The following is a 144,179-nucleotide window of genomic DNA, read 5'->3' as shown; positions in this document are numbered from 1 at the left end:
GCGGAGGCTCGGTAGTTGTGGTGCACAGGCTTCGTTGCTCTGCGGCATGTGGGATCTTCCTGGACCAGGGCTTTAACCTGCATCCCCTGCATTGGCAGGTGGATTCTTAACCACTGTGCCACCAGGGAAGCCCGGGAATTTCTTTCTAAACATAACACCAAGACTAAATCCATAAAATAAAAATACTGGCAGATTTGACTACATAAAAATGTTAAACTTGTGTCCATATAAAAAATAAAGCTATTAATATTAAAAGTAAAGAGACAAATGAGGAAAAAATGTTTGTGTAATTTATGACAAAAGGACAGTGTGCTTAATAAATAAAGAGCCCTAACAAATCAATAAGATAATTACCCACTCATCCCCTTTTTATTTATTTATTTATTTTTGGCTGCATTGGGTCTTCATTGTTGCGCACAGGCTTTCTCTAGTTGCGACACGTGGGATCTACACTTCGTTGCGGTGCGCGGGCTTCTCATTGCGGTGGCTTCTCTTGTCACAGAGCACGGGCTCTAGGCGCACAGGCTTCAGTAGTTGTGGAGCACAGGCTTCAGTAGTTGTGACTCGTGGGCTCTAGAGCACAGGCTCAGTAGTTGTGGCGCACGGGCTTAGTTGTTCCGCGGCACGTGGGATCTTCCCGGACCGGGGATTGAACCCATGTCCCCTGCATTGACAGGCAGATTCTTAACCACTGTGCCACCAGGGAAGTCCCTCATCCCCTTTTTTAAATGGAAAAAGGACATGAACAGGGAATGCACAGAAGTATAACCTTTCTGAACAGCGACTCAGAAATGTGTGTTCCAGTTTAAAATCTATGCATCTTTCGTCCCAGCAATTCTACCTATGGTAATTTATCCTGAGGAAATAAGAGCAGAATATAGAACTAAAAACAACAGCAACAACAAGGATATCAAAACATTATAATAAATTTTTAAAATGGAAACACCCAAGACAGATGATTGGTTAGGCAAATTGTGGTACAATCATATGACAGAATAATAAATATCTATTAAGGAATGTTTATTGGTATGAGAACGTCTTCTCAACCCATAACGCTGAGTGAAAGAGCAGGCTACAGAACAAGATGTAGAGCATACCATTTTGTCCTATGGGCTCAGAGTATACCATTTTGTTTTAAATATCTGTATTACATGTATAACAAAGACAAAATTTATAACCACTGTTGTTAATCTGATATATTGCAGGGTGATGGGACTGTGAGTGGTTCCACACACTTTATATTACTTTTCTTATTGGAGATTAGGAAAGAGGTAAAAATATTGTGAGGTTTGACTGCATACAATTATTGAGTTGGTTAACTGGTAAGTTATAGCAAGGACACCAGCATGTCTATGTCATAAGATGCAGTTTATTTCTTTGTCTTCCTCTGAAATGCTGTTAGGTATCACCTCTCATTTGATTAAATGCAATTGAATTCAGTTCAACACTCATTGCATACTCCTAGTGAAAGTCACTGGAGATGACATTACAAAGATGACTAGAACATATTACTTTCCTCAAAGAAGCTAATAATTTATTAGGAGGGGGAAACCCACTGGGACCTGCTTCAGCTAGAAATAAAATTTCTTTTTGGATTAAAAAAAAAAAAGCAACAGTAAGGGCAATTTGCCATCCCGTAGACTAAATTCAGCTTATTTATGTAGTTCTTCTTTCTTTGCTTGTCATCGCTTTCTGGAGTTCAGCCTAGGAAAGTAACATATGTCACCATGTGTACTAGTTTATAATTAGAACAAATGAGAGGATTTATAAGAAAAAGAACTATTGGCTAAATAACATTTAGTAAAACTCTAGAAGAGGCAGTCAGGAGAAAGAAGAAGGAAGAGTTCTATTTTGGAAATTAATTTAATGCTAAAGAAAGAGAAGACTTTTAAAAAATATAAAAGGCAATTATTATGTCCTTAGGATTTTTATGTTTCAGGAGTGTGTGAAAAAGTAGCTGCTATTGGATTACCCTGTATTTGAAAGGATGAGTATTGTGCGTATAAATAGAAGCTAAGGTCAAGAAACTAAAGGCAGAAAAAGACTCACGTGTTCAGCAGAGACTGATAAGCATGTGAAATAAAATCTTTTACTCGTAAGGCTGCAATTATGCCTGTGACCAGAGTTTGAGCTCCAGGGAAGAGGGGAGGGGTAAAAGTCAGAAGGGTCCAAGATCGCCCTTCTTATAAACCTTAAACCAGTCCAAGACTTCACCAGACTTCACTATGATAACATTAACAGCAGAGACTTATTTCTAAGACCTCTGAGCCCATAGGGTAATTTTCTCCCCACACTTCACCTGTTTCCAACTCAGCATTAACACTTTTCAGAAAGATGTGGTTGACCTAAGCCCTAAAAACCACCATCTCCTCCCCATTTAGGGTCAAGAGTTTCTGAGAAGGCTTTCCCAGAGGCATGGCCCCAGGAATTAAAAAGCAGACAGGGGCTTCCCTGATGGCTCAGTGGTTAAGAATCTGCCTGCCAGTGCAGGGGACACAGGTTTGAGCCCTGGTCAGGAAAGATCCCACATGCCGCGGAGCAACTAAGCCCGTGCACCACAACTACTGAGCCTGAGCTCTAGAGCCCGGGAGCCACAGCTACTGAGCCCGTGTGCCACAACTACTGAAGCTGGCAAGCCTAGAGCCCATGCTCTGCAACAAGAGAAGCCACCGCAATAAGAAGCCTGCGCACCGCACCGCAACGAAGAGTAGCCCCCGCTCACCACAACTAGAGAAAGCCCGCGTGCAATAACAAAGACCCAATGCAGCCAAAAATAAATAAATAAATAAATAAATTTTAAAAATAAAAATAATTTTTTAAAAAAAGCAAACAGGTAGAGGGTCACCTCTAGTCTGAAGTAGCTTGATTTCCCACCATCTTTCCATCCCCCTACTGACCTCCTCTAGCCTAGAATTCCCATGTTCTGCTTTCCTGCTCAGGACAGGGCAATTCAGCTTTCATCCTTCTCCACTGTCCTGTCGGCTTTCATGTCCCCTCAGGCTTTAGCAGGGCATGTTTCCCTGAGCACTTCCCCACCCTCCCCGCCTTGACTGTCCCCTCTGTCTTTTCTTGGGCTCCTGTCCCAGCTTCCCCAGGCCAGACTCATTCACCACGGGCTCCACCACTACGCCCCACTGTGCATGGTTGCCAGGGTCTCCACTGAGTGGTGGTGGGTTACCTGGATGCTTAGTGGGTCTGTTGCCTCTTCTTTGTCCTTCTCTGAGGGACTCTGCACTTGACTCTCATCACTAGACGCTCTTCAAGGACAGGGGAGAGGACTGCCTTTTAGTTTACCAAGTCAACTCAATGTGACATAGAGAGGAGTGTAGGGAAACTAGGTTTGTCAATCAAGTAGAAGTCAGGGAACTCTGAGGAGAGTTTCTTTAGATGCCACAACAATACCAATAAGCATATACACAGAAGTACTGAGGTTATTGTTTTTGGTAATCACTTTTCTCCTCCCCCCCTTCCCCTTCCTTGTTCTGGCACTACCTCACCACTTATTTTTAACAACTTTCTTGTTCAAATTTTCCATTTTTAATTCACGCTGGTTGCACAGCCACTATGGAGAGTAGCATAGAGGTTCCTTAAAAAATGAAAAATAGAACTACCATGTGACCCAGCAATCCCACTATTGGGCATATACCCTGAGAAAACCATAATTCAGAAAGACACATGCACCCCAATGTTCATTGCAGCACTATTTACAATAGCCAGGTCACGGAAACAACCTAAATGTCCACAGACAAAGGAACGGCTAAAGAAGATGTGGTACATATATTCAATGGAATATTACTCAGCCATAAAAAGGAATGAAATTGGGTCATTTGCAGAGACGTGGATGGACCTAGAGACTGTCATACAGAGTGAAGCAAGTCAGAAAGAGAAAAACAAATATCGTATATTAACGCATATGTGCGGAATCTGAAAAAAATGGTATAGACCATCTTATTTACAAAGCAGCAGCAGCACAGCACAGGGAGGTCGGCTCAGTGCTTTGTGATAACCTAGAGGGGTGGGATAGGGAGGATGGGAGGGAGGCTCAAGACGGAGGGGATATGGGGACATGTGTACGCATATGGCTGATTTGCTTTGTTGTGCAACAGAAACTAACACAGTATTGTGAAGCAATTATACTCCAATAAAGATCTATTAAAAAAAAATTGGCACACAGACACAAAAGAAAAGAAATAGAGACACAGGCGTAGAGAACAAATGTATGGATACCAACCTGGAAGGAGGGGTGGGATGAATTGGGAGATTGGGATTGATTTATATACATTATTGATTATTGATATTATTTACATACACTATTGATATTATCAGATAACTAATGAGGACCTGCTGTATAGCACAGGGAACTCTACTCAGTGCTCTGTGGTGACCTAAATGGGAAGGAAATCCAAAAAGGAGGGGATACATGTAAACATAGAGCTGATTCACTTTGCTGTACAGCAGAAAGTAACACAACGTTGTAAAGCAGCTATACTCCAATAAAGTTAAAAAAACAAAAAGGAAGCAGCCAACAGTTTGAAGTGGGATAGCACGAAGTGTAGAGCACACACTCTGGAGCCACACGGCCTGGGTTTGAACTCCGGCTCTGCCCCTTACTGATTGTGCGACCTTGGGCAAGTTGCTTAACCTCTGTATGCCTCAGTCTCCTTACCTATAAAATGGGGATTATTACATCTACTTTACAGAGTTGCTACGAAGCTAATGTAATAAAGCACTTAAAATACTGCCTGACACATGGTGAGAGCTCTCTTTAAGTGTTTTCAAACAAATATATGTCTTTGAGCAAATTAGGGAGAATAAGCATTTGATTAGTAAGTTTTCTGACACTTTGCAGACCTGAGAATGTCTTGGTGTTGCCTTGTTCTATGAATGACAGCCTTGCTGAGAAAACAATCCTTTGGAATCAACCTCACCCTTGCCCCCTTCCCTACCACCAAGCCCTGTAGATGCGGTTCCATTGCATCTGGGCTTGACCAGGTCCTCAGAAGAAGTAAAGGCAATCTGACTTGAATTCAAGAAAGCCATCCCTGCTGGGAAAACCTGCAAACTATTGGCAGTTGAAACAACCATGTCGCAGTCTCTGACTTAAATAAATTTTTGTTTTTACTTTTTATTGTGGAAGATTTCAAATCTACATAAAAATGAGAGGATTCCTGGCAATTTTAATAAGGACTCTCTTTATGTATAAACTCATCTTTTCCCTCTCAAATTACCTTTATATCTTTAGTTATTGACTGTTGAGGGTTGGAAAATCTTCCTGGAGTTTCCTGAGGTCTGGAGTTCAGATGCTATTTTCTGTTGTCTAGGAGTTCTGTGATAAATGCTGTGGAAAGCCTGGATCTAAATTCTGGCTAGATCAGTTACTAATTATGGCTTTATTTATTTATTATTATTATTTTTTCTTTGCGGTATGCGGGCCTCTCACTGTTGTGGCCTCTCCCGTTGCGGAGCACAGGCTCCGGACGCGCAGGCTTAGCGGCCATGGCTCACAGGCCCAGCCGCTCTGCGGCATGTGGGACCTTCCCGGACCGGGGCACGAACCCATGTCCCCAGCATCGGCAGGCAGACTCTCAACCACTGCGCCACCAGGGAAGCCCAATTATGGCTTTATTAATTTTCTCTACACGTCTTTAGATTATTGTATGGGATAAATTAGTTAATACTGTATCTCTGCAAATCCAGGACACCAGTGACTATAAGAACATATTTTATATACTACTAAGAAACAAACAAGGCTTCCAATTAAACTAATACACAATGAATTTTTTTATCACCTAAGATTCTTGTTTTATACTTATTGAAAGAATTCTTTCAGACTTATTTAGAAATATATATTTATCATTTACCACTTTGATAGGATTTCATTAGTATTTTCTATTTGACTAAACCTATAGTTTTATTTTTTTCTCAGTTGAATGACACATATCAGTTATAAGATGCATTCTGATTTTAGAGCTGTTAAAATGGGAAGAAAATATACATTTAGAATTGATTAAATACAGCATATGTAAACCTTTCTGCTTACAATAGGAGTTCAGTGATTTTCTCCAGTTTTGTTTTGTTTTGTTTTACTGTACATTTTTCTTTTGGAGTTCTTTTACGTTCTGACTGATTTTCTACTGTGTCAATTTTTACTTCCACTGCTTCTAATAGTGACTTTAAGTAGTCTGGTATTAATTTTTATAATAATTTTAAAACTTGTCTGTTGTTCTTGGATATATGTCCTCTTTTAATGCTTTCACAGCTCATGAACAGCTCATGATATGAAAAAAAATCCATTCCAGATCTAAATGTAAAAGGACCAAAAAAGAAATTCTTATAGCAGAAAACAAAGGAGAAGATATTGGAGCAGGCAAAAATTTTTTAAAAAGGAAATATAAAGCACTTTACTCATCAAATAAAGTTAATGAATTGGCCTATATTAAAATTAAGAACTTCTGTTTATCAAAAGATACAAATTAAGAGAATGAAAAATCAAGCTATAGATTTGGAAAAGATATTTGCCATACATATATCTGACAAAGGACTGTCATCCAAAATGTGTAAATTGATAAGAGAAAGGAAGCCAACTGAATAAAAAATGGGCAAGAGGGCTTCCGTGGTGGCGCAGTGGTTAAGAATCTGCCTGCCAGTTCAGGGGACACAGGTTCGAGCCCTGGTCCAGGAAGATCCCACATGCTGCAAAGCAACTAAGCCCGTGTGCCACAGCTACTGACCCTGCGCTCTAGAGCCTGCGAGCTACAACTACTGAAGCCCGCGTGCCTAGAGCCCGTGCTCCGCAACAAGAGAAGCCACCGCAATGAGAAGCCCGCACACCACAACAAAGAGTAGCCTCCGCTCGCCACAACTAGAGAAAGCTCGCATGCAGCAACAAAGACCCAACGCAGCCAAAAATAAATAAATAAATAAAATGTTTTAAAAAGGGGCAAGAGACTTGAATAGGCACTTCATTAATGAGGTTACGCCAGGAAGCACACAAAAAGTTGTTCAACATCATCATCATCAAGGAAATGCAAACTAACACCATAATGAGATACAGCTATACCAGGACCTCAACGGCTAAAAATTAAATGGCTGACAATAACAAGTGCTGATAAGGATGCAGAACAATCAGAATGTTCATAGTCTCCTGATGGGAGCGTAACTTGATACAACCATTTTGAAACATTATTTGGCATTATCTCCTAAAGATGAATATACACATAACCTATGACCCAGATATTCCACTCTTAGGGATATTCCCAACAGAAATATGTACGTATGTTCACCAAAAGACATGCCCAAGAATGTTCATAGGAGTACAATTTGTAATAAATGAAAACTAGAGAGCACCCAAGTGTTCATCTTCAATGGACAGAAATGTAAATTGTGACATATTATCACAATGGAAATCTACACAGAATGAACTGATATAAGAGCATAGATGAATCCTGCAAACATAATATTGAATAAAAGGAGCCAAACCCCAAAGAGTACATACTATGTAATCCTGCATATGTAAAGTTCAAAAACAAGAAACTAATCTGTGGTGTTATAAGTCAAGGTATGAAAATGATGTGAGGCAGTCTTCTGGGTGCTGTTGATGTTTTATTTCCAGATCTGGGTATTGCAGAAGTGTAGACCCACTTTTGAAAATTCACTGAACTATACTCTTAGGATTTGTGCACCTTTTGGTGTGTGTGTTAGACTTTGAGTTGCCAGAGAAATGTTGAAGGTTTGTTCTCCAAATTGTTACATTTCTTCTGGATGATTTAGTCAAGAAGTTTTCCTTAGGCTCTTACTGCTTTTTACTGTCATCATCCTTAGATTAGTTTTTGCTTGTTTACGTATTGGTGACGATATTTTTGCACACAATAAATGGATGTATTTTATTTCCCTCTTAAATAATGTTCCCATGCAGCCTTCCCTAAGACAGGAGGCTTATCTTCCCGGAGCAGGAAAGAGTGACTATTTGGCCTCCTTATCAAAGTGATTGGTCTAAAATTAGGGTGGCCAGAGAAAAGATGCAGTGTTCATTCCTGAGCCTCTTTTAGCCCCCTCGGAATGTAGAATTGAGAGCCAGCAGCCCTGCCATGGATCTGCTGCGGGGTGGTGGTGGTGGTGAGGTGACCCCACTGCCTGGACCTCCTGGTCAGGGGCCAGATGGACAATGTGGTAGCGATTCAGTGGAGCCCATGGCTCAGTGAAAGCTACGGTGGGGTCAAGCCAGCTGGAGAGCAGCCCTCAGGCTCTGAGCAAGATAAATAAAACTAGGTTACAGGTTAGAGCAACTGCAGGGGTCAGCTGTGGACACCAGAAGCCAGGGCCAAGGCCAGCTGCGCCTCAGTGGTCACCAGCCCCCACAGAGCAAAGGGCCAGCATGAGGCCACGATATCTTGAGGTCACCAGGGCCCCTTCCCTGTACCCAAGTGCTACCTTAGAGATAAGCTGGAGGAGAAGGGTGGAATCTGACAGATTGAGTTGTTTTGACTCTGAAGCAGCCTTACTAAAAGGGATTGGTCCCATTTCTGACTGGGACTAATTGTACTAGAACGGACTAAAATACATGTTTCCGTGTCACCTAATCAGTGGGACCCAGTAAGGTCGGATTGCTTAAAGATAAATAAAAGAGCTACATTTCTTTGGCACTTCTGAGTATAGTGCAACGAAATTTGCAGCCCTCTTTCTCTCTTTTATTTTTTCTTGATTTTACCAACTTGTAAACTTTTGTTGCTGGAAATAGTTCATTTTAGGAATTTTTCTAGCTACTTGAATAGAATTTGAAGAGAAAGCTCCTGGCTTTGCTACTCTCCACAATCATCCCTTTATTTATTAGTAAAACAATTTTATAGTTTCTCTTACCTTTCCATTCTATTCATCATGCAACCATCTATCTACCCACCCAAACAGTAACCATTTTTTGGAGCCATGTTCCAGGTATTGAGCTAGAAGATGAATGACAGTCCTTTGCTATCAGGTTTTGAATACAGAGGGTAAGCAGATAGCCAACACTGTTCCAGTTTCACCTTTCCACACATCCACACAGGCTTGTTTTCACTTTTGGTGTCTAGGCATATTAATTGCCAGGAATTGTTGAAAGTACTGGGTTTCTGAGTCTTATGACCCGTTGGCAATCATCTTTAAGAGCTTCCTTGCTTTGTAGTATGTCAAGATGTACATCTGCTGCCCTAGACCTGGAATCAGCCGTTTCTCTAAGGAGCCTCGGTTCCCTTTAATAGGAAATATATTTAGAAACCAGAATCTGGCCTCTAAGGCAGCTCATTTCTTCAGGATTGGTCATTATTTCTAGTTCTTTTCAGTGGACAGAGATGAGATGAAGAATATTAGGGGAGGAACAGATTTTAGAGGATAAAGGAAAACTAATTTTTCTCAGTCATTTTTCTATTATCAATCATAGATTATTATTTTTGACTATAAATACATACATCTGTTCTAAGTACCTTTATTTATAGTTTTTAATTCCCCTTTGAATTCATTCACTTAGGATAATTTACTATTGTAGGTTTATTAGGACCGAGGGCAGGAACACTCAAGTGTCTTAATTATTTCCTGAGTCTATATACAGGACCAGCTATGTAATTTGCCATCCCACATAAAACGAAAATGGGGGCCCTGGTTCAAACAGCAGTAAATAAGTTCCACAAAGGTACTAAAATAAAAAGCTTTTCTCTTTTTTTCACTGTCTCTCCCTCCCCGATCCTCCCTCCACCTGTCCTGGTGTTTCTAATTTGCTATTTAATGTCAGGTTCCCCTGGGCCCAGGGCTACTGGCAGGCTGAGTGCAGACCTCACAGGCTCCCTAGGGGGCAGTCCCCTTGGCAGCAGGCATGCACGGGGCACTGCAGCTGCCAGGTTCCCTTCCCTGGCGAGACCAGCAATGTCCCCTTCCCATAGGCCAGTTGCCCTCACCCACAGGAATGGGAGAACCTCAAAGGTATTGCAATCTTCGTGCCGGGACGTGGTAGGTATCTAGATTTGGGGAGGGGTGAGAGGTTTGCCCCGAGGCCAGGGTGTTTCTACTCTGGGGTGAGGTCAGCTGCCTGAGCCACCACCGAGTGCACTGTGCCCAACTCTGATCCTTCCCATGCCCTGGCCAAGGCTCCCACCAGGAACGAGGGTGCCAGTGGTTGCTGGGCAGGAAGGCAGGCCAGGTAAGGCCCAACGCACCAAGGTGGGGGGAGTGGGTGGCTCAAGCTGGTCCCTGAGAGGCAGGGAGTCATCAGAAGTGGGGGACAGTGCATGAGCCAAGGCTCGAAGCCTCTGGTGCATGCCCCATTGTCCCACTGGATGTCACTTATGAAACACAAATTCAAAGATTAAATTCTTAAGAACTTCATGATGGCGACTACAGAGCATTAAACCCCAAATGTGGGGCTCTTCAGAGCACAGGGCTCTGTGTGCCTCCACTGGTCCTGTGCCCATGAAGTGGTCCCTCCCTGTTTCAGCAGCAATTTTATAAATATGCCTGGGGCCCCTGGGGTTCTTGGAGATCCTTTCGGGGGATCTGTGAGGTCAAAACTATTTTCATAATAACAGGAGGACAATACTTGCCTTTTTCACTCTCATTCTCTCAGGAGTGTACAGTGAGGTTTTCCAAAGGCTGCCTGACAGTGTGATCCTGTAACAGATTGAATTCAGAAGCAGAGAATTCAGCTGTCTTTTATTAAGCCAGACATTAAAGAGATTTTCAAAAATGTAAAACAATACTATTCTTCTCACTAATTTCTATTGTAGAAAATATAGTTATTTTAAATAAAAATATGTTACCTGTCATTTTAACTTTTTAATATTTATTTCTATATAGTCCTTTTTGTTGTTATTTTTAAGTGAATGAAGACATTTAAAATTTTCCAGTTTAAATTTCCAACACAACAAATATCGATAGCTAGACCCACATAAACAAAAGCTGTTGGGGTCCTCAATACTTTCTTTAATGAATAAATTTTAAAAATTGAAGTAAAATTCATGACACAAAATTAACCATTTTAAAGTGCATAATTTGGTGGCATTTAGTCCACTGTGTTGTGCGACCATGACCTCTCTTTAGTTCTAAGACATTTTCTTTCATCACCCCAAATGGAAACTCTGTACTCATTAAACAGTCACTCCCCATTCTCCCCTCCCCTCAGGCCCTGGTAACTGCTAGTCTGCTTTCTTTCTCTATGGATTTGCCTATTTTGGACGTTTCATATAAACGGAAGTATCCAATCTGTGACCTTCCTTTCACTTATCATAATGTTTTTGAGGTTCACCCACCCGATAGCATGTATCAGCACTTCATTCCTTTTTATGACTGAATAATGTTCCATTGTACGATATGACATATTTTGTTTATTCATTCATCATTTGATGGATATTTGGGTTGTTTCCACCTTTTAGCTACTGTGAACATTCATGTACAAGTATTTCTTGGAATACATGTTTTTAATTTCTTGGGGTATGATACCTAAGAGTAGAATTTCTGGGTCAAATGATCATTTTATGTTTACTGTTTTGAGGAAGTGACAAAGTGGTGACTTTTTGGTTTGTTTTTTTGACAAAGTGTTTTTTACAGCAGCTGCATCATTTTATATTCCCATTGGCAATGTACGAGGGTTCCAATTTCTCCACATCCTCAACACTTGTTATTTTCCTTTTTTTTTTTAAATCGTAGTTATCCTAGTGGGTGTGAAGTGGTATCTCATTTGTAGTATTGATTTGCGTTTCCATAATGATTAATGATGAGCATCTTTTCATATATTTACTGGCCATTTGTATATCTTCTTTGGAGAAATGTCTATTCAAACCCTTTGCTCGTTTTTAAATTGGGTTGTCTTTTTGTTGTAGGGTTCTAAGAGTTCTTTATATATTCTGGATACTAGACCTTTATCAGATATATGTTTTATAAATATTTTCTCCCATTTTGTAAGTTGTCTTCTTACTTTCTTGTTAGTGCATTGTTTTAAATGAATTTTTATTGGAATATAGTTGATTTCTTAGTAGTATCTTTTGATGTACAAAAGTTTAAAATTTTGTTTACCTATTTATTTATTATTGAAGTATAGTTGATTTACAATATTATGTTAGTTTCAGGTATACAGCATAGTGATTCAGTATTTTTACAGATTATACTTCATTAAATGTTATTACAAGATAATAGCTATAATTCCCTGTACTATACAATATATGTTTTTTGCTTATCTACTTTATACACAGTAGTTTGTATCTTTTAGTCCCCTACCCCTAACTTGCCCTTCCCCTTTCCCTCTCTCTTCTGGTAACCACTAGTTTGTTTTTTATATCTGTGCGAAAAGCTTTTCATTTTGATTAAATCAATTTGCCTAGTTTTTTTGTTGTTGTTGTTTATGTTTTTGGTGTCATTTCTAAGAATCTCTTGCTAAATCCAAAGCATGAAGATTTACCCCTATGTTTTTTTATAAGAGTTTTATAATTTTATGTATCATTGTAAATCAAATATTCTTCAATTAAAAAAAGTTTTATAATTTTAGCTCTTACATTTAGGTCTATGATCCATTTTGCTTAATTATTATATATGGTATGAGGTAGAGTACTAACTTCATTCTTTTGCATGTGGATATCCAGTTGTCCCAGCACCATTTGTTGAAATGACTATTCTTTCCACCATTGAATGGTCTTGGCACTTTTGTTGAAAATCAATTAATCATAAATTTTTTTGACTTATTTCTGGACTCTCTATTCTATTCTAATTATTTATATATCTATCCCTATGCCAGTACCACACTGTCTTGATTCCTGTAGCTTTATAGTAAGTTTTGAAATTGGGAAATGTGAGTCCTCCAACTTTGTTTTTCTTTTTCAAGGTTGTTTTGGCTATTCAGAGCCCCTTGCAATTCCTTATCAATTTTATAATCAGTGTGTCAATTTCTGCAAAAACAAAAAAAAAAGTCATTTGAATCTTTGTAGGGATTACATTGACTGTGTAGATTGTAATGGGTAGTATTGCCATGTTAAAGGTATTAAGTCTTTTAATCCATGATCCCAGAACGTCTTTCCATTTATTTAGATCTTTATTTTTTTTCAGCAATGTTTTGTAGTTTTCAGTGCACAAGTCTTGCACCAACTTGGCTAAATTTATTCCTAACTGTTTTTATTATTTTTGATGCTATTACAAATGGAATTGTTTAAAAAAATTTTATTTTCAGATTGCTTGTTCCTAATATATAGAAATATAGCTGGTTTCTGAGTGTTGATCTTAGATCCTCCAACTTTGCTGAATTCATTAACTCAGTTTTTTTGTGTGTGTATTTTTTGAGATATTCTATATACAGGATCATATTATCTGTTAATTTTACTTCTTCCTTTCCAATTTGGACTCCTTTATTTCTTTTTCTTGACTAATGGCTCTGGCTAGGACTTCCTGTATAGTGTTGTTGACCAGCAGTGGTGAAAGTAGACATCCTTGTCTTGTTCCTGATATTAGGGGAAAGTCTTTAGTCTTTTATTATTGAGTATGTTAGCTGTGGGTTTGTTGAGTGTTCTTATCATGAAGGGCCCAATAATTTTTAAGAATGTTGGGAATTCCTTGGCGGTCCAGTGGCTAGGACTCTGCCTTTCACTGCCGAGGGCCCAGGTTCAATCCCTGGTCAGGGAACTAGGATCTCGCAAGCCACGGGGCACGGCAAAAAAAAAAAAAAAGTATTGTAAAGGAGTCCTGCTGGTATAGAATATTAGTTAAGAGCAAGAGCTTTGTAATCAGTCTAGGTCATTTGAATCACAGCTTGGCCGCTTACTTGCTTCATGACCTGCTTGGACAATTTATTTAATGGTGCGCTCCAGTTTCCTTATCTGGAAAATGGAGATTTATTTATAACAGTGACATGATCTACCTCAGAGTGGTAAGTGAGGATTACATGACTACTCACTAAAACAGTGCCTGAGGTGGAGTAAATGATCAATACATATTGGCAATTATTCAAAGAACTGAACCAATTTAAATGTTCCCTGGCAATTTCCATTCTGCTAACGTCTACACCACATAGCTTTAATAATTTGACTTTGCTTTTGATTATTTAATAGACGGTGCTTCATTTTTCAAATTTACATTTCTGTAACTACTGTAGAGGCTGAAGAGTTTTCAAATTTTTATTACAGTTGTGATTTTCCCCTTTTTAATCTATTTTAAATCTCCAGTTGTACTTTATTATTGGCTGTTTCACATATTAGTTCGATGCAGTCAAGTATAAGATAAATAACTAAAATCAGTCCAGTTTACACCACATTATCAAGGCTGTTGTCGTGTTCATAAAAATAATATTAGGGCTCCAAGGACACTGAAGAGCTGGAATTATCTGGCCCACATATTTTGAATCTTTGAAATAAGCCATGGAGACTGAGCACAGTTGCTGTGATTCTGTTGCAGCGATATAAATATGACCTTCCATGAAAAAGCATGGCATGGCCAGAAGTGAAATTCAAAGCAGCAGGCTGGTTTTCAGAGTCCACATCATTAGAATAGGCTGCCTCTCTGGTTACAGCAAAGTAAATATAGACCAGGCTTATTATATGAACACATTTCATTTAACTTTGCCCACCTCTATTGATTTCCCAATCAGTTTCAACAGAAACTGGATCAACCCAGTTATAAGTAGGTCTGCTTATTCTTTACCCATCCGCCTCGGACATTTCCGTTCTTCCCAAGGTTTTCCACCTTTGCTCTTCAGTTCATTCCCTTACTATCCTGCTGTTCTGTCTCTTGCTTTTCTTTCTGGTGGCTTCAAACTCTCCTCTTCCACCAGCACCTTTTCCCGGTACCCACAAATATGTAAATATTTCCCCTAACAGGAAAGAGGTCCTCAACCCCGCGTCAGCCTCAAAGTGTCCCCCTTTCTTCTTCCTTCCTATCACAGTATTCACTCTGCTTTCTTATTTCCGGCCACTCCTCAAGCAACAATAGGATGGCTTTGGCCACCACTCCTCTGAGCACCTCTAAGGCTGCTGGAGATCTCCTAACTGCTAAATCTTTGTCATTTCATTTTTTTTTAAGATTTTTTTTGACATGGACCATTTTTTAAAGTCTTTATTGAATTTGTTACAATATTGCTTCTGTTTTATGTTTTGGTTTTTTGGCCACGAGGCATGTGGGATCTTATCTCCCCGGCCAGGGATCGAACCCACACCCTCTGCATTGGAAGGTGAAGTCCTAACCACTGGACCATTTTCACTGGGTGTGATGGTTGACTCCTAACTCTTTGACACTCTCCTTGCCTGGGTCTGTGATATATTTTTATAATTTTTCACCTCTCTAACTTTTCCTTTTCATTTTCCTGCATGATGAGCTCCTCTTCTGTCTCCACCCTTAACCATTGGTTTACTCAGGATGCCATGCTTGGCGCCCTTTTTTTCCCTCCACCCACATTTTCTGCATGATCTCTTCTGCTCCCATGATTTCAGCTAATTCCGGTGATTCTCAAATCTATATTTTCATCTCTGATCATTCTTATAAGCATAATACTTGTTTTAGATATCCAAACGTCTACTAGAAATCTCCTCCTGGAGTCCCACAAATGCATCAAACTGAGCTGACATCTCCTTTGCCGGAAGCTCCTTCAGATCCTTATGAAGTAAATTGCTGCTAACTTAAAAAATCCAGCTGAAATCCTGGCACTCAAGTGGAAAGAATGTCTGGCTGTCTGATTTTAGCCTCTTGTTTCAACAGATCACAACATACAGAATGCAACACAGTTGTGTTCTTTCTTTCTCAGTTTATAAAATTTGATTTTATTTGGGCAGCAACAAGCACAAGGAAGGAGGACCCTGTCTCCAGGCCTCTGAGAAAAACCATGATAGGTTTCCATATATCTCAGTGTACCTTCCCCCCCTGAGTTCCCCTGTCCCTTTCCTTCTCCCCAGCTAGCTGCCACTCCTAAATTCTTCTCTGCTTCGTGCCTCTCACATCCTGTTAATCAACAAGCTCTTTAGATTCTATTCCTAGTCTCTCCTTTCTACTCTCCCTGTAGCTGCCCTGGTTCAAGACACCTTTGTTTTCTTATTTGTTTGTTTGTTTTTGTTTTGGGCTGTGTTGGTTCTTCGTTGCTGCACGCAGGCTTTCTCTAGCTGCGACAAGAGGGGGCTACTCTTTGTTGTGGTGCACAGGCTTCTCATTGCGGTGGCTTCTCTTGCTGGGGAGCACAGGCTCCAGGTGCGCGGGCTTCAGTAGTTGTGGCACACGGGCTCAGTAGTTGTGGCTCGCGGGCTCTAGAGCACAGGCTCAGTAGTTGTGGTGTACAGGCTTTGTTGCTCCGCGGCATGTGGGATCTTCTCGGACCAGGGCTCGAACCCATGTCCCCTGCATTGGCAGGCGGATTTTCAACCACTGCGCCACCAGGGAAGCCCGACGCCTTCGTTTTTCTTGCTTGGATTACTGCTCCTCTTATCCCTTTGCCTCCTGTTTCGTTCCCCTTTACCTCAAACCCTGCACACCTACTAGAATAATCTTCTAAAATGGCCAAACTGAACATGTCCCTCTCCATCTTAAAAATTTCACTCGTCTACCCCGGGGGTACCCCAAGGAGGCTGGCGCCTCCTAGATCGTGCTATGGTATTTTAGCCTCCGTTCCATTCCATATGTGGTAGATAACTTCCTTCTGAAATGCCCTCTCTGCCTTGGTCCTCCAGGGATTACTTCCTCTGAGACGCCTTGGTTGAATTAATGATTCCTTCCCTGGGGCAACTTTCATCTTTATTATTATTGTCCTTCTCAAATACAGCTGTGACTGTGATCATTTTTTTATAGGTCTGAGTCCTCTGTAGACTGTGAATGGGTTGGTCACTTATTTACACTTTCCTTTTTTATAACCACAGTGCCTAGTAGAATATGTGGTACATCATCTTTATTCAATAAATAAATGTGTATTGAATGAATGTTTTAAATGTGATTGTTTGGATAGGGAATTCAGTGAGCTCTCCAGTACTTGGAGGCTGATTATAAAATATACAGCTTCTCTTTTCTTTGCGGTACGCGGGCCTCTCACTGTTGTGGCCTCTCCCGTTGCGGAGCACAGGCTCTGGACGCGCAGGCTCAGTGGCCATGGCTCACGGGCCCAGCCGCTCCGCGGCATGTGGGATCTTCCCGGACCGGGGCACGAACCCGTGTCCCCCGCATCGGCAGGCGGACCCTCAACCACTGCGCCACCAGGGAAGCCCAATATACAGCTTCTTTAGTCCTCATTCTGTAACTCCTTCCCACTTCTCCTTTCTGCTTCCTGCCTATATGTCATTTCCTTTCTACACTAGACATCAAGCAGGTGGTGAACCAATGAGTGAGGAGTGAATATGACAGTTGGGACAGTCAGTTTTACCGTAAACAGAATTCTTATTGTCTGAGTATAAATTAGTCAAGACGCCACCGTTTGAGTTTATGTAGGGTAGCAGAAGTCAACAGCCTTCCAACATATTCACTAACAAACCAGACAATAATGAAATCAGTCCCCACTGGACTAGCCAGAGTTTACCTCTGCCATTGAGTCAATGGCTTTTTTTAATAGTCAGTCATCCTTTCCAGAATTGTGGGGTTGCAGAATTTCATGAAGTTGATTAAAGGGATGTTGGAGAATGGCTTATTCACAAATGAAAATTTGATTATAAAACCAGTTAACAAATGAAGCAAATAAGAGACAAGGATAAAAATGTGTTAAGTTCTTCAAAGAAGGTGATTTGAATATCAAAGGACTAAGAACTGCCTTTGGAGGAATTCCCTGGCAGTCCGGTCGTTAGGACTCCACGCTTTCACTGCAGGGGGCAAGGGTTCAATCCCTGATCGGGGAACTAAGATCCCACATGCTTCGCAGTGCGGCCTTAAAAAAAAGAACTGCCTTTGGAAAACTGACTAATCTCTTGAATACTTATGCAAAGACACCTGTTTTGGATCTTGATGCAAAGCTCAAAAATGATATTAATGTTGTGCATTATGCCATCATACTTATTTTATTTACTGATTTATTTTTATCAAAGTTATACATCTGTTTAATAAAAATAGATGTATGTGGCTTGAAATGAAAACCAGAATCCCTTTCCCTTCTTTTCCCCATCCGTGAATTCTGCCCCTGACGGCAACATCTTCTAATGCCTGCTTTTGCCCCATATTTCTAAATAACATGTTTACACTGGAATTTCTTGATTTTTTTCAGGTTTGGATGTTATCTATTGACTTTCTACTATAGGAGATGAGGCCGTTTGCTTAGTTTTCTATTTCCTCTCACTACTTCAAAGTCTCTGGAGTTTTTCATATCTTAATACCTTCAAACATACTAGGTAACCTAATAGTTACATCTTTTTCTAGAGACAGTTCTCCTGGAGTTGCCTCCCTTCTGCCCTAAACTGGACTGCTTGTTCTCCAGGCCTGCTCCTGCACAGTTGTCACCCCATCTTCCTGGGGGATCCCTCAGCCCCGTTCATGGGCTGGAGCTCCTGTTTCCTGCATCCCACATCTTCTTCTACATTGTATACTCCCTTGTATCAGTGGAACACATTCTCCAGTACCTTTCTGAGAAAAGGCTCAAGGGAGGTAGATTTTTTGAGACCTTGCATTTCTGAAAATGCCTTTTTATTTTCACCTCTTGCTTGAGAGTTTAATTTTTTTGAGTTAAAGTCCTGAGCTAGCTGGACTAGATAATCTGAAAACTTTCCCGCTTAAAAACACCTAAATGGGAGGACTTCCCTGGTGGTCCAGCAGTTAAGACTACGCTCCCAATGCAGGGGGCCAGAGTTCGATCCCTGGTCAAGGAACTAGATCCCACATGCCACAACTGAAGATCCCTCATGTGGCAGTGAAGATCCTGCATAACACAACTAAAGACCCAGCACAGCCAAATAAATAAATAAAAATAAAATAAAAACACCTAAATGCTGGATACAATATAACAGGAGCACTTAAACATGTAGCCTAGACTGCAAGAAAGTAAGTGAAATTCCCAGAGGCTAAAACTAAAGTCTGGGACCTGGAGTCAGTGAGAAATGCAGTGCCTACAGCTCCAGGGAGGTTGTCATTTCAATAACCTGGAAACCTGGTTTTATGTCTACACTAGTCTAGGCGACCTGGCTTTGAGTTCACTGGATGCAGAACATTGAAGCTGACATCCTGCAGAGAGCTGGGACGTTTAAAGGAGACATAACCTGTGATGAAAGTGTGAACTAGCAAAAAATGTCCCACCACAAAAGGGTCTAAAGACAAAGATCATAGGTCATGTCCTGAGCTCAGAGTAGTGGCGGAAGCTCTCCCTTGTAAAACTGTAGCCATTCTATACCATTGTTTGAGATCTGAATTTCTTCTACCAGAATATTCTGGGGGAAATTATTGACCTTTCCCATCTGATTCTTCTTATGATCAATTGCATCTTTTCCTGACATCTGATTTGGATTTGAAGATACTATCTGTCTCCAGCCATGGATTAGGGCAGTGTTTCTCAGAGGGTAGACTGGAGACAACTTTGAGAACTTCTGGATTAGAGCCAAGCTCACCGACTCTTGGGAAGGACCTTTGCTTTCAAAGCTCATCAGGTCAATGAAGAAACTGGCAGGAAACTGACCCTGGACTGAACAAGTGTAAAGAAGCTCCAAACAACATGCACACCTTGACCTGGCTGTTTTGTGTTTAAGTATTGCCACCTGGAGAAACTCTTGATGTGTGCACAGGAGAGAATCACAGGATGTTCATTACAGCATTGTTTATAGAAGTGAAAAATGAAAAACAATTCTGAGATCTATTAGTGGAGGAATGAAAAATAAATCGTGGTATGGTCATACAGTAGAATGCTCTAGCAGTGAAAATGAATGAACAAGTGTATAGAAATCAGTGGATTTCAAAAACTCAACGTTAAGTGAAAAAAATATGTAAGAATATTATCATTTATGTAAATTTTATAAAATAACTATATATTGTTTACATGTATAGAGACATATATAAATAAAGACTGGATATGCCCCAGTTACAGGGTAGTGATTACTTCTAGAGATGGAGGGAGAGGAATGGGACTGGGAAGGGGATTTCAATTTCAATTTTATTTAAAAAAAAAAAAAGGCTTTGAAACACCTTCTTCTCTGGCAGCCCCTCTCAATTTTCGTAGCTGTGATTCTTACAGGGTAAAGGTTTACAATATTTACATTTTGTTTTCTAACTGTTTTCCAGTTATTTCAAAAATAGAAAACTTTTTTTTTTGGCTGCACCACGGATCTCAGTTCCCCGACCAAGGATCGAACCCATGCTCTCTGTAGTGGAAGCGTGGAGTCTCAACTACTGCCCCACCAGGGAAGTCCCTAGAAAACTTTTAAATAGCATAGTTTTGTGACATGTAAATATTAGTCACTAAAGAAACAATTCGTGTGATTGGAGCCAGAGAATATTAATAAATGTAAATCCTCATGTCATTTAAACATTGTTGGTCCAGGGAGAGCCATTCAATCATCCCAACGGGATCAATTCTTTTGATTTCTTGCTGGCTTTTTTCACGTCCTTGGGGTTTCAGTTTCTTGTATTCCATGCTGTCTTTTCTTGAACTTTTAAAAAAATTTTGCTGGAAAATATACTGGCATAATCTGTCATCTAGGATGCATGGATAGTAAATGTTCTTGCATATCTGAAAATGCCTTATTACTGCCTTCACAAATTACTGGCAGTGTGGCAGGGTTTAGAATTCTAGGTCCGAGACTGGTTTCCTTGCTAACTGTGAAGATACTACTCTGTTTTCCAGGATTCAATGTTGTTAATGTTAGATGACAGTTCTGTGTCTTGTTCTTTAGTAGGAAATCCCAAAGATTTAGGATTTCCTGTTTACATGTACAATTATAAAATTTTACCAGGACGTGTCTATCTAGATTTTAATTCAATTCAACAAATATTTACTGATGCCCGCTAAAGGCCAGGCACTGTTCAAGATGCTAGGTTCACTGGACAATGAACAAATCAGGCAAAGATTCCCGTCCTCCTGGAGCTGACAATTTAGCAAGGGAGACAGGCTGAAAATAACATGCATATTTCTTATGCATGGATAAGAAAATTACATAGTATGCTAGAAGGTGAAATATGCTATGGGAAAAAGGAATGAGTAGATCAGTGTAAAGGGTTCTGGGAATGCTGGTGGGGAGAGCTTAGTCTTTTTTCTTTAATTTTGTTCAGTGGGCTTTTTCAGTCTTGAAGACTTGTGTATTTCTTGAGCTTAAGAAGATATTGTTCTGTTACTTCTTTGCTATTTTCTCTCCTCTATTTTCTCCATTCTTTGCTAATAAGACAGGTGCAGGACCTCTTGGGTCCCTGCTCCACGCTCTTATATTTTCTGCCTCTTTATTTTTCTTGCTCTATATTATGTGAGATTCCTTGATTGTAGATTAACTGCTTGGTCTTTAGCTGTGTCCAAATTATTATTTCAGCCCATGAATTGAATTTTCCCTACTGCAATCCCATTTTTAATTTCCTAGAACTTTTTCTTGTTCTTTGTTCCTTTCTGTTAGCCACTTCTGACCATTTCTCAACTGCAATGCCTCTGAGGATGTTAATTGCAATTTTTATAAAGTTCTCTCTTCTTTCTTAAATTGTCTCTGTTTCCGCCAAGGTCAGTTTTTCTATTGGTTCAACCTGGGCCTTCTCTTTCATGCTGCTGATTTTCCTAATATATTTAGCAACCTTGGTTTTCTGCTTATAGTTATGAATAAAGGTCTATGTTAAGCAGTGTGGGTAGCTTTCCTGAACATCTTGGCAGATTTGTTGGTCCCTGTCAGGCCTCTGCCCTGGCTGACAGAATTGTCTGAGAGTTCTATGCATGTGGGGTTTCAGAAGATAGACACCTTTTTAGGGTACCAGGATAAGAGGGAAGTAGTCAAGTTAGAGACCCTCACAGTTGTCCAAGTGGGTTTTATTCTGGGGGCAGAGCCCTTTAGAATTTCTAACTGGGTTCTGCTTAATTCTCAGGCCCTCCTACAGGCCCCCTCAGACATCTTCTAAACAGATTTTCCTCTTTCTTTAGAGAGCAGGTTTTTTGATTAATGATGAGAATGCCATTGCTTTCATCTATTACATTTTCATGCCAGGAGAGAAGGAAGGGCTGACTATCTGAGCTGTCCACAATACTGTTCCTCAATGCTCGTCCAAACCCCCCCCTACTCTGCATTTATTGACTCTGAACTTGGACCTGCTCCTTATCTCCCTTGGGAAGAATTTTGGTGTCTCAGGTTTAAATTGCCTCTGTTCTTTCTCCACTACTGCTTCCTATTTTTCCGTTATCCATGACTGCATGACAAACCACCTCAAACTTTAATGGCTTAAAGCATCAAAAATGTCTCATTGGGGCTTCCCTGGTGGCGCAGTGGTTGAGAGTCCGCCTGACGATGCAGGGGACACGGGTTCGTGCCCCGGTCCGGGAAGATCCCACATGCCGCGGTGCAGCTGGGCCCGTGAGCCATGGCCACTGAGGCTGCGCGTCCGGAGCCTGTGCTCCGCAATGGGAGAGGCCACAACAGTGAGAGGCCCGCATACCGAAAAAAAAAAAAAAGTCTCCTTTTTCATGCTTCTGTGGGTTGACCATGCAGCTCTTTTGCTTTATGTGGTGTTGATGTTGGGATGGCTGGGAGGTCAAAACTAACCTTCTTCCATGCTTGGTGCTGGCTGCTGGCTGGGACCTCAGCTTGGGCTGTCAGCCAGGGGCCTTGGTTGTTCTCCGTGTTGTCCTTTCCACATGGCTGCTTGGGCCTCCTTACAGCATGGTGGCTGGTTCCAAGAAAGAGCACCATAAGAGGACAGACTCTAATGGTCAAGCTCTTATAAGCTTTTGTTTAAATTATACTTCCTAATGTCCCATTGGCCAGAGCAAGCTAGCCACCTGCCAAGTCCAGAGTCAGTGTGGTAGGGAACTACGAAGGGCACAAATACTGAGAAGTGTGGTTCAGGACACCAGCAAAGTAACAGCTACCACAGTCTTCTATGTATCCTTCAGATTTCAGGTCTACTAGGAGTACTCTTTCCTATTTCAAGCACTGTGTTGCTTAGTCTTTTTAAAAAATGTATTTATTGGCCAGTTAATTATGTTAACTATTCTTATGTTAACTCTTGAATCAGAGGTTGAAAAGGTATCTAGAGGGGAAAAGTAAATGTCAAGGAAGTCCCTCAACCTCCCCTCCAATGGGTTCTGTCTAACCCAAACCCTGACATGTGAAGTCTTTTTTTGTTATATCTCAGGAGGGTCTGAACAATGCAGCAACCTCGGGTTTGTTTGTCCCGTGCTCATCCTTTTCGTGCAAGAATGTCAAATTACCCTCCATTTGTTTGCCTGTCAAACCATAATGCTCTGTCCTTACTTATCCACTCAGAATGTTTCTTCTCTCTTGCCAGCCACTGAAATTTCAAACTCTCTGTCGCTTCATTTGTATTAAGATGTTACTATATGAAATAATATTCACAGAACATCGCCTGAAGGATATTCGTGAATACCCTTTGATCAGAGCTGGCAGATTGATTTAAGTTGGCAAGTGAGAAGAAGCCTATTGGTGATGTCCAATCTCCATGGGAGAAGGTTTCATTGATCATTGGTGAATGATCAATGAAACCTATTGATGCTCTGGGCTTGGACTGGAAGTGGTGGTGTGCTTGCCGGGAAGGTATTTCCGCCTCTGCCCCCAGATATCATAAAATCTATCATCGAACCAAACCAAACCTTCTGAGAGCTGCTTATCTGTGAGGAATTATTTTGGCTCCTTTGCACTGAGTGACTCTTGGCAATATGCCAGCCACCTGCACTGAAGACATACTGAGAGACAACTGTTCAGAATTAGCTTTCTATATTTATTGTAGGAATGTTGCTGAGGACATACTATATGACATGGTGTTCCCTTTAAGAGGAGCCATGAGAGAGATCTTCTGAGCCTATGATCTGTTTTTATCTTACGGACACTGTGACTGTTATAACATTATGTTTCCCTCTTTGCTTTGATTGCTAGGAAACCCAAGGCAATGGTGCAAATCTCATCTAGCAACTGCACAAGACTTTTTGACAAACATTTTACATACTAACTTTACCTCTCCCTTCAGTTAGCATTTATTGAGCACCTGCTCTATGCCTGGCACTACCCAAAAATATCCATGTTAATCATTGTAGCATATTAAGACAGTCAGGGCACTTGTGGCCAAAGACAAACCCAGTGTTTAATGTGACTTAGCGTTTAGGATAACTTAATGTTTCTTTGAGTGGACTGGTCACTCCCTGGTCCCTTCTCGGGACAAGACCCTAGTAATGTACCCACTAAGATACACTACCCTTGCCCTGGTCACTCTCAGGTCATTTTTTTTCTGTCTCCATACACCCCACAGAGCAATCTGTTTGTCCCATTTACGTTTGTCTAGAGTGTTCAGCCTTTCCAAAGAACACGATCACAACTTTTATCAGAAGGATAAAAAATGGGAATAAAAGGGGAGAGGGAAGAGGGGAGGGGACAAATTAGAGGTATGGCATTAACAGATACAAACTACTATATATAAAATAGATAAGCAACAAGCACTTACTGAATAGCACAGGGAACTGTACCCGGTATCTTGTAATAACCTGTAATGGAAAAGAATCTGCAAAAATTACTGAATCACTATGCTGTACACCTGAAAGTAACACAATGTTGTAAATCAACTATACTTCAATAAGGAAAAAAAAGAAAGAAAAAAGGAAGGAAGAAAAATAGTGGAAAACTGAAGCATGTGAAAGGGGAAGACGCCACTGGGGCTGGGTACTAACGAGTGAACACAGGGCTGACTTCTACACTCTTCCAGAACAGCCTCACTGTGCTCCCTCAGTTCCTGCCCAGCAGTATTCTTCCTTAGTTCCTACTTCCTATGTGACCAGGTTCTCTGATGTTTTGCTTTCACTTCCCCTCCATGGCAGAAGCAGACACGGTCAGGGGCCCTTCCGTGTAATTCCAGATTTGTCAATTCTTTTGAACCAATACATCCAAAACTGTCTTTCTCATCAGGGAATGGGCAGAGTACAGACCTCTGTGTGTCTATTTTTGCTTCCAGGAAGCTTGGAGTCAAATTTCACAGCTATAATATTAGCCTTCACGGCTTGCAAGATGGATGGTCCTAAAAAAACAAAAACCGAAAATCAAAAAACAAATTTATTGTCTGAATGCCTTTTATTCTAAGTCATACCCAACCCTTTTTCAAGAGAAGGGGCAACTTAATAATTACTGATTTGCATAGAGCAGAACTCCAGAACTCAGCCTCCTAAAGCAATGAGTCAACTGGCCAAATTTGTAGGGTGTCCACCCACCATTTCTAAGGTGCCCGATGTGGTGCTTTGCTGCTGGTCAGCTGTGGCATCATGGGTATAGTGACTTAAAGTCAGCAAATCTGAATTTAAGTGCACCCTCTCTTAGCCCTTTGACGTTGGGCAAGTTGCCTCACCTCTTTGAGCCCCAGTGTCTTCATCCATAAATGGCTCCATACTCTTCAGAGAACTGCTGTGAAGATTATAGGATAATGTTGATGGAATTCCTTTATAATTTACAGAGTACTGCAGTGCTGGAGAATGAGATTATATTCACTGGGTTTGTGCCCTCCCCAGAAACCTGCGGAGGGTTTCTTCACCACTACAAGCATTCTGACCACTCATATTTTCAGCATTAAGACAAATTGTTGTCAACAAAATAATATAATCTCCAACATGCATACCAAAGTACCCCAAAGCTTTGCCATGGCCCTTGGGTCCCTGGCAGACTCCTAGGGAGCAGCTCACAGGTGTGGGATGTTGGATGCTTCTGCCATTGAGTTCAGATGCCCTTGGGCTGCTCTGCTGATGGAAATGCTCACCAGCCCCTCTCAGGTGGCCTCTGTTACCATTCTCTTTGACTCGACCCTCTTCCTGGACATTGAATCCATTTCCTCGATTTTTAAGCCACACCTCTAGGCTGGTGACCCTCAAATCTGTATCTGCAGCCTGCGCTTCTCTGGGTGCCAAAGACCAGTATCCCCAACTGCCTATGGGACGGCTTCTCCTGGGAGCCCCATGGGTACTGGAAACCCAACGTATCCAAAACCAAACTCATCCTTAAGCCCCCTTCTCCAGGCTCTCTCCTCTTACAAGTCCTATCCAGATCTTTCACATCTGCCCCCTCCTCTTCCCTCTCATTGCCATCACTTTGGTTCAGGTCCTCAGCATCTCTTGCTAGGATAAGCCTCCCACCTGGACTTCCTGCCTCCTACCTCTCCTCTTTCTAAACCATGGTCCGCAACAGCTGCCAGGCAGATCTTTGAAGATGCTACTCTGGGAAATTCCCCTGCAGGCCAGTGGTTCGGACTCCGTGCTTTCACTGCCGCAGCCCAGGGTTCAATCCCTGGTCAGAGAACAAAGATCCCACAAGCCTCGTGGCAGGCCCCCCCGCTCCAAAAAAGTGACTCTGATTAAGTCAGCCTCTCCTCCTACTCATAAATCTTAAATGCTCCCTGCCCTTGAGGTTTTCTGAGACTGAATCCCTGATCACCTCTCCACTGCCACTTCCCGCCAGCCCCCCTCATGCACTAGTGTTTCCAACCAGAGCAAACAGCTTGAAGTTCATTGACTGACATGCTCTCTCTTACATTTCTGGCTTTCACATGTGTTATTTCCATTTTCTGGAAAATCCCACTAGTCCTTGCCTGCTTATCCAGCTTCTACTTGTTCTGCAAGGCTGGTCTAAAGCCTCAACTCCTCTCTGAAGCTTTTCTTGACTCCTTCAGACAAGATTGGTGATTCCTACAGCAATTTGTACATAAATCTTTTATCACCTTGCATGCTAATTGTTTACATGTGTTTTTCCCACACTAGACTGTGGTCTTTTGGGGCGAAATGTGTTTGTGATTCATCTTTGTGTGACCACTTCTTAGAACAATGCTGGAAACATGGTAGACTCTCTGAGGATGTTTGAGTCCTCTTCTTGGTGATTTAATTGTCACATCCATTCCTAAAGTAGCAGAGAGCATAACCGAAGCCAGCTTGATGAGATAGGAGGAATACATATAGAACTGTGAAGTCCAATACAGACGCCACTGGCCACAGGTAGCTATTAAGCACTTGAAATGTGACTAGCCTGAAATGAGTTATACTGTAAAATACACACAAAATTGCAAAGCCTTAGTATTAAAAAAAAAAAAAGAATGTAAAGTTTTCCATTAACACCTTTGACATTGATGACCATTGAAATGATCATCTTTTGGACATATCGTGTTAAATAAAATATATTATTAAAATTAATTTCACCTCTGTCTTTTTACTTTTCTAATGTGGTTACTAGAAAATTTAAAACTACACATGCGGTTCACATTTGTGGCTTGCATTATATTTCTGTCAGACAATGATGATCTAGAGCGTTCATTCTGTGAACAAATGTTTCTCGAGTACCTGCTCCATACAGGTGTTAGTCTAGGTGATGGAAATAGAATGGTAAACAAGATAGATAAGGTTCCTGACCTCAGGGAGCTTATATCATAATGGAGAGAGGGACACAGAACAGGAAGCAGATGTGTAAACAAGATGATTTTGGACAGTATAAGTAAAGTACTGTGAAGAAAGCAAAGCAGGGTACTTGATAGAGAGGGTGGAGGAGGCAAAGGAGGGCGGCCAGGTAAGGTCTTCTAGAGCAGGTGAGGTCAGAGGCAGGGAGACAGGGGAGGAGGCTGGCACATGGAAGATAGTAGAGACCTGAACTGAGACAGCAATGGTACAGATAGGGAGACAGACTTGAGAGATATTTGGGAAGTAACAGGAGGACTGTGGTAATCATAGGAGTTCGGGATTGGCCAGAACCGATGCGGACTGCCAGTTTTCTGGATCACCAGGTGAATGGTGGTGCCACCGGATGAGATAAAGCTGGAGTGGTCTTGCGGCAGACGAGGAATTCCATTTTGGCCATGTTGAGGGTGAGGTGTCCGTGGAATGCCAGGGAGCAGCGCTGAGGGGAGACATCAGTGCTAGGAATGATAAAATGGGATCTATTAGCACAGACACGGTCATTAAAACCCAGCATGGATGGGACGAAGTGAGAGAGTGGCATGGACATATATACACTACCAAATGTAAAATGGATAGCTGGTGGGAAGCAGCCGCATAGCACAGGGAGATCAGCTCGGTGCTTTGTGACCACCTAGAGGGGTGGGATACGGAGGGAGAGAGGGAGACGCAAGAGGGAGGGAGATGTGGGGATGTATGTATATGTATAGCTGATTCACTTTGTTATAAAGCAGAAACTAACACACCATTGTAAAGCAATTATACTCCAACAAAGATGTTAAAAAAAAGTTTTAAAAGGGATAAAAACAACAATAACAAAAACAACCCAGCATGGATGGGAAAGGAAAGAGAGAAGATGGCAAATGGAGAGGACACACAGGTCCAGGGAGCAGTTTTCTAAACTGGATCATACACGAGCATGTGTCTAGGTTGAGGGGAAGGACCCAGGGTGGCTAGAGGGGTTCACGGTATAAGAGAGAAGGCAAGATTGATTCGGCAAGGTTTGGCTGGTGATGGAGGGGTTGGGCTGGCCTGGGAGACTGGCTGGGAGGAGAGAAGGGGTCTCCGACGAGGTATTTGTCCTCGGGGAGGAGGAAAGAGTTTAAGGAGCTGGTAAAGGTTAGGAGTAGCTGTGGAAGAGGATGATGTCCAGGTCACAGGTAAGGACATCACTTGGGGAAGCTTTGGATGTGTCACAGTTTGGGCCAAGGCTTTATCATTATGTCCTCAGAGTTTGAGAAGCCTCCAAGAAGCGCTGGGATAGGGGATTGGGAAAGCTGGCTTTTGAAAAGTTGAGTGGCCCTGGGGCAGCTCAGAGCCTCTTTGCCACTCTTTTCTCTCACCTCTAAAACGAGCTGCTGGTGTCTTCAGCTTGTTAGCAGGTGTAAGTCACTTAGTACATGTGCTTTCCTTGGTTGCTTGAGCTGTCCTCTGAAACTCACTTCCCTTCCCTTTCCCAGCCAGTAGAAGACTCCAGGCTCTGTCCCAGGGGCTGTCTGAGGCCGCCCCGCAGCAAGGTCAAGCAGCCAGGACAGACTTGGCCCGCATTATTCTCTGTAACGAGGGGGCGTCTGTCTGTCTGACAGCAGTGTGAGGGCAGAGTCCTTGGCTTCCTTGTACTCTGTATGGCCTAGGGCAGGCTGGCTGGTGGTAGGCTGGCTGGTGGTAAGCTGTCTTCCAGTAACGCTACCTGTAAGAGAAATGGATAGCGTTCTAGTCTCTTAAATCATCGTATTCCTCGGAGTGTCAGCTCCAAGTAAAAATGGGAATTGCAGGTGATAGCAGTGTACTGATTAGTACTGGGCAGGCACTTCATGCCTATTAACTCAGCGAATCCCACAATCACACTGACGTGGGTTATTCCCATTTGGTAGAGAAGGGAAAAGACACAGAGAGGTTAAGTACTTAACCAAGGTCGACATCTGGTGAGTGAGCAGACGGGGTTTAAACCGGAATTCGGACTCGGCGTAGGAGCACTGCTCGCTGCCGGTTGTTGGTTGCTCCGGTGGAGAGGTTCCAAGGTTTCGGGATCATTTATCCCTTCCTATCCCCGGCCCGAGGGTTCCCCACGTGGATGATCTCGCGGCCTCTTCCCGCTCTGACACCCCGGGTCTGGCTCCACCCTCTGCCTGCCCGCAGTTCGGCCCAGACACTCTTCAGAGCCTCTCTCGTCGATGACAAGCTCCCGGCTGCGCCCAGGGCCGGGGCCCCGCGCCCACCTCCCGGTCCGCCGCCTTCCCGCAGAGCGCGCGCCTCCGGGGACACCTGTCCGCGGTCAGGGGTCTGTCGCCGCTCCTCGGCGCCGCTCGGCGCTCGCGGTGGAGCCCCAGCAGCCCTGGGCGGGAGGACGGCAGGGGGCCTCCCGGGCCTGTGCACCTGCCCTGCTTACCAGGAGGCTGCGGGCGGGCAAGCCGTGGGGGCGCTGCTGAGGGCGCAGCGCGGGGGGCGCGCTGGGCGGGGCGCCTTGAAGGGCGCGGCCGAGGGGCGCGGGCGCAGCCGGAAGCTGGGGCGGGGCGCCCGCGCGGGATGCGGTGAAGGGCAAGCGGCGCGGCGGCGGCGGCGATGAGTGCCTCGGCGGCCACAGGGGTCTTCGTGCTGTCCCTCTCGGCCATCCCGGTCACCTACGTCTTCAACCACCTGGCGGCCCAGCACGAGTGAGTGGGTGCGCGCGGCGGGGGTCGGCGCGTCAGGAGCCCCAGCAACTTTTCAGAGGGGGCCGAGCCGCAAACTGCAGGGCAGCGGTTCGCCGGCCTCCAGGGCTCCCGGCGGGCGGCCGGAGGAGGGGAGGCGCCCGGAGTCGTGCGGGCCGGGGTCCTCGCTTAGGCTGGCATCCCTGACATTCGGCGCAATTCTGGGGGCAAGTGCTGGGCGTCCGTTCTGTGCCCGCCCCGTGCCAGGTATCCGGGGTTACAGAGGTCAATAAGGCAATGCCCCTAACCTTCAAGTGCCCAGGGGCAGGGGTGGGGCGGTACACACACCGACAACTTGGGAGCTTGGTCTTATCTCAGGCTGTGCCTTGTTCGTTTCGCATTTCTCAGGAACGTTTCCATGTATGCACACACGCATACTTGTCATTTCGTATTAATTTTAGAAACTGTTGTGAATGACTAGCAGAAATAGCCCAGAACGAACAGACAAAGACCTGGGTTCTAGGCCTGGCTTTGGCACTAACCGTGGGGCCCGGCCTCAGTTCTCCTGTCTGTCAAATGGCGTATATTTGCATCCTATTGTCGGGATCCAAAAAGCCGTGAGGGCGCAGTGTTGTGTAGGATGGGCAGCGAGGCAGAGAGGCAGGGCAGTTCCATGCTAAGGAAATGGGTGGGGCTGAAGGAGGCCGCATATGGATTTGGTTCAAAGCCCTGCCTCTCCTCTGTGAGGGATCCCTGGTCAAGCAATGGGCACCAGTCAGCAGCCAGCCTGCTCCAGCAGTGGGAAAGGTGCCAGACAGACCCCCGGGCCTGCTGATGTTTCTTGCTCTCTGCGGGGAAGAGGAAGTAAACCTGTTATGTGTCCCACAGCAGTTGGTGCTAAGGAGATTGCATCAGTCTGTATGCTGCAGACCCCCTCCAGACCTGCAGGCTGTAGAGAAGTGTCTGCCCACAGGGCGGTGACTTGCTCCTCTCTCGTTCCTGGGGCCACCACTTGCTGACAGCCTTATCCAGATGGCAGCCATCCATACTGAGTGCTCCCTAGGCATGGGCGGTGACAGCCCTCGGTCTGACCCAGTCTTGGGGCACAACTCCTGGAAGAAGCATCTCTGGGCAGTGAATGTCACATGTCTGTGAATATAGTGCATGGAGGACCCTGCCCTCCTAAAATAGCATTATGGGCAGTTCAGCAAATATTTATTGAGTACATATTCTATGCTTGGCGCTGGGGAAATAGCTATGAACAGACCGCAAGAGATTGGGGAGGCATGTGTTGAGATAGACATCAGCACAGAAAGTGGGGCGACATGAGAGTGATGGGGGGGACTGGTGGTCAGGGAAGGCTTCTTGGAGGAGGTGACTTGAGCTGCAGCAGGTGGCCACAGGAAGATCTGGGGACAGAGCTTTCCAGGTAGGGGAACAGGGAGCAGTGCAGGGAGAGGGATGTGGCTGGGTGCTGGGATATTTGGGAGGGGGGGCAGTGCAGCTTGTTGAAGGATCACATGACATGGAGAGGATCTGAGGATGACTGAGATTTTGGCTTCAGCCACTGGGAGGATGGTGATGGCATTTACTGAACACATGGTGAATTATGTATTGCTGTGTATTGTTGAGCACATTGCTAAGCCCTGCAGAGTTTGGAATAATTGGTTCCAACCATTCTTCCTGTCCTCCTGCAGGTTAAAATCCCAGTAGCTTTTGATTCCTCCCTCTTCTTTCTCCACTCCTTCCCTCCAGCCCTCCCATTGTCTCCTTCTCCCTAATTCCCCGGGCTGGGCTAGCATGTTTCCTCCTTCCTGTTCCCCTGGCACTGGCCCTCTCTGGCCCAGCCCATGGCAAAGCCTCCCACGGGAGGTCCCCTTCCTGCCCCAGTGCCCTGTGCATTTCTGCCTCAGCCCACCAGCGCAGCCCACTGTGCTGGTGCTTCAGCCACACGGGACTGTTCTGTGCCCCTAGGACACTCCTTAACTTTCCCACCTCCTCGCCATTGCTCACACTGCTCCCTCTGACGGGGATGCCTTCCTCCCTGTAGCTGACTGTTGAAGCCACACCTGGGCTTTATGGCCCAGAGGAAAATGCCACCTCTTCCTCTTCCAGGTCCCTCTAAGCAGATGTGATCTCTCCCTCCTCTGAGCCCGGCTGGGTTGTGCTCTTCCCACAAGAGTTACTTTCCTGTGGTCAGAACTTACCTTCTCAGGCCATAGCTCCCCTTAGTATTGTCCTGCCCAGCACGGGGCCTCGTGCCTAGTGGGCTATCCCGTTAAGTTTGCATTAGTTGACTTAGTTGAAGCTTCCTTCCCACCAGACCTTTTACAAAAGCCTGAAAAACAGAAAAATCAGATTAAGTCGAGGAGTCAGAAAAGGGTGGGATCTCTCTCTCTGTCACACACAAATACACACACACACACACAAACACACACGCACACACAAACACTCTGCTCATACTCACCCATACATGACCGCGCTCAGTAGCTGTCTGTTCATGGAAGGGCATCAGTAACTCCCCGCCCCCCATCCCAAAACACACACACATTCCAAGACTAACAACATTTCCACCCTTGGGTTAGTGGCAGCCCTTACCCCTCCCCCCACACCCCGAGTCCCTGCTGGATCCATTTCTCCCTGTTCTGAGCAGGCCCTGCACTTGGCTGTCACTGGGAGACACAGGTGATCTGTTGCCCCAGTTTCTCTTCATTTTTTGCTCCTCCCCCAGAGGTGGAGAGCGTGAGAGGACACCGTGAACCAGTTCACACTGCTCTCTCATAGTCCAGAAGAGCACCAGCTATGTGACGGTGCTGGCTGCGAGCCTAGGTCCTTGGTAGGAGCAGGGATGGGAGTTGTCTCCTGGCCACTACCTGTCTCAGGCTGTGATTAAAATGTCTGTCAGCTTACATCACACACTATCCTCTTCCCTCTTCACCGGATGCTTCAGCCCAGCATCATGTTCCTGACCCACATTAGCTTCCTCTTCCATCCTCTCCTCCTTTGTCTCATCCCTACAGGAGGAGCCTGGAGCATCCACTGATGTGTACCGCTAGAAACCTCCTATTTCAGTCTCTTACCTGGTCACTGACATGGTCATCCTCATTCTTGTCATAGAACTATGTCATCCATTCACCATCCGTCCATCCACCCATCCATCCACTGTCCATCGTCCATCCGTCCATCCATCCATTCATCCATTGACCATCCATCATCCATCCCTCCACCCACCACCCATCGTCTGTCATCCATCCAGCTATCCATCCATCTACCATCCATCTGTCCATCCATCTACCATCCATCTGTCCATCCATCTACCATCCATCCACCCATCCATCCATCCCATTTCTCCTTCCTTTCTTCCTCTTCCTTTCCTTCCCTCCCTCATTCATCCATCAATTCCTGAACACCTTAAAAGAGGTCCCGAGGCAGACTTTCTGTGCATACTCATCCCGGTTTCTTGGAAAAGGTTGCACGTTCCCATACCCCACCCCTGAAGTATTCTGATTCTGTAGGTCTAGGGTGGCATTTGGAAATCTGGGCGCTGCTGATGCCCAGAGCCCACTCCTTTACTCTTTAAGTGGGTCCTGGGGCCAGGTGCTGGGGACACAGCTTTCCTGGACCTGGGGCCAGTCTCCTTGGGGTCCATCTACCTGCAAGGAGCTGGATCACTTCCTGACTGACCTCTCTGACATTAGGGGCAGATTTCTGACTGGTGCCTAGCACCCATTCCAGCTGTAGGTGTGTGGAGTGAACTTCAGCATAAGTTCGTCCCTCAGATATTAGTAGGTATTGATGGGCTGTGAAGGATACTTTCCAGGAGTCCCAGGGCATGTGGCAAACGTTATCCAGAAATCCTCTGTGATGGTGTGGAGGGCTCTGGCTAAGGAGTGGTGCTTGCAGCCTCTCTCAAGGGCTACTGAGGAGTGTAGCAGGCCATGGGAGTGGGCCAGGTGGTGCTTTGTCTAGAACTGGATGCCTTGTTGGTGTGGAGGAGTGAGAGAGAGAACATCTCTTAGGACTGGAGGTAGCCTTCTGGGTGAGAAAGCTCAGAGCCTATTGAGATAGGTTCCCCCCATGTAGACAGGGATCTCTTTTTCATCCACAGTGCCTGGCACATAGGGGTGTGCAAGGCATTTTCCCTCAATATATTTTTTAATGAATTAAAAACCAGATGATGAAATGACATGATGTTCCTAAGGTCACACAGGGAGTGGCAGAGTAGGTACTGGACTCCAGGTCCCTTGACTGCTGACTCCACCAAGCCTCGTGCCCTAGTGCTGTCCTGCTGAGGAGGGCCTTTGGTCCCCAGTCTCCTTGGTGCCATGCCCTTTCCCAGGAGAAAGACCAGGGGCTGTGCCCAACCTAGCCTCACCCTGGCTTCCTGGGCATGGGGTTGCATGCTGGCTTGGCTTCCTGGGTGTTGGGGCGCTGGCATCATTCTGGACTTAGGCGCGGCCTAGGCTCTTCCCTCCTTGGATTGGCCTCGTCCTCTGGCCCCTTTGATGATACACACAGCCTGTGGCTTGTCCACCGAGAAGGTGTATGTAGTTGTGACTCCTGTGTGTTCCCTGGAGCTCGGTCTGAGGATTTCCAGCTGGCCCTGAGAGAGGAGGCAGATTCAGTGGTTAGACCTGTCAGACACTGGGAACAGGGCTTGGAGGAGCAGGTGGACAGAGGCAGCGGGACAGCAGCAGAGGGCGCTCGGACACATGGTTCACCCAGGTGGGCCGGATGACAGGAGAGTGAGGACCTAGTATCTCTGGTCCCTGAAAGTCACAGGGGCAGCCCAGAGGGGCCCAAGTGCTGCGGATAAACTTCATGAACTCCACAGTGCTTGAGGGATAGGCAGAGGCAGAGCTGCGAGAGAATGCATTCAATAGCCAGGGAATTCCATACACCAGTGTGTTTATTTTGATAAGTGACCACCTCCCTGTTCTGGTCGTTGCAGTTCCTGGACAATTGTAGGGGTGGCTGCCCTCATCCTGTTCCTGGTAGCCCTGTTGGCTCGTGTCCTGGTCAAAAGGAAACCACCCCGGGACCCACTGTTCTATGGTACGTCTCCATGGGAGGGAAACACTTTGTGTCCACTTAAGAGCACAACACTGGGGTCTGAGGTCTCTTTCCCTCTGTGGTTGTGAATACTCTGAGCTCCCTGGTAAAGCGGCGGGAAGGGTGGGAGTATTTTTGTTCTCCTGTAAGCTAAAGTCTCTCCCAGGCTGCAGACCCCACCCTGTCGCAGCTGGGAGCCTGGTGGAGGGAAGGTCGCTGCCAGGGCCAGGCAGGACACCCCTCCGTTCCTCTCCCCTGTGCCCAGCCATGCTCTGACCTCTGGCCTCGGCTCTTTTACCAGCTCCTTCCTGGCTTCCTGCCTTCAGCCTGCTGTTTGCAGCGCCCTCCACCTGGCAGATGTGGCCCTGGCAGCCACGTGTAGGAATGTAGCCGTATGGAGCCTCAGTTTGCACATTTGTGTAATGAGGAAAATAATAGTATCAATACTTACCACGGAGGGTTGGTACCAACATTAGATACTAGTTGTAAAGTACTTAGACCACTGCCTGGCAAGTACGCTTGTATGTTAAAGGAATAAAAACACCACTGGTTGAGCACCTGTGGTGTGCCTCGTGTGACTCTGACCGCATTAGCAGTATCATTTTATTTAATCCTCACAACAAATGTCCTCCCTGCACAGATGAAGAATCTGGCTCAGAGGGTGCTAAGAAACGTGGTCAAGGTCACAGTTAGTGAGACAGCACTGACCCGCACAATTTCTCCCAACTTGCATGTAAAAAATGCTGAAGCTTAGAGAAATGATGTAACTTACCTAAGACCTGACAGCCGGTCAGGAGATGAGCTGGGCCTGTCTGAGTTCAAGGCCCCACTCCACCTGCCTTTGATCTGGCCTCTGCCCCCCTCTGCAGGCTGGTCTCCTGCTGCCGTCTTCCCCCGACTCCCTCCACACTCCGTGGAGCCCACGCTTAGCTGCGCTCATGTCTCTCGCAACTCCTCAGGGTGGAGGACCCTTGCTCCTACCCCCTCAGCCCTCTGTCCTCATGTCTGTCACTGCAGCCACAGGGCCAGACTGGAGGGCAGAGAATGTCCTTGCCATCTCTGACCCAGCGTCTGACACTCCTGTTGGCATCGGTGATTGTTGGTAGAATAGCCGAATGAGCATGTGCTGAAGGCTTCCTCTCCTGGGAGACACGCAGTGGCTGATCACCTGATGGCTCATCGCTGTCAGCGGGATCTGGACCAGAGGCCTGCACAGAGGCCCGGGGAGGCAGGGTCTACAGGGCCGGGCACGCGTGGGCCTTCTGCTCCTTCTGGGGAAGAGGTAAACGCAGACTCAGGGCAAGGGCAGCTTCCCTTCTCTGTGAGTTAACCTTCCCCTCTCTCCTCTCCATTTCTTTTTTCACAGCTGTTTTGATATTCATCATCAGATTTTTCTACCGTCCATGCCCATCACATAGTTTGACACCGATTTGTTACAACTTGAACGTGCAGCTTTATTGACAAACTGCCACACGCTAAATTTGATCACTCACTGTTTAAAAAGTGTTATTCCTAAGGTGTTTGTTGCTGGTAGTTTTCAGCCCGTTGAGGAGATTCTCACAACCTTAGTGAGATTCTCTAAGATGCTACGGCTTTCCTTCTTTAACATTCATCGGTTCCATCTCGTATCCATTTTTTAAAAAAATCGCTGGCCTTTCTTCTTAAAGCCACTGTCACTTGCACATCAGCCACTGTCTGTCTTTCGGATCTCCAGTGTGGGATGAAGCAAGTGCGTTGGACACACCGTGAGGCAGACTGCTTGGTAACCATTGAGATGAATGATCTCTTTTGAGTCCATGTTTTAAACCTGGGGGTCACCTCTGTGCTTCCTTGGCCACTGGTTAATGGTTTTGTTCCCGCTACCCAGGTGGGATGCAGATGTGGCCCTGGCAGCCACGTGTAGGAAGTGGAGGATGGGTGGGGCAGGCTGGTAGAATCCTCTGGGACAGTCAGTGGGTGACTTTGTCACTCGCTACTCCCTGGGTCGGGGGGTGTCCTCTCCCAGCTCCACGACACGGGCAGAGATCCAGCTGCGTGCACAGGAGGTACGTTCTTCTAGTCCGTATTGACAACGTCCACAGTATCTTCTGGAAAACAGGAAAAGAAATCATTACTGGCGAACGCCAGGCTCTTAGGCAACGTCCCCTGAGCTACGGCTTTTTGAACTGCTGCTTTCTTTGCTCTAGTGTATGCAGTTTTTGGATTTACCAGCGTGGTGAACCTCATCATAGGACTGGAACAGGACGGGATCATTGACGGCTTCATGACATACTACTTGAGAGAGGTACGGGGTCGGTAGCGAGTACGAGCCTTGAACTAAAGGGTCTGCGACCCCAACAGCATTGCTCGAGATGGAAATCCTTTCGTTTAGTGTAAGCAGGGATGACACACGGTATTTCATTTGCTGCCATAGACACAGGACACTTAGTCACGTGGAAGGTGAAGCGGAAAGTTAGGATTGGATCGTGGGAGGCAGTTCTCCTTGGCGTTTGGTCTTACAGCTCCTTCCTCACACCCAACCCACCACCTTTCCCCTTTACTTGTATTTAATATAAATGAGGTTACTTTAAGTGAATCCAGTATCTGTGTATCTACTGTTATTAATACACTCTTCTCTAAGAAAGCCCAGGTCAGTCTTAAATGTATAAAGCCCCAAACACTGAGGCAGTTAAGAAAGCCATTTGATTGTGAGGATGAACATGCACTCCTTCCCCCATCACAGCATGATAGACCTACCTGGCACCTGACAGAGCTAGTCCTTTTTCCTTATTTTATGGTGTGATGAATCCAGCCCCAGAGAGGTTAAGTAACGTACTTAAGGTCACACAGGAAATAAGGAGCAGAGCTGGAAGTGTAGTCTTCATCTGTGTTTCAAACAATGGGGAGCTTTGTGTGCAAGCTAAGGGAGTTTGGATTTTGTCCCGCATGTGAGGGAAGATGTTAAGTCAGCGAACAGTGCAGTCAGCTCTGAGAAGGATGGGCTTGACGGGAAGGGTCGATGTCATAAGCTGGGACACCAGTCAGGAGGCTTTTGCAGGGCCAGCGAGGGCATGAAGATGGCCCAGACGGAGGCCAAGCATGGACAGTAGAGAAGGACGGACGGACTTCAGAGAACTTGGGTGGCTGGAATGAGTAGGTCTCGGGGATGAGTTGGGGGCAATGGGGAGAGTAAGGGCTGAGGTGCCGTCCTGATTCCTGCTTTTGGAAGAACGCTGGTGTTATTCAACCGGAGAGGGACAAAAGGGGAAATGCAGTTCCACAGATGTTCGGTGAGCAGACTGGGGGGGGTCACAAGACCTGCTTTCTCCCTCCAGGAGCTCATGTGGCAGTGAGATGGCATGGTCCTAGGTGCAGAGACGGAGGCTCACGCCAGGCGCAGCGCGCACTGAGGAAGAACTGACTCTGGGAGCACTCGGGGGAGCCTCAGCGAGTTGGTGACGCTGCCCTCGGCTTTTTTAAAAATGGCAGTGGCCGTGGATGATAAACGTTTTCCAGATAGACTAGGGGGTGGAGGGCATGCCAAGGAGAAGAGACAGTGTGGGCAAAGGCTTAGAGAGAAGGGACTTCCCTGGCGGTCCAGTGGTTAGGACCGCGCTTCCACTGCAGGGGGAGTGGGTTCCAGCCCTGGTCGGGGAGCTAAGATCCCACAAGCTGCACGGCACAGCCAAAAACGAAAAAAAAAAAGGAGGCTTAGAGAGGAGAAACAGCATATGTCTCCCCACTGCCAGCCTGGGGCACACGTGTGCAGGGATGATGCCGAGTTCATCTGGGGACGTGTGGAGTTTGAGGTGGGTAAGGAACATCCTGGCAGGTGTCCCAGCTGGCAGGGCTTTGCAGCTGTTGAGCTCGGGGAGGAGAACAAGGACCATCAGAGTACAGTTGGTACCTGAAGGTCTGAGAGGAAAGGAGAGGGGAGAGAGGAGAGGGCCGAGGGTGGAACTTTGGAGACCGTGGCCAGAAGATCAGGAGCCTCTGAAGTGGACTGTGAGGGGACAGGCGAAGAGGCAGAAGGAAAGCCTGGAGAGTGCAGGGCCACTGAGTCCAGAGCGGGGAGGTTTCAGGAAGGAGGCAGCCGCCTAGAGGGCCTGGAGGTTGAGCTGGTGAGGGTGGTGAGACAGGGTATGAGATGGGGGGCTGGGGTGTAACTGTGGGAGGGTCTGCAGGGCCAGGCTCAGGGACCCGGCTGCCAGATAAGAGGAGGTGGGTCTTGGTCTTGCAGCCACCAGCAGCTTTGGCAGGTTTTTGAGCAGAAGAGTGACATGTCAAGAGCCAGGGCAGCGGTGAGGTGAATCGGAAGGAGAGGAGAGAGGTAGGAAGACCATGTGGGAAAGGTCCAGTGAGGGGCACTGAGGGCTTGAACTAGGCCATGACGAGAGGGAGGGTTGCCTGGGGTGACATTATAGAGGTAAAATTGATAGGACTTGCCAACAGACTGCATAAGAGAACAAGGAATGAACAACGACCCTGTGGTTTTGACCTGGGTAAGTTGAATGGTGTCGCCATGAAAACAGAGAGGCCAGGTGGGGCTTGGTTGAAGGGGGAAGCCAATGAGTTAAAGGAGGTAAGGTGAGTTTGAAGGGCCCACGGACCAGACAGTTGAAGATACCCATCAAGCCACCAGGAGAGGTCAGCACTGGCCGTGAGAGCCAGGTGTGTACGCATCAATGATTAAAACCATGAACTTGGATAGTATTATCCAATCAAATCATGTCAGAGAGAAAAGATGTGGGCCAGGCATGGGTACTGAAGTATGACTCACGTTGTTTCCTCCACCTCTGTGATTTTCACTTGATGTGATTTTTGAGGCAAGATGACAGAGAGCAGTCTTTGCCCCAGGGGAGTGCAGAGCTTCAGAGAATCCCCTGCTTGGTTGGTTGACTGATGGGCTGGTTGATCTGCTCTGTTCCTTGTTGTAGAAAGGATTTAAGGCATCTTAGGAAAACATCTGAAACAAGGCAGGAGATCACAAATGTGGGAGAAAGAAGAAAGGAAAGTGAGTTGGAGCCAGAATGACACTAAAAACCTAGGCAAGTTTGACAGTGATTGTACAGTAGCCACCTGGAAACATAAGCACCTGGGAAAGGGAAATGTCGTTCATCATATAATCTGTGTTTATAAAATTAAAAATTTCTCGGAAGTATAGCTCTTCTTGGTAGTATAGTTTCTGCTAGGAATTAGCTCTGTGACCTTAGGCAGGTCAGGTAACCTCTTCCAACCTCTGTTTGCTCATCTGTAAAATGGAGTCAATCGTGTCTATCCCATAGTGTTGTTGGGAAGGCTGAACGAGGGGTTGGGTGTGAAGCTCTGAGTATAGTGCCTGCCGGTCTGTGCCTGCACTGGGGACAGAGGCGGGGGAAAGGCGTGCCTTCCTCACACTCATCCCAGCAAGCCTCTGGGTCAGTATGAATTTTGAAGGTCAGCCAGTGGCTCTGGTCAGCAGGATCTTCCCTGGCCACCCCATCTGCCCAGAGCCAAACACCTTTAGTCACAGATTAGACTTGGCCTCAGTGAGTTCATCATGCGGCCAGGACTGCCTGTAACGCCATCAGTTTTGCATCACTGTGCACACCTGTGTTGACCTAGCATAGGCCAGGCATTCTCTTAATTCCACTCCGTGTGGCAGACCCTAGTTCTGGCGGCTCCAGGGTAAATGTATATTTTCATGTTTCTACCAATTATGTCATTGTATGGGATTAAGAATAGTTTCATTTTAGCAGACGAAGATGTCCTGCTGCTTTATTTTACTTTCAATACAGGTCTGGTGTTCTGTGTTGAAGTGTCTGAGTCATATTTAAAGTGGACTTCTGTTTAATGCTTTCCTTAGGGTGAACCGTATCTGAACACGGCCTATGGGCACATGATCTGCTACTGGGATGGCTCTGCTCATTATCTGATGTATCTGGTGATGGTGGCAGCCATAGCCTGGGAGTAAGTCAGTTCGCCTGGTGGGTGTGCCTTTGTTACCTTAGCAATCGGTAGGCGGGTAGGTAAGGAAAATGGATGTAGAGAGGCACAGACACAGGCAGGTACACACGGACATGAATCTAGGGTCTGTGGAGACAAGTTAGACATGGCTTTATTTTTCCTTGTGTCACTGCCTTTCGAACATATGCCTCTGGATTTCTCCTCTGCCATGATGGACAGCTCGGGCAGACCCCCTAACTTTCTGATTATGTTCTCTTATAAGAGCAGTCTCATTTTCAGAAATTAAAGCCCAGCACATAGTAATTCAAAACTTCAAACTCCTATCAGTTCAGAGCTCTCTCTCCCTCCAGTTCAGGCTTACCCCTGAAGCTTAGCGGCCTAGCGGCCTGCTTTGAGGCTGGGGTGCGTGGTCTGTCCCTTGATTCCTTCTCAGCTTGCTCTGCGGCTGGCTCCTCTGGGAGCATGTGTGTATGTACATGGGGTTAAAGGAAGCGGGGCAGAGTCTAACACGACAATTGCTGTTTTCTGGGAATTGGTAGCCTCCGTTAGGACATGCTGGCTCTGTCTTGTGGGGCACATGTGTGGGTTCTTGGAGACCCCTACCACAGGAAGGAACCTCTGCATTACACTGATCCCTGAAATGAGCAATGCTCTCTCAGACTGAATTTGTGTGACTCTCCTGCCCATGGTGGTACACCCACAGCTTCTTTCTGCTGGGGCCTCTGCAACCCAGGAGGCACGCCCTTTGGGGTGGGGATCCTTAAAAGATGGCTCAAGCCCAGCTACCTTCCCAGGCCTCCCCTTGGCTCCAGGTTAGAGAAAGCCGTGCATTTTGCCCCACACCAGGTTGAAACTCAGCTTGACCAGCTGTCCTGTGCCCCTCCCATGCCCTCAGTCATCCACTCAAGGACAGTTCCAACTAATTTCTGGACTTTTCTAGGCCCCCCCCGCCCATCTCTTCATGAATGTTCCCAAGCTCCAGGGAACACATCAGGTATTTCTGAGAATGCTCAGGCTCTGCTTGCTGCCAGGAGTGGGCCAGTGTTTCTGTGGTTCGGTTAGCATCCAGTTGGGGAGGAAGATTCTGGTCTGTCCCCCTGCTGACAATCCCAGTCACTGTGAACGGGCCTCTTGGGATCTGATGCATGTGGCCTGGGGGGTAGGGCAGGGCAGGAAGCACACAGTATTCTCCACTTCTCTTTCCCGTCAGAGAATCTCTTTTTGAATTTCTCATGGCCCCTTATGGAGGTGACTGTCAGTTATCAGTTGCAAACACTTTTTGTCAACATCGCCTATTAAGATTAGGGGTATGTGTCTAGCAGCTCCTTCAGAACATGGGGTAGGTATCACTTATTATACTTATCTCTGGGGCTTTAGCTAAAATCCTGTGACACCAGGGAAAGTCCACTTAACATCCTACTAATAATGGTTTAAAATATGGATCCAATTTTCTGTGAACCTTCTTTTTACTTTCATGCTGTGAGTTTCATAAGTAATAGTGAAAGGCAGGACTCCTTTGATAGTGATGACCATGGTATGGTTTAATAGATCAGTGTAGCAAGCATAATTTCCTATTCAAAAGGACACAAAGAGGTTCTATAGCATATCACATATGGAAATGCAGTTTGATCACCAGGGTTCCTTGTATTTGATTTATTACTCTTGATTCAGTACATTTTGGCTCATGTACTTTACTAGTTAGAACAAAGATAATATTGTGGAGCATCTTATACTAATAGTATTCTAAGACAAATGTGTTAAGTCAGGATTTTTTTCATTACAGGGAAAGTTATAGAACCATTGGCCTATATTGGGTCGGATCTATTATTATGAGCATTGTTGTTTTTGTGCCAGGAAACATTGTAGGTAAGAAACTTTATCTTAAAGTTCACTTTCCTTTTCTGAAACAATAGGAATTGTTTTTAAATAGGGAAGCTATTTTGGTTGTAATAGAACCAAGAAATTCCAAGTATACCAAAAAAGCTGTTTTGCAGAATTACTCCTTTTCCCTTCCATCTCACCTTCTAAGAAATGCTTTTGAGCAGTTTTCAGAAGTATACACTGAACAATTAGACTATCTAATATCAGTGTTTCCTGACTTTTAGAAGGATCTAGTGGGGTAAGTATTGTGTTTGTGGCTACATTCAGTGTGAAAATATTTCCTACAACTCTTTGTATTATATATAACTCTTGACACACCATGGGAACTTGATAAATGTACTTGAAAATTAAGATTCTTGAAAGCTAATGTAGAAGAGTTATTTATGCATGCAAGAAATCAGGATATTATATTGTCTATTTTTAAAGTACTGTAGATAGGGCATGCCTGTTAATAAACACCTAATAATTTTAAATTGACCTGTTTTTGGTCTCATTAAAAATACTGTCTGGCCTATATCAAAATTTTAGATGACTTGAGACGGGGAGATGTTCTACATGTTGTGTTTGGATATACTTTTGACTTTCTCTTTTTTTCTCTTTTTTAAATAGGGAAGTATGGAACACGCATTTGCCCTGCTTTTTTCTTAAGCATACCATATACTTGTCTTCCTGTCTGGGCTGGTTTCAGAATCTATAATCAGCCCTCAGAAAATTATAATTATCCCTCAAAGGTGATTTTATTAAGTTAAATGTAACCTGTTCTCAGACTCGCAGGGCTCACTCATATCCACTGGATACTGGACTGAACCATGCCTCCAGGGATGGAGCCTTTGGAGCATTCAATCAGTGTGATGGTGCTGATTCTGCAGCATTGGTTCACACCTTAGTTATGGTGGCCAGAACGGTCTGTTTCTGCGTGAATAGATCTGCTTTGATTGGCCAGGCCATGCTTTTTGGAACTTCCTGTGCCAGAGGTTGCACTGGCTCTTCCCATCAGATTCCGCATTAGTGTGTGGAGCGTGAGGTTTGTCTGGGGCTGTTAACAGCCTGGAGTCTGAGCACCTGGTCACCTCTTTCAGAGATATCTATGCACTACTGCCCCAAAGGGAGGCTGGAGATATACTGCTGTTCCAGGTAGCACACACAGACATAGGGTCTGATTACCAAGAGATCCAGGCACATGGAGACTGGCTACAGGACGTCTTCTGAGACACCTCCCTTCCATTCACAGCCAAGGTGGTCAAGGTGAAACAATACTGGCCGGGCAGGTACTCTGTTAAGGTCTTCATTTCTAAGCTAGTGACATTTTTCTAAGTTTCTCTTCCTTTCATAGGTATTAGATCCTTAAGCAAGATCCTTTAAGCAAAATTGATATATGAAAATATGAGTTACTAGAGATAATCAGAACACGATTCTTCATTTTACAAAAAGACTTACAATAGAATTCATTAAAATACATTTTAATTTACAGACACTTCATTTGTAAACATTTAGACACATGCTATGTAAACTCAGCTTGGCACATTGACAACTGGTACTCCCTTACACCCTCTTGAGGAATGAGGTGGTTGTTAAAAAGTAAGCGAACAGTAACCATAGCCTTGGTCCTCACTCGGCTCCATGTCAGTGTATCAACACCGTTCCGTTCATGTTGTAAGACACATAGACTGTTCATTTAAAAAAACTGTTAAAACACAGTGATGGCCGGGGAGAAATAGGCATTGTCATACAGTGCTGGGAGGAACATAAATTCAGAATCGCTCTGCAAAGCCACCTGGCAGTGTTATCAACCTTAACAAATCTAACTTTTTAATCTAGTAATTCTACTTCTAGGGCACTATCCTAAGAAAATCATCAGAGATGCTGTCAAAGATTTATGTACAAAGTTGCTCATCATCACATTAAGTGTAACAGTGAAAATGCCTAAATGTCCAATAATCAGAGATATGGCACTTCCATGTGATGTTGTTTCAGAAGAATTTTTAATAATGTGGTAAAGTACTGATAGGTAGACAGTGAGAGGCAAGAGAACAAATGCAAAATTGTTTATACATTAAGTCCTAATTTTGTGAAAAAATAAATGTAGATTATATATCATACATACATATGTAGTACAGTGTGTGTGTGTATATATATATATAACTATATATGTGACTGGAAAATATAACAACTGTTAATAGAAGTATGATGGGTTAATGGTTTATTTTTAAAAAATGAGTATATTTTACATTTATAATCATAAAAATGCTTTTTCAAAAGAAATATGGCCTCATAGAGCCAGAAGGGCCCTTTGAGATCACCTGGCCCAGTCTCATTTCACAGATGAGGAACTGAGACTTGAGGGGAGAAATTATTTTCCTGTTGCATGGCTAGTGGTTTTGAATCCTCAACGTTCTCTTATCACCCATCATCATTGTATCTGTGTTTCAGTAGATCTCAGATTATTCTTTGGCACCTTGGGCCTGCTCATTAGTTACCAACTCTACTTTAGGTCATTCAAGAAATCCAAGCGAAAGATCTGCTGAGAAGACCATGTGATTTAATGTTGGTTGTGTGTCTCCTTCTGGCAACTGGATTTTGCCTGTTTAGAGGCTTGGTAAGCATAAGAGATCATAATAACATAAAGTATATTTTTAATCAGATTTCCTAGTGCACTAACAAAACATACCTCCCATTAGAGCCTGGAGGCCTGGACCTGCTTCCTGACTCTCCTACCCTCACCCCAGACCTCTCCTCCCAGAGGGGTAGGTCCCTTCTGGGCTGCTCCATACCACCTCCTTCAGGTCCTTGGAACAAGCTCTGTACCTGAAAAATTAGCCATGAGTCTCATTCTCTTGGTTCCTTTGATGTTTCTGATTTGAGTATCTTTGGTAAGGGTGGTAACTTAAGACTAGTCAGACTGTGGCACAGAGCATCCATGTGTTCTCAGGAGTAGGGAGATGGGATTGAGGAAGGGGTATCAGAGTACAGTGTTAGACTCCTGGCCATTTACTAGCTGTGTGGCCTTGGAAAAACCACTTAACCTCTTTGATCCTCAGTTTCTTCCTCTGTAAAATAACAGTACCTACCTTACAGTACTGTTTGAAGATTAAATGAGAGGGCCTTATACCTAATAAGCGCTCAGTAAGTGATTGCTCTTACTATTTTTATTGATCGAGGATCCTTCACAATATCCCAGTTGCATGGTTTATTCTCAGTAGCAATAAATTTGAGCAGCCAGAATTATACGGGTAATTATATTCAGCTTTAATGACAATTACTGTTCTAAGGCTGCTGGCATTGCACAGCAGTTGGGGGGCAGAGTGGCAAGTGTAAACTGATGCAGCTGATTCATTGTTTTGGGGCGGCTAGCTGGGTCAGGGTGAGTAGCCTTAAGAGCTGTCTCCCTCTTTGGATCATCAGAAACTTCCTGGAGCAGAGTTGGCTAATAGGAGTGGCATGGGGAAGGGAAGTAAAGGAGAAAGCAGGGCCATCGGCTGTGCTCGGACCACAGAGCACTGAAACCATTCTTTGTTTAGTTTGCTGTAATTCCTAACGTCAAAAGAACAAAAACAGCAACAATAAAAATGAGCCCCAACTGTTTTCTTGCATAGCCATCTCCACTACCCTGTGCACATGAGAAAAACGTGTGCATGGGCGAGTGTGTACCCTTTGGTAGGTGGGGCTTTTAGGTTGGGGCCCATTTTTACCAACTCTGCCACTGACGTGTTCATGTTATTTAGGCGGGACAACATTTATGGCTAAGGACACAAGGAATGGTACCTGAGGGAGGTGACTCAGAGGGGACCCAGTAATGTGCCAGAGAGACACTTTGTCTGTTCTGTGGCCTAAAGTCTACTCTGCCGTGACTAAATCTGCTCTGCCCTCTTTCAAAGTGGATATAGGAGGTGGCTTCAGAGAGGACCTCACTTTCAAATCATTATCCTTTACTGCCCCCAAAGGCCATTTACTCTGTGAGGCACTGGAGATAGGAGGATGCTATTTCTGAATCTTGCAAAGCACAGTTAAGATGAATTTGGTATAGAAATGTACTTTTCTTCCTGCCGGGAATAGTTGGTGAGTTATTCCCAGGAAAAGTGAAACTGATGATCTAAAGCAAGCTGTGCTTTGGTTAGCCAAACCTAGACATTTAAACTGAATACTCGGAAGATCCCAAGAACAGGGCATTAGTTTCCAGTTCCTTCTCCACTATTAACCTCTACTTAATCTCTTCAGAGTAAATCTGTAGAATATTTATTTTCTTTCCTTTTTTACTGATGAGCTTCTAAAATAGCTTTTGTTAAACAGAAAGCAGCTTGTGACTAAACCTGGCACGTTTAGCCTTATCAGCAAACATAAGAACCAGATGTGACTGTATCTTTATAATGCATTCATTTTTGTTCGTAGATTGCTTTGGATTGCCCAGCTGAGCTCTGCCGATTATATACGCAATTTCAAGAGCCCTACCTAAAGGATCCTGCTGCTTATGCTAAAATCCAGGTCAAGTAGTTATGAAGCCTAAAATTTTTCTAAAATTAATTTTCTTTTTTTTTTTTAAGAATGGGAAAATGTGATACCATGTAGGAAATAGGAGTTAACGTTTTCTAAGGCGAAAATGTTAATTGATGAAAATGTTGTGCTTTTCGTAAGGCCAGATTAACTATTAGTTTACTGATGACGTTATTTCCCTGTTCAATGTAGATGCTGGCGTATCTGTTCTATTCCGTCCCTTACTTTGTGATGGCGCTCTATGGCTTGGTGGTTCCTGGATGCTCCTGGATGCCTGACATAACACTGATACATGCTGGAGGTCTAGCTCAGGTACTAAGAATATGATGTTAAGAAAGTTTATTGGGGATGTGGCTGTCATTGTTGAGTGTCTAAAAAATATCTCTGCTCTGTGTTTTAGGGTTGGGAACAGTTATTAGATATGTTGTGCCCTTTGCTTTACAGTTCTTTGGAAGACATTTCTGCATTATTTAAATCTCATAATCTGGTAGGTGCGCCATTCAGTTATACAGATGAGGAAACTGAGGCCCAGCAAGGTTAAATGATTTGTTCAAGGTCACATACCCAGCAAGCGGCACTGCTGTTTCCCAGTCTCTGAACACCACAGCTACTGAAAGAGAATTGAGAGCTGTTATCATTAAGATGTCTATCTGAATTTAAGATTTCAGAAGTTCACTATATTATGCTACACAGGACCAGGGAAACCGGTTTTAAAAAAGTTCTGCTCCTGGGAAGCTGGGCCTGTCATCCCATTCCTCCCCTCTGCTACTTAGCCAAGCCTCTGGCCTACAGTAGATGTTCAGTGAATGCTTACTTCATTGAACTGGGAATGAAATTATCTATGGAATTATCATTCAAAGCACATTTTTATAAGATAACAACCTATCAAAACAAATTGATCTTATGAACAAGGAAGAAAATTATTTTGTTCTTTTCTTACTGTAAATTAGAAAACCCAAGTGAACTCATCTTTTAAAATCATTATCTTTGTCCCGCTCTTTTTAAGCAGGCATAAAAATGAGGTTCATCCAGGAACTCTAGGCATATACAGTTAATTATACTTACGGTATAATTATGATGGCAAAAAGACACACTAGAATTTACAGGGTTTAAAACCAGTAACAGCATTTATGGGTTAATACACGGGGCTCAATCTTTGCAGTCTGAGGTACTTCTTCTTAACTATAGAATTAGAATATAAATATCAAAAAAAGTTGATGCAGTATTCAGAAGTAGTGGTTCCTGTCCTTTCCTTGAAGGACATAAGGAAAGAGAATTAGTATGTACCCTCTGCAGACCTCTGAATACCTTATTTCTCAGGCCTTGGTGTGGGTCTTTATTTCCATATCTTTCAATACCAACTATAAGGTGATGACTTTTCATTTCCCATCTTTAGCTCAAACTGTTCCCAAACTCTTATATTTAATTCCGAACTCCTTCTTTTCACTTGGGTGTCTTACTGACATCTCAGATTTAATGTCTAAAATAGGACTCCTGATCCGCCCCACAACTTCTCTTTCATCTCCCCATCTCTGAAAATAGCCCTTCCTGGCATCCAGCAGCTCAAGTCAAAAATGTGGAGTAGTTCTTTACGCTTCCCATTCCCTTACCGTCTACATGTAGCCCATCACTAGGTCGGGTTAGTTCTCTCGCCAGAGTAATTTGCAAATCCACCACTTTTTTACAGCTCCACTGCCACTACGATAGTCTGAGCTCTCATTACCTTACTTCATGCAAGGCAAGCCATGCTAAGTGTTTTACTTACCTATTTGTGTAAAGACAGACAGGCTGTGTGCTCTGCTGGAGTAGCAAATACCCAGTGGTTAAAAATAAAGTTTTATTTATTGCTTGTGCAAAGATCATGTGGGATATTTTCAGAAGTCAGGCCTGGCACCGACCCAACTGCAGAGGAGGCTGATACATGTGGTCTTCCTGTCTGCCTCAGAAGAAACTGTGTGAACACATAGCATCATCTCTGCAAGTTTTTCAAAAGCCTCACTTAAAGATAAGCAGGCCGAGACCCAGGGTACTTACTTGCCTAAGGTCACAAAGTTACTAGAAGAGGGATATAAAATCCCACCTGACTCCAAAGCCCATATTCTTCTCTGTTGTGTTATTCCTCTCCTCATGCAAACAACTAACTATGCTCCAGAATCCTACAGCAGAGTAAGACTTTGTACGTGGCATGTAGGAGTTAGAGGACCTTCTGGGAGTGGGAGGCAATGACACCTGAGCTGTGGGCTTTACTGGCTGAATAGACTTCAAAAGACTGCGGAAGCGTTTAGATGTTGGAGTGTGCCCTGGTTAGAGGGTACAGAGGGCCTCCCACTCGCCCCACTCTTACCAGCCCCTTGATTAGATTGTTCAGGGTTCAACATCTACTCATTACCCGTGTGCTCTGCCTGCACAATCCAGCTTCCTCTGCATGCCATGTACCTTGGTCTGCCCCGCACCAGGCCCTGATGCAGGAACACCGAGTGTCATCAGCTAGGAGGCTGGCAAGAGTGAGGCCAAGTGTTGGACCTGGTCAAGTCTCAGGAGACAACTTGAGAACTAGGCAGAAGACCTAGGCCAGGGCCTAGCCATGTGCACAGGGTCAGCAGAGTCAGGAGGCTTAGGATGGTCAGAGCTTGGGGGCGAATGGGTACTTAAATCTGTAACAGTAAGATGAACCCTACCCTGTACCTGCTGGTGAGGCTAAGCTTGCAGACAGGCACCTGTGACTCCAGCCAGGAGGTTCTGGGAAAGGCAGTGTGGATAGCAGAGCGGCTGGCAGCAGCAGTGGCAGTTTCAGCCATACGCCAGGCCTTGAAGAAATCTCTGGTCTCATCCATCACTGCCCAATTTGCAAAGGTAGCCTGAGGCTGTCAACTAGATTCTATCAATGTCAGAAGGATGTTTCTCCCAACCCAACAGAAGAATGGTGTAATCTGAGAATTATGTGTCTGACATTCCCATAACTCTTAGCTGGGCTTTAATATCTACCTATTCAGAGCGTTCAGCCTAAGGAAAAGTTACAGATCACACTGCAACAAAACAGTGCATATGAAGCGAATACTTGCTCACGAAATGAATTCTCATCTTGAGAGGATATCGGACACATTCATCATAGAAGCTCTCCATTACCTTGATTAGCACCCCAAGCTTTCTAAAACTGCCATTCCTAATTTAGAAGCTTTATGTATTCATGATCCCACTAACTTTATCAATGCTTTTATTGTAAGATCTAGTGAACTCCCAAGAACCTGTGACTTAATAATAAGAAAAAAATCCTTGAAAAACTTCTTGACCAGTACAAGTCAATGGAAAACATGGTTAGTAGTTATTAGGTCCCTCATTTCAGACCATTTAGGAATCTGCCAAACCTGCTGCCTTCAGAAATCAAAAGATAAATCAAAAGGTAAACTAAAATGCAATAAAACCAGGACACATTTTACACCGAAGAGTTCCACTGGGGACTTTAACCCAAGGGTCTTTTCATATAAAATTAAAGTTTCAAGTCTAATTTGAAAAGTATTACAGGCTATTTAGATCTACTTGTTAGCATTTTTTAATCAATTGAAGAATTTTTCTCTGCTAAAATATCACTGAAAATTAAAAGAAAAGATATAGTTAATATGGTTAAGACCATGAGCTCTGGAGGCAGACTGGTTCGAATCTCATTCACTGATCACTTCAGTGACCTTGGTCACTCACCTCTTTGATCCCGTTTCCTCTTCTATAAAGTAAGAATAATAATAGTACCTTTCTCATAGAGCTGCTGTTAAGGATTTTATGAGGTAATATGTGTAAAGGGCGTAGAGCAGTGCCTGGCACATTATAAGCTGTGGGCCTCTTTGTTGCTTTTGTTAATGTTGTTGCTAGAAGCTTCCCAGTAAGAGTTCGGAGGAGAAATGCCTTATGTTGCTCAGAAGATACATTAATCTGTAGCTGTGTGTTGTGTATAATTACCTAAAAATCAGAGAAACTGGAAGAAAGCTCTGGGACAGATTCACAGTGGGTTTGGCAGGGAGCCTGCCATGCCATCCAATTAACAGCTCGCAGCCATGGAAGCAGGAGCAGTTCCACTTCAGTCAGGCAATGCCAGTGCCCCTTCCCACCTGCTGCCTCAGACTCTCCCACCCCCTGGCTATGCAGGTGCCACATACTTTCTCACAAAAGGGTCTGGAGGCTCATCTGTGGATAATTTGGTTGTCAAGAGTTGACTCTACTGGGGGACAAGTTTTATTAAGTTTTTTCCTTTATGGAAGCCTTTAAGAAAACCTGAAAGTAAAGGTTTAGGAAGAACATGGATAATTGGGATACTAAAGCAAATCTCATTTTAATCATTTGCTTCTGATGTGATTCATCACTAAACATCTTTTTTAGTATTAAAACTAGAGCTTGGGTTTAATGTCTTTTTACATGCTTGTTATCCTTTGGTGGAGACAGTCTTGAAATTGTCAAAAGATCAGCAAGGGAATCTAAAAACAAAGGGCCCCGGTTTTCAAGCAAGTAGAGTGCCAGATCATGAGCAAGCATTTCACTTGGGTTTTGTATCTGTCTGTGGAAGAGCTCCATGTGCTTGGCACTGTCCTAAGCACTTGACAAAGATCAACTCATTGAACCTGTGTAACAATCCTATGAGGTGGACTCCTGCTTTTCAGGTGAGGAGCCAGAGGTAGTTACATACCTAACACAAGGTCATATTGCTGGTTTTCGGTGAAGCTGGGATTTGACGCTGTCAATCTGGTTCCAGATTCAGTGTTCTTAACCACAAGACTATGGCGCTCAGAAAACCCTAAGAAACGGTAACACGGTTCTAGATTAGCTATTTATACCATATCAGCCAAATAACCTGGCTACTGTCCCAATGTTCACATTAGTTTTTGCCTATAATATTTATGTGGACACACAAAACTCTTTCAATTCTCCTTTCTGGAACCAAGATTGTGATTTTTAGTCAAATTCTTTCCAGGCTGTCTCTATAGGAAAACACAGCTATTAAAATTTAACCTTTTTCTTTGACTTTATTGCCTCATTTTCCATCCCAACCATCCATTCTTAAAAAAAAAAAAACCCAAAGTAAATCTCTTAACTAAATTTAAGGTGAAAAATGATTTAGAATGAAGTAGAAGAAAAATTATTAGGGGCTCGACCTCACATCACTGAATTTTGGAGAAATTTCTGGGACCCATAACTTGAACATGTAATCTTGGCCATGTGTCAGTTCAGCAGCACTGAGGTCACCAAGCCACCAGATCCTACTAGCACAGTGCTCATGCTGAGCTCTTCAGCCCTGTCATAAGGAGGTCTCACGTGCTGGTGGGAAAATCACCCAGGAGACACGGTGCAGCCCCTTAGCAGCTATGTGCTTGGGAAGGGAACCCTTCTCAAGTGAGACTGAGGGTTTTCTGAAACTTCAGCACCCTGGAAACTGGACACCATATGTCTTGGGAGGAAGCTATGGTTGGATTGCTCACTCAGCTAGAGGTGAGGCCACTATAAATACACCCATTAGAACCATGAGCAGTACTGGAACTGCAGAAAATTGGCCTCAGGCTCTTTCTCTCAATTACATACCTCTTTTGATTAGAAATGCAATCATCTTTGCCCCTTGTTAAACAATTTTGAAGCAAAAGGCCTACTAAAATAGGTATAAAAATAGAGAAATGCTTTGTAGAAGCTTTTTTGTATTTTGACAGTCACAAGACCATTACTGTTGAACGTTTATTGAGCTCTAACAATGTGATAGGTGCCACACAAAACATCAGACACAGTACCTGCCCGGTGGGCTTACAATCTAATCTAAGGACACGATCATTTTTTAATGTTGCCATGAGTTTGCTGTTTGTGAAAATGAGGTATTAACTGCACCGGTTAGTGCAGCAAAAAAGCCTACGAAATCAGACTCTTTAGCAGGTTCCCTATGCAAGTAGGCATGATTGCTCATATTATTCTCTCAAACTATGGTCCGCATTTCCCCAAATTTGGTGATTTTTGAGATGTGTATAAGTGTCTATAAAGATAGACACCAAATGCACATTTCTTAAAACCATGGTTCAAATCTGGCCTCTAGTCCAGAAGAAAAAATTTAGTTACAATATTCAGAAAAATACTGTTATTCAAAATAGGCCCTAGAAGAACATAGTGACAGGGGCCAAGTTCCTGTTCAGTGTTCCTAGAATGTCCACAAGAGCAGCTCCTCAGGGCAGCCTCTCAAATGCCCTTTACTCTCAAGGTGTTTTGTCTTCATAGCCCAGAGATGAAATATTTAATGTTTGCTGGGTTCTGTTTGGGCATGTGCCCCGGGGGAGGTGTGTTTGAGGGCAGAGCCCTCTCAGTGCCTCGCAGATCACAATGCAGACAGACGATTCCTGCGTTGGCATTGGCGTTGGTCCCTGGGTCCTTGGCAACACACCACGCTAATTTAATTTCTATCTCCAGAAAGCAGCAAAACTACCAGAGGCCCCCAGAATGTATCAGTAACTTGCAAAAATGTAACCTGTTAAAATCTGTCACTGATACAATCTGTATACATACTGCTTATGAAAACTTGTCCTTTGCTCATCATAGTAAAGTCAAGTGCTAAGTAACACTTTTATCTGTGTTAACCACTTAGCAGAATAAACTGATTTATTAACCACTTAGCAGAATAAACTGATTTCATATGGAAGGAAATGTAAGATAACTCATATGTATTTAAAGCAAATTATTTAGTTTTCATTCTTGTTACTTCTGTGCCTTCTTTAGATTATAGTATCTTCTGTCTCTTCACTTTGATCCTGATGAACTAAGTCACCACTTACTACATTTAGATTCCCAATCCTTTGTGTATATCTTGAATTTCAGTAAGATATGAAATGCAGACTCCAGGACTGCATTCTGTAATGATACAAGGATCCTGAGGAAATACTTTCACAGAAGCCTTTTCTAATAGATTCCCCTGTGCTTACGAAAAGTATCAAAAAAGACCAACTGGCACATTCTGAATGTATGTTCTCAACAAGTAATCTAAGTACAAATGGGAAGCTCTTGTCTTTCTGTTTTGTAAACTCAGATTATGCTGACAAGCCATACTTCTAAATAATTTGATTTGAAAAGGTTGCCTGCATGTATATTTGCCATTTTATAAAGAGCAACCAAATCCCTACGCCCACCCTTATCTTACAAAACAACCCTTAGTATTTTTTAAGTTGCATAAAAAAACAAATATGTGAATAAATAAACAAACAAATGCATAATGAAGGCTTTGAGCTCTTGCTCCAAGGAGTAGGTGAAAGAACTGATAAATGAAGCTGAGGCCCTCTCTCAGTGCTTCTCTTTAAATAGTTAGGCTAAAAATATTTTAAGCTGTCTAAACTCTGTACTTGCTTCATTTTAATTGGAACACATTTTGTGAGCCACAACTGAGTTCCTATATAGGATATCTCCAGAAGGTAAATCAGGAAAAAGCAGATTTTATTCAGATTTTTTGTCAAATTGAGCCACTACTGTCTGGTATGGGGGCACTAGATGCGTTAAAAAACAGCTAGCCTGATAAAGACGTGCTAAAGGTTTACTTTATTTGAAAAGTTAAGTCAAGAATAGCCCTAAATTCAATGAAATACTGAAGACGATGGATTGTTTGCAAGTCCTGGTTTTGAGGGCACAGGAGCATGGTCTGAATGAACCATTCAGAACTCATCGTGCATCCAACTAAACACAAAATTCATGCTTACCACCCCCCCCCTTTTTTTAATGCCACAGGCTCAGTTTTCTCACATCGGTGCTTCTCTTCATGCTAGAACTGCTTATGTCTACAGAGTCCCTGAAGAAGCGAAAATCCTTTTTTTAGCATTAAACATAGCATATGGAGTTCTTCCTCAGCTCTTGGCCTATCGCTGTATCTACAAACCAGAGTTCTTCATAAAAACAAAGGCAGATGAAAAAGTTGAATAAAAGCATTATTTTATGTTCTTTCTCTCTAGATTACTGACTTTTGTTATTTTGGTACCAATATTTGGTCCCATTCCACTCTCTTCCCATACAGGAACATTTAAGAATACATAAATTCTTGCTCCGTACTGTATATGTGAGCTATCATAGGAATTATGTGGATAAATTTTCTTTTTTTGAAGGAAAATTGAAGTTATTCAGAAAGCTTGTTTAAAGAAATATATTTCAAGTTATTTGTGAATAAACTTGACCACCTATCTCAATATTCTGTTTGCACACTTTAAATATAAGTGAAAAATTACAATTTAGCTCCTATAATAGTGAGCATGAAAAGGAAACTGTTCAAAAGTGAAAATGGTCTATGCATATTAAAAATTTCAAAGTAGCAAATACAGATGGAGAAATATTTTTGCATATAAGATCTATATGTTTCATTATCAACCTCAATATAAAAGACAAATTATCAGAATATTTAAAAATGTTGTTTGAAAAATGTTTTCCCAAGGAAAGTATATTATTTACTGCTGTTTCAAAAATTGCTTTTACTGAAATTTTTCTGTGAGTCTAAGTAGCTAAGGAGGGATCTATAACTTTATCATTACCCTTATTTTATTGATGACTGGAAATGTTTCTATTGTATTTCTGTGTATATTTTTAATAAATTATTTTTGGTCTTTTATGAAGACAAATCTTACTAAATTTGAAACATTTTGTATATTTTTTTTCAGAAAAAGTTCTGTAGTCTTTACGCCTTTTGTTTTAAAAATCTGTCAGCTATATTTCCAGTTCAAAATGTCATCTATATTCTCATGTTTTAGTGTGAGCAATGAAGAGGACTTTTCATGAATTAATTAAATTTCATTACTTTTAAATTAAAATATTCAAAATTAAAAAGTACCTTTTAAGGAAAAAGAAGTGGACTGGCATTCCTACTATCTTTTAATGAACTTTTCATATTTGGAAATGTGAGTGAGTATAATAGAGGAAAATCAATATTTGCTAAAAGTCAGAGAAACAAAGCAAAAATCCAGCCGCCGCCTCAGAGCCCGGGAGTGGTAAGTGGCGCTTTCATGCCCTCAGCTGCCATCATCACCACCACCACCACCACTACCATCATCATCATCAATGGCCCTAAGCTTTTAGGGCCACTCATGTTTTTCCTTCATGTTATTTACAAGCTCTTCACCAAAATAAGAAAACCAAAAGAAAATGGGGTCCAAATCACTGCATGGATAATGTCAAGTGTGTGAATTTAGGGTCCACTGAACTGGTAAGTATCTTAGACGTGCAAGCAATCATGTAGCCAGTTCCTCTCCCTCCCCACAGTGTTTAAAAAAAACCCTAAAATCCATACAGTGTTTAAAAAAAAAAGAAAACCCTCACCTGCACTTGATTCTATTGTCAACTTGCTGTTAACAATTTTTGCTTTAATATATGAATTACATTAATACCTCACATTACATATATGAAGCCAAATTACACTAACTTAGTTGTTTACAACCTCAAACCTTACTCCCAGTACACATTCCAATAAATTTATTCTGTAAAAACAATACATTTTTTTGTTTTTGATTTTTTTTTTACAGTAAACTTTTCAACTACAAACCTCGAATACGCGAAAGATGTTCCAAGGACAAGCATAACAGGACTGATAAAACCCAAACTGACTAAATGTGTTCTCACAATATAAGCTGGCATAAAAATAAATAAAATTTTCTGTTATCACAATTGCAACAATAATGTACACATAATAATGGTTTGTGGATGAGTATTAACTATTCTAATTCTAGTTCCAAAAGAAAACAACCGATCATTTTAAAAGTCTATATTTAAAAGTCAGTGCTTTGTCTTACTTCCCATAGGGCTACTGCTGATTCCAGCTTTAAAATGTAAAGAATCCAGCTTGAGTGATTAGCTCAAATTGTATTGAGATTGGGAAAAAATAAATCATTGCCTTTATTTTGGAGTAACACAAAAGACTCACTAACTTCACATATAGAAACTGAGTTTGCGTACGTTAACAACATGAGTTTTGAGAAGTATAAGCTGTCAACTAGCTATTTCTAATACGGAATAGATATTTTACAATATGATTAAACTTTACACATGGCCTCAAAACTGAAGAACAATTTTAAGTTTATCTTCAATATGCCAACATTGTGTATCTAGGAATTGGTTCCTGGGTTCTGTCACAGAGAGGAAATCCCTTAAGCATTATGTTGAGTGGTCATTTTAAAAAATGCTAAGTTATATTTAACTGAGTGTTTGGTGATGGTGGAGTAAAGGCAGGAGACTGATGAACATAACTGCCTTGATAAAGGATCCTAGACTTGTATAAGCTTGTGCAAAAATCTGGATAATCCTTAGTGGTTAAGGGCAACTTCATGCAACCAAATAACATGAAATTAAATCAATAACCTTAAAAAAGGCTAAAATGTCTTTTTTCCCCCAAACACAACAGAGAGGAATGTGAATAATGTACATACAAACTGGGGTTCTGTCAATGACAACAAGGACTATGTGTTGGTTCATATCAAATCCAAGAATATTAGACAACCAAACGTATAACCTTCTTGTGGTTTTCTTAATATGCAGCATTCATTATGGTAGTTAGGTCTGAAAAAAAAAGAAAGAAAACAAGCCTTTAGATGATTTTGGATATTAAGAATAAAAGCTAGCCACACCTTTATAGTATATAACTGGGTTTTCTGAGATTCCAACCTGCACTGCAGCATTAACAATACTTAGCAAGAACAGCCCCTGAGGCTCTGCTTTATACCTATTAGTGCAAAAAGCTAAAGGAATGACTAGGGCATTTTTAGTGTTCCATTAAGAAAAAAAAAAGGGGGGGGCTTCCCTGGTGGCGCAGTGGTTGAGAGTCCGCCTGCCAATGCAGGGGACACGGGTTCGTGCCCCGGTCCAGGAGGATCCCACATGCCGCGGAATGGCTGGGCCCGTGAGCCATGGCTGCTGAGCCTGCGCGTCCGGAGCCTGTGCTCCGCAATGGGAGAGGCCACAACAGTGAGGGGCCCGCGTACCGCAAAAAAAAAAAAAAAAAAAAAAAAAAGTATTTGAAGAGTATGCAGATTATTCTGTATAATATTTACAACTTACTTGTGACATATGGCTCAAAGGAATACAAAAGTTAATAAAATCAAGATGTACAAAAAGAACGGAAGCCTCGATTTCTGTTAAAATTTAGATTACATCCATGTGACAAAGATAAAATATTTCCGTTTCCTAAAAGAATTATGTTTCAATTTTGGTCCCACTTTAAATTGTATCAGGTTACATTTCCCCACAGGGATGCTATTTTTGTTTTCTTCATCATTATCCCAAATACATTAAACCCCTTAGTAATGTTCTCATGAGATGAATGAAAAAGGGAACTCGGGCCCCCAATATTTTTTCTAAAAACAGCCTGCTTCAGCTCTTTACTTCACTGAGTGAATGAACTTGTTTGTAAGCATACATGTGCTCACTCATGGGTATGTTTTCACTTATGCAGCCAAAATCTATCCTGTACCGTACAGAATACAATATACAAATAATTCCAGAACCTTCAAATAGGAAAAGTTACTAAACCTACCATCCACTCAAGATGGCAGAAGTACATTTCTTAGCCTTCTTTGTTCCTACCAAAATGAGAAAGCTAATCTTAAATAAAAATTACATTTAAAATCTGTGAACTTGCAAGATTCAGAGCCTCGTGACTCCTAACAAAGAAAAACACTAGAAATAAGATTATACTCACAGACTTTAGAGGATTTTCCTCCCTTGTGAAGGAGGAAGACACCCATTAAAACAATGAAAAATTGTTAATCGACCAAAGAAAATTCTTTGTAACAATGTCTTTTTATTAATATTAATGTGAAAGGCAATACATTCTATGTTTACACTGGTAGAAAATTCATAGTAACAACTACTCAATCCATGTTGAAGAGTATATTTTGAACAGATGGTCTGATGGCAGCCTCAGAATATTATTCGTGCTCCAAACAAAGTGCAAGTGGTAGCAAAATGTGACTATAACTTTAAGGACATGCTTTTTGGGGGGCGGGGTCTTTAAACAAGGTGCTATCAAATGAGTACTTATAAAACCAAATTATAAATCTAATTTTTTTAACTTCTCATACCATAATCACACTCTGTGCGCCTGTGTGTGAAAATATATCTTGTTAATTCATAATGGTGAATGTCCTGGACACACTGTTCTGAGTATTTGCTAGACTAGAAGTCTCCTCCACGTAAGCAGCCAGAATTTGTTCCTTAACGCGCTGGTTGCCATGCTCAGCGCCACACCACTTCTATACTGGATAATGGCTGGCTAATCCAATCAGATTCTCTCTTGAGGCATTTGAATATGAGGCACATTGAAAGGCTGCAGGGTGGCAGTGAAGCTGAAGGACACCCAGAACATAGTAAGCAGAAGTTATAAGGCAGGTGAAGTCAGGATCTTTTTTTTTTTTTCCATAGGATCATTTTATGGAGCACCAGTTTTACTGCAAAAAATGATGACAGATAAACTATGGTTATTCAGACTTGGGCATTTGGCACTTTGTCAAAAATAAATGAAATAAGCCTATTATTTCAAGGAAAATGGCAGTATTTGTCACCAATGATAAAATCTGAGCTTTTAAGTGAAAATTAGAATTCTAGAAACTTAAATCCTCCACAACCAACAGCTTCCCAAAACGTAGATTCTTCTGACAAGACAGGCAGTGATATTTAAAATGTGACTAAAAAGATTTCATAATGAAATATTTGGAAAACTTGAATAACTCAGGGAACAAAGATTTTCCAAATGTGTGAAAGCTATTCAAAGTGCCAGACAGTCCAATGGATTTTAACCAAACAGAATACCAAGGGTTCAGTTCCACACTGCAACGAACCTCTGAGAAATTACCACTTACAGAATTGGTGTAATATCAGAGAATACACACAATGATATGAAAAGACTATTAAAATACGCATAACTCCACTTCTCAACTACATGTTTATGTAAGACCACATTTTCTTCCTATACTTCAACCAGAATAACATCACAACAGACTGAATCCAGAAGCAGATATGAGAATCCTGCCTGATGTCTTCTATTAAAGCAGACATTAAAGAGATTTTTAAAAATGTAAAACCGTGCCATTTTTCTCAAAAAATTTTGGGGAAAATGCACTTTTCACAAAAACGTGTTATTTATACTAAGTAATGGGTTTATTATTATTTTAAAGGAAATTAGTATCTTAAAATTTTGTTTTTATTTCTAATTAAGTAAATATCAATAGCTATATCAAAAACTCTTTGGGGCCCTCAATAACTTTTAAGAGTATTAAAGGGGTCCTGAGCCAGCTTGATGAACCACTGGCTTAGAATAAATGAGAGTGAACGGTGAGAAATGAGGCTGAAAAGATAAATTGGGGTTGGAGTGTGAAGGCCATTATATGCTGAAATAAGGAGTCTGGGCTTGATCTAGAGGGCAATGGCAAGACATAAGGAGGCAGCACTATATGGCAGGAAGAACAATAGTTCCAGAGTCAGAAGAATAAAGGTATGAATATTGGTTAGTGGTTACAGTGAACTCTCTGGCTATCCTCCCAACATTTATTCTATCCTCTGCTCCTCCCCACAATTATGTGATAGCCTTGTGATTTGGGGACTTGACTCCAGCTCCAGGGATGGGGAGAACCTGACTGGTCTGAGCCAGTTCTAATCCCCTTGTTATCAGTGGTTGGTTCAGGGATGGGCAGCTTTCTGACATGGATCTCAATGATGGCTGCCTCCTGGTATTCATACCCTTGGGTAATACCCTCCCTTTGAGTGTGGGCTGGACCTTGTGACTTGCTTCTAATAAACAGAATGAGGCAAAAGTGATGGGATAACAAAAGACTGACTTCTGTGTTGCTAGCGTTCTCTCTCTTGCTAATGAAGCCAGCTGCCATGTTGGAGTTGCCTTATGGAGAGACTCATGTGGCAAGCAACCAAGGGAGGCCTTTGGCCAACAGTCAATGAAGAACTGAAGCCCTCAGCCCAGTAAGCTGTGTGTAACCAAATCCTGCCAACAACTTTCTGAGTGAACTTGGAAGAGGACCACCCCTCCGCACCCCCCAGATGAGCCTCAAAATGATTTGAGCCCCTGCTAATACTTTTAACTGCAGCTTTGGAGAGATCAAGATAGAGGTATCAACAAGTTACATCTATTTGGATTCCTGACTCATAGAAAATGCTATTTTAGGCCACTGAGTTTTGGGATAATTTGTTACATGGCAAGAGACAATAGAACAGGTATATTATCTGCATGGCTTCCCGGCCACAAAGATTAGTCCCCTCCACTTTATAGCCACATGAATCAGGAAGGGGAGCTCTAAGTGTTCTGGAGCCTACCCTTTCTGCCTCATGCTTCCACTAGCAGGGGTGAGGATGAAGGCAGAGAGCCTCTGGAAATAAAGGGGGTCTCAGAAGTCTGTGGGTTCCTTGTAAGAACCTCTTCTTTCCTTTCTTTATCGATATTCATAACTTCAACACCACTATCTGCCTTGAGCCATCAATAATCCTTTTTCCTTACGCCCTTTATTCTTGCTTACTTCGGTTGCCACAAGATGGGCTCCAGAGCATCTATCACTTCCTGGACTCTCATCCTCAGTCACTTTTTACATGTTTGTTTATAACCTCATCTCTTAAATGCTCCCACCGCCCCCAACCCAGATTCCTTAATCTCTTCCACTGGGCCCCTTGGAAATCATAGCCATCAGCAAATTTCCTAAATTCATGATATATTTTACTCATCAACTTGTTCTAACTGAAACCTGGTTTCCCCTGAAGATAGTGCTGCTTCTTTTCCTGCAACCCCCAGATGGTAACTATTTCCTTTGCCACAGCTCTTATACTACAGGCCCCCGAGGTGGGGAAGGTGTCCTTGATCTTAATGACTATTTCTAAGCTCTTCTTCCTCTCCCCTGTGCTTCCATCCCCAGGAAAAATAATCCTTCTAGCTTTTAGTCTCAATATTGTGAACCACCACCCCTCCCTTACTGCAGTCACCTCCAGACACCCCAGGTCACTCCCCTTTTCTCCTTGAAGACTTTAGCTCTGGCCCACTGTCATTCAATAGGATAATAACTGCTGGATGTCGACATGCAGAGAGATCGTCTTTCCAACACTCTGGCCTCTTAAGTTCCTAGACTTCCTCTTCTCCAAAGATCTCGTCTTCCACCTTACCTCAGTCACTCATTTCCATGGCTATTTCGTAGACAAGTGTTTCTCAACCACTGAGAGTATTTGCAAATACTGTTTTAAGTCACTGTTCTTTTGGGGGCAATTATGGGAACGTTATAGGTTATTATAAGAACTTGGAGGTCCTGTGGCATTTAACGGGCAGGGGCCAAGGGTACTAAATATCCTGCGATGTGAACAGTGCTCACACAATGAAAAACTGTCCCACTCAAAATACCAAACTCACCTGCACTGTCATCAGCACCTACTGCCACCCTTCCACAGTTTGATCTAAACATCTTCCTATTCTATAACCACCTATCTTTCCAGCTCGCTCCCTTTATCCAGTACTCCAACTCCAAGAATTCTTGGATATGCAAAATCTGTTGATCCTGTCTCCTTCCTCACATCCTTATTTCCCTCTGAACATATTTTGGATTCCATGGGTCCATCATTATAATTAATCCCTTCCTTGCATACATCCTCAACTCCCTTGTCTTGAACCTCCTTTATTCTCTGGGCAAGCACCAATTCTAGTTAAATGCAATTCTCTGCCACTCCATGATTGCACAATTGAATATGCCTGGAGAAAAACACACAGCCATCTGACTGTTCTCACTTTAAATTCATGACCACTAACCTCACGTGGGCCCTTACCGCTGTCTGGCAATTCAACTTCATTTCCCAAGTCCAATCACTCTTCTGTTCTTCTAAGTAACTATTTTATCCCTTTTCCTCTCTCTTTAAACTTTCAACACTTCTTCCTGTTCTCACTCTCAAATGTTGACCTTGCTTCCTAAGAAGATAAAAGCAATCAGAAGAGAACTTTTGCATGCTCTCACCCCAAGTACTCATTTACCTGCCCCTGTGCCCAAACGCTCTGCATTTCCTCCTGCTTCAGTGGATGGAGTAAGGTAACCCTTCCGGATGTGCACTAGATTTTATGCCTTCTTGCCTTCTGAAGAGCACTACTGTGGCAATTTTTTCTTACATTATTATTTTGTGATCATTCCATATTTGGATCATTCTCATCAGCATATGTGCTGTATATTCTCCCATCAAGAAAAAAAAGCCCCTCTGACCTTCTATCCTGGACCATGTCTATTAAATATTTGAAAAAAAAAATTAGGCTACTTGCCCTATAAGATATCAGGACACATTATAAAGCTACTAAAATTTAAGAAAGTTTAGTACTGACCAAAGGAACAGAATAGAGAACCCAGAGAGAGACCCATGGCTATATGACAGATGACACTGCAGATCAGAGAGGAAAGGAGAGACTATTTAATAAATGGTGCTGGTTAAATGGTTATGCTATGGGGAGAATGCAGTAGGAGCCTATCTCATACTATACACAAAAATCAATTCCAGATGGATTAAACACTGAAATGTTAAGAACAAAACTTTACAATTTTAAAAGGAAATATAGGAGAATACCTTTCTGACTTTGAGATAGGAAAAGACTTCTTAAACAAGACAGAAAAACGATAACCATAACAAGGAAAGTTTGATACATTTGACTACAATAAAATTAAGAAAGTCTGTTCACTAACAGCTTAGAGAAGATATCTGCAATGCATGTGACCACCCATGGCAGTGAGAATCCAGAATATGTAAAGGAGTCCTACAAGTCAGTAAGAAAAGAAGTCCAACAGGAAAATGGGCAAAAAACCAAAATCAAGCACTGCACAGAAGAGGAAACAGAGGTGGTCAATAAACATGTGAAAAGAGGCTCAACTTCATTATTGATCAAAGAATCACAAATTTAGACTATAATTTACATCCACTATATTGGCAAAAATTTTAAAGTCTGACAATGCCCAGTTAGTCACAGGGAACTCATACACTGATGGTGCGAGTATACATGGATCCAACAACTTAGGAAAATACTTTGGCATTACCTTGTAAAGTTAAAAACCTTAAACTCATGACTCAGCATGTCCAGTGTGAGTTTACATACCCTAAAGAAACTCTTTTATGTGCATTAGCTCAAAAATGAGCAAAATTATATTATTATTTAAGTATATACGTATATGTTAGGTATGGGCTAAAATTTTGAAAATGAAAGGAAATAATAAATACAACGCTAGTGGTTATCTCTGGTTAGGAAGAAGATAGGATGGGGAAGAACATGTATATAGATACAAGTTATTGTTATGTTCTAGTTTTGGCTGAGTGGTAGGGTCTCTGGTATTCATTAAATTACCATGCTTACTACTTTATTTTTATATTTTATATATATATCCTTTTGTGTATAAAATTATATTATTAGAAACAGGTTAAAAATAAAAAGATCTCAGGCTCTTGCTTCAAATTCAGGCTCTGACTAGCTGTGCGACCCTGGCCCAATCCTTTCAGCTTCAGTTTCCCCAGCTACAAAGTGAAATAACACCTGCACCTACCTCCTGGGATTTGTATGAGGATCAAATGCATGTACAGCATTTAGCACAGTATGTGGCACATGGTAAAAATGTTAGCCACTACTACTCTGACTCTGCTGCTGTTGTTACTTCTAGTAGCAACTATCTTCTGAGGTGCTTTCAAGTTATTAAAGTAGAAATGGTTTTATTAAATTAGAAAAATGAATCTACAATGCAAGAGCTAGAGTGAGAAGTCATCAGTAACACCTAACAGCTGAAACCACATGAGTGCATAAGATGGAAACAGGGGAAGCTTTCAGATTGGAAGTGTACCAAGACAGCCTAGAGAAAAGTGCTCTAGAAGGAGACTGAGGAGACACTGGGAGAGGAAGCAGAAGAGACTGGTGACCTGGAGGCAAAGTCAGGAGGAGAAAGTGGCTAATGGTATTAAATGCTGCAGAGTAAAATAAAGACTAAAGGAGACACTGGATTTGGCAATGAGAGGATCACTAGGAAACTTTACAAGAGCAGTTTCCATGAACCGGTCAAAGAAGAAACAAGAGTGCCATGGGTTAAGGTAGTGGTCCCCAACCTATTTGGCACCAGGGACTGTGTTTCATGGAAGACAATTTTTCCACGGACTGGGGTGCAGGGGCAGGGGTGGGGTGCGGGGGGGAGATGGTTCCGGCGGTAACGCGAGCGATGGGGAGCAGCAGATGAAGCTTCCTTGCTCGCCCGCCGCTCACCTCCTGCTGGGTGGCCCAGTTCCTAACAGGCCTCTGACGGACAGGTAGCGGTCCACGGCCTGGGGGTTGGGGACCCCTGGGTTAAGGCATGAGTAGGTGAGAAGATGGACGCTGGGAGAAAAAAGAACTCTTTTAAGAAATTAGAGATAAAGAGAAAGGTGAAAAGAGTAGGATACATGGTGGAAGGGAGGTATCTTTAAGGTTAAGGGAGACCTGATACTGTTTATAGGCAGAGAGTAAGGAGCCAGCAGAAAAGAAAGTAAAGGTATAGGAGAGAAAGGGGACCACTGATGGGGTGTAGCATTGGAGAAAGCAGGAGATGATATTCTGGACTCTGGTGATAGGAAGGTGCAGATTAGTGCTTCTCTTTAACTTGGGCGTTTAGTTAAAATGCAGACTATGATTTGATAGCTCTGGGGTTAAGCCTGGATTCTGCATTTCTAACAAGCCCCCAGGTGATGTTGATGCTACCTGTCTGCAGACCACACACTGAGTAGTACGGGTGTAAACTACCTCTTCCTCTGTCATGGGAAGTACAGCTAGAAATTTATTGGAGAGAGGTCAAGAGAAGGAAGACAGGCAGAGGATGGGGTAAACTGAGCTGGGTGAGAGAAACAAGGGAATAAACAGAATCATAACTTGGGAAAAATCATGGGTAACTGGAAGCAGGAGGAGACAGTTGAGAGGTAAACAGTAATGACAAGAGTAAGCAAGAACTCAGCTGAAACCAGAATTTAACTAAAGAGTAATAATAATTTATTTTATCAGTATTGTTTTAAAATGATTTGCTGCTGTCCAATTAGTCTTCATAAAGACTCATGGAAAATGACCAGGGGCAAAATCTGCCTTCACTAAAACTTTTACGAAGGTGGACTTGCCTGTGACTTTGAAGTTAACAGAGGTTAACAAAAGTTAACAAGATTCAAAGTGTACAAGTTTTCCCCTTGGTTCCTTTAAACATTAATATTCACATATAGCTTGAATATTTAAATGTTTAAAATCCCCATGGGTATATTAAATTACATACTGCTTCTAAGAAAGAAGGAGCAGTATAAAATACCCTATTTTGAACATGCCATTCATTTTATAATATAAGAAATACAACTGTCAAATTCTGAGGTGGCATTTCATAATTTCAATACTTCATGCCTGACTTCTAAAAAACTCTCAAGGTGAAGTTAGTTTAAAAAAGAATAAACCTGTCAGAGTTCCAAACTGATAGACAGGTGTAATTCCCACCCAGCTCTCTTTTGTTCTCAGACTCTAAGCATCTGATCACTTATTCAGGAGCTGTGAGTGAATGTATATGTCAAGCTGAGAATGTTTCTCCATTTACTAAGGCAACGTTTACTAATGCTGAGATAATGAAATCTGTTCTGAGGCAAAATGTCTTCTAAGTTAACAGGAAGATAAGAGAAATCACAGGTATATTCTTACCCCTTCACTGGTTTTTTGCAAGTCTGAAGTTGTGTTTCTTGTGTCATTGCCGGCATCTCCACCCTCAGAGCTGCTTTTATTTTCTTCTTCTTTGCAGTCCTTGTCATCTTCATCTCCTGGAGATTTCCGGGACTGTTTAGAGGATTTCTAAATATTTAGACAAGTTAAAAAGTATAGTCAAAAGTAGAAACCCAAATGCACAAATGTAAGTAAGAAATGTAGAAGCAGCTGACCTATATCCAGTCTTTGTGGCTTGATACAGGATATACCAATACAACATGGCAGTGTGCCACGACTGAGCTAGGTGACCTTGGACAAGTGATTTCACCTCACGGGGCCTCAGTTTAACCAGCTGGAAAGGAAGTAGAGGTGGACTAGATAACCTTCTAGTTCTTTCCAGTAGTGTGATATTAAAAGCAGAAAATAGAGATTCACATACCTGGAACACTGTCAATGAATAAATATAGGTGATGGACACCATTCTAGGAAGGCTACAGAGCTAGAAGGCACCCTAAAGGTCTCCTTGTCCTTCCCCATCATTTCACAGTAGAATGTGAGGTCCAGAGAAGCAAGGTAAACTATCTAGGATACTATATGGATATTCATGTTGGAACACTTATGGAAGCTGTTTGGTTAATGGTATACATGGGATGATCTTGACAAAACTTTTCTATCACCATATGATATGAATTAACTTTAATCTTTTAAATTATGGATAGTTATTTAAGAACTCAAGGCCACACTGGAAAACTAGCCCTTTTTTTCTTATCAACTTGCATTTGAAACCAAGATGAACTCTACAGTGAAGATAAAAATACAATTATAGTTCGCAGCCAGAGCTGCTTTGCAGAACAGCATTAAAATGATCAAAAGCTGGCCCCACTGTGTACCTTTAAGAAAATAACATGTAGCATTTCACTTACATTTCCTTTTTGAGAAATTTTATGAATCTTTAAGCACATGGTAAATAACAGCTAAGGCAAAACTCATTAAAGCAAGTCACTTTTGGTCTTACAGAAATGAATTAGCAAATCTGAGCTTCCTGAGACAATCAATATTTTAAAATGCAACTTTCAAAGAGAAAATATCTTCTAGCTATGTGACAGAATATGGAATTACACTGCTTCTATCTTACTTAAATGAAACTACCAACCAAGCCCAAAATGTCAGTTTAAAATGACTTCATTTTTACTTTTTACAAGGAGGGAAAGCAGGGGTTTAATAATCCAAACATGGAGTGCCTGGAGTTAAAGTTTAGATCAAGTATGATGATGTAAAAAGTGAAATACTTTTGTTCTCCTAGTAAATACAGTATAATTATTGAAATGCAATAGTTGCTTTATATAATAATTCTCAAGTAATAGTCCTTGACTTGCAGTTCTTACAGATAATAGGCAGAACTCCCTAAAATTTATAGTGCTTACAAAGGATACTTACGAGTAATCCTACGAGTTTTTTTTTTTTTTTCTACAAGTGAGTTTTTAAGCTTTATAATTTGATATACATAGACTAGAATTAGGGCATTACTATGTTTTGCTAATGAGTCACATTCGGTATTCTACTAAGAAATCTGGCTGCCAAGCTATATTTGGTAACCTTAGAAAGCGCTTACTGTGCTTATGCAGATCGTCGCAATTCCTGTAATTTTGGGGAAGGACCCTTCATCAGTTTCATCAATATGGTTTTGAATTGGTTGTGTGTCCAACTGTTGCTATCTTTGGTTTTTAACTAAGATTACTAACGGTTTACTATCATCATCAGTTTAGTTTGTTGCGAGGCTCTCTGATTAGCCCTACTTTATACAGTAAATAACTTGCATGCAAAATATTTTTTGCTTATAATTTTCTAGTATCTGTTATGGCTCAAATATGAATCACACATACACTTACTGCTAAAATGATATATATATAACCTCCCTCAAATGTGCTTATACTATGGCTCTTATGAACATTTTTTTCCACAGAAAAAACAGAATTAGGTGAGGGAGAGGGAAAGTGAGACTTCTCCCTCAACCTAACTTGGATGCAGTCAAAAAAGTTTGTGAACCAAGAGTTTAGTGGTAAAGGAAGATTATTCAAGAAACAGATGTAAAAAAAATCACCATATTCAACAAAAAGGAAACATCTGGGAAGCCAAAGAGAGCAGTGAGGTTATACGAGGTAAGTGGTTCTCTAAACGTGGTTCCCAGATCAGCAACATCAGCTCACTGGATATTTAATTCCCCACCCTGGACCCTGCCCTAGACCTACTAAAATAGAAAATGGTGGGGGGTGCTGACACTCAGCAATAAGTGTTTTAATAAGCCCTCCAGGTGATTCTGATGCATGCAGAAGTTTGAGAACTATCGTGCTAGGTTACTCGGTTGATATTGAAAATTAAAAATCATGGTTCTTAAGTGATCATGAAAGTTGTGATCTTGAAGGAAAGCAAAGGAAATGATTCTTTAATTTAAAATCGATACGCCTTAGTAAGTAAAGTATGTCTTTACCTCTTCACTACTTTAAATTATAAATCCACCCCAGGTATGAGCCCTATTACTTCTGGTTTTCACAAGAGTGATGAAATAATGACATTTAAAAGCCACATATCCACACTATTAAATACCTCAGGTACCTTAGAGGGCTTAGATAATTTAGGGTGGTGCAACACATTACACAGAAGCTCAGCAGGCAATCATAAACTAAATTAAATTCAATTGGGTGTTTAAATGAAGTCCAAAATGTTAAAAGAAATTCAGCTTAAAAAATAACCCCTATGGAATATACAGTCTGTTAGGGAAAATTCTAATTATTTTGTTGCCATTTGCAAACTTTACCCCCATTTAAGGCAGATACCATGTTTTTCATTAGGTGTACAGGAAGTTACATGCATTCATACAATTTTACCCGTATGCCAGTTGGGTGGATTTTATAGACTGTAAAATAAAATGTTGATAGTCTAAGAAACCCTTGATACTTGTTTTTAAGGAATTTCCTAAGTATATCCAGCCAATAAATACCAGAGTCTAAATGGAAGTAATTTGTCCAAGTATTCAACTGTGTGACAGACCAATTGCAGCAAAACTTGTACCCATCTTTATCTTCAAAGATCCATCTACCCTGCTTTAAGTTTCTAAAAGGTGAAGAATTTCCACAATATCATAGTTTTTTCAATTGTATTTCTGAATTACTGTATGAAAAACCTAAACTTTCAATTTGTAAGTCAAGGATCATGTCACGCCTCCAATAAATGATTGTTACATCTGGAATAAAATTCAAACTCCTTAACATGGTGTGCCAGTCTCCATTATTTAGCCTTTGCCTGTCTCTCCCTCCCGATCATGATTCTCCAATCATGCCTGCCTTCTTTCAATCCAGGCCATGTCAAACTCTTCCCTCCCTCAGAGCTTTGCTGCTCTGCCACACGCGCTCCTCGTCCCATGCTCTTCTTTCAGGTCTCGGCATAAATTTCATCTTTTCGGAAAGGCCCGGCCACTCTATCTAAATAGATACACTTACTCTGTTGTTCCCTGCTCCCATTCATTTCCTTCATAGCCCTTTCAGAATTTACAGTTATTTATTATTTGTTTTTTAACTCTGTGTTTCCACCCCCTCCAACCCACTGTATTGTAAGTTACATGAGGGTAGGAATGGCGTTGGATTTGCTCACCACTATCTACCTAGTACAAGTGTCTGACATAGAATAGGTGACCTGAGATATGAGAACTGAACAAATAAAGAACCAAAGCACATTCTTTAAAGCAGAGAGACAAGAAAGAGTCTATCTTTATATTTACATCTATAATACTAGACATAGTCCTAAATTGTACTGAGTCTCCTATATTCCTAAATTCTTCAGGGCTCACCTGGGGGTTGTTATAAGAGGAATACCTATTCTTACATCCTTGATTAAAGAACAGTCCTCCTCCAACAGAGAAGGTGCTATTTTCAGGGTCAACAGCCCTTATGAGTCAATACCAGTTAACCTCACATCTAAGATCACCTGTCTTATTCCCCTCAGATATATTACTGTCTCTAAAGGCAGAGGCTCCACAGAGCTAATATATTTCTATGTGCCCAGTGAATGAATTAAAAGTAATCTAAAAACCTTTAATGAATATGCATACAGCATTAACAACAATGGGAAAGGTTTCTTAGTAACCTTTGAAGTGTATGACTTTTTCCGTTTTGAGCCTGCTTTTTCATTCTTTCTTTTGCCTTTTCCATCTTCTTCTACTCTATCACCTTCTTCCTCACTGCTTGCATCTGCAGTATTCCCGCCTTCTCCCTCGGTTTCTGAAGAGCTCTGTTGCTGAATTGCCTAAGAGATAATAAAATATTAGCTAATTACATTTTTGAAAAATAGCAAAGACTACAGACTATGAAAAGAATCATTCTATTCTAATTAGAAGAAGTTCAGCTTACTCAAGATTTTCAAAATAAACGGCTGTCAACTTCAATTTTCCAGTGACCAATTGACATGAACCCTCTTAAGGTAATAGAATTACAGGCATACCTCGGAGATACTGCAGGTTCAGTTGCAGACCACAGCAATAAAGTAAATATCACAATAAAGCAAGTCACATGAATTTTTTGGTTCCCCAGTGCATATAAAAGTTATGTTTATACTAAACTGTAGTCTACTAAGTTTGCAGTAGCATTATATCTATAAAAACAATGTGTATACCTTAATTTAAAAATACTTTATTGCTAAAAAATGCTAACCATCATCTGAGCCTTCAGTGAGTCCTCATCTTTTTGCTGGTGGAGGGTCAGCCATGCTGATGGTTGCTGACTGGTCAGGGTGGTGGCTGCTGAAGGCTGGGAGGCTGTGGCAACTTCTTAAAATAAGACAACAGTGAAGTCTACAGTATCAATTGACAAATGATTTCTCTGTAGCAGGCAATGCAGCTGGATAGCATTTTACCCACCACAGAATTTCTTTCAAACTTGGAGTCAGTCCTCTCAAACCCTGTCACCACTTTATCAACTAAGTTTATATAATATTCTGAATCCTTTGTGGTCATGTCAACAATCTTCACAGCATCTTCACCAGGAGTAGCTTTCATCTCAAGAAACTACACTCTGCTTATCCATAAGAAGCAATTCCTTATCCATTCAAGTTTTAGCAGGAGTTTGCAACAATTTAGTTACATCTCCAGGCTCTGCTTCTAATTCTAATTCTCTTGCCATTTCCACCACATCTGCAGTTCCTTCCTCCACTGAAGTCTTGAAACCCTCCAAGTCATCCATGAGGTTTGGAATCCACTTTTTCCAAACTCCTGTTAATGTTGATATTCTGACCTCTTCCTATGAATCATGAATGTTCTTAATGGCATCTAGAATGCTGAATACTTTCCAGAAGGTTTTCAACTGACTTTTGCCCAGATCCATCAGAGGAATCATCATCTATGGCAGCTATAGCCTTACTAAATGTATTTCTTAAATAATAAACTTGAAAGTCTAAATTACTCTTTGATCCATGGCTGCAGAATGGATGTTGTGTTAGAAGGCATGAAAACAACACTGATCTCATCGTATATCTCCATTAGAGCTTCTGGGTGACCAGGTGCATTGTCAACGAGCAGTAATATCAAGATTTTCAAAGGAATCTTTTTTCTGAGCAGTAGGTCTCAACGGTGGGCTTAAAATATTTAGTATACCATGTTGTCAATAGACTGTGCTGTCATTCAGGCTTTGGTGTTCCACTTATAAAACACAGGCAGAGTAGATTCAGCATAATTCTTAAGGGCCCTAGGATTTCTAGAATGGTCAATGAGCACTGGCTTCAACTGAAAGTCACCAGTTGCATTAGCTCCTAACAAGAGTCAGCTTGTCCTTTGAGGCTTTCAAGTCAGGCATAGACTTCTCCTCTATGAAAGTCCTAGATGGCAACTTCCAATAGAAGGCCATTTCACCTACATTGAAAATCTGTTGTTCAATGTAGCCACCTTCATTAATTAGCTTAGCTAGATCTTCTGGATAACTTGCGGCAGCTTCTACATCAGCACTTGCTGCTTCACCTTGCACTTTTATGTTATAGAAATGGCTTCTTTCCTTAAACCTCTGGCATCAACCTCGGTTAGCTTCAAACTTTTCTTCTGTACTTCCTCACCTCTCTTAGTGTTCAGAGAATCTAAGAGAGTTAGGGCCTTCTCTAGATTAGGCTTTAGCTTAAGGGAATGTTGTGGCCGGTTTGATCTTCTATCCAGACTACTCAAACCTTCTCCACCGTAGCAATAAGGCTGTTTTGCTTTCTTATTATTCATGTGTTCACCAGAGTAGTGCTTTTAAATTCTTTCAAGAACTTTTCCCTTGCATTCACAACTTGGCTAACTGCTTGGCTCCAAGAGGCCTAGCTTTCAGCCTATTCCAGTTCTCGACATGCCTTTCTCACTAAGCTTAATCATTTCTAGCTTTTGATTTAAAGTAAGAGATGTGTGATTTTTCCTTTCACCTGAATACTTAAGATGCCATTGCAGGGTTATTAACTGGCCCAGCTTCAATACTGTTGTGTCTCAGGGGATAGGGAGGCTCAAGGAGGGGGAGAAAGGGGAACAGCTGATCAGTGGCGCAGTCAGAACACACACAACATTATCAATTAAGTTTACTGTCTTATATGGGTGTGGTTTGTGGTGCCCCAAAACAATTGTAATAGTAACATCAAAGAGCACTGATCACAGGTCACTATAACAAATATAAGAATAATGAAAAAGTTTGAAATATTGAGAGAATTACCAAAATGTGATGCCAAGACATGAGGTAAGCAAATGCTGTTGGAAAAATGGGGCCAACAGGCTTGCTCAATGCAGAGTTGCCACAAACCTTTGATTTGTAAAAAATGCAGTATCTGTGAAGTGCAACAGAGCAACGTATGCCTGTACCTTTAATCCAAAGTGCTACTGGAACCAGAAAGAATTCTGACTTCAAATGGGTGGTGGGTAATCATTAGTACAAAGGACATATAAGAAAGATCCAAAAAAGAGTTAAAATAAAAAATGAGATGCAGCAAGTGATAATGAAGTAAACCATCACCTGGTATCCAGTAAACTTTACTCCTGGGTTATTTTCTATTTCCCACAATCCTTCATTAAATCCTTTCCGTTTGTTTGACTTTCCAAACTTGTCTTTGTATTCCTTATAAGGGAAAAGGTCTTTGGGACCTAGAAATGCACTGCAGAGATATATTAGAAAGAGATTTGATATTCTGACCTTCAAATATAAGATATTTTTAATATCAACTCAAGTGTCAGAGCATATTTTAGTAAATACATTAAAAGTATATATAAACCCTCTCAGTTAGACACATATCACAAGATGTTTTGCACATATATTTCAAGGTAGAAAAAATAGACAGCTAGGTATGCAAACCAGCAACACTGAACGGTGCTACTTTGATTTTACTTTTAAATTACTAATTTCTTTTTTGTTTTGAAATTGATTTTTAGCTAAACTACTTTAAAAGTAGTTTTAAAGATGTCTACTTTGACCACTTAAATCATCATCTTAAACTAAGACTTACCTAAGCTAATCTTTCACAGGTAAGGGTTTTGTAAGACTCACAGTAAAAACATAAACACTGGATTAAAAAATGATTTTAACTCTTTATGCCACATTAGTGTATTTATTCACTATTATTTCTATAAATTAAAAAAGCATTAGTGTTTAATGAGGCACACAAGAAAAAAATCAGAAGTGGCAAAGTAGATAGAATCTTATCCAATTTAAACCTTATCCTAAATTAGTCATAATTATGAAAAGAAAATGAGTTAGAATAAATCCTGGGGCTGGCTAACAGATCTGAGCATTTAAACTAGAGTCTTCAGCATTACTATCTATGATATTAACCTGGTGAATGAGATGGTGGAGGCCCACATGCTGGCTGAGACTCATTTCAAACTAAGATTCATTTACTCAACAAATTTTATCGAACATCTCTAATGTGTAAAGCACTATTCCAGAGGTGCTGGGGATTCTTCAGGGAACAAAGAGATGAATGTCTCTGCCTTCATGGAGCATACATTCTATTAGCAAGGGTAGGGGACCAGACAATAAAGAAGATAAATAAATAAAATACATAGTACTGTGTGCTGAAAATAAATCAATAAATATATAGATGAAGCAGAGGAGGAGGATGGTTAAGGACTGGGGTGGATTTTACAGTTTTAGAAATACAGATTAAGAAGGAAGGCCTCACTGAAAAGGGAACAGCTAAGAACTGAAGGGGGTGAAGGAAGAACCCATGCAGTTATCTGGGGAAGAGTAGAGCAGACTGAAGGAAGAGCAAGTACAACAGACCCTGAGGTGGGAGAATGCCTAGTGTGTCTGAAAAATTAAGAGGCCAGTGTGGCTAGACTGAAACGAGTGAAGAGAGAGCTGTGTGAGATGAGGTCAGAGAGGTAACAGGGTGGGAGCACAGATTATGTCAGGCCTTGGAGGCCACTACAAAGGCTTTGAGTCATATGGGAAGCCATTAAAGGTTTTGAGAAGTGACAATTTGTGTTTTAACAGCGCCACTTTGGCTGCTGTGTTGAAAACACACTGAAGAGCTGGGTACTAGGGTAGAAGCAGAGAGACTAATTAGGCTATTGAAGTAACAGTGGTGACTTGGACCAGTTGTAAGCAGTGCAGTTGGTGAGAGGTGGCTGGATTCTGAATTCACTCTCAAGAAAGAGCCAAGGTATTTGTTAATGGGCTAGATACAGCACGTGAGAGAGAGGGTGGAACTGAGGCTATCTCCAAGGTTTTAGATTGAGCAATTAGAAGAATGCAGTTGATATTTACTGAAATGGAAAGATTTTTGAGAGAACAAGATTTGAAGGTGAAAAGCTTAGTTTTGGATGTTGAATTTGAAAACTTGGTTAGATATCCTAGTGAAGATGTCAAGTAGGCAACTGGGCAGGTGATTCTGGAATTCAGGGGAAAGGTCTGTGCTAGAGATGAATATTTGGAACTTATCGCAGAGATGATGTTGAAAGCTTTGAGACGATAGGTTAACAGTTTACTGCTGATTTTTATAAATTCCATTTTCTGACTGGATCTTAGTACTGATCCCTTCCTTACACTGCCCAGTTGGTCAAGAATTCAAGTTGATAAAATCACCTGAGGAAGCTTTCTGACCCCAATCACCAAACTTTCCTTGACTGTTCACCTTTAACTGTTCAGCATGACTGCATTTCACTGAATCCAGAGATAGTTTATTAGGATACTGGACATTCTAACCAAATGCCTGACAAACTGAGCATGAGAAGGAAATGTGGCTTTAGGTATGGTGATTTCACTTTTAGAGCAATTTGACATGAATTATTAGACTGTGGCTTGTGACCTTTCTCCAGTCCTTGACTCTATGTATAGGAATTGTGGGCTAAGCTGCCTGAGGTTCACGTCAGCTATAGATGCTAACCAGAGCTTGTCTGTACTTTAATTATGCCTCAGGAGTCAAGGTTAATGATTCAACTGGCCATGTTAGCTGCTGCCAGAAAGAGGGACACTGAATGAGCTATTCTAAAACAAGTTCTTGTTTTTGATAGACAATCTTGGTTTTTCCTGGATTATAGATAATTCCACAAATCAAATCCCCTCTCAACTGGTTAACTTTGCTGTATGTTTTATAAATTTTAAAGGGTAGGCCAGAAAATAGTTCAAAGTTACAAGCTCTAAGGATGTTATTTTTTTTCCTGACAAAGGCTGCCTTGAAAATTGTCCAGACTAAAACTACTGGGGTAAAGTTATATGGAGCAGAAGAAATTGGGGCTCCAATCACCTGTCTGAGCAACAGATTCAAAGCCATGTTCTGAGAAAAATTCTGGTCCTGCCTGAGGGTGCTCCTGCTGACAGTTTTTTTGTTAAGTTCCTCACCTTCCACATACCTTCCCCCCCTTTCATTTATTTCATTTAATCAATTTTAATTCATTCAACAGCTAGTTTTAGACACTCCTGAAGTCATTCTACGAGACCACCGTCACCCTGATACCAAAACCAGACAAAGATACTACAAAAAAAGAAAATTACAGACCAATATCACTGATGAATATAGATGCAAAAATCCTCAACAAAATACTAGCAAACAGAATCCAGCAAAACACTAAAAGGATAATACACCATGATCAAGTGGCGTTTATCCCAGGAATGCAAGGATTCTTCAATATACGCAAATCAATCAATGTGATACACCATATTAACAAATTGAAGAATAAAAAACATATGAACATCTCAATAGATGCAGAAAAAGCTTGTGACAAAATTCAACACCCATTTATGATAAAAACTCTCCAGAAAGTGGGCACAGAGGGAACATACCTCAACATAATAAAGGCCATATATGACAAACCCACAGCAAACATCATTTTCAATGGTGAAAAACTGAAAGCATTTCCTCTAAGATCAGGAACGAGACAAGGATGTCCACTCTTGCCACTATTATTCCACCTAGCTTTGGAAGTCCTAGCCACGGCAATCACAGAAGAAAAAGAAATAAAAGGAATACAAATCGGAAAAGAAGAAGTAAAACTGTCACTGTTTGCAGATGACATGATACATACATAGATACATAGAGAATCCTAAAGATGCCACCAGAAGACTACTAGAGCTAATCAATGAATTGGGTAAAGTTGTAGGATACAAAATTAATGCACAGAAATCTCTTGCATTCCCATACACTAATGATGAAAAATCTGAAAGAGAAATTAAGGAAACACTCCCATTTACCACTGCAACAAAAAGAATAAAATACCTAGGAATAAACCTACCTAAGGAGACAAAAGACCTGTATGCAGAAAACTGTAAGGCACTGATGAAAGAAATTAACGATGATACCAACAGATGGAGAGATATACCATGTCCTTGGATTGGAGAAATCAATATTGTGAAAATGACTATACTACCCAAAACAATCTACAGATTCAATGCAACCCCTATCAAATTACCAATGGCATTTCTTCTTCTTTTTTTTTTTTTTGCGGTACGCGGGCCTCTCACTGTTGTGGCCTTTCCCGCTGCGGAGCACAGGCTCCGGATGCGCAGGCTCAGTGGCCATGGCTCACGGGCCCAGCCGCTCCGCTGCATGTGGGATCTTCCCGGACCGGAGCGCGAACCCACGTCTCCTGCATCGGCAGGCGGACTCTCAACCACTGCGCCACCAGGGAAGCCCTACCAATGACATTTTTTACGGAACTAGAACAAATCATCTTAAAATTTGTATGGAGACACAAAAGACCCCAAATAGCCAAAGCAGTCCTGAGGGAAAAAAATACAGAGCTGGAGGAATCAGACTCCCTGACTTCAGCCTAAACTACAAAGCTACAGTAATCAAGACAATATGGTACTGGCACAAAAACAGAAACACAGATCAATGGAACAAGACAGAACGCCCAGAGATAAACTCACTCATCTATGGTCAACTAATCTATGACAAAGGAGGCAAGGATATACAATGGAGAAAAGACAGTCTCTTCAATAAGTGGTGCTGGGAAAACTGGACAGCTACATGTAAAAGAATGAAATTAGAACACTCCCTAACACCATACAAAAAAATACACTCAAAATGGATAAGAGACCTAAATGTAAGACCGGACACTGTAAAACTCTTAGAGGAATACATAGGAAGAACACTCTTTGACATAAATCACAGCAAGATCTTTTTTGATCCACCTCCTAGAGTAATGGAAATAAAAACAAAAATAAACAAATGGGACCTAATGAAACTTCAAAGCTTTTGCACAGCAAAGGAAATCATAAACAAGATGAAAAGGCAACCCTCAGAATAGAAGAAAATATTTGCAAACAAATCAATGGACAAACGATTAATCTCCAAAATATATAAACAGCTCATGCAGCTCAATACTAAAAAAACAAACAACCCAATCCAAAAATGGGCAGAAGACCTAAATAGACATTTCTCCAAAGAAGACATACAGATGGCCAAGAAGCACATGAAAAGCTGCTCAACATCACTAATTATTAGAGAAATGCAAATCAAAACTGCAATGAGGTATCACCTCACACCAGTTAGAATGGGCATCACCGGAAAGTCTACAGACAACAAATGCTGGAGAGGGTGTGGAGAAAAGGGAACCCTCTTGCACTGTTGGTGGGAATGTAAATTGATACAGCCACTATGGAGAACAGTATGGAGGTTCCTTAAAAAGCCAAAAATAGAATTACCTTATGATCCAGCAATCCCACTACGGGGCATATACCCAGAGAAAACCATAATTCAAAAAGACACATGCACCCCAATTTTCACTGCAGCACTATTTACAATAGCCAGGTCATGGAAGCAACATAAATGCCCATTGACAGACGAATGGATAAAGAAGATATGGTACATATATACAATGGAATATTACTCAGCCATAAAAATGAACGAAATTGGGTCATTTGTTGAGACGTGGATGGATCTAGAGACTGTCATGCAGAATGAAGTAACTCAGAAAGAGAAAAACAAATATCGTATACTAACGCATATATGTGGAACCTAGAAAAATGGTACAGATGAACCGGTTTGCAGGGCAGAAATTGAGACATATGCAGAGAACAAACGTATAGACACCAAGGCGGGGAAAGCGGCGGGGGGTGGGGATGGGATGAATTGGGCAATTGGGATTGACATGTATACACTGATGTGTATAAAATTGATGACTAATAAGAACCTGCTGTATAAAAAAATAAATAAAATAAAATTCAAAAAACAAAGAAACAAAAAAACACCTACCATGGGCCAGGCACTGTGTAAAGCACTGTGTATATAGGGCTTAGCAACATCCACAGAATCTCTGCCTTCACAGGGAGACTGAATATTAGGTACTTGCCAGGGCATATAATCTCAGGTTTAAGGACACCCAATACTTAGTAAATGATCAGCTGAAACAATGTTATAACAGGTTTTCTAATCCAGCAAAAAAACTCACATATGGACTGTATCACACTGTTCCTTGGTAGAATTGCTTTTACTGAATTGAGACTTGGAATTATGCCACTGACTTATATTAAGGATGCTATAAGAAATAACTCCATAAAATCCTTCACACTGTTTACTGGAATGATTCTGTTACTTGTACTAGCAATATACTAGGTGGCAAATTCTTTAAGGGCAACTTTTATTTTCGGTGCCTTAAAGAATATCTAGAAAATGTTTACTAAGTGAATGAAAGTTACCATATAATATTAGTAAATGGTTGATTTTGGTGTATGCAATGGAAACGTGATAATCTTGTTTATCAAATCCTGCCTTGTTCTAGATGTACAATCAGATCACTTGGAATTAGGTTCTAAAGGAAAAGCAAAATAATGGTACAGACATAAAAGGGAAGCAGGAATGAGGGAAATACAAAAATGGGTATCACAAAGCCCTACGCACTTATTACTATAGGTAAAACATTTATTTCTAAGCTTCGAGCAACCTCTTCAAGGAGAAAAACATGTTAAGTTGCATAGTCCACAAGTGTCTATTAGATAAAAATAAAACAAAGAAAATAAAACTAACCTCTTGAAAAAAACATAAATTTCTCACATGAAGACAAGAAATAAATATGCCTTAAACGGCCCTCTCCCAGCTAGCTCTCTTTCAATACGAGAATGAGGAAGATGTCAGAGTGGTAGAGACAGCAAGCAAAGAAAAAAAGTTCATGCCTAGGGCTTCCCTGGTGGCTTAGTGGTTGAGAGTCCGCCTGACGATGCAGGGGACACGGGTTCGTGCCCCGGTCCGGGAGGATCCCACATGCCCCGGAGCGGCTGGGCCCGTGAGCCATGGCCGCTGAGCCTGCGCGTCCAGAGCCTGTGCTCCGCGACGGGAGAGGCCACAGCGGTGAGAGGCCCGCGTAACGCAAAAAAGAAAAGAAGTTCATGCCTGGCTCTACTAACATTCACACGAACATAGCGGGTGACCCTGAATATAAGATTTCATCTTAGTTTTTAGCTTTCCCTCCCATTTGCAGTTTCTATTCCATTTGTGTCCTTGTTGTAAATAACCATATACGTTCTCAGTGTGTCAGGTTCTGTGTGTCAAGACTGCCTATGGTTCCCTAGCATCCATTATCATTGTCTTTCTTTTAATGGATACTCCTCCCAATTTGCTTCCCCAACAAAGTTGCCTAGCTAGAGACTATGCTTCCAGCTTCCTTACAGCTAGATGTGACCATATGTCCAAGTTCTTGCCACTGGTATAAATGCAACTGTAAGCCACATATTCAACTGCTGTGTCATTTCCTTACCTCTTCTCTCTCCCCCTTCCCTCTACCTGGAAGATGCACAGGTACTGCTGAGCCAGTTTTTGCTTTTTTTTTAAATAAGCAGACAAGGGCAATGCCCTAGGGAATGGTAGGACAATACAACAGAAGAAACCTGGGTCCCTAGAGCAGAGCGGAAGGAACATCCACCTTGATCTATCTACCTTGATAGACAGATCGATCTATCTATCTATCTATCTATCTATCTATCTATCTATCTATCTATCTATCTATCTAGATCCCCCATCCCTGGACTGTTTCCAAAAAAAGAAGTAAATTCCTATATTATTTGAGACACTGCATTTTCAGTTTCCTTTATTCAATAGCTTAATCTGTATTCTGACCAACACAATTACAAAAACTTAGAAAGGTAGTATGTTTCCTTCAGGGTCTGACAAATTGAAGGAGACTGAGAGAACATAACTTTGTTCTGTGAAATATGAATGGAAGACATCTCTCTAGGTCTTAAAAGTGTCCTAAAGGAAACTTCTGGGTCATGCCCAACATTTAAGCAGAAACAGAAATGATATTCAAAAGCCAAATAAATGAAAAATCTTTACATTAAGAAAAAAAATATTATCTTTGCAATTTTATATAATTGATTATAATGATTTTAACAACATATAAAATAAAGTGATTTTAACAACATATAATGTAGTCTAGCAGAATCAAATTAGAATTGTTGAAAATTTAAGTTGTTTTGTTGACTTACGTTTCATGGGTGCCAAAAAAGAAGATAGGATACTTATTTGCTGGAGGCTTCACAGCTCCCTCTGGGAGTTCATCAATCTATTAAAGATAAAACCATGTAAAATAGCATAAACATGATATAAACATTGTTCCGATAATTTATTGTTAATTTCAAAATAAAATCACTCTAATAAAAATCCCAACAGTTTTCCTTTCCTTGAACCTTATAAAATGATTCTAAAGGTCGTATTTGGCACACCATATGGAGAGTAACACTGTAAATTGATTATAACTATTATGGTAATACATAATCAGGAGCCAAAACTACTCATTTCCTTCAACTCAATAGAATTACTCTTGGGAATGTGTCCTAGTGAAATAATTCAAAAGAATAACAAAAAAGAAACAGAAGATGCACTTTTGGGGGATAGTAACAAATTTTTATATTCCACCCTTACAAGACAGGAGAATTATAGAACATTAACTCAAAATATTATGTAGTCATTGAAAGATATCATCTCTTGCCTGGACTAGTGCAAGTCTCTCCCCATCCACTGAAGCTCACATTACCTTTTTAAATGCATATTTGATTGTGTCAAATCCTTCAACAGCTTGTCATAGCTGTGCATCTGAAACCTCTGGGGCTTTTAAAAACTAAAGATCATCAATCTTTCCCCAGACCCAGCAATTTTTATGTACAGCTGAGGTTGAAAACTTCTCATAGGATAAAGTCTAAGTTCTTTAGAATGCTACATAGTTATATAAACATCATTCCCTAGAATGTTTCAAGAAATGGTCCTTGACTCCTAAATCTCCATCTGTAGTTCCAACCTTTCCTTTGAACTCCAGGAATGAAATTACAAACATCTACAAACCATTTCCATTTACATGTCCTACAAGCAACTTAAAATGAAGAAAAGGCCTGGAGTTCTTCAGAAGAGGCATACTTGGAGTTTATAGAGCAAGGAAAAGGGTCTGGTATCCTGTGTCCTGAAGATATCTGCAGGCCTTCTGAACTAACATATGGCGACAGCCTGAGGATTACTACAGCATCACAACATTCATCTCTGAACTGAAAGAACCATGTGTCACAGAACAGATGCCCTGGTGTACTGAGAAAAGATGGACTTTCAGTCTAGAAACTTTAGTCCTGCTTCTGACTTCAATTGTGATATCGAAGATATCACTTAATGACTTTCACATCTGTAAAATGAGACGGTTGCACTAGGTAACCTCTAGGTTTCCTTCAAGTCCTGAAATTCCATGCCTTGCCTAAAACTGAACTAATTTTCTCTGAATCTGTTTTTGTTTCCTATCTTAAGTACTGGTACACTCAGTACCAAGAAAGAAACCTTAATCTTTTTATTATTTCCTCAAGCTCCACATTCAGTTTTTCACCAAATTCCCCAATTTGGCTCCTGAAATGTCTCCAAATTGAACACACCATTCCCACTACTAAATTTAGTTCCCTAAAAAAGTTCTCAAGATCTTTTGACAAGGCCACAGCAGCCTGTCAAAGTATCTCCTTGCCTCTGGGCTTTCCCGTTACCGACTGTACAACTTCTGGGTAAACCTTGTATGTTTTACATTCAATACACTACCCTACAAAGACAATTTAAAATGAGTAATTTCATTTTGAATAAAATTCAATTATACACACACACACACTCTCTCTCTCATACATATATTATTGTGGTAAAAAATACATAACATAAAATTTTCTATCTTACCCATTTTAAAATATACAGTTCAGTAGTGTTAAGAATATTCACGCTATGATATAGATCTCCAGAAAATGAATAACTATTTTAAATGGACAAAAAATAGAACTTAATATGGAAATGTATGTTTATGTATGTGGGAGGCACTGAATTGCTAGCCGACAAAACACTATCACATCATGTTTTTTTTTTCACTCTTGTGAGAAAACTGAAAGTGTATCTTTTTAAAAAAACTTTTCTTTCAAATAAAACACAACTTTTGGCTAAACTTCCTTCACTGTGTTATATAACTAACATCTACTGTAGAAGTTGCAAACTGACAGCCCTTAGGCCATGTCTGGCCTGAAGAAATGTTTTGTTTGGCTCATACAGTGTTTTTAAAAAACTGAATTAGGTATCAACACTTTAAAACTGGAAGATTCATCTTAAACCCAGAACAATAGCCTCCGTGAAAAAATATGGAAGATAGGAATAAGCAACACTAAGCTTGCATTCCCAGGAGGCAACAATTAGCTGAAGATGATCAACAGCTGCCTTCAGACAAGGTATGTTCTCTCAAGTTTGCTACATTCCCCACCACTCTCTAGGCAACGTTGTTAATGCCTGCTTCCCTTACTTACAATTGCTTGCCTGGCCCCTCTGAATATCTGAGTTCACACCCCTGTAATAAATAATGCCAAAATAGTGGCTTTACCATCACGCTGGTTCCCTCATAAAGGTGTTAAATGTTGACATGCACTCACTATATCTTACTGAGTCTTGTTTTGAAAATTACACTTTGACAGTTTTGGAATTATACGAAGTTGTTCAAGTGGATATATATGCCTTCTTGAACCAATTAAAGAGTGTACCTCCTGGGCACTGGTTTTTGTTTGTTTGTTTTGGCTTCTAGAGTGAATACCAAGTGGCAATAGAACTTTAACTTCAGAGTTTCTGTTTTTCTACTGTTTCTATTTTCCTGACTTTTATTTTCACTTTTATTTCTGGTTCTTGGCTATGTTTGGTTCTGATTCTGGTTTGCACACAGTCAGTGTGTTATTCCCCGTTAATAGGAGGATGGGGACCTATTCTCTTTTGGGTATGACAGGGCAAATAATCTGGTACAACAGTCTTTTGGTTTGTAGAAGAATAAGTCTTGCTTTTACTGGAAAGAAGAAAAGCCCTTTGAGATCTAGATCAGTGAGTACATGTATTTTGTGTTTCCTTTAACCTGTAACTGAAGTAGACCTGAAGCCGTAGGCTCTCTGCGTGCCTATCATACTTGAGAGTCTTTACCCTTCCCTGTGTGAGTTTGAAACATTTTCCTGTTTCTGGGAAGGGTATTAACAAATTAGATATAAATTTCTTAAAATGAAAGAGCTCTGTTTTTACTGATTTACAGACACTAATAAGATTACAAAAATCTAATATAAAGGAACGTTAAGAATCCTCAAGAAATTAAAAAGTGAATGTAGAATACTTCAAATACGGTGGCCTTTTTGTTATCGTTCATTGTTTATCTGTCTGCTTTGTTCACTGCAGAGACACAGGCAATGTCAGTTAGAACTGAGGCTGGACTTGGGGCCTGGAGGCAGGCAGCCTCACATTTCCTAGAAAACTTGTTCTCAGAGCTCATCCCTGGGCCTTCACCATCAGTGTCACCTGCGGACTCATTAGAAATGCTAGTTCTCAGTCCAGAACCCTAATGAGGGTTAGGCCCAAGAATCAGGGTTTTAAGAAGCCTCCAGCTGTTTTTGATATACATTATAAAGCATTCCATCCTCCTGCTGTGGTTCCTGTGGATGAGTTGCCTTTGTTTCTTCTGATTAACATTAAGTCTGCTTAGGGAAGAGATATGGGGATATATGTATATGGATAGCTGATTCACTTTGTTATAAAGCAGGAACTAACACACCATTGTAAAGCAATTATACTCCAATAAAGATGTTATAAAAACAACAACAACAACAACAAAACATTAAGTCTGCTTAAATCTGTGGGATTTTTGCCCTGAGACTGCAAAATTGCATCAGTGCATGTTTATTTTCCTAATATTTTAAAAAATGTCCAATTTTCTATTTTTTAATTAAAGGAGTGCTACACTATATTAAATGTGGTGGCTTTTTAAGGAAAAACCCTTCTCACAGGAACTGTTAGCTCGTAAGTATTCTTATATAAGAATCCAAATTAAAGTAATCAAAGTGAATCTTTGAACAAATCAGACTGGTTTACAATTTTGGTTTAAAAATAACTATTTCTCTTTATCTGGATTTAATCATTGTAGAGTGTAATATAAGTAAATTTAAGAAAATAAAATTGGGGTTTCTCATGAAGATACTAATTTACATCTGAATTCCTTAAGTTCTGAAGTTCTTACCTAACCTCCCTTGGTAGACTTCCCTGGTGGTGCAGTTGTTAAGAATCCGCCTGCCAATGCAGGGGACACAGGTTCGATCCCTGGTCCAGGAAGATCCCACATGCTGCAGAGCAATGAAGCTCGTGTACCACAACTACTGAGCCTGCGTTCTAGAGCCCACGAGCCACAACTACTGAGGTCTCATGCCACAAACTACTGAAGCCCACACACCTAGAGCCCGAGCTCCGCAACAAGAGAACCACTGCAATGAGAAGCCTGCGCAGCTCAAGGAAGAGTAGCCCGCGCACCTCAAGGAAGAGTAGTCCCTGCTCACCGCAACTAGAGAAAGCCCGCACACAGCAACGAAGACCCAATGCAGCCAAAAATAAATAATAATTAAAAAAAGGCATCATCATATAGATAAAAACAAATAAGAAAATAATTAAAAAAAGAATAAAATGGACATTAAAAAAAAGGAAAAAAGGGTCTACTGATAAGCTAATATTACTTCCATATAATGTTTAAGATGAAGGAAAACGTAAACTTAAATTATAATTCTGACAAACTTTTCTATATCAACAGTAATTATGTTCTGTGGTATGTTAAGATTAAACATAATTTCCAACAGTTAACTTTAAGACCTTGGACTAATATTAAATTGAGTTAAAGGATCATCTTTGCATCTCTGAATAATTCCTAAGTAAGACAGAATACTGAAACACTGGTCAGCAAGTGTAGTTTTAACATATATATGATTTTAATTTTTATATGTTATGTAGTGGAAAGGATATGTGTATTAGGTATATCCATGAGCTCTGCTGGTTTGTTAAAACACTTGTATATAACAGAAATTTCCCAGTTTCTCTGTGAAACAGAAGTTAGTTACCTTGGTTAAGTTATAATTGATATGCAGATTGAGACTATACTAAGAACAACAGTGACACAGAAATACAACCATGTATGCAAAGGTAATGAATGGCATGTGTTCTTGTTTATTAATGGGAAAAGATTAGTCTTGTACTTGAAGTGAAGTATCTAGGTTGTTCCAAAATGTGAAAGAGGATAATGAAGGACAAACCTGGATATTGAAAGCTGTAGATTTGTGGAAAGGGAAATTTATTTGCCTTGGACTATAATAACTGCAAATAACAGTCTAAAATATGCAATGAAATATTAAAATTTTTCCAAAGCTGGCTCAGTTTTGATGGATTTATTCATAAGGTTAAAAAGGGAAAGCTTCTAAATCCATTAATGTCAAATATTTATTAATATAAAACCAGAATTTGGTTTTCTCTGTTAAAATAAGAAATTGGTCTTGGAGTATTCTGTTCTTAACAAAATATGGTAAAAGGTTATTCTTTACCTCCTGTAATCTGCATAGATAGCCATATCTCACTAGAATAACTTCTTGGACTTTGTGCTGACTCTGTCATATCTTTAAATTTGTTTTAAAACAAACAACAAAAGTTCCTTGCTAAAGAGTTAAAGTTCTTTAAAAAAACTGGGTCACCACTTTCTATGTTAATTTAAAACATTATATTGTTACTTTGACTAAGTCATTATTCATTATCTTCAGATATCTAAGCTCCTATCTTAATCAAGCAATGAAGTCTGATAATTCTTGTGATGCTGCTGAGTTCAGAGAACTCACTGTGTAACAAATGATTTGGTTCAGATTGTGGTGTAAGACCCAAAGTGCAGTATTACGTGCTGCCTCAACATTTTGTAAAATTGGGATGGTCTTGAATGGTCTACCTGCAAGTTCTCTTCCTCGCTCTGCTCCTGTGGATAAGGTCCCCTAGTCAAAAAATCCTCTTCATTAAAGGGACCAAGCAAAGTTTCTTTTTAATCCCTGCTAGCCTTTATCCCCGGTTTTGGTTCCCTGCTAGCCTCGGAATTATTCAGACAAGCCAATCACATCCTCCTGTGGGAACCCCACTCTCTTGATACTACAAAGTCTTCTTCCCATTGCCTGAGTTGTTCACTGTCTCTGAGTGCAACCTCCAGGTCGCCCTGTAAGGCAGGCAGTGTCCTCCTCCTCTGGGATGTGAGTTTATGTAATACATTGTTGCCTATCTTATCTGCCCAGTGTTGTGTGTTGAGCCATTCCCAAAAATATATGGTGGGAATCCTCTCTCTCACCAATAGGGTGAATAGGAAGTGATTAAAATACAGATAGGCACCAACACCAGGGGAATCTTATCAGAATGCTGGGGTAAGAGGTTCCACACAGTGGCTCAAATTTATTATGTGTGGTAGCTTAGAGGTACCGAGTCCAGATGGTAGTTGGGGGTGGGGTTGAGTGGAGGAAGGGAAGTCCTGAGGGCCAGAGGGCTAGGCAGAGATACCAAGGTCCCTCCCTTGGCAGTGTCTCTTCTCTCAGAAATGCTCATGGCCCATTCATTCCCGTACTTTGTTCAAATCTCTGCTCAAATAGCACTGCATCAGAGGGCTTTTCCCCTACAACCCAACTTAAAATAATACCTCTTACCCTGTCATTCTCTATTCTTTTATTCTGCTTTATTTTTATTGTAAGAATTTCCCTGCCCTTGAGTATTTGTTTGTTTCTTCACATTAGAATATAATCTTTGTGAGAGGGAAACTTGCTTTGTTCTCCACAATAGCTCTACTGCCTAAAGCAGCACCTGATACATGACTGGTGCATAATAAATATTCCTCGAGGACCAAAGTTTCCTTACTGACTCAGGACCTGAAGAAGCCTATACTTACATGATGAGAATCAGTGACCCTGGCTGTGAAGAAGAGAAAGGTACACCACAGACCACTTTCAATCACAGATTACTAAGAAAAACTATTATGGGGTTATAGTATAAAGGAGTCTCTATGCTTAAGAAAAGGAAATAAGAAGAACAAACTTGTCTCTTTGAATATGCCAATAAGAAGAATTTTGGGGGCTAGCTGACTAAGAATGCGGAGGAAAAAAAGACCATTTTACCTATTAAAGTTTATGAGGTGAGGTTAAATTACAGAGGGGAAAAACGCTTGTGATATTATAAAATGGCTTTAGATAAAGAGAAGTCTATAAATGAGTCAACAAATTTACTGTAGGGGAAGAAAGGGAAAGCACACTATGGAAAAAGGAAATGTATACAAGAGGAAGGGGAAAGAATTTTTAAAATCTGAGTATATCTGGATTAACAAACAGGTAACTGATCAACTTAATATCTGAAAATAACACTTTGTTAGGACCCCAAACATAAGGAGATAACTTCCAAAATAAGAGTTCAAAAAATCTGTTGAAAACCAGTCCGTAATTATCTTCAAGAATATAAAAATCATCACTTGTTAGTTGACAGAGCAATTTCACATTGAAAGACATTTTGTTTTTCACTCAATTAAACTTTCAAAAACCTCGCCATTTTCATTTTTAGAAAATTATAAATAATTTTGAGAGGTCACAATACACTTACACTTAGACCACAGTGCTTTTAACTTATTGTAGGCTTTATGTAGGGGATAGGCGAGATGACTGATTGAGGTCCCTCATTCATATGTTACATTGCTGATTCTGGAGGAGGAGCATATATGGGGCATTAACACATCCTCACAGTATACCTGGGGAGAGCCAATCTGACAAATGGAAAAACTCAGGCTGAATAGTAAAAAGTGAGGGATTTGGTGTGATCTTCATATAAGATCTTCATTTATATTGCCAGATCCCTCTTTTTTTTTTTTAAATTATAGCAGGCACATTTTAAATTGAAATGTATAAAAAATCTGGCCTATTCCCCCAACTTTCCCAGTCTTAAGCAATTGTCCACACAGGTTCAATCTTGAACAGGTATAAATAAACTCATTTTTAGGGTTTAGCTGCATTTTTAAAAAATTTTACTTATTTAATTTATTTATTTTTGGCTGCGTTGGGTCTTCGTTGCTGCGCGAGCTTTCTCTAGTCGCGGCAAGTGGGCGCTACTCTTCATCGCGGTGTGCGGGTTTCTCATTGCAGTGGCTTCTCTTGTTGTGGAGCACGGGTTCTAGGCATGCGGGCTTCAGTAGCTGCAGCACGTGGGCTCAGTAGTTGTAGCTCGCAGGCTCTAGAGCACAGACTCAGTAGTTGAGCGCACAGGCTTAGTTGCTCCACGGCATGTGGGATCTTCCCAGACCAGGGCTCGAACCCATGTCTCCTGCACTGGCAGGCGGATTCTTAACCACTGTGCCACCAGGGAAGCACTCTATCTGCATTTTTTTGAAGTAAAATTTATAATGAAATATACTGATCTTAAATGTATTGAATATATTTAACGAGAATTTGATATATGCATATACCCATTTAACCAACCCCTAATCAAGTACAGAACTTTAAGTTATCTCAGAACATTTCCTCCTACTCCCTACTGGTTCTCATCCACTACAGGTAACCACCTTCCTGATTTCCATCATCACAGATCGGTTTTGCCTGTTCCTGAACTTAAAAAAAAAAAAAAAAGCAACAAGTTTTTGGTCATTGGCTTCTTTTGCTCCATGTCTTTTTGAGATGAATTCATATTATATTAGTAATATAATTCTAATATCATTCTTTTATATTGCCAAGTAGTATTCTACTGCATCCATTCTCTTTATGTGATGATGGACATTTGTTACTGTTTCCAGTTTTGACTATTGTGAATGAATCTGCTAAAATTATTCTTGTACCTTTCTTGGGGGGAATATATGCTTTCATCTTACTTGGATAAATACCCAGGAAAAGGATTAGTGAGTAATAGTGTAGGGATATGTTTAACTTTGTAAGAAACTTCCACACTGTGTTCTGAAGTGGTTATGCCATTTTAAAAAAAATTTATTTTACTTATTTATTTTTGGCTGTGTTGGGTCTTCGTTGCTGCATGCGTGCTTTCTCTAGTTGCGACTAGCGGGGGCTACTCTTTGTTGTGGTGCGCGGGCTTCTCATTGCAGTGGCTTGTCTTGTTGCAGAGCACGGGCTCTAGGCACGCAGGCTCCAGTAGTTGTGGCACGCGGACTCAAGAGCGCAGGCTCAGTAGTTTTGGCACACGGGCTTAGCTGCTCCGCAGCATGTGGAATCTTCCCGGACCAGGGCTTGAACCCGTATCCCCTGCATTGGTAGGTGGATTCTTAACCGCTGTACCACTAGGTAAGCCCGGTTATACCATTTTAAACCCCCTTGAACAATACATGAGTTCCAGTTGCTCTACATCCTAACCAACACTTGGTGCGGCCAGTCTTTTTAACTTTAGCCATTCTAACAGGTGTGAAGTGGTATCTACTGTGGGTATCTTTTAACATACCAAACTGTCATAGTGCTCTACACATTTACCCAAGAGAAATGAAAGCTTATGTCCATACAAAGATCTGTACAAGGATGTATATGGCAGCTTTACTCATAATAGTGAAAATCTGGGAACAGTCTAGATGTCCATCAACATGAGAATGGTTAAACAAACTGTGGTGTATTCACACAAGGGAATACTATTCTGTAATAAAAAGAACAAAGTACTAATCATACAATAACATAGATGAATCTCAAAAGCATTATGGTAAATGAAAGAAGTCTGCATAAAAGAGTAATACTGGAATATTGCATAAATGGAATATTGCATGATTCCATTTATATGAAGTTCCAGAAAAGAAAAAGCTAATTTGTGATGGAAAAAAACTCTAAACAGTGATTACCTCTGGGGGAAGGTGGGAGTGGTAACTGACTGTGGGAAGAGGCATAAGAGAATTTTCTGGGGTGATGGTATATTTCATATCTTGATAGGGGTTTGCATTATATGGGTGTATAAATCTGTCATAACTCATCAAATGGAATATTCACTGTATGTAACTTTCACCTCAAAAATGTAAATAAACATTAAATTCTAGTTAATTACATGCATGCTAAAGTGTTTAGGAATGAAATACAATAATGTATGTAAATTAACTTAAAATACATAAAAATAAATTGATGGATGGATAGAAATTGTTAGATGGATACAAATGTCATAAAACAAACCTAGCAAAATGCTAATTGTAGACTCTAGGTGTGGTGGGTTATGGTGTTCACTTTTTATATCAACTTCTGATACGTTTCAAAAATTTCATAATAATATTTTGGTAAAAATAGGAGAAGAGGGGAGAGAGGATGAGGGTAGTATAACAAGTTGGTTATAACCTTGCTCTTAAAATGGAGTCAACTGATATTGTTTAGTCAATAAATCAGTATGAGACAGGAGGGGCTTCCCTGGTGGTGCAGTGGTTAAGAATCCGCCTGCCAATGCAGGGGACATGGGTTCGAGCCCTGGTCCAGAAGATCCCACATGCTGCGGAGCAACTAAGCCTGTGCGCCACAACTACTGAGCCTGTGTGTCACAACTACTGAAGCCCTCCTGCCTAGACCCCAGGCTCCACAATAAGAGAAGCCACCACAACGAGAAGGCCACGCACCGCAACAAACAGCAGCCCTCACTCGCTGCAACTAGAGAAAGCCCATGTGCAGCAACGAAGACCCAGTGCAGCCAAAAAAAAAAAAAAGAGAGACAGGAAACTGTTGTGCTTTCTTATAAGCCAAGTTGGTTTTTAAAACTGTGTACATACAATACTTAAGCTAAAAACAACTGAATTCAAAAAAGAATTTTTAATGAAGCAATGCCATTTGCAGCAACATGGATGGACCTGGAGATTATCATACTAAGTGAAGTCAGACAAAGACAAATATCTCATGATATCACTATATATGGAATCTTAAAAAAAAAAGATACAAAATGAGCTTGTTTACAAAACAGAAACAGACTCACAGACATTGAAAACAAATTTATGGTTACCAAAGGGGAAAGGCAGGGGAGGGATAAATTAGGAGTTTAGGATTAACAGATACACATTACTATATATAAAATGGATAAACAAGGAGGACCTCCTGTATAGCACAGGGAACTATATGCAATATCTTATAATACCCTATAATGGAAAAGAATCTGAAAAAGAATATATATATAAAACTGAATCACTTTGCTGTACACCTGAAACTAACGCAACATTGTAAATCAACTATACTTCAATTTTAAAATTTTTTTTAAGTTTTTAAAACCACCAAATTGTCAATTAGTGATTGCACTTCCACCAATCATGTGAGTCCCTAAATCCCTACATCTTCACTAATAATGAATAATTTATTATCTTTTTATCTTATCTAAATTTGCTATGTGAAAAATGCTGTTTTGTTTTAATTTGTACTTTCTTAATTATAGATTATGTTGAACATCTTTTCATATGTTAAAAAGTTATTTGTATTATGTTTTCTATAAACTGCTTTTTCATATCCCGTGCCCATTTTTCTACTGGGTTGTTGTCTAGTTTTGTTACTGATCAGTAGAAGCTCATTTTGTTTGTATGCCTGTCTGTCTGTCTACCTATCTAGGTCAGCCCTTTTCCTACCATTTGTTACGTTTTTTACCCATTTACCGTTTGTCTTGACTTCATCTGCAAATTTTTTTTTGCTAACAGAAATTTCTTAATTTTTATATAGTAACAGCTATTAATCATTTCCTTTGTGCCTTATGGGTTTGTACCTTGCTTAAAAGGCCTTTCCTACTTTAAGATTACCCAAAAATTATCCCATATTTTCTCTTGTATTACTTTTGTGATTTCACAAGTCACAAAATAATTCTATGAATTATTTTCTTAAGCTATAAATGTGCCTAATAGTAAGTGTAGGGAAATGAGCACCCACATAAATAATTACAAGGACTATAAACTGCTACAAACATTTAAGAAATTGATATGATTGCATATATTATAAAATTAAAACATACATACCACATGGCCTAACAATTCCACTTCTAGGAACCAATCTATCCTACAGAAATAAGAACATGAGTGAGTATGTAAACATAAACAAACCAATATGTTCACTGAGGCTCTCCTGCCAAAGAAGAAACAACTAACGGGCCTTCATGGTAGGAATGGTTAACTAAATTATGGTGCAGTCATAGTATGGCACATTCATAGCCAAGATCTATGTGCACTGACTTGGAAAGTTAGCAATATATCAAGGACAAGTGAAAAGAGCAAGCTGCAGGATAAAAAATGTTAACTACATAAAACCATACGTGCATGTGAATGCTTATGTAAGTGGAGGAAAACATTAGGAAGGGTACACGCCAAACTATCAATGCTAGTTATCTCAATGGGGTAGGAACGGTAGCACTATAAAACATTTCTTCTGAAATTAAAAATAAACAAAAATATTGTCAGAGTAACCCAATAAAAATATTGATGCTTAGGGCTTTCCCTGGAAAGTCTGATTAAAAAAATAATAGCAGAATGGAATTTTTATTAGGTAAAGAGCAAATGGACAATTAAGCTTCCAGACTCTACTGTCTACGTGTGCTGGATGACTTTTCCTTTAAACCGTCAGCCCCTCTATGGTTCAGCCCCTCTGAACCAAGGAGAACCTCATCTGATCAGATATAGAGGCACCTTTTCCCACTACAAGGGGGGTTTGGAATGAGTCTCCAGTTATATACTTGGTTTGAATTTCTAAGGACACTATATTTGCAGAATTTAGCCTTCCCTTTTCTATTTCCCTAGTAAGGAGTCTTAGCTGGTCTTCCTCCAGCAAAATTTCCTTAATTATATGCAAGATTTTATATAGCACATTTTAATGGGGAGAGAATTCACTGCTTTACTCATATCCTCCAAACCCTGCCTCCCCCATCAAAAAAATGTAAAGAAAAACAATCATGTTAAACTAAATTCAGACACTTGTGAATCTAATTCACAGTATTTGTACCAATTTGGGAACATCTTTTATTTTTGGTGTCAACTCATCAAGCTTTATGTTGTCAACAAGAAATGATATACAATATCTGTTTTTTTCCCCTTAAATTCTACTTTATATGATATAAATTACTGCCATTACTTGTTTTATTCAAATCTGATAAATAGATCTTTCCAACTGGGGCAAATTTTTGTCTTCTACTATTCTGTGTTATTAGATCAGTCTCTTTTAAACACTGCATTGCTGGGTTTTATTTATCAATCCAAATGGAGAACCATTTATGTTTGTAACAATGTCTGGCTTTTTATGCCTCTGTTTTTTCTCTTCATGTTTATTTTTATTACATGAATTGCAACTCAAATACCTCATTTTTAATTCACTAAGTACTTCCTATATTTCAAGAACACTATTAAAATAATATTTACAAATAATATTAAGATAATATTTACCTATTTATTCTAATCTGAAACAAAATATTTAGTGCTTTCCCCTCACTTCTTCCCTTCCCCAATCTTTATTAATCTTCCCTCCATCTTTTCTCTATTATGTTTTACTGTTTGGTTTAATAAATTAGTTACTAATCACTTTTCTTGTTATAGTGACTGTAGCCAACTATCCAAGGGAGACGCATTCAAAGAAGGAGCAGGAAGAAGGCAAAAGCATATAAAACAAGATGTTGATATGGAACTACCTGTCAGTTTCAGCTGAAGAACTAAGACAACAGATAATACATTCCAAAATGAGGTGAGTAACCACCATGCCAAACTTGCAAAGAATGTGGGCAAAAAACCTTGTAAACTTTAGCTCTAGCACAATAAGAAAACAAAACAAAACAAAGAAAGGTTGGAGAAGGCAAGAAAAGAGATAGAGATTAGGAGAGGATTTTTGGAAAAAGCTTCTTTTCCCCAAGTACCTTGACCTAGGGAAATAAGTTTCAAGAAGACTACTTGGAGAGCTTAAGATATATCTTCTAGAGCTTGGGAGTCACAGGAGACTGGTGTTTGACTCAAGTCTGAGAAATCCTGAGAAAGAGTACAGGACTTCCTGGTTAGTTCCTCTGATGGCAGAGTGAAATGGGTGATGAATGCACTGAGGTTGGCTTGCACTTCAAGAGTTTCTTGTGGTAAGAATGCAAGTCTTCCATGGACCATTAGCTAGAGATACAGTAAGTCCTCTACATACAAACCTTCAAGTTGTGAACTTTTAAAGATGCAAACATGCATCCGCACGTCCAACCACGTAAGGTAGTTCACGTGTCTGGTATACACTGTCACATGCATGCATCCTCTACAAGTGGTTGTGCTTTTGTGTACTCTACTGTACAGCACTGTAGAGAGTACGGTAGTACAGTATCTTTATTTCAAGTCAGGATGTCTGGAAGCAAGCATAAAAGCAGCAGTGATGTAGCTGGTACCGCTAAGAAACGCCAAGCAGTAATGATGTAAACAGAAGTGAAAATAATTGAGAGTGGAACGAGGAGAAAAGATGGTAGGCGTTGCTCGTTCTTACGACTCGTTCAACCATCAGCATGATTCTAAAGAACGAGGACGATCATGAAAAATGTGAAGTCTGCCGTGCTGATGATGTTGACAATAATATTGAAGAAGCGTGGAAAAGTGATGGAGGACATGGAGAAACTTCTCAGTGTGTGGATGCAGGATCAGCATCAGCGCTGAGTCCTGCTCAGCTTAATGCTGATTCAAGAGAAATCTAAAAGCCTTCATGAAGACTTGAAGAAGAAACACGGCGAAGAATCAGAGGGCACATCTTTTAATGCCAGCCATGGCTGGCTTCATTGGTTCAAGGTTACAGCCAACCTTCACAATGTAAAAGTTAAGTGTTGAGGCAGTGAGTGCAGATATGGTAGCTGCCCAGGAATTTCCTGAAATGCTTCAAGAAATTATTGATGAAGGTGCATATTTACCCAAGCAGGTTTTTAATGTGGATCAGACAGGACTGTACTGCAAGATGCCAGACCGAAGTTACATCAGTAAGGAGGAAAAGTTGATGCCAGGCTATAAAGCAGCAAAGGACAGGCTAACACTTGTTGTTTGGTGGCATTGCTTCCAGTGATATGAAGCTGAAGCCTCTCTTAGTTTATCATTCAGAGAACCCAAGAGCCCTTAAAAATATAGCCAAGGGCTCTTCCTGTTGTGTGGAAGAGTAACCCCAAAGCCTGGGTTACACAGGCCATTTTCCAGGACTGGTTTTTCCACTACTTTATCCCAGAGGTAGAGAAATATTGCATGGAGAAGGACGTCCCATTCAACATTCTATTGCTGCTTGACAGTGCTCCAGGCCATCCCCCATTCATGGATCCCTTTCATCCCAACGTCAAAGTAGTGCACCTGCCACCAAATACTACGTCACTTATCCAACCTATGGACAAGGGAGTTACAGCGACTTTCAAAATATTATTTGCATCACACTTTTCATCAGGCAGTAAAGACGAGTGACAGATCAGGAACAACCTTGAGACAATTTTGGAAGGACTGTAACATCTACAAGGCCAGAAAAAACACTGACTTTGTTTGGCGTGAGGTTACAGCCGTCACCATGAATGGGGTTTGGAAGAACCTTTGTTCACGCAGTTTGTTCACGATTTTTATGGATTTTAGAAGGTGGATGAGGAGTCCAAAGAAGTCTTCAGCAACTTAGTGACCCTCAGCGAGAAGCTGGAGCTTGATCTCCAAGAGGATGACTTCACTGAACTCCTTGCTGTGCAACATGAGGAGCTTACTAATGAGGACCTGATGGAACTGGAGGCCCAGAGAAAGGACGAAGAGAGACAAGAGGAAGAATTAACTGAAGAACCAAAGAGATTCACGACGCAGGAAATGGCAAGGGGATTTTCTTTTTTTTGAGGAGGCACTGTTAGTTTTTGAGGCACAGGACCCGAACGTAGAATGCTACACAAAGCTTGCAGCAGCCATTCACAATGCAATCCAGTGCTACTGTGTCATCTATGATGAGAAAAAGAGCTAGTACCCAGACATCACTGGGTTCTTTTCAAGAGGGTAGATAGAACTGAATCCAGCAAGGAACCAGAACCTGTGCCATCGACGTCAGGTGTGAGTGAAATTGCAGCTCGCCCTCTGTCTCCTATTGCTGATGATCCTTCAGCTCTAGCATCTCCCACCTCCTCTCCTTCCTCCAGTCAGTAATTCTTCTTGCCTGTTCACTTGATGCCAGCCCCTGGATGCCAGCTCTTGTACTGTACTACTGTACTTTTCAAGGTACTGAGGGGCTTCCCTGGTGGACCAGTGATTAAGACTCCAAACTCCCAAAGCATGGGGCCCGGGTTCTATCCCTGGTCAGGGAACTAGATTCCACATGCTGCAACTAAGACCTAGTACAGCCAAATAAATAAATATTTAAAAAAAATAATAAAATCAATCAAGGTACTGTACTGTAAGAGTCAAAATGTTTTCTTTCTTGTGTTTGTTTTTTATGTATTATTTGTGTGAAAAGTATTATAAACCTGTTCCAGTACAGTACTATATAGCCGATTGTGTTAGTTAGGGACCTAGGCTAACTTTGTTGGACTTAATGAACAAACTAGACTTACGAATGCGCTCTTGGAACAGAACTTGTTATACGTATGTAGGGTACTTACTGTAGTATGAAAGTTGTCTTAAATCCTATCCAAGAGGGCCATGTGGAGGTGAGGGGACCACAGCAGAAAGAAGGCAGAAATGTACCGTGACATGTCTCGGGAGGAGGGACTGGACTAAGTGACTATTCACAGGAGATACATTTGCCTGTATCAAGAGAAGTGAAGATGAGATAATCCCAGGATTACTGGTGGTGGGATGGTAGGGTGCTTCTAAAATGGTTCCCAATAATCCTCATTTCCTGGTATTCATGGCCTTGTGTAATCCCCTCTTCTTGAGTGTGGGCTAGATCTAGTTATCTACTTCTAATGAATGGAATATGGTAAAAGTGATGGGATGTCACTTCCAGCTTGCAGACTCTTGCCCTCTTGATTGCTTGCTCTGAGGAAACTGGCTGCCATATCATGAGTTGCTCTGTGGAGAAGCCCATGTGGCAAGGAACACAGGGATGGCTCTGGCCAACAGCTCATGAAGAAATAAGGCCTTTAAAGTCAATAACTCATGAGGAAGTGAATCCTGCCAACAACTCCTGGAGTGAGCTTGGAAGCAAATCCATTCCCTAGTCAAGCCGTAAGATGACTGTGACAGACAGAGGCAGAAGGTCCAGGTAAGCCATGCCTAGATTCCTGATCCACAGAAATTGTGAAATAATATGTTTATTGTTTTAAGCCAGTAAATTTTGGAGTAATCTGTTATGTAGCAAAAGGTAAAACAGGGTAGCTCTAAACAAAGTACAAAAGAATTCATGGGGCTTCCCTGGTGGTGCAGTGGTTGAGAGTCCGCCTGCCAATGCAGGGGACATGGGTTCGTGCCCTGGTCCGGGAGGATCCCACATGCCGCGGACCGGCTGGGCCCGTGGGCCACGGCTGCTGGGCCTGTGCGTCCGGAGCCTGTGCTCCGCGGCGGGAGAGGCCACAGCAGTGAGAGGCCTGCGTACCGCAAAAAAAAAAAAAAAAAAGAATTCATGAGCAAAAGAATCAGCCCTAAACAGCTGCCCAGTCCAGACAGCATCAACACCAGCTCACAACAGCTATTAGTCTAATAAGAACTTTCCTGCTACCTTCTACCCGTTTCAACCCTAGAGGACTGAAGAATGTTGGATGAGCAGTCAATACATTAAGTAAGGTCAAAAAAATTAGTTGACCCCCCCTCTTAATACAGTAGGCCAACCTTTGGTAGGGAGAAATTTTGGCTTTAAATAAAGTTTGAAGTTTTAAATAAACAGAATTGACCATATTAATTATTGAACTTAGTCTGCTTTTGTACTAGAACTGCTTTGAGGACTTCTCATTAGCAGAGAGTGATCAGAAAAGTTATAGGACTTCATCCAAAGGGACTGGAGCAATGTTAGCATCACAAAATGGGTATGAACAGAGTAGAGGCAAAACAAAGCTTCAAAAAAGCAAAATGAGGAAAGAAAGAAGTCAGAGCAGCTAAATCATAGAGAGAAACAGCAAAGGTGGGGGTAGGTCAAGATGAATACTGAGTAATGCATGAAGACAAGGCAAGAGAAAATCAGCTAGGCTAGAATCCAACATTTTGTAAATGGTAGTTTCCAAACCCACAGGTCTTCACAGTGCTCTGAGAAGTTTGCATTATTGACAGTCATGGTATCTGTTTCAATTTCAATTTAAAAATCAATAAATACAATAATTTAAATACTTTCTTTCTAAAAAGTATGAGAGCCTCTTCGTATCTACTGAGCAAATATGTGTAGCAATAGTAGGTAAGTGTGTTCACGATTGAAATATTCACTTAGGTTTATCACTCAACTGAACACAGCTAGCTGCTTCTGGATTTGACCATTAATCTGTTCTAATTTTTATTCTTTGTCTCAATATTATTTAGCTTATATCCAAAACAAACCGTTTGTTAAGACTGCAAAAGAAATATGGATGTTGAAACAGAAGTTAGTAAAGAGCACAAAATGATAATAATCTTGTAAATTTTTTTTCAAAATTATCTTTATTCTATCTGAAAATTGAATTTATCTGATCAATATCAAGATTCTCCATCTGAACCAGTATTGAAAGGAGAAAAAAATGATGACAAGTATATCCCAATTTAGCATTTTATTTAAAAAAATGAATTATACTTTAGATTATCATTTTGGTGACTATCTTTTCATGTCTTTTATATACATGCACATATATTTTACATAAATGGGATATGTCACAGAAGCTGTTTTATCATGGAGATCCTTTTTCTTTTAAATAGAGATGTGTGTGTGTGTGTGTGTGTGTGTGTGTGTGTGTACACATATTGAGTGGTAGGTGAGTGGAGGTTTACCTCTACAACCTCTCTCAGACCTACTTATCCCAAGGTAATGATTACAGTTGGAACCTTTGTAGTCATGGTTCCTCATCTGCTGATTCGACCAACCGTGGAATGAAAATTATTTGAGAAAAAAAATTCCAGAAAATTCCAAAAAAGCAGAACTTGAATTTGCCAAGTGCTGGTAACTATACAGCATTTACATTGTATTAGGTATTATAAGTAAGCTAGAGATGATGTAAAGTATATGGGAGGATGTGTGTAGGTTACATATAAAGGACTTGGGTGTCTGCAGATTTTGGTATATGCAGAGGTACTGGAACCAATCCCCCTGAGAATATCGAGACATAGCTATTCATAGCAAAGTATGCTTTTCTCCATGTTCATATACAATTTTTTTTTTTTTTTTTTTTTGCGGTATGCGGGCCTCTCACTGCTGCGGCCTCTCCCATTGCGGAGCACAGGCTCTGGACACGCAGGCTCAGCGGCCATGGCTCACGGGCCCAGCCACTCCATGGCATGTGGGATCCTCCCGGACCGGGGCACGAACCCGTGTCCCCTGCATCGGCAGGCAGACTCTCAACCGCTGTGCCACCAGGGAAGCCCAATATACAAATATTTTATACACAGGCAGAAGTGTTTTTTTTTGGGGGGGGTGACTATGGTGTTTCTCTCTCACACACACATGCACACAAAATGAATCACATTTTATCAAATTCTCTGCATTATTAAAAGTCCTTGAAGTCAACTGGCATAGATTTAACTCATTTATTTTTAATGACTGCATAATAATCCAGTAATTAGATAACCTATAATTTACCCAACTTTTTCCTGAGGAATGTTAAATAAGGAATTTACCTTATTTTTAGTGTTTTTGCCCTTAAAAAAGGCTACAGCAAACATACTTAGATTTTTATGCACTGATGCTTCTATTTCCATGAGATACGATTTCCAGGAGTGAGACTGTTGGATCATATATTAGAGGTATTTTTCATTTTAATAGATATTGCCAGACTGCTTTCAAAAAAGGTTATAATAATTCACTTTTCCACCAAGATATGAAAATGACCTCCCTTCCAATCTTTGACAGTATTAGGCATTTCTGCTCTTTTAAATTTGCATTTCCCTGATTAATGGTGAGGTTAAGCATCTTTTCATAGGTGTATCGGCTATTAGGATTTACCCTTCAGTGAATTGCCTATTCATATCACTTTTGCATTTCTCTATAGGCTTCTGTCTTTTTACTATTCATTTGTAATATATTAACCTGATATCTATACTCTCTATTGTAAATATATTTCTCTGTTATATAATATGCCCATTGAAACATTTTCTTCTCTTGAGTTCCAGGATACTACACTCTCCTGATATATTTTTTTTCCTTTCTCACCATCCACTTCTTTTCAGTCTTCTTTTCACAGCTCCTCTTCTCTACACAGACTTACTCCCCTGGTGATTTCATCCAGTTTCATGGTTCTGAATGCCATCTATACACTGATGAGTCTCATATTTCTACCCCCAAAATCCAGACCTCCCTTTTGAGCGTCAGACTCACCTACTTCAGTGTCTCATAGGCATTTCAACTCTTAATCTTATGGCCTAATCCGTTTATCTTTCAGTATTCTCTAATGTGAGTAAATGACATCACTGTCCAACCAGCTGCTCCTATTCGAAAACTGGAAGTCATTATTGATTTACTTCTCTCCCATACAGATATGTCTCAATAACACTAATTTCTTTCAATTATACCCCCTCAAATATATCAACAAACTAACCATTTCTTTCTACATCCAATTCTGTCTGCTCTGGTCTACTCTACCATCATCTAATGCCTAAACTTCTACAAAAGGCTCCTAACTGGGCCCTTCGCATCCACCTCCCTAGCCCCTACCTCTGCCCCCAACAATCAATTCTTCAGATCCTAAACATAAGTCAGATCATGTCATTCTGCTCGAAACACTTCCATGACCTTCCATATTTTAAAAAATTCTAAACTCATTGCTAAAGCTGTAAGACCCATGATAGGAATTTTGTCTACCTCCTTGAACTCATCTCCCGCCCTTCTGCCCCTAGCCCTAGCTCATTCTGTATTAGCCTCATTTGCCTTCTTGCTCTTCCTTGAATATGCCAAGCTCATTCCAACTTTTACCCCAGAGCTGTACGACTCCTTCCTCTCGAACATTTGACTCTGCTCAAATGTCACATTTTCAGAAAACCCTTCCCTGATTGTGCAGAAACACCCACCCACACAGCATCACATCATATGCTATCCTCTTTGCTTGCTTCATCTTTTTCCATATCTCTTATGGTTACATTAAATTACAGATTGCTTTGCTTGCTTGCTTAGTCATCTGTCCCACTCTAAACTAAAACATAAGCTTTATGAGGACAGAAAACACGTCCATTCTCATTCACTACTAAATCCCTAGCACCCAAAACAGTGCCTGGCACATAGCAGGAATTCAGTGTAATTTTTTTTTTCAAGAATGACTAAGTGTTGCTTTATTATTTTTTGACACTGATCATTGCAAAGCTAGCCTAATTACATTGAAAGGAACCAATATATAGCTGTAGTTCATTCGTTTTTAATGTTTAATATTTTTACATCAATATACCACCATTTAATTTTCCATTCTCTGTCAAGGACATTTGGGTTACTTCCAAGTTTTTTTGCTATTATGAATCATGTTGGTGTGAATATTCTTGTACACATCTTCTAGTACACACGTGTGAGCTTCTCTAGGATTACAGATGTTGAGTCAGAAAGTATGCAAAATTCAACTTCACAACATAAAGCTAATTTGTTTTCCAAAGTGGTTGACCAATTTATACTCCTTCAGTGGTGTATAAGAATTCCTATTGCTGGACTTCCCTGGTGGTGCAGTGGTTAAGAATCCGCCTACCAATGCAGGGGACACGGGTTCGAGCCCTGGTCCGGGAAGATCCCACATGCTGCAGAGCAACTAAGCCCGCGAGCCACAGCTACTGAAGCCTGCGTGCCTAGAGCCCATGCTCCACAACAAGAGAAACCACCACAACTAGAGAAAGCCTGCGGGCAGCAACGAAGACCCGACGCAGCCAAAAATAAATAAAAAAATTTAAAAACAATTAATAAAAGAATTCCTATTAGGATAAACAACAAGGTCCTACTGTATAGCACAGGGAACTATATCCAATCTCCTGGGATAAACAATAATGGAAAAGAATTTTAAAGAAGAATGTCTGTATGTGTATAACTGAGTCACTCTGCTGCACAGCAGAGATTGGCACAGCATTGTAAACTATACTTCAATAAAAAAAAAGAAAAAAAATACTCAAAATAAAAAATCACGGAGTCTAATAAAACACAGATAATGGCCAAAAAACAATTCCTATTGATCCACATCCTCTCCAACATATGATACTGGAAAATCTCTTAATTTTTGGCAATCTCATTATGATCTTAATTTGCATTTCCCTACTAATAAGGTTGAGCATCTTTAACTATATTTATAGGCCTTATGTAATTCTTCTATGAAATGGCTGTTCATGTCTTTTTGCCTATTTTACTATCCAGCTATTTGTCTGTTTCTTATTGATTCATTCTGTATACTAAAGCTTTGCTGGTTCTGTATGTAGCAACTTCCTTCAGGTTGTGGCTTATATTTTCAAGTTCATTAAAGGATTTTTTAACTGAACAGAAGCACTTGATTTTAACATACTAAAATTTATCAATTTTTCCTTCCATGGCTAGTTTTTTTCTGTGTTGTCATGGAAAATTCTTCCCTACTCCAGGGATACAATATATTCTCCCCATATGCTTTAAAAGCTTTTTACGCTTTCATCTATGTAGAAATGATCTTTGTATATAGTATGAAATAGGGATCCATATGGATACTATATGGATAACTAATCATGCTAGCATTGTTTAAAAATACTCTCTCCATATCCCCCCTCCCCTACCTGCAATGCCACCCTTGTCCATATATCTGTGGACCAGTTTCTGGGTAATCATTCTGTTCTACTGGTCAGTACAACTCTCCCTGAGCCAAACACTGTCTTAATTTACTATTAACTACTACTTGAACAATTCTACATTTTGATATCTGATAGGACAAGTCCCACCATCTTGTTCTTACTGTTCAGAAATGTCTTGTCTTCGTTATCTACCCTTCCATATATATTTTAAAGGACAACAAAACAAAAACATAATTTAAAAACAAATACTCACTTACAACAGCAACAAAAAGTATAAGACACCTAAGAATGTACAGAGATTTATAAAACAGTTAAGAAAGCCCACATAAATGAAGAATAGACCACATTCATGTATTAGAAACCTTAATAAGATGTCAAATTTTTCCATATTAATCCATAAATATAATTCAAATTCAATCAAAATCCCAACATAGTTTATTGTGAATCTTGACAAGCTAATATACTGTTTAACCCTCACTGCTTGATTGGAAGCATACAGAATTATAAATTTAGTATAAGATATAAAACTTTAACCAAAATATGTATTAGAATCTAAAATGTGATCAGCCTTATCTATTTCTGATGATAGGTCTTCCTTAATCAAAGTCTAGAAATTTTCCTTTATTATACTTCAGATAATTAATTTTGAAATATCTGTACTGTCTTCTAGAGTTCATGTTGTTAGCAAGCTGACTCTCTCTGAAATATACTTGTTGTTTATCATCTCTTCCCTTATATTTGTCTCCAAACACTTCTTTTGCTTTCTAGATATGTTCTTCAAAGTCTGTCTTCTATTTGACTAATTTATTGATTCTGCTTGCTACCTGAGGTGTTTACATACTCTACTCTGGCTATTCTTATTTAATAGTCATTGTTCACATCCTAATGTTCTTTACCGAAAAAAAAAAATTTAAAGAACACAGACTTGTTACAGTACCATAAAGAAAGGCTTTGGACAATCATAAGGCATAGCATAAAAGGACTTTAAAAAAGCCAGCGAGAAAGGGAAGAAACAGCATAAAGCTTGGAAAAAGCAAATACTCTTTGCATACTTTCAAATTTAGTATAGAAGCAATTATCCTGAATGGCTCTGAAAACAGGGACCTATGCCCTAGACTGCTGATATCAAACAAAAGGCAAAATCACAGAAGCAAAGTACAGGTATGATAATCCATGAAGTGCCTCAGAAATTTAACCTATAGCAGCATTAATAATATTCCAAGGATTTAGAACCATCTGCTAAATGTATCCAATTGTAATTTATCTCTTTTTAAGGATAAAGATGTGAAATTAGTTTTGTCTTTCTGCCAAAAGCACCAATCGACCAAAAAAAAAAAAAAGAAAAAAACAAACCCCCCAAAAATGTAATGACTGTGTTCCTGACAGGGTTGCTAAACAAATATTTGATAATAGGAAGTAGACAGTAGGAAGAAACACCAAAAATTCCACAGGATGATTTTCTCAGAGATTCTTTCCTTCAGTTTATGTCTCAGGGATGAAATTCATCACTTGTAAATTTGAATAATTCTACACATAAAACAAAATTAAAGCATATGATAGTCTTAAACTGTGCCTGTTTTTGACAAATAAAGGTGGTAGCTTAGCCAAACCATCTTGACTGCCTCATCTATGCAAAAGCTCATTTAAACATTTAAATAATCACTCACAGGCATTTTCTGAACACTGTATCTCATTTTCCTTGTTCTCAATTATACCCAACTGCCTCATATAAGGCTAGGCCTGGGCAAACTTGTGCTTTGTCTTCATTCTTACCTTTTCATCTTTCTGATAAGATCACAATGACCCCAGGACCTCATATTTCACTGCTCTTGCTTTCCCCACATATGCTGCATATGGATGTCCATAAAAACTCACTGTCCCAGGAATATTTGTTCAGAGTCCTGTTCTTTGCTTATTTTAAAATAAATTACAGGGACTTCCCTGGCAGTCCATTTATTAAGACTTTGCCTTCCAATGCAGGGGATGTGGGTTCAATCCCTGGTCTGGGAGCTAAGATCCCACATGCCTCATGGCTAAAAAACCAAAACATAAAACAGAAGCAATACTGCAACAAATTCAATAAAGACTTAAAAATAAATAAACAAATAACAACAAGCACAATGATCAACAGAGTGAAAGGGGAGTCCACATAGTGGGAAAAATATTTGCAAATCATATATCTGATAAGGAGTTAATAATATTTAGAATATATAAAGAACTCTTATAACTCAATAACAAAACCCCCCAAATAACCCAATTAAAAAACGGGCAGGGGCTTCCCTGGTGGCGCAGTGGTTGAGAGTCTGCCTGCTGATGCAGGGGACACGGGTTTGTGCCCCGGTTTGGGAAGATCCCACATGCCACGGAGCAGATGGACCCCGTGAGCCATGGCCGCTGAGCCTGCGTGTCTGGAGCCTGTGCTCCGCAACGGGAGAGGCCACAACAGTGAGAGGACCGCGTACCGCAAAAAAAAAAAAAAAAAAAAGGGCAAAGGACTTGAAGATATACTTCTCCAAAGATATACAAATGGCCAATAAAGCACGTGAAAACATTCTCAACATGGATAATCATTAAGGAAACACAAATCAAAACCATGAGATATCACTTCATACCCATTAAAATGGCTACTTTCAAATAAACAAAAACCCAAAAAACAAAAACCCCAGAAAATATAAAGTGTTGGCAAAGATACGGAGAAACTGGAACCCTTGTGCACTGTTGGTGGGAATGTAAAATGGTGCAGTCCCTATGGAAAACATTACGGTATTCCCTAAAAAAAATTAAAAATAGGATTATCATATGACCCAGCAATTCTACTTCTGAGTATATACCCAAAAGAATTAAAGGCAGGGTATAGAAGAGATATGTGTACCCACATGTTTATAGCAGCATTATTCACAACAGCTAAAAGGTGGAAGCATTCCGGGTTTTCATCAACGAATGAATGAAGAAAGAAAATGTGGGATATACATGCAGTAAAATATTATTCAGCCTCAAGACGGAAGAAATTCTAATACATGCTACCACGTGGATGACCTTTGAGGACATTATGCTAAGTGAAATATTCCAGTCACAAAAAAGACATGTACTGTATGATTCCACTTATATGAGGTACACAGAGAAGTCAAATTCATAGAGACAGAAAGTAAAATGGTGGCTGACAAGGTTTGGGAGTAGAGGAGAATGGGGAGTTATTGTTTAATGGGTACAGAGTTTCAGTTTTGCAATACGAAAAATTTCTGAAGATGGATGATGGTGATGGTTACACAACAATGTGAATGTACTTAATACCAATGAATTGTCCACTTAAAAATAGTAAATTTTATGTTATGTATATTTTAACACAATTAAAAAGAAAAAATTACAATTAGCACATAAATAGCTCATCCTAAGACTGGTTTTAAACCCTTTTCTTAGCTGAGCCTTAAATTTTCTAAATTAAATAAGGGTTTCTGTCTAACTGTCAAAATGGTTAGAGTGAATTCCGTATTTTCTTTCACTTCTCCCTCTCATCCTACGCAGGTGAGTAAAGAGGGCAATGGATTGTACTGCAGTTCTTCCTACTAACTTGCTCTGTAACTCTGAGAAAGTCACTTGGTCAAGAAGTTTAATGCATTTTAGTTTTCTCATCCCTCCCCTCAAAGTAACAACACTGGAAGTTATCTTAAATCTTATGTCTCAGAAGGTACTATCACTAAACTTTCCATTAACGACTTCAAAACTGACTGCAGGGAGGCAGGAAGCAATAGCACAAAATGTAAAGGAAGGTCCATTCAAGATGCAGTGTTCTCTCTCTATAACAGTTAAATTGTGTTAAGTCCTATTACAAATAATAGGACAATAAATAGTTCTAAAAACTACATTTCAATGTCCTATAACCAAAAAAGGGCTGAAACCCAGCCTTTTTGTAAGGAAATGCCAATAAAAAATGTCTCTATTCTCGTTTTCATGTTCCTTCTGGGTTGGTCAGTTTTATTACTTGTTCATTTAGTCTAGCTGCCTTGTTGATAGGAAAATCTTCTCATCACTTTCTGCACACATCTCACTTTTATTCTTTTCCTTTATGCATCTATGGTTCTCTTTCTTAACCTATCTCAAGCTTTTTCAAGGTAAGGTCATGTCTCATTCATTTTTGTAATGTTAAGTCTATCAAGTCTATCATGGAGACTAACCCAGAGTATATACTCAATGAACACTTAATGGGAATATGATGATGGAACACTAGTGTTACCCAATTCACACAGCCCCGCCTTCACAAGGAAATAACTGGAAATTAAAAAGATGAAAGTTTCAATGACAGAAATTAAGAATGTTACACAACAAACTGTTTAAAACCAGGAAGCATTTCTGCTAACCAAAAAAAGTAGATAAAATCTTGAGGAAGTCTGTTAACAAAGAGTGGAATAGGGGAAAATCTCTCAGGGGTGGTCAAAAAACATTAAGCTACATATATACTGTTTATACAATTTACATCTTAAAACAGGAAAGAAAAGTTATGAGTAAAAGGCTGGATAAAGACACAACAGCCAAATCTATACAAAAATAAAAGCATGTTACAAGTTACAAGTACCATAACTTACAAGCTAAAAAAGTATGAAGTGGTAGAGTGGATCATTATACATATATTTTTTGTAATTTCCCCAGTTTATTTGAAAACCATCTTTTCTGACATATATTCATACAAATTTTAGATCAGTCATCTCCAAGTGTACAGAAATTACCTATATTTGACTATAAACTAACCACTGATAAAAGAATACTTAACATATCAATATTTAAGCATTCCAATATAAAAGGACTTTTTCCAACTTATTATTTTTTTCCCACCTAAGCTGATCTATATTTGACATTCAGGTTAATTATCTGCATGTAAAAGCAGGTGCGGTCCTCAAACTAACCTAAGGTAAACCAGCACACAAGTGTCCTTCTTCCCAGACATAATTACATTTCCAGAGGCAAAGTGGTTCAAATGGGAACAAATAAGCTAACTTCCTTATGAAATAAACTAGACAGACACAAACTAAGGAGTGAAGGTGCTAAAGATAAATCCCACAAATCTTCCTCATTCCTGTCTTGTCAATGCACAAGTGTGCACTGTGAGCGTGTATGAACACTTCTCACCAATATCACTGGACACCAGGCCCTGGCATCAAGAGGTAGTGCAGGGCAGGGGGCCCCGTCCACACAGAGGGAAGATGTAGTGCAGATTCTTGGAAGTGTCGATGGGCTCAGATGCTAATGGGCCTTACAGTGATGTTTTACTTCATTATGTTCTATTTTGTTGCTCTACTATTTTGTTTGTTCCACTATTTTTGTAACTGGGGTGAAGTGGGAGGTTCATCTAGTCTAAGAACATTTACCCCATAAACTGCCTGAATCAAAAATTTTATTTATTCTTCCACCAAACACAACAACTGATTTCCATCTACAATTATTTTTTAAGGTAGGAAACAGTGAGTCAACTGAAGAAAGGGCTGCGGCCTTGGCGAGGGAATGGTGACACTTGTCGCTCCACTGAGAATGCGGGCCTATGGGGACAAGCCTGGGCCACAGCAGGGCTGGACCTGGGTCAGTGAACCCTCTCCAGCAAGGCTCTGCAGCACCGCACACACTGGTGGTAGACGGTCTCAAAGTCAGTGTCCTTACCATAATAAGGATCTTCAATAATGAGTTGTTCCTGTGGCTCCTAGCTCCCAAGTGTTCAATTCTCGCTCTGCAGTTTTTAACTTGATTACTTTTCCTATTCACATCTCTCAGGTTGCTTTCATCCATACATAGTATATAATCAAAAGTGGCAAAGACTTCTTTGGTAACCTGCCAGGCAACGTGACTCATGGGGATAACCATGCTTCTTCATGCAAGCCTGCCCCCGATAATCAGGAGGGTTTCCTAGTTCATACGTGGACACTGCTGCACTGTTTATCCTCCAAGTATCTGAAATGTTTTGATCAGTTACAAGTTTCCTGAAAACTGTTTCTGCAATGGGTGATCGACAGATGTTACCCAGACACACGAACAGCACTGACTTGGTCACCTGTATGGCCATCTTCCCGTGCACAGAGAGGCGCCCACTTGGATCATTATATTCTGACAAAAGGTACACTACCCTGGAGTTATAAGTCCTAAACATTTATGTGGCAAGTGAAGCCCTGAAATTTCCTGAATGGTCAAAAATATTGTGAGAGATATGTAGAAATATAATAGATATGGTAGCTATACTTCTGCATCTCTAAATATTGACTGCTACAGAAGCCTTCTTTATAGGAATACAAAGAGCACTTTTAAAAAGTTGATCACGGGGACTTCCCTCGTGGTCCAGTGGTTAAGACTCTGCATTCCCAATGCAGGGGGCCTGGGTTCAATCCCTGGTCAGGGAGCTAAATCCTGCATGCTGCAACTAAGACCCAGTGCAGCCAAATAAGTAAACAAATAAATATTTTTTAAAAAGTTGATCACATATTAAAAGAAAACTCAAATTAAAAAATAGTTTAAAAGACTACATACTCTGATAACAAGGTAATCATGCTAAAAAAACAAATTTAAACATTGTATAAAAATTTTTTTTTTTTTTTTGCGGTACGCAGGCCTCTCACTGTTGTGGTCTCTCCCGTTGCGGAGCACAGGCTCTGGATACGCAGGCTCAGCGGCCATGGCTCACGGGTCCATCTGCTCCGTGGCATGTGGGATCTTCCCAGACCGGGGCACGAACTCGTGTCCCCTGCATCGGCAGGCAGACTCTCAACCACTGCGCCACCAGGGAAGCCCTGTATAAAAACTTTTAACCAATGATAATTTCTAAAATTATCTCCTAAACATCTCTTAGGCCAAAAAAGAAAAGAAAATCACAATTAAAATCTATGTTGAAAATGATTAGAAAACACCAATTACCCAAATCTACATGTTGAAGCCAAATCTGACTTTAGGAAAACTAGCTTTAAAAATTTTCATTTTCAAAAAAAATTTCAAAGAAATTTCATGACTTTTGAAATAGAAGCAAAGAAAAGTAGTGAAGATGAAATCAGAAATTCATGATGTAGGGGAAAAAAAATAGGAGAACTGATTAACCAAAAAAAAAAAAAAAGGGAGAAATAAAAACCAAGAGCTAGAGTTTTGGTGAAAAAATGACAATAAAGCTGACACACCTTTGGCAAATCTAAATACAAAATTATTTTTAAAATATATAAAATTAGTAATGAGATGTAACTATAGTGACTGAGACTAAAAATTATAGTAGAATGATATATATATATAAAATCTACACTAGAAGGTTTACTATATCTATGAAATAGACACTTTTCTAGGAAAATAAAAATGGTAGAATTGACTCAAGAAGAGTGTAATATGTGAATAAACCAATAACCATGAAATTGATTTAAAAGATGTCCGAAAAAACCCTCAAAAAGTTTCCAGGCCTGAAGTGGCTTTAAGGTCTTTCAAGTCTTGGAAATAGACTTGCTTGCTTAACAGAAATTATTTTAGGGACTTCCCTGGTGGCGCAGTGGTTAAGAATCCGCCTGCCAACACAGGGGACACGGGTTTGAACCCTGGTCCGGAAAGATTCCACATGCTGCAGAGCAGCTAAGCCCATGTGCCACAATTACTGAGCCCGCATGCTGCAACTACTGAAGCCCGTGTGCCTAGAGCCCGTGCTCTGCAACAAGAGAACCCACCGCAATGAGAAGCCCGCACACTGCGACAAAGAGTAGCCCCCGCTCGCCACAACTAGAGAAAGCGCACATGCAGCAGTGAGGACCCAATGCAGCCAAAAATAAATAAACAAAAATAATTTTTTTTAAAATAGAAATTATTTTAGGGCATCTAAAACTTGGAAAGCTTACCACACATTTTACCAAATCAGCAAAGCTGCGAAAGAAATCAGACAAAAGACTTACTACAACAGACAGAACTGAAAGGAGAATAGGCAATTCAACAATAATAGATGGAGACTTCAATACCTCACTCTAAATAACGGATAGAACAACTAAACTAGACAGAAGATCAAAAAGGAAACAGAACACACTATAAACTAACTAGACCTAACAGACATCTATAGAACACTTCACTGAATAGCAGCAGAATACGCATTCTTCTCAAGTGTACATGGAGTGTTCTCCAGAATAGAACATACATTAGGTCATAAAACATGCTTCAATGAATTTAAAAGGACTGAAGTCATACAAAGTATGTCCTCTGACCACAAGGTAATGAAATTAGACATTACTAATAAAAGGAAATTTGGGAAATTCACAAATATATAGAAATTAGCACACTACTAAATACACAATTGGCAAAGGAGAAATCACAAGGAAAATTAAAATTACTTGTAGATGAATGAAAACATAATATACCAACACTTATGGGATGCAGTGAAAGCAATGTTTAGAGAGAAATTTATAGCTATGTACACCTATATTAAAAAGGAAGATCATGGGGCTTCCCTGGTGGCGCAGTGGTTGAGAATCTGTCTGCCAATGCAGGGGACATGGGTTCGAGCCATGGTCTGGGAAGATCCCACATGCCGCGGAGCAACTGGGCCCGTGAACCACAACTACTGAGCCTGTGCGTCCGGAGCCTGTGCTCCGCAACAAGAGAGGCCGCGATAGTGAGAGGCTGCGCACCGCGATGAGGAGTGGCCCCCGCTCGCCGCAACTAGAGAAAGCCCTCACACAGAAACGAAGACCCAACACAGCCAAAAATAAATAAATTAATAAATAAAATTTAAACTGTTGATTCATTCATGTAATTTAAAGAAAAAAAAAAGGAAGATCACAAATCAATAACCTAACCTTCTACCTTCAGAAACTGGAAAAAGAATAGCACCAACTTAAAGCAAATAAAAGGAAGAAAAAAATACAGATTAGAGTGGAAATAAGTAAAATAGACAATAGAAAAATACAGGAAATCAATGACACCAAAAGTTAGTTCTTTGACAAGATCAATAAAATTGACAAATCTTAGGCTAGAATGACTAAGAAAAAAGAGAGAAGATTCAAATTACTAAAATCAGGAATGAAAAGAGAACATTACTACTGACCTTACAGAAATAAAAAAGACTATCAGGGAATAGTATGGGTAACTGTATGCCAACAAATTAGATAACCTAGATAAAATGAACAAATTCCTAGGAAGGCACAAACTATTGAAACCCACTGAAGAAGAAATAGAAAATGTGAGTAGAGCTATAATAGGAGATTGAATTATAAAAAAATACCATAAATAATTTTAAAAAAACTACCACAAAGAATCTAAAAAAGCGCAACTCATAGAAACAAGAGTAGAATGATGGTTGCTAGGGACTGGAGGGTAGGGGAAATTGGGAGATGTTGGTCAAAGGATACAAACTTCCAGTTATATAAGATGAATAAGTTTTGGGGATCTAACATACAGCATGGTGATTATAATTAACAATACTGTATAGACTTGAAAGTTGCTGAGAGTAAATCTTAAAAGTTCTCACTACAAAAGAAATGGTAATTATGTGAGGTGACTGAAGTGCTAACTAACCCTACTAGCGTAATCACTTTATTATGTGTAAGTGTATCAAATCAACACATTGTACACCTTAAATTTACACAATATTTCATGTCAGTTAAATCTCAATAAAGCTGTTTAAAATAAAAAAAAAACACCCACAAAGAAAAGCTCAGGTCCAGATAGCTTCACTGGTGAATCATACCAAACATTTAAAGAATTAATACCAATCCTTCACAAACTCTTTCAAAAAACAGAAGAGGAGGGAACACTCCCCAACTCATTTTTTGAGGACTGTATTACTCTGATACCAGGATCCCAGAAACAGACATCACAAGAAAACAGAACTATAGATCAGTATCACTTATGACTACAGATGCAAAAATCTACAACAAAAATATAGATCTTCCTCAACTTATGATGGAGTTACATCCCAATAAACCCATCATAAACTGAAATTATCATTAAGACAGAAATGCATTTAATACACCTAACATACAGAGTATCATAGCTTAGCCTAGCCTACTTTAAATGTGCTCAGAACACTTAACACACAGTTGGGCAAAACGATCTAACACAAAGCCTATTTTATAATAAATGTTGAGCATCTCATGTAATTTATGGAATACCATTCTGAAAGTGAAATACAGAATGGTTATATGGATACAGAATGATTCTAAGTGTACTGGCTGTTTACCCTAGTGACAGTGTGGCTGACTGGGAGCTACGGCTCACTGCCACTGCCCAGCATCAGGAGAAAGTATCTTACTGCATATCGCTAGCCTGAGAAAAGATCAAAATTCAAAACTTGAAGTGTGGTTTCTACTGAATGTGTATCACTTTTGTACCATCATGAAGTCGAAAAATTATAAGTTCAACCGTCATGTGTCAGGGATTCTATTTCTTATTAGCAAACAGAATCCAGCAATGTATAAAAAGAATTATGCACCATGACCAAGAAGTTTTATTCCAAGAATGTGAGATTGGTTTAACACACAAAAATCAATCAATATAATACACCATATTAATAGAACAAAAGACAAAACATCACACGGTTATCTCAATAGATGTGGGAAAAGCATCTGACAAAATCCAACATCCTTCCATGATAAAAACATTCAACAAACTAGGAATACAAGGAAACACCCTCAACCTGATAAAGGGCATCTATGAAAAACCCACAGCTAACGTCATACTTAATTGTGGAAGACTAAAATTTCCTGCATAAGATAAGGAACAAGACAAGGATGTCCACTTTGACCACTTCTATTCAACATTGTACTGGAGGTTCTAGTCAAGGTCATTAGGCTATATGAAATGTAAAATGGTATAACAGTTTTGGAAAAGAGGCTGGGAATTTCTCAAAGCGTTAAACAAAGAGTTACCATGTGACCCAGCAATTCCATTTCTAAGTACATACCCAAGAGACTGAAAACATTAAATCCACATAAAAAATTGTACACATATGTTCATCGCAGCATTATTTATAACAGCCCAAAGTGGAAATGACCCAAATACCCATCAACTGATGAACAGATAAACAAAATGTGGAGTACCTATGGAATGTTATTCAGACATTAAAAGGAATAAACTACTGGGACTTCCCTGGTGGCACAGTGGTTGGGGATCCGTGCTCCCAATGCAGGAGGCCTGGGTTTGATCTCTCATCGGGGAACTGGATCCTACACGCATGCCGCAACTAAGAATTCGCATGCCACAACTAAGGAGCTAGCGAGCCGCAACTAAGGGGCACACCTGCTGCAACTAAGACCTGGCACAACCAAATAAATAAATGAATATTAAATAAACAATAAATAAAAGGGATAAACTACTGATACATGCTACAACATGGATAAACTTTGAAAATATTATGTTAAATTAAAGAAGCCAGACATAATTGGCCATATATTTTTTTAAAAATAAATTTATTTGGGCTTCCCTGGTGGCGCAGTGGTTGAAGGTCCGCCTGCCGATGCAGGGGACACGGGTTCGTGCCGTGGAGTGGCTGGGCCAGTGAGCCATGGCCGCTGAGCCTGCATGTCCGGAGCCTGTACTCCGCAACGGGAGAGGCCACAGCAGTGAGAGGCCCGTGTACTGCAAAAAAAATAATAAAATTTATTTATTTATTTATTTATTTATTTATGGATGGCTATGTTTGGTCTTCATTGCTGTGCGCGGGCTTCCTCTAGTTGTGGCGAGCAGGGGCTACTCTTCATTGCAGTGCGCAGGCTTCTCACTGCGGTGGCTTCTCTTGCTGTGGAGCATGGGTTCTAGGTGCGTGGGCTTCAGTAACTGTGGCACGTGGGCTCAGTAGTTGTGGCATGCGGGCTCTAGAGCGCAGGCTCAGTAGTTGTGGTGCATGGGCTTAGTTGCTCCATGGCATGTGGGATCTTCCCGGACCAGGGCTCGAACCTGTGTGGTTAAGAATCCACCTGCCAGTGCACCACCAGGGAAGTCCACCACCAGGGAAGTCCAATTGGCCATATATTCTATGATACCTCCAAATGAAATATCCAGAATAAGCAAATTCTTAGAAACAAAGTAAATTAGTGATTGTCATGGATTGGGGGTAAGGATGGATGATGACAGACTGCTTAATGGGTATGCATTTCCTTTTGGGGTGATAAAAATGTTCTAGAATTAGCAATCGTTTTACGGCATTGTGAATATAATAAAACTACTGAACTGTATAACTTAAACAGGTGAATTTTATGTTACCTAAATTATATCTCAACAAAAAGAGAAATGTATGTACAATAGTCCCCCATTATCTGCAGTTTCATTTTCTGTGGTTTCAGTTACCTGTGATCAACCATGGTCCAAAAATATTTAATGGAAAATTCCAGAAATAAACAATTCATAAGTTTTAAATTGCACGCCATTCTCAGTAGTGTTAGGAAATCTCAAGCCATCCTGGAGTGGGACATGAATTATCCCTTTGTCCAGCATATCCTACCTGTTAATAACTTAGTAGCTATCTCAGTTATCAGATCAACTGTTGCAGTATTGCAGTGCTTGTGTTCAAGTAGCCTTGATTTTACTTAATGAGGGCTGCAAAGCGTAAGAGTAGTGATGCTGGCAATTTGCATATGCCAAAGAGAAGCTGTGAAGTGCTTTCATTAAGTGAAAAGGTGAAAGTTCTCGACTTAATAAGGAGAGAAAAAATACCATTTGTTGAAGTTGCTAAGATCTACTGTATGAAAGAATATTCTATCCATGAAATTGTGAAGGAAAAAGAAATTCATGCTAGTTTTGCTGTTGCACTCCAAACTGCAAAAGTTATGGCCATAGTGCATTATAAGTGTTTAGTTAAGATGGAAAAGGCATTAAATTTATACAATAAGGTATTTTGAGAGAGACCACATTCACGTAACTTTTATTACAGTGTATTGATATAACTGTTTTATTTTATTATTTATTTAATATTTTACCATGCCTAATTTATAAATTAAACTCTATCATGGGTACATAGGTATAGGAAAAAAACGTATACACAGGGCTCAGTATTATCTGCAATTTCAGGCATCCACTGGGGGTACTGTAATGTATCCCCATGGATAAGGGGGGGTTACTGTACTGAAACAAAGTAAGGTGTATTCCAGGTATACAAGTACAATTTAATATTTAAAATATATAATTAATAACAAGGCCAAAAGAGAAAACTTACAAAACTATTACAATTTGACAAAATTTAACTTTGACAAAATTTAACTTCCATTCTTGATAATTCTTAGAAAAATAAGAATAAAAGAATACATCAATGGAAAACAGTATGGGGGTTCCTTAAAAAACTAAAAATAGAGTTGCCACATGATCCTGCAATCCCATTCCTGGGCATATATCTAGAGAAAACTGTAATTCAAAAAGATACATACGGGCTTCCCTGGTGGCGCAGTGGTTGAGAGTCCGCCTGCCGATGCAGGGGACACGGGTTCGTGCCCCGGTCTGGGAAGATCCCACATGCCGCGGAGCGGCTGGGCCCGTAAGCCATGGCAGCTGAGCCTGCGCGTCCGGAGCCTGTGCTCCGCAACGGGAGAGGCCACAACAGTGAGAGGCCCGCGTACCGGGAAAAAGAAAAAAAAAAAAGATACATGCACCCCAATGTTCACTGCAGCACTATTTACAATAGCCAAAACATAGAAACAACCTAAATGCCCATTGACAGATGAATGGATAAAGAAGATGTGGTATATATATAGAATGAAGCATTACTCAGCCATAAAATGGAATGAAATAATGCCATTTGCAGCAACATGGATGGACCTAGAGATTATCATGCTCAGTAAGTCATCATGCTAAGCAAGTCAGATAAAATACCATATGATATCACTTATATGTGTAATTTAAAATATGACACATGAACTTACCTACAACACAGAAACAGACTCACAGTCCTAGAGAACAGACTTGTGGTTGCCAAGGGGGAGGGGGGCTAGGGAGGGATGGATTGGGAGTTTGAGGTTAGCAGATGCAAATTATTGTACATAGAATGGATAAACAACAAGGTCCTACACAGGGAACTATATTCAATATCTGTGATAAACCATAATGGAAAAGAATATGAAAAAGTATGTATATATAGGTATAACTGAATCACTTTGCTGTATAGTAATTAACACATTATAAATCAACTATACTTCAATAAAATGAATTTTAAAAAAAGGAATATATCAACATGATGTGGACCCCAGCTGTCATAAAATTTTATCATGTTCTGAAATGTGCACAAATATAACAGTACTATTATAACAATACATTATAAAACCAAGATAAATTTATATATTATTAAGTAGAAATAAAATGACACCAAAAAATCTAAATTAATAATTTAATGTCATACTGTTTTGTTGGAATTACATCCTGTTTACAACATGAATACGCCTCAGGTTCTTTTGTGTTTAGCACTCTTACGCTGCCCTGGGCTGTATAATGAATCAAATTTCACAGTATTTTTCTCTATCAGAACTACCACCAGGCCTCCATTTGCACAGCCCATCTTGACATCATTAGGTGATCAATAAGATGTTAGAGGCAAAGAATAAGGAGCATCTAGGATAATTTGAGGTCTTTGTTTTTTGGGGTGACTGGCTAAATAGTAATCTTTAAGTAAAACAGGAATACTTGGGTTGGGAGGGGTGGCTAGATTACTTTTGATGATGAATTTGTGGTACCTGAGGGACAGCTAGATGGAGCTGTCTAGTAGGTAAACGGATGTATGGATTTGAAGCTCACAATAGTTAAGTCTGGGCCTGAAACAGAAATTTAGAAGAATGGTGGCTTGAAGCCAAAGAAGAACCTGTACAGGTATGGTTAGAGAAGCAGAAGAATCTTTCAAAAGAAACACAGGAGGGAAGTCAAGAGAAGAGAATTTTTTAATAGCAGTGTTAATTTCCACAGAGGCAACAATTAGGATTGAAATGAATTCTATTAATTGGCAGGTGATGGTGACTTCTGGGAGAGGGGTGAGAAAGAGACAGTAAGGTCAGTTATTTAAAGAAGCATGGCTACCAAGGAAAGCAGAGAGAGCAGTGCCTGGAAGATAGGAGAGATTATTCTTTCTAGTCTGTAGAGAGAAAGTCAGTGGAGGGGAAGAGGCTGATGACTTCAAGTCTATGAGAACAAAACTTTGTTTAGGTTACCTCTCTACCCCCAGCATCTATGAGGGTGTTAGTGTTTGGGACATAGCAAACACTCAAAAATATCAATATTTGCTGAATGGTGAATGAAGAAAGGAAAAGGGTGGGGTCAAGCAAGAAGGGGAGGGTCTTAGTAAGGAGGATGGGGAAGAGGCGATGGAGAGGGAAAAAAACATTTTTTGATCATCCGTTAAACTTCAGATTCTTAAAAAAAAAAAACAAAAAACCCCACAAAACTTCAGATTCTTTATGTTTAAAATCCTTGAAATAACCCTGAAAAGAAGGCATTATTGTCTCCATTTTACAGTCCATCAAAGCCAAGAGATTAGGTACCCAAGGTCATTCATCTGTTGAGGGATAGAGACAGCAGACACGGCTTTATCGGCACATAAAGCTCCTGCTCTTCCATTGCACCTTGAAAATGAACATATAAAATATGAAAGTAAAATAATTTGCTGAAAATAAGGGGAAAGAGGTTGAGTTGGAAGAGGGTAGTAAAAATATCTACTAACACCTGAGGAGGACAGACAAGGAACTGACCCAGGTCAAGTAAAAGGAGTGATGAGCAGTGTTGAGGACCTAACGAAATTAATCCTGGAGCAGCCCCAGTCTGCATGCCTTTGTGATTATGTCTAGTTGGTCTCAGCAGGAGTTTGTAGGGTGAATGCATGAAAGTGTGCATGGGGTGAGAGCAGTTCAAGTAATCATGTAGGTCTAATTTGGACAAGGAAGGAGTGAAGCCAGGAGGTAGCTGGGATACCCAGAGGAAACGGAGAGGTCACAGTAGTTGGATTTTACAATACTGAATGAGAAGCAATTTTAGTGGCGCAAAGGAGGGGTCTTCAATCACCATCATCTCTATTTCACTTCAACAAACTTCTCTAACCGCCCGCTCTTGCTGAGCTGCCCTACTTCTGTAATTTGCTTTTATGACAATATTAAAAACAAGGGACACATTTGTTCTGGGTTACCTGATCCCTTGTAGTTAAATAAATATTTGCCCCAGACAAGGAGCTTATTAAAAATGAACAATGGAGACCATCAAATTTCATAACTCTATCAAAGGCTCTGTCCTTCACCCGCCACCCCACCTAGCACTAGACAGGGCCAGTGAACAACAGCAGTGACAAAAAGCTGAGCGGAAAACCACGAGAGTTCTTGAATACCTGACTTAACACAAAGATTAACCTAACCCTTTTGTTTCCAGATACTTCCACTTAGTATAGTGGGGCTATTTTCCAATAGAAGTGTACTTATTTTGTGTGAGTCAGTCAGCCAGATGTGAGATATAAAACTGTGCTTACTATAACTTTTCAGAAATATATCTTTTTCAGAAATTGAAGTGTCTTACTATCATCAATATTAGATTGTCTCTTCTAAGATTGCTGTTATCTAAATAGTAGCAAGGAAATCTTTTTGACTGGACAAAAGTGATTGTAAAGAAAATACAGAACCATTAGAAATGTGGTAGTCCCATGACTTTACATCCACCTCAGAGGGTACCACAAACCTACCCCACCTATAGGTTTTCTGGACTTAACAAAAGCCCATATCAATCCCAGTCATAGATAGCCTGATACCTCCACAGTCTAGTCTCAAAAACCCAAGAAAACCCCAGAACCTCAATATTATCAGCCAGGGAACACTAGATAGTCAGTGTTTATCACTAACTAGTTAGCAAATGCATGAAGCTTATTACCCTCAACAAGCCATATGTATGAAACTATAATTAGCTTCATAGAGAAAGCTAAGAAAGTAGTAGGTATATTTGCAGTTCAAAGAATAGAAGGAAAATGAGAGTAGAAATATTTGATCTGTATACCTTTGGAGATCAAGTAAAACAATGGCCAGGGTGGTTAAGTGTCCTAACATAACTTTCATTTCTTATGTTCATGTGACCTCCATGTAGGACTATGGCTACAGCAGAATAAAAAGCTCAGGACTATTAACTCATCTCAAAAATCCAACTACTGTTCTATATAAACATATATAACTCACATAGATTAATTTCCCTTTGGCCTAACAGACCAGACCAGTACTTTTCAAACTACAGGTAGTGAAATTGATTTTGTGGGTTACAACCTGATTTTATACAAAATGAAATATAAAAACATCAGGATGCATCACATATAGTATGATGTGGTGAAAATCTTTTTCTAGTGTGTGTGTATGAAATTAATATTTATTTCCTATTGTCAGTTACAGCCAAAAAAAGTCTGAAAGCCACTAGACTAGACTGCAACAGAATCAATCAGCAACGATGACTCATTTCCAAGGTCTAAATACTTTTTCAAAATTATTGACTTAATCCTCATGTAGCAGTCCAGTGAAGGAGATAAGAACAGTTATGCCTTGTTTGAAAATAGCTGGTCTCATTTTGAAAGTCAAACAGAAGTCTTGAGGGAATTAATTTTCAATCCATTTAACATATGCTAACTCCAAAAAAAAAATGAACTGAGAATTCATAACACTGCTCCCTCTAAATATGCATTTCCTCCAAAATTAAAGATGCCATTAGTACAAAAGTCTACTTCAGTGACAAAAAGGAAGAAAAGCTCTAAAGGCATGGGTTTATTTTTTGACATTTTTCCCTACATAAAAGTTTTTCAATCTCTGTGAAACTCATTTTTATATTTGCTAACCAGTACTGAACCTAAATGAACCCATCACTTACAACAACTCTCGTCTTAAACATATTTTGATAGAAACTAAGAAGTTACTAATATGTTAGTAAGAACTACCCAGTCCACTTTTGGAGAGCCTTCGAGACTCTATAATCAGGCTTAGGGAATCCACTCAGAGCTTGAGTTTCAGTGATCAAGTGGGAGGAGTAGTTGATTCATAGGCACCATTTAACTGCCAACGAAGTCCAGCTTAGTTTGCCCCCAAATCCTGAAGCTATGTGGACCCTCTAGAGATGGCTCATCACACTCATAAATCTGGAGGGGTAATATTAATGGGAAGTCCCTACAACTCCCAGAGCCTAAAGCCAACTCACTATTATAAAGTCACAAGGAAACTGCTGAAAGACACACTTGCCAAACCACAAAAACATTTACTGAGACTTTACTAGGTCCGGTGTTTCTAGGAGGTTAATTATTAGGTACTTAATTAGCAAACACTTTCTTCATGTATATTTTCACATTTGATTACTAGGAAAAAGGGTGAGACTAAGAATTATCACTCTCCCTGTTTTACAAAGAGATTGTAATAAAAAAAAGATGCCCAAACCTAACAAACCAAGAGAGTGGTAGAATGAGGTGCTTATCTTTTAACTCCTGGTCTAGTTGTCTTTCCGGACATGGCAGGAAGTCTTGCTCAGAAATCTGGAGGATGTCACTCTAAATGTCTGAGCTCACCAATCATTGGATTATTTCACTCTTTTTAACCTCTAGGTGGCTCTCTGTGACCCTACAGATGGTACTTACCTGACTGACTACAGCAAATTCTTATCAAGTAAGAAGATACAGTAGAAAAATTCAATTACTACCTCCATTTTAATCAGCTGAAAGGAGATTACATATACAAATGGTAGTGATATACTGTACATAGAAAAATGCTGTTACAGAGATTGGGAATGCAGTAAACTGGCAAGAAGTTACACAGGCTAGTAGTAGTAGTTCTTATGATTTAGCTTCTAGGCTCTACTGAACCAGTAACTCTCATAACTACCCTACTTGATGTTCAAAGTAGATGTGTTCTCTCACACATAAAGGTTTTAGAACTTACACTAAGTCAACATCATGCTACTCATTCAGAATTGATTTTAACGGGTCTCTGCTTTCTTTAAATGCACAGCTAATACTTATTTTTATATTGCCCTGTGTCAAAGGACTTTCAAAGAGATATAGACTAAAGATAATATAATAAATGTTACAATAGTAAATGTTCTCTGACTGAAGATTTCCAGCTTCACAGAAACTTGTAGCCCTACAAACACACATACATGTATGTTCTTTTTACATACTGCCAAATGCTTCTTTAGTCCTTTACCTAATCTGATATCACATTTCTTATGTTCTTGTGGCATTCTTAATAGTCGGGGATTAAGACAATTAAGTTGTCTTTAGGTGAATTTCTTAAGCTAAGTCTTGGTTCTCTTATGGGGATATCTACCTCATAGTAGTGTTATTATATATACTCATTCTAACTTGATAATCAAGACACATATACATTATTGATAGAATGTCATATATGATACATATATTCTGCCTAACTTGTAACCAAAGAAATTAATTCTATTAAATATTTGTGCTTATTAAATTGAGAAAGATTTTTAAAAGTTTGAATCATCCACTTTTAATGAATATGTGAGAAAACAAGTATTCTCTTATTCTGGTAGTGGGTAAGATAAGATAGTTAAATCTTTGTAGTACAAAGCTTTAAAACATGCACATGCCCCTTGACTCAGAAATATAATTTCCAGAGACTTGTCCTAAGGAAATAACAATTAAGCCAAAAGAATGTTTCTCAGAGTATTCTTTTATAGTATAAAACTGGAAATAAAATAAATGTCTTATAATAGCAAGTGGTTATAATTTATAAAAATAAGTCCACGCCATAAATTACCAGATGGCTATTACAAATAATGTTATAAAAACATATTCATTGCCATTGAAAGTCTTCTAAAGATACAGTGTTTAGTGGGGAAAAAAGGTTGCAAAATGTATATATACTACAAAAATTATGTACCTAAACATATAGGTGGATATTCATGATGCTTGTAATTATGTCTAGGATGTTAATCTTTCTACAGTGACATTATTACTTGTGTAATAACTGTAACTCTGTTACACAGCTGAAATTAATATATAACATGAAGGTCAGTCCATTCTCTCTTTTAAATAAGCATAGTTTAAACAGTTTACAGTATGAGCAAATTGTTTTCGGTGCAAGGAACACTATTGACTGTTAAGGATCCTATATAGTCAGTACTTCTATTCTGTGGTGAAGGAGCAATTAAAAAAAATCTAATTAGTTACAGACATTTTAATAAAATAGATTAAAGATGAATTATTAGAAAATTAAAATTAAAAGGCATACAAACCTCAATTTTAAATCAGATTCACAAACAAAAAGTTACTCTATCAAATTGCTAAAAAAATTTCTAAACTCTTGTTCTCAATTTCTATATCTATCTTGTCACTGACAGGTAACAGTCCACAGACCATGCTTTCAATACTGCTTGAAATGATTAAGAAATCTTTTTGCAGTGGACTAACAACCGTATTAAGTGGACTATATTTTGATCAGACATCTGGAGGCTCTTCTGCAATAGAAGATATTTCTCTAATAAACAGGAATATTTGGGCTCTTGCTCTACTATACTTATTAGTCTATAATGTTTTTCTAATGCTAATAGACATTTTCAACAGTCATGTATCATTTTAAACCATCATTTTCCAAAAGAATCAAACACAACCTCATATAGTGGAATTAAGAGAATTAATATTCTTCAAATCATGGGGCAACAAGTAGTCATTAGGGCATTTCAAAGGGGATATGCCACATACACAGATGCACCTGGCTGACGGAAAATGTAAATGTTGGTATTGAGTTTAAGTTGCCTGTTTGCTCCCAGGGTTAAGCTGAAGAAAATGAGACAGTTTGCCAGTCTCAAACTGGCAATGTGAATATAGTCTCTTGGAGAAAGGTTGAGTGAGCCTGTGCCACTCTACCTGAGGAATGAACCAATGATGCATTTCTGTGGACTCGGGACAAAGTAATAAAGATTATAAACATCTTACTTTATGTCGAGATTAAAAAGAATTTAAGTGTCAACTGATTCTCTGAAAATATGTAGCCTGGTCTGCAGAAATAAAGGTTCACAGTCTAGCAGTTTACTGTCAAAGGCAAAAAAAAAAAAAAAGGAAAGTGCTATGGGTCAGAAACTGAGGATTCCCAACCAGTATTTACATTAATAGAGGATAGGGAAACACTTTATTCAATTACAATGTTTTTAAATTGCTGCAAATTTAATCTGTTGGTAGAAAAACGAAAAAATACACCTAGTACAGTGCCTTACATACGGTAGGTACTCAATAAAAGTTCAATAAGAGTTCAGATCTTTGAACTGTCATAGAGGGGTAAGTCAAATGCTTTATTCTTAAGTTTTAACAAGTGAGAGGTGGAGCGCTAGATCAAAAATATGATGAGCAATGAATGATTTAGCATGAAAGGAATAGAAAGACTCTAGTAGAGTTAAGCAAAAGACAGAGGCAGAATCCAGAACTACAAAGAAGCCTCAAGAGAAAGCTGTGAAGTAGTAAATGAAGCTTCTAAAATAGTCAAAGGAAGATGCAACTTTGTAGGACTGAAGCCTTAAAGGAAAAAATTTCTCACTGAAAGCTAAGAATGGTGAAATTGAATCCATGAAGAAACTTGGAGTATTAGATTCTTCTTTTTCCCCACATCATACAAAGTGTGTGTTTTTAAAATTGAGGCATTATATACGCAAATTGAGGCATTATATACATAATAGTGCATAAATCCCCAAGTGCAAGCCTGATAAATTTTTACATACGTACAAACCCACATCAAGATACAGAACATTTCCAGTGCCTCCTACCAGTCAGTAACCCCCCCACCACCTCCACCTACCACAAACTGGTCACCATTGATCAGCTTTGCCTGTTTTTGAACATCATGGGATCATACAGAATGTACTGTCTTGTGTCTGGCTTTTTTTTCACTCAACCTTGTATTTTTGAGATTTATCCATATTTTTGTGGGCATCAGTAGTCTGCCCCTTTTTATTGCTGGGTAGTACTCCACGATACAAACATACTACAAATTTGCTTATCCATTCTAGCATTGATGGACATCTGGGTTGTTTCAGTCTTCTGCTATTATGGATAAAGCCGCCATATATGAGCATTACTGTACAAGTCTTTTGGTGGACATAAACACCCATTCTCTTGGGTATATGCCTAGAACAGACTGCCAAGTCACAAGGCAGGCGTGTATTTAACTACAGTAGATCAGGCCAGTTTTCTAAAGTGGTTATATCGATTTACTCTCCTATTAACGATGCTTGAGAGTTCTCATATAAAGTTGTATTTTAAAAAGCTCCTTATCTGAAACACAAGGGCTTTAAGACTTTGGTTTTTGTATTGTTTTTTGTTTTTCCATTTTTTAGAGTAGGGGTAACATAAGCAGAGTGTTCACACCTCGGGGGATACACAAGATGATTTTAGGGGGTCTGTGAAGAAAATAGTACAACTTCTATCTTAGTTTCTTATTCTTTCGCCTAAAAAGTAAATTTTACTAATATCCAATACATCAATTAACACTAGTGTGCTTATTTACATAATTATATTTATTCACTTTAGGCATACTGTGACTTATTGCCATTTGTGTGTGCCTGGTTGAGTAGAATTATGGAACATCTACTTCTAACAGAATTCTCGCTAAATGAACAAGTGGCTAAAGGAGTCCTACAAAGATGACACTAATAATGTAAGCACAAGCAAACAAGGAAATGGCCAAGCTGACAGTTCTATTCTATAATATCTCTTTAAAAGATAAAAACTGTGACAATCTAGTCAGATCTCACAAGGAGGCAAAAAAATTCCAAAAATTAGTACTTTTTAAAATATAAACTTAATCTAGTACTATTAATGACATTTTGCCAATAAGAATTTTAAAACATAAAATATCATCTATATCATCTGTCATCCCTATTAGTTTTTTTGTATTTATCTTATAATATATATAATAGTACAAAGTACATGTAGATGTAATTTTAAAGTAAATTTACACATATTAGAGATGCATGCTCTATTTTTCTTTTTTCTTTACCAACAAGGTACACAATCAAAAGCCTTCAGAGGGACTTCCCTGGTGGTTCAGTGGTAAAGAATCCACCTTCCAATGTAGGGGACTCGGGTTCGATCCCTGGTCAGGGAACTAAGATCCCACACGCCATGGGGCAACTAGGCCTGCGCACACGCCACAACTGGAGAGAAGAACTAGAGAGAAGCCCGCATGCCACAGTGAAAGATCCTGCATGCCGCAACTAAGACCCTATGCGGCCAAAAATAAAAAATAAATAAAATATTTTTTTAAAATTAAAAAAAAAAAAGCTTCGGAGACTCTTGTTTTAGCATAAGTATTTTTTAGTATTAAGCTAGTTAATCCTTAGGCATAAATGAACTTCTAATTTTTAAAGTCATATACAGCAAGTATACTCCATTAGAAACAGCCAGTTGCTATTTAATGTTAAAATAATATATCTGAAAAGGGAGAAGGACAAGAATCAACTGGGAAGAGGCATAAGGGAACTTTCTTGGGTACTGGTACTGTTCTGTCCCAGTAGGGGCTAGCATTACACCAGTGTATACATTTGTCAACTCACTGAATGGTACATTTAAGGTAAGTGCGTTTCAGTCTATGTAAATTTTACCTCAAAAGGAAAAAAAAGAATCTATTAAAAATATTGATCTCTAGTTAATGAAATACATTCTGGAGTGTCTAGGAGTAAATTATCTGCAACTTACTTTGAAATGCATTAAAAAAAGATGGACTGCTGTATGGATAGAGGGATGGATATGTGAACAAATAGGTGATATAGACAGTATAACAAAATGTTAAGTGCAGAATCTAGGTGGTAGATATATGGCTGTTCACTATACAATTTTTAAAATTCTCTATATGTTTGAAATTTTTCATGATAAAATGCTGGACAAATAACAAATCTATGTAATAGCTGAAATTTTTAAATAGTGTAGTGATACAGGGGAAAAATTAGAAATTCAAAAAGCAAAAAAGATAGCAGCATTCAAGTACTGCTGCTTAGTGCTTTTACATACACTAAATCTGTGAGGTGAGAATTATCCCTATTTTACAGACTAGTAAACTGAAACTTAGATTACAGAACACACCCTGGGCACAGAGTGTGAAGCTCAGCCAAAAGCTGAAACCAACCTGATCAAATTTACTAGATGTCTGAATCCTCTAGGCTCACATTCCTCACAAGGGGATTCCTAGGACCAAAACAAATGTCTTCTTTACAGCAGAGAAGTCACTTCTCCATGCCACGTGGACCAGCTCTGACCATCAGAAAGCTCCTCCCCATAGCCTGAAGAAATGTTTCCTCCATGTTCTCCCTCCTATGTTTCATTCCTTATGGCCATATATTGATAGAATCCCAACATGGCTGGCCTTCATATCAAGGGATAATATTTGAAATTTAAATAAGTAGGATTCCCCCCCCATACTTGATAATATCATCATCTACAAAGCTATAGCTAGGTGTAAAGTGGGGATACTATCTCACAGAATTGGGATGAAAATAAAACGAGAACACTGACACATTCAACTGTAACAAAGAGTAGGGACTCAAATATCTTTCTTCTTTTTCTAACCTTTACCTTTCTTTGGAAATTACAACATGCCACTCACTATAAAATATTTTTTAAAAATTAGAGAGACTTAGGGCCTTCCCTTGAGGAGCTCGCGTTAAATGTGAACAGACACACATTTTTCCCCCTGTATTTACTGTATCTTATCTAACAATGTAATTGATTTTATTTCCTCATTCTATTTTCCATTTTGCCTTGGTTTGGAATTATAACTCCTAGGAATTTTATGTACAATCAAATACACAACTATGACTACTTATGCAGCACTTTTTTGTTTCAAAATTACTACAGGTGGCCAACATATGCAAGCAACATGTTAATGAAATTTTAAGTCTATTTTCTTTTTGACCCTCAGGAGATATTTTTCAGAGGTAAGATTAAAGAAAGCCATTGTGTTACAAGAAAATGACCAACTGGTGATGCTAACTTTCAATTCACTTTTAACTATGTATAAACATATGTGCCCTATAGCTGTTTATTTCTTACTTGATGAATATACTCAAGGGGTTCCCTAAAGGACTCCTAAAGTAACAAATCTTGCCCCAAAACATTATGGCACTGTAGTAGGAAAAATAACCCATTATTCCACCATGAAAACTTTGCCTTTCTTAAGGAAAACCTACAGTTCAGATGTGGAGAAAAGTTATTTGCACAGCCTCACGAAATCTGAATAAGACTGTTTTTTCCCCTTGAAATCTGAGGTTGTTAGTGTTGGAAGGAATCCTAGAGATGATCATTTTACAGTTGCAGAAATGGATATTCAGACAGTTGAGATGATTAGCCCATAACAGAGCCCAGACCAGATGCCAGGGTCCCCCAATTCCTGACCCAGTGTTCTTTCCATTTTACAATCATGACAAACTAAAAACAAAAAAAGTGATTATGTCCATCCATTACTTCAACTTCACTAAATTTCAGTCTGGCCACCCATGATGTCACTTCCTTTTGTGAATGGGTGTATTTGGGGGAGGGGAGAATCTCAGTACCTTCACTTGCATATAATACAACATATTTAGAGCCTGCAACTCATATTTATGCCACTATTTCCCATGTCTACTTCTATTCCTCAAGTTTACTAACATAATCTTCAACATGCTTTGACCCTCCTTTTCACTGTTTCTTATTTCAAGCAATTAACTGCCAACTGTTATAAAAGTAAAAGGGATTTATTTTAAGACACAAAGCACACATGTTAGCAAAGGACCTAATAAAATTTAATGTTATGTATTACACGCAGATGCTTTCTAGAGAAAGAGCCCAGCGAAAACCCTGCTACACAGAAAGAGAGCGCTATTGTGGACTGTTGTGGGAGGCCGAGGATAAGGTCTGGGATCTGACCTAAAACAAACATGGAGGTGAAAAGGCACGAGGAGCTTACAGGACACACCAGCCAGTGCCAAGCTGCAAGCTCCCGGCTATTTGGTGTCGGTTTAAAAGAACCATGGGCACCAAGGATGCACGTACCCCAGGACAAGGATAGGGCTGGCGGGGCACCTGGAATCGCGCTCCGGGAAAACTCAACAAGTCTGGAAGGCGAAGGATGCAACGAGAGACGGATGAATGACTGCCAAGAGGCTCCTGCTGGCTCTGAATGACCACTACCCCTTTCCAGGATTTGCGCCGCGGGCACCCGCCGGCTCTCCGACAGCCATTTGCACTACGCTCCCCTACGTACCCCGACGTTCGCCCGGGACCGCGGTGTCTACCAACGACCCTGCCCGGAGCGATGGCTCCACTCCAGGCCCGCTCCCCGGCGGCGCGGGCTCCCGGTCACCACCGGCTTTCCGGGAGGAAGGCAGCGGCGGGCCTGCCGGGGCCGGAGCCGCCTTCGAAAGTGGGCGGAAGGATGGCGGCCCTCGCGGGGTGCGGGCGCGGCCCGGAACCCTCGCCTCCGGCGCGGCCCCGTCCTCCCTGCGCAGCGCCGCCCGCGCCCTCAGCCCCGACCGCAGTCGGCCACTCGCGGCGGGCTCCGCGCTCCGGGCTGAGGCGATGGGGAAAGGGGGCGGGCGCGCCATCATGAAGGGGAAAATGGTGGGCGGGCGGGCCCGCGCGCGGCCGCCGTACTCACCCGGGCCGGCCAGTGCGGGTAGCCCTTCATCTTGGCGAAGACCAGGTCGCCCGCCTTGTACTCGCGGGGCCGCGGACGCGCCATCCCGGCCGCTCCCCTTCCTGGTCGTCCTTGGGCGCCGCGAAGATGCCGGGAGGCCGCCCCCCCGCGGGCCAACAGACTGCGCCGCGCTCCCCGCGGGCCTCGAGCCGGGCGGGCGGGCGGACGAGCGGCCGCTCCGACGAAGGGAAGCGGCGAGGCGGCAGCTGGGGCGAGGGGTGGGCGGGGGGCGCAGCAGGCCCGGCAAATCACCGCCCGGCAGCGGGGGAGGGGAGCCCCCGGCCGCTCGGCTCTCCCCGCGCTGAGGTTCCCCGCCGCCGCCGCCGCCGCGCGCTGCTCACAGGCGCCGCGTCGCCTGCCTCATGCCGCCGCCGCCGCCGGCGGCCTCCTTCCTGGGCTCCCGGGCGCGACGCGAGCACCGGGCCTCGCGCCTCCTCCGAATTCCTCCTCGGGCAGCGACCGCAAACACGATCTTATTATTGTTCTCGCGCGCGCTCAACATCCCCCCCCCACCACCACCACTTCCCGCTCCCCACCCCTCCCCTCCAGGGCCGGCCGGTTAATTCCTAGGTACACGGCCGGCTTTCGCGCAGAAACCGAGCGCGCCAGCCCGGCTGCTCGGCGGGCGGGCGGTGGGTGCGTCTTCCCCCAGCACCGAAGCCCGCGCCGGGCGGGCGGGAGCGCCTACTCCAGAGGCCGCCCGCCGCCCGCTCTCTTTTGTTCTTGGCCCGGAGCTGCCAGCCGCAGCCCAGCCAATCACCACCTGGCCGCCCCCCTCCCCACCAGTCCGCGCCACATCGGGGGAGCTCCCACCGGCGTCCCCAGTCCCACGGCCACCTCCTGCTGACTGGTCTCCCTCCCGGCTCCCCGCCGCGGGCCGCTTCTGCGAGTGCTCTCGGGTGAGTGGGGCACAAAGGCGCTCCAGGCCGGGGGCCGGCCGCGCGAGGGGACCCGCTGCCCAGAGCATCAGGCTGCTGGAAAGAGCACCGCTCTGGAGGCAGCGACCTTGTTGGGGTCTCACCCTAGGCCTGCCCTTCACAATGCGGTGTGACCCACCCAGGGCAAGCTGACCAGAGTCACCGGAGGTTATCTCATTTGCCAAGGGGGACAGTCGGGATTCGAACACGGATCTCCATAACTCCAAAGTCCGGAAGCGGTTATGCTTTTCCATGCGTGGGCCTTATAGGCCTGTAGTTTTGTGAAAGGGACTTATTCTGGCAGGTCACTCATTTCCAGTCCTGGCAACATTTTGGACAAAGTTTTTTTGAATCTCCCCAATGAATGCTGCCTCTCTCATCATTCTGAAGCTCATCTTCAAGAGATCAGCTGACGCAGCTCCTGAGCGTAACGGACTTTCTGTGGTCCTCATCTTGTCTCCTTGTTTGTGTCTGTCCCCTTTTCTAGGCTTTCTTGCCCTCTCCCCCTTTTATAGAAGCTACAGTTCCTCCCAGCATTTGCCTTCCTCACTTGCTGTGTAGAATTGTGTGTTGTGTTTTAACCCCTGCTCGTGTTCCTCTAATGGCGCTTTAAATTCTCTAGGCTTCCTGTGGATTGTTTCCTTTAATAGTGCTTAACATTATCTACTAATGCATCTCCTTACTACTTGCATCTGGTGATTTTCCTTTTTAGATATTTACCCTTCCTCACCAGTCCTACAGGTTCACCTTTTCCTGTTTTCTCACTGTAGACTAGTCTAGGTACTTTTGCCTCTGTTGCAAGAGCCTGTGTAAGTCTTAGTGCCTTTGGGCTGCTATAACAAAATACTGTAAATACTGTAGACTGGGTGACTTATAAACAACAGAAATTTATTTCTCACAGTTCTGGAGACTGGGAGGTCCAAGATCAAGGCATAGACAATTCATTTGTCTGGTGAGGGTGTGCTTCCTGGTTCACAGAAAATAGTCTTTTCTCTGTGTCCTTACATGGGGTAAGGGGTAAAGGGGAGGAGAGTGAGGGAGCTCTCTGGGATCTCTTTTATAAGAGCACTAATCCCATTGATGAGGGCTCCATCCTTATGATCTAATCACCTCCCAAAGGTCCCACTTCCAAATACATTGGTCATTAGGATTTAACATGAATTTTGGGAGGATACAAACATTCAGTCTATAGCAGCCTGCTAATGTGTCTCCCACCTCTAGGACTGCCATGTATACCTGTCATCATGTCATCATGCCCTGCTCATGAACCTGTGAATGGTTCCTGTATCCTCTTATGCCAAAACCAGATCCCTCTGACCAGCTGCCAAAGCCCTAGCTGTTGGCTGCTCTCCCCACATGGTCCTGCCTCCCTCTGGGCACAAATTAGAGATAGGGGAGAGGAGAGAAATGAGAGGGGAAAGGTGGTCAGTTGGAAGCCATGGGAGGACTTTAAATAGGGGAGGGGCACGATCATAGTTTAGGTTTAGACAGATTACTCTGGGGGCCTGGGTGGAGGTGGATTTGAGGGTGAGAGTCTGGAGGCAGGAGCTCAGCTGGCGGGTGGGGGGCTGTCTCCAGAAGAGAGAAGACAAGGGCTGAGACAGGCCTTGCTGACTCACTGAGCTACGTATGTAGCAAGGAAGAAGGCGGAGTCAAAAACTCTTCCCTGGTCTCTGGCTTAAGCAATGGGATGATTATTTTTTTGTTGTTTGTTTGTTTGTTTTTTGCGGTACGTGGGCCTTTCACTGCTGTGACCTCTCCCGTTGCGGAGCACAGGCTCCGGACGCGCAGGCTCAGCGGCCATGGCTCACAGGCCCAGCAGCTCCGCGGCATGTGGGATCTTCCTGGACCGAGGCACGAACCCGGGTCCCCTGCATCGGCAGGCGGACTCTCAACCACTGCGCCACCAGGGAAGCCCGGGATGATTAGTTTTGACTTTCACTGAGATGAGGAAATCCATGAACAATGGGCAATTTGGAGATGAGATCATGAGTGGTTTTGTGTGTTGAGATTTCCCGGGGTATCCAGAGAGAGATGCTTTAGTGGAGAGCTGAATACACAGCGTAGGGAGAGTGGTCAAGGTAGAACATAGAGACTTGAGTGACTTCAGTAGATAAGTGGTGGCTGAAACCATGAGGGAGGTTCCTAGGAGACCGTGTAGAATGTAAAAAGCGGTGGTGAGGATGGAGCCAGGTAACACCAACATTTAAGGGTCAGGCAGAAGAAGATGAGGAGTGTGGTCCTGTAGGAGCCAAAGAATTAAAGAATTTCCAGAAGGAGGGAGATGTCCAGATACATGCCACAGGGAGGTCAAGTTAAGATAAGGGAGGCGATGGCTCCATTTAATCTGGTGATTGAGAAGTATTTGGTGTCCTTGTTGGGAACTGTGTCACTGAAATGGTGATGAGAAGAAACCAGAGAGCAGTGGCTTGAGATGGGAATGAAAGGTGAACATGTGGAAGCAGGAAGTGTAGACAGCTCATTCCCAGCCGTGGAGAAGGAATAGCCCAAAAGCATGCCGGGAGAGTTGTTCTGTTGTGATTATTTGGCTGGATTTTAAAGACTGGAGAAATTTGAGTTTGTTATTAGGAGAAGGAGCCAGTAGAATGGTTGAAGACAGAGTCCAAAGAAGGGACACTTGATGGGGGTTTGGTTATATCGATACTGTGGAGATTTCTCCCAGTCTAGGCTTTGGTTTCAGGTTTTTAATTGAGCCTCGGCCTGACTGCTCAGCACACATTTTCTGCCTGCCTCTCCTGCCGTACCAAGTCACACTTAATGACACACGCACATGGGATCCCCTTACAGGCTCCCTCTGACTGGTCATTGGGAATCTCCTAATGTGCTTGGCTAAGAGCCCATCTGTTTTGCAGCCAGGTTGGATGCAGACCACCTTGTCAACACAGTTTTGCCAGGAATGAAGCATTGCTTGTGGCTTTCACTGCAGACAGAGCTTTCAGACTGGGTCCTCCGCTTTTATGCAAAGGATTGTTCCTATGGCTATTCCAGAACAATGCTCTAGTCAAATATTAAACAGATAATAAGTAACCCTTTAGAAATATCACTAAGACCATTAAAAGAATCTGATGTATTTTATTTTAATCAATGTGGCCCCAAGAGCTGGTCTATTTGCTATGTCAAAATAGAATACATTAATTTTACCTGAAAATTGAAAGGCTCTCCATTCACAAATGGTGATAATATCAACTTCCTTTGATCACCTGATTTCAGCATCCTCAAATCCCGATGGGCTACTACATCTCCCTGCCCTTGGCTACCTGATCTATTTTTTGCCACTCCTTACTCACACATCCACACATGCTGTCAACCCTGTCCTGTTTTCACCTTCCCCTTTCATATCTTGGCTCAGCTTACTGAAAAAACTCTTTTAACAGTTCCTTCAAATCTTGCCTCCCAATTCAACCATTCCACGATGCTTCAATTACCTACAATCTATTCCTCCACCCCAAATTATATATGAGATTATATATCTAAAGCACTCGGAACAGTGCCTGGCACATACTAAGTACTCCTTAAATGTTAGTTTATATTGTTGTCTTTGTTGTTAACATGGTGTGGTGAAAAGAATTATGGAAAGGGAGTTGGGAAAATTTGGTGTTACACACACACTCGGTATGTCAGAAGGGCACTCCCTGGACTTCGCATCAGAGTTCATTTCTATTACTTTTGCCACTAGGGTTATCTCTCAAATGTCCTTTGACCCAGTCCCAGAAGAACGGGTCTCATATTCTTTGAAAGAGAAAGGATCATAAGGTATTGACCCCTTTGTGACAGTCAAATAGAAGGACTGTAATATACTACTTGTGGTGAGAGAGGAACTCCCACCTCAGTGTGAGCGCCAGGAAGTTCTAGGTTGGCAAAAGGCATCATAAACTCAGCATGGGCCACGATGGGGCAGGGTAGGGGTCAAAGGTTGGGGTCAGCATTGCTGGAGGGAGGGTGGGTAACAGCAGCAACTGTACTCAGGCCACAATGTATAGAAACAGAGAGCCCCCCAATAATAACCCTAGATGCATGTTAATGTTCTCTGAAGACATACTTGAGTCACCTGGATCTTATTTGGGGAAGGAAAGGGATATTGTTTAGGTCCTGGGAATCTTCCTCCCTGATACTGAGAGTCCAAGGCTGTTTCTATTAAGACTGTTCTCATTCTTCTGCCTTCACTGTCCTGTCTCAGGCTGAGAAACAAACTGGAGAATTTTAGTGAGTTATCAGCTATTTGGGAGAAGAGGTGATTCAATATGTAGAAAGTACTAAAGACGAAGAATTTGCAAATTTAGCGACCACTTTGGCTAGTATTGTTCCAATATTTGTGTAAATGCTGCTGAAGAGAGCCTTGGATCAACAGTTAGCATTCATTTCTTCATTGATTTATTGAACAAATATTTGTCGAGTACTGCTATGTGTCAGTCATTGTTCTAGGACTAGAAGTCATGGACAACAAGGAGGATGGTGAGGGAATCAAAAACATGTCAGATGAAGTAGTGTTGCAGGAGTTACGAGAGGCCAGTGTATCTAATGGTATCCATCTGAAGGGCTGCTGTGTGGAGTGAAGGATGTGGGAGAAATGATGTGTTGCTAGCTCTAGCCCTAGCCATTGTGAGGCGTAGTAACTTCCACTTTCACCCTCTTGGAATCCTGGCCCACCGTGTAAATACAGTAAGTCCCCTACATACAAATGAGTTCTGTTCCTGGAGCGCGTTCAGAAGTCCAATCTGTCCGTAAGTCCAAAAAAGTTAGCCTAGGTACCCAGCTAACACAATCGGCTCTATAGTACTGTACTGGAATAGGTTTATCATACTTTACACAAAAAATACATAAAAAACAAACAAGCACAAAAAATAAAGAAAACATTTTGACTCTTACAGTGCAGTACCTTGAAAAGTACAGTAGTACAGTACAAGAGCTGGCGTCCAGGGGCTGGCATCGAGTGAGCAGGCAACAAGAGTTACTGACTGGAGGAGGGCGAGGAGGTGGGAGATGGTAGAGCTGAAGGATCGTCAGCAACAGGAGACGGAGGGTGAGCTGCAATGTCACTCACTCCTGACGTTGCTGGCACAGGTTCTGGTTCCTTGCTGGAACCAGGTGCACATTCACGTCTTTGAAATTTCACAACTTGAAGGGGAGTTACTGTAATTACAAATACCCTGCTGGTATGGAAGGGAAAGGGGCACGTGGAGAGAGACAGGCCCTGGAGAATGAAAGACTACAGAGAGAGAGAGAGAGACACCTAGACGGCCCCCAACTCTTCTGATCTCCCTACTTAATTGAGGTGCCAGACATGTGAGTGTAGCCATCTTGGGTCCTCCAACCCCTGTAAGCTACAGGCAGTCGTTACTGAGCCTGGCTCAAATTGCAGAATCATGTGCAAGTAAATGGTGATGATTGTTTTAAGCCACACAATTTGGGGATGGTTGTTATGTAGCAACAGATAACTGAAACAGGGTTTAATTAGCAGATTAGATACAGCTAAAGAGAGCTTGTGATCTGGAAGATAGGTCAAAAGGAAAGATATTCAGACATAAGCCCAGAGAGATTAAAGGAAGGAAAAAACAGAAAAGAATGTAGTATAGCCACACCAGCTTTCTATTGGTTAGTATTTCTAAGGTATTTTCTATCTATGAGATATGGTGAGAAAGTCTAATATGAAGTCTCAAATGTTGAGGAGAGAGAGAGAAAATGGGATAGAAGCAGTATTTGAAGCCATGATGGCCAAGAATTTTCTAAAACTGATTAAAGCTATCAGGGCATGGATTAAAACGTATTTTGAATGATGAATTACTTGGGTTATATATATGGAGAAATAAAAATTCACAAAAAGTGAGATGAGGTGCATGGAATAAAAAGGGCCTAGATCCTAAGATAGTACAGAAAGTGGGAAAAACATATTACATTTTAATAATTTAAAGATTCATGTTATGATCTGTAGGATAACAACTAAGAATAATAAAAGAATTCTCAACTAATGGGTGCAATAACAAAATAGTAAAATAATACAGAACCCAAAAAGGTAAGAAAGAAGAGAAAAAGGACATAGAATAGCGGATTAAATATGACATAAATATTCATAATTATTTTAACCCAAATATATCAGTGATCACATTAAAGGTAAAAGGAACAAATACTCCAATTACAATTAAAAGATTGTAAGACTGGATTAAAAAGACATCAGCGTTATGCTTTCAAGAGAGGTACTGTAAGAGTACTGAAAGTAAAATGATTAACAACAACAAAAAAACCCTTGCAAATATCAATAGAAATGGCTTTACTAACATCAGACAAAATAGACTTTACAACCCAAAGCATTACTATAGATGAGTGGCTCTCAAGTAGGAGCGATTTTGCCCTCCAGTGGACATTTGGGAATGTCTAGACTTTTTTTTTTTTAACATTTATTTATTTGCCTGTGCCGTTTTTTTTTTTTTTTTTTTTTTCCCCCCCCGGCTGCGCTGGGTCTTTGTTGCTGCCCGCGGGCTTTCTCTAGTTGTGGTGAGTGGGGACTACTTTTCATTTTGGTGAATGGGCTTCTCATTGGGGTGGCTTCTCTTGTTGTGGAACACAAGCTCTAGGTGCGCGGGCTCAGTAGTTGCGGCACACGGGCCCTAGAGCATGCAGGCTTCAGTGGTTGTGGCGTGTGGGCTCAGTAGTTGTGGCACACGGGCTTAGTTGCTCCGTGGCATGTGGGATCTTTCCGGACCAGGGATTGAACCTGTTTCCCCTGCATTGGCAGGTGGATTCTTAACCACTGAGCCACCAGGGAAGTCCCAGTGCCGGGTCTTAGTTGTCACATGATGGATCTTCATTGCCGTGAGCAGGATCTTCCTTGCAGCATGTGGGATCTAGTTCCCTGACCAGGGATTAACCCCGGGCCCCCTGCATTGGGAGCTTGGAGTCTTAACCACTGGACCACCAGGGAAGTCCCTATTCATATAGTTTTGATTGTCATGGGTAGGGTCAGGATGCTACTGGTATCTAGTGAGTAGACAACAAGGATACTGCTAAACATCCTACCGTGCACAGGACAGCACCACCATACCCACTCAACAAAGAATTCTCCTGCCCAATATGTCAATAGCACCACAGTTGAGAAATGCTGCTATAAAGGGACATGACATAAAAATAAAAGGGTAAATTCACCAGAAAAAAATCAAAAGCTTAACGCATACACTAATAACATTGCCCTAAAATATATAAAGCAAAAAGTTTACAGAACTACAAGAAGAGACAAATCCACATTTATGGTGGGATATTTCAACAAAGTTCTCTTAGGAACTGATAGAAGTGGACAAAAAAAAGAATAAGAATGTATGTGATTTATCAAAAATCTACAAACAAATGCTGGAGAGGGTGTGGAGAAAAGAACCCTCTTGCACTGTTGGTGGGAATGTAAATTGATACAGCCACTATGGAGAACAGTTTGGAGGTTCCTTAAAAAGCTAAAAATAGAACTACACTATGACCCAGCAATCCCACTACTGGGCATACACCCTGAGAAAACCATAATTCAAAAGGAGTCATATACCACAATGTTCATTGCAGCTCTATTTACAATAGCCAGGACATGGAAGCAACCTAAGTGTCCATCGACAGATGAATGGATAAAGATGTGACACATATATACAATGGAATATTACTCAGCCATAAAAAGAAACAAAATTGAGTTATTTGTAGTGAGGTGGATGGACCTAGAGTCTGTCATACAAAGTGAAGTAAGTCAGAAAGAGAAAAACAAATACCGTACGCTAACACATATATATGGAATCTAAAAAAAAAAAAAGTTCTGAAGAACCTAGGGGCGGGACAGGAATAAAGATGCAGACGTAGAGAATGGACTTGAGGACATGGGGAGGGGGAAGGGTAAGCTGGGATGAAGTGAGAGAGTGACATGGACTTATATATACTACAAAATGTAAAATAGATGGCTAGTGGGAAGCAGTCGCATAGCACAGAGAGATCAGCTCGGTGCTTTGAGACCACCTAGAGTGGTGGGATAGGGAGGGTGGGAGGGAGATGCAAGAGGGAGGAGATATGGGGATATATGTATATGTATAGCTGATTCACTATGTTATAAAGCAGAAACTAAAACACTATTGTAAAGCAATTATACTCCAATAAAGATGTTTTTTAAAAAAAAGAATGTATGTGATTTAAGTAACGTAAGTAATAAACACAATCTTATTGATATATTTAGAACACAGTACCAAATATCTATAGAATACACATTTTCAAATATATATGGAACATTTACCAAAACGTACCGTATGCTGGTTCTTAGAGTTAATCCCGACAACTTCCAAAGGATAAAATTAGGCATGGTGTGTTCTCTGCCCACAGTGGAATTAAGCTGTGAAGTCAGTAACAAAAAGAAAACTTGGAAATTCCAAAATATTTGGAAATTAAACAATATTTTTAGTGTCTAATTTTAATAACCCATGAGTCAAGAAATTACAATGGAGATCAAAATATATTTTGAAGTGAATAATATTGGAAACACAATGTATCTAAACTTGTGAGATGAAGTTAAAGCTGTGTAGAGAGTCTTAAATGCATATACCAGGGGGAAAAGGATGAAAAGCAATGATCTCAAGCATTCATCTCAACAACTTAGGAAGAGAACATAAAGGTAAACCCAAAAAAGGAGAAGGAAGGAAATAACAAAAAGCAGAAATTAATAAACCATAAAAATATATCACAGGATAAACAAAGCTTGTTTTCTAAAGGGCTAATAAAATGGATAAGCCTCTGTCAAGACTGATCAAAAGAAATAGCGAAAGAACAAATAACAAATGAGAAATGAAAAGGGGGACATCATTTCAAGTTCTACAGATATTTAAAATAATAAAAAAGTCATTGCAGACAACTTTGTGCTGTTACATTTGGAAATTTAGATGAAACTGACAACATACTAGGAAAACACTTCTTACCAGAATTCAAACAAGAAGAAAGAGAACTCTGACTAGTCCTAAATCTACTACCGAAAGAAATTCCATCTGTAAGTGAAATCTGCCCCCAAAGAAAATTCCAGGCCCAGATGGCTTCACTAATATATTACACCAAACATTTTAGGAAGAAATAGTGCCAATTCACAGAAACTCTTTCAGAGAATAGAAAAAGAGAGAAGACTGGAAAGTTGTTTTATGAGGCCAGCACAATCTTAATATCAAAATCTGACAAGTATATAATACAAGAAAGGAAAACTACATACCAATCACTCTCACAACACAGATAAAAAAATCTCAACCAAAATGTCAGCAAACCAAATGCTGGTATACATAAAAAGAATAATATATCATGACAAATTTGAATCTAATCCAGAGTGCAGATTGTTTAACATTGAAAATTAATGTCATTCACAACATTAATATAGTAAAGGAGAAAAATCACATGATCCTTTTAAGAAATTCAGGAAAAGTGATAAAATTCAGCATATATTTTTAAAGCAACAGCAAACTAGGAATAGATAGGCACTTTCTTAATAGAATAAAGGGTATATACAAAAATCTATAACAAACATCATACTTAATGGTGAAACATTGAAAATTTTCCCTATGACTGTGAACAAGGCAAGGATATCTGCTATAACACCTTCTGTTCACGATTGTACTAGATTCTTTAGCTTATGAATTAAGGTAAAGAGAAAAAACAGGGACTTCCCTGGTGACACAGTGGCTAAGAATCCGCCTGCCAATGCAGGGGACAAGGGTTCCAGCCCTGGTCCGGGAAGATCCCACATGCTGTGGAGCAACTAAACCCATGTGCCACAACTACTGATCCTGTGCTCAAGAGCCCGCAAGCCACAACTTCTGAAGCCCATGCGCCTAGAGCCCATGCTCTGCAACAGGAGAAGCCACTGCAATAAGAAGCCCGCACGCCACAACGAAGAGTAGCACCTGCTCACCGCAGGTATAGAAAGCCAGCGCACAGCAATGAAGACCCAACGCAGCCAAAAATAAATAAATAAAATAAATAAATTTATAAAAAAAGAAAAAAAACGAGGTATGAGGATTGCAAAAGAATAAATGTACTGTTATTTGCAGATGACATAATTATGTATGTACTAAGTCTGAAAGAACCTATAAACTATTAGAATTAATAAGTGAATTCAACAATGTCACCAACAAAAGGTCAATATAGAAAAACGATCAATTGCATTTCTATACACCAGCAATAAACAATTAGAAAATGAAATTTTAGAAATGCTATCATTTTCAATAGCATCAAAAACACCAACTGCTTAGGAATAAATTTCATGAAAGATTTGTTAGAACTTTGCACAGAAACTATATTATTTAGAGAAATTAAAGAAGAACTAAATAAATGAAGAGAGATACCATTTTCATAAATTGGAAGCCTCAATATCATAAATGTGTTATTCCTTCCCAAGGTGATGTATGGAATCTAATTAAACCAAATTAAAATCCCAACAATTTTTTGGGGGGGTGAAAATTGACAAGCTGCTTCTAAAGCTTGTATAAAATGCAAGGAGGTAACAATAGCCAAGACAACACTATAGAAGTGAGTAAAAAGACAAACCACACAGAGTGTGAGAAAATATTTGCAAGACATGTAATCAACGAGGGGCTTGTATTCAGAAAATACAAAAAACTCCTACAGATCAATAAGAAAAAGCAACAATCCAAAAGAAAGATGGTTAAAAATCTTGAACAAGCACTTCACAAAAGATGTTAGGCCTGTGGAAGAAAAAAAAGGAAAAGCTTCTCAAATCATTAGGTATCAGAGAAATGCAAATTAGAATAATAATGAAATAGCACTATCTTCCTAAGAGAATGGCCAAAATTAAAAGCACAAACAGTTCCATGTGTCGGCAAGAATGTGGAGTAATTGAAACTCTCAAACACTGCTGGCAGAAGTATAAGTTGGTATAACCAATTTGGAAAATAATTTATCATTATTTTACTGAAGTTGAATATATTTACTAAAGTTTAATATAAAGCAATTCACTCCGTAGGCCTATAAATGTGAACATAAGTACAACAAAAGTCATGTACAAGGGTTTTCTTAGAAGTGTTATTCATAATAGTTAAAACATGGAATAAGTCCAGATGTTCATCAACACTAGAATGGATAAATAATGGAACAGTCATATAATAGAATAATTTATGGGATGCAATACCCATAAATACCATAAATACTACCACATGTAATAATATGGATTAATCTTATAAACATAATGTTGAACAAAAGTAGCCAGGCACATGAAAGAATAAGTACTATGAGATTCCATTCACAAAAATTTCAAAAGTTATCCATGGTATTAGAAGTCAGGATAGTGGTTATCTTTAGGAAGGAAGATGGAGATAATAATTGGGAATGGGCACAGGGGACTTTTGGGTGCTGGTAATGTTCTGTTTTTCCACCTGGGGGGTGTTTACACAGGTGTGTTCACTTTATGATAATCACGCTGTGCACATGGTAGGCATGTTTTTTCACATCTTTATAATTGTTATACTTGAATAAAGTTTATTTCAAATTAAAAATTGGTGGGCTATGGCTTAAAAATTCTGAAATCAACTCCATGTACATGCTTTTATGTCTAATGTTTGCTTTCCTTGACAAATCCCTAAAGGATAAAGGGGATTTCTGACTTTCAAAGTGACTTCAGGAAAGGGAGATAATTCTTAGAAAGTATACAGAATCCTTTCCAGATCATCAAGGACCACTTACCAATAAAGTTTGAACTTCTCAAGAAGAGAGACTATTTCATTTACTTCTGTATGCCCAGCATCTATCACAAGGTCTGACCTAGCTTTAGGCCAGGGATGGCAAATAGATTTCACTAACTGTGCCAACTCCAAATTATTAATAATGGCTACCTGGAACACCATGTAGGAGAATGTATATTGAAACTGCATCCAGGATCAGTGGGAAAGATTCTGTGTTCAGTTAGCAGTGTCTGCCATAGGTACCAGATAAAAAATGATGGCACACACAACACGTACCTGTCATTTGTGGTTTAAAGAGGCCACAACCATGGGATCTTGGTTGAT

The 144,179-nt window shown here is 40.7% G+C and overlaps 2 protein-coding genes and 1 pseudogene across 6 annotated transcripts; 1 reads left to right on the top strand and 2 right to left on the bottom strand.

The window, feature by feature from the left end:
• Positions 1 to 29,957: 29,957 nt before the first annotated feature.
• TM6SF1 (transmembrane 6 superfamily member 1) lies at positions 29,958 to 58,259 on the top strand. Of its 5 annotated transcripts, XM_030878500.2 has the most exons (10): positions 29,958 to 30,141; positions 35,069 to 35,172; positions 37,356 to 37,453; positions 40,994 to 41,097; positions 42,878 to 42,960; positions 43,585 to 43,706; positions 45,467 to 45,571; positions 47,362 to 47,454; positions 47,656 to 47,775; positions 55,192 to 58,249. In XM_030878500.2, the coding sequence occupies exons 1-10, from the start codon at positions 30,050 to 30,052 to the stop codon at positions 55,381 to 55,383; spliced, it is 1,113 nt and encodes a 370-aa protein (XP_030734360.1). In that variant the 5' UTR covers positions 29,958 to 30,049; the 3' UTR covers positions 55,384 to 58,249. The 5 variants fall into 5 exon arrangements, with proteins under 5 accessions (XP_030734360.1, XP_060149765.1, XP_060149768.1 ...); XM_060293783.1 differs by lacking the exons at positions 29,958 to 30,141; positions 40,994 to 41,097 and having other exon boundaries at positions 35,150 to 35,172; positions 55,192 to 58,256; XM_060293782.1 differs by lacking the exons at positions 40,994 to 41,097; positions 42,878 to 42,960; positions 43,585 to 43,706 and having other exon boundaries at positions 55,192 to 58,259.
• On the bottom strand, positions 57,825 to 131,710 carry HDGFL3 (HDGF like 3). Its single transcript, XM_030878503.3, has 6 exons — positions 131,195 to 131,710; positions 82,045 to 82,121; positions 74,143 to 74,281; positions 71,270 to 71,428; positions 67,130 to 67,276; positions 57,825 to 57,996 (listed from the first exon to the last, which is right to left on the bottom strand). The coding sequence occupies exons 1-6, from the start codon at positions 131,276 to 131,278 to the stop codon at positions 57,991 to 57,993; spliced, it is 612 nt and encodes a 203-aa protein (XP_030734363.1). The 5' UTR covers positions 131,279 to 131,710; the 3' UTR covers positions 57,825 to 57,990.
• LOC115864615 (low molecular weight phosphotyrosine protein phosphatase pseudogene) lies at positions 110,227 to 110,703 on the bottom strand (annotated as a pseudogene).
• Positions 131,711 to 144,179: the final 12,469 nt, after the last annotated feature.

This window comes from Globicephala melas, chromosome 2, assembly GCF_963455315.2.
Source record: "Globicephala melas chromosome 2, mGloMel1.2, whole genome shotgun sequence".
Classification (NCBI taxonomy): domain Eukaryota; kingdom Metazoa; phylum Chordata; class Mammalia; order Artiodactyla; family Delphinidae; genus Globicephala; species Globicephala melas.
This window is presented reverse-complemented; position numbering and strand designations above follow the sequence as displayed.

Bases quoted from the DNA above. Each gene is read 5' to 3' on its own strand.
- HDGFL3 (XM_030878503.3), bottom strand. From the start codon at position 131,278: ATGGCGCGTCCGCGGCCCCGCGAGTACAAGGCGGGCGACCTGGTCTTC. The intron at 74,282-82,044 runs GTAAGTCAACAA...ATATCTCTGCAG, and splicing joins TTTTTTGGCACCCATGAAAC to TGCATTTCTAGGTCCCAAAG. The intron at 67,277-71,269 runs GTTACTAAGAAA...CTAAATATTTAG, and splicing joins AAAAGTCATACACTTCAAAG to AAATCCTCTAAACAGTCCCG.
- TM6SF1 (XM_030878500.2), top strand. From the start codon at position 30,050: ATGAGTGCCTCGGCGGCCACAGGGGTCTTCGTGCTGTCCCTCTCGGCC. The intron at 43,707-45,466 runs GTGATTTTATTA...ACTCTACTTTAG, and splicing joins ATTATAATTATCCCTCAAAG to GTCATTCAAGAAATCCAAGC. The intron at 47,776-55,191 runs GTACTAAGAATA...TTAATGCCACAG, and splicing joins ATGCTGGAGGTCTAGCTCAG to GCTCAGTTTTCTCACATCGG.